Below are 121,896 nucleotides of genomic sequence, written 5' to 3'. Positions count from 1 at the left end.
ATATATGTATGAATTCCTCTTAACTTTATAAACTTAGGCCTATAGCTGACAATATTTACACAGTTAGGAGCAAGTCCTCATAAATGGTATTTGAATTAATCCTTAATCCTGACGTGAGAATTTATTGTGAAATACCACATTGGGTAGGAGAAAAAAGTTTTGAGGATATATATATAAACTCCTCTTGACCTTGTAAATACATTTTTAAAGTCATATGAGCCTAAAAATGAACAATATCTACATGATTAGAAACATATTATTATAAATGGTATCAAAGTTTGATATTAGAGCTAATCTTCGACCCTGATGTTGTAATATTATGGGACACAATAGGAACATTATGTTTACATGAGAGAAGGGATAGAAGAAAAAGTTATTAGTATTATATATGTATGATGTTGATGTCTATCTGTTCAACTCGTAATCTTGTGGGATACAATAGGAGCATGATGGTTATATGAGAGAAGGGATAGAAGAAAAAGTTAGCAGACATCCCACACTTCCAACCGTATAGATATTATTTGCTTTGAACCCAAAAAGGTGTTTACGGTTTTAAAACACATATACCAGGTTAATGTAAAAAACTTTCTTCCTTATTCGATGTGGGACATCACATCCTATCTGTGAGAGTAGAGGGAGGAGGGTTTTGTGGGGAAGCGGGTTAAATTTTGTTAGAGTCCATTTGACAATGTTCCAAGAAAACACTAGTAAAATAAAAAAGCATTTTTTGAAAAAAAAAATCAAACCTTTAATAAAATTTAAAAATTACTTTTAAAATTTTGAAAAATCATTTATAATACTTCTTAAAAACCCACACTTGATAAATAATTATTCTAAAAATACTTTTAAGAAAACATTTCTACCAAAATCAATTTGAATAGAAATATTATTCATCATAATGTTAGTTAAGTTTGTAATATCAATAGTGTTTTTGCCTCCTTTTTGGGAGGTTATATTCATCTACTTGTGGATAAGGTTACACGTTGGGTTCAACTTGTCCATAATATTTTTCTTTTTCACTTATTTTTTTATACCAAAATATAAAATCCAAATAATATTTTACTATAATAAAAAAGAGAAATAAATTTGTTTATCATTTTAATAAAATAAATAGTATAAAACATAATTTTAATTTATTATTTTCATTTTTTTTATAGAAAAACATATAAATGATATTACTATAAATTATGGGATAAATATTATAAATATTTTTAGAGTTGGTTTGAGTAATTATTAGTAATATTTAAGAAAGAATCATTTAACATACGGAAACAAACTAAAAAAAACTCCGAGAATGTTTTTCTGCATTGCATAATATGAGATTTTTTTTATTTTTATTTTTTTAAAAAAACCATTCCCAAAATGAAGATCTCTCATTAGGGTAAATCATAAATGGAGTAGCAGAGAAGTTCGTTATCGTGGGAGACACGTGCGTGGAGCACAGAGAGCACTTAGGCCATTATAAAGTTGTCGGGTGGGATCACAGGCAGTGTAGAATTAATAAAACGATGTCGTTTGAGTGAAAGTCGTTGAAGAGAAAAGCACGCGCTTATTGCGCTGGTCAAACACGCATTATTTAAGATTATCCGTTTCCCAACCCATCTCTCATCTTCTCCACTCCACTCCAAGTCTCCACCCGACCCCCATTCCATCACCTTTTCTTCCTCTGCACAAAAACTCTGCTCCGCGTTTTTGACTTTCCCTCTCTTTCCCATTATGCTCCTGCTGCTACTTTGAATTTCGAAGCAAATCCCAGAAAAAGTTTTCTTCCGGAATCAGTCATCTATTCCAAGAATCTACCCCTGTTCATACCCATCCCTATTCAAAACCTTCCGCCACGGTATTGTCAAAGCAGCATGACTGGTATTGTCAATTGTGTGGGAGTGGTATATCCAACCGTTCACCTATAGCGGGTCCGTTTCTCAAAACGATGCCGTTTCACACGCTCCGTTCCATCAAATGATCATTCCTTTGCTTCTTCATAATGCATGAGTCTTACGTAAGGAAACTGATTTGGGCCCTATTTGGTTTTATTTATTTATTTTTGCATGTAAGATGATAATCACATTTTCTAAGTTTGATGGGCTGGACTACAAGACAAGGCCCAAATCCATTCTAACATCTTCTTAACATACTAACGAATAAGGCTCAAGTGTTAATGACTAATTCGAACTCAATCCAATTTAAGAAACAATTAACTCAAAATCAACTTAAACCGAACTCTAATTCAAGGTACTTAACCCATGCACAATCCAATTTTTTTTTTTTTTTTTTTTTTTTTTTTTTTTTTTTTTTTTTTTTTTTTTTTTTTTTTTTTTTTTTAAGTTCAAGTTAAATTTGAATTGTTCAAGTTTGATTTGGGTTAATCAGGTTATATAATTCAAAATCCATTTATAATATTTTTTAAAAAAACTTTTTAAATATATTTATATAAAAATTTAAATAGTAAATAAAACAAAATTTCAAGATAGCAACAAAAGAATAAATAAACATTTATATATTTTCTAAAATAAATGAAAATATATGATATAATATAATTTGATATTTTTTTCTAAAAAGTAGAAAAAGAAAATGAACAATATTATATAAGACAATATACATTATATGTATATTATAAAAACATTAAATTAGGTTTGAGTTAGGCTCGAGTTGCCTAAACTTTAGCCCAAATCTAATCCAAATTGAGTTAGGTTGAAAAAACCTAACCCAAACCCAACCCATGTATTTAAAATGCATTGCCCAAGCTCGCCCAAATGTCGGGTTTGGGTTGGGCCAACCCACTTAAGTTGTACCCCTAGTTTAGGGTGTAATTTAGACAAATCTATCCTATTCAAATTGAATCCAATTCAACTATTGAGTAGGTTTGGATAATCATTTTTAAATTTCTTCAATCTAAACTCAATTTGGTTGAACTTAGGTTAAGGTTTGAATAACCCAAGTCTAGCCTATATCATCGTTAATAATAATATTCATCTTATTCATTTCCTTTTTAAATTATTAAGAAAAAAAATCATATTATAATTATATCACATATCTTTTTAATTTCTTTCAGGATGATATATAAATTTATTTTACCTTTTTAATTATCATCTAGAGCTTTGATCGGATTAATTATTTCTTAATTCGAATTGGGCTTAGATTAGCCGGAACCCAACCCTACCAAATTGCACCCCTTTTGTGGCACTTCAACACAAGAACTCCTAAAGTTGAAAGACTCGGAATTACAATTCTGAATTGCTATTGTGTTTTGACTCATTAGCCTATTCATGTCGGTTGCCTAAATATTATAAATGAAGAAATTGTTGTGGTTCAGTATAGTGAATATCTTTAATTGCAGTCGTTGGATAGTCAGATTCATTTTGGGTTGCTAATCAGAGATGCCATCAATATACGAGTCAGGGACAGAGGTCAACAATGTTTCAAACTTCCCCTGTATAGCAGGGAAAAACACTATATATAATAATGTTTCCATTCAGGCTCGTTTTACATTTTGGTAAAGTGTAAACCAAATCAAAATACCCACTGGTTTACTACAGATATATTTCTGTGTGTAAATTTCAATTTTCAAACCCAACATCAACGATCCATTACAACAAAAGGTCTCAAATCAGTAAAGAAACAACCAAAGAAAGAAAGAAAAAAATGAAGATCAATGATGATTCTTGAGCTCTTGTTGAAGGGCTTCTTCCAGCCAAAACTCAGACTCCTCCATCAACTCAGGGCTTAATCTGAACATGAGCACACAAAACTCCATCTGATTCAGGGCCCCATCACCATCAAAATCCCCTTCCCTCAGCATGCTCCACAGATCATCATCGGACAAGCCCTCCAACCCCAGAAGAGCAGAGTTCCTTTTCAGACTCTCAAAAGTGATGACGCCCTTACTGCTGTCCATCAGCAGATTGAAGCCATTGCAGAGCTCACTCATCAGTCCCTCACCCCCCAACTTGTGGGCCATCAGAGGCAAGAAATCCTGGAAGTTTGATGGGTCCTGGGATGCCATTATGGAGAAGTAATCAAGCAATCAAGCAATCAAGCAAAGATGTGTATTGTGTTGGAGAGGGAGAGAGTTGCGGAGGGCTAAATAAAGGGAGAAGAGGAGGGATTGGGACACGGAGTACAACTCATTTACAGGTAATAAAAGGTTGGCTGATTCTGAAGCCTGAAGTTGCTTCTCGATTTCTGAGAAGGTGATGAGGGGCTTGAGGAGGAAGCTTGTCGGAGACTTCTTGGTTACTTCCATTTCATATCAAAGAATGAAGCTTAGTCTACACCCTTCAGGGGTAGAATGGTCCATTTTGGAGAAGTTGGGACGCCCACTGGGAACTTTCACTGCTGCTTAATGCCACTATTGCATGGAATGTTCCAAAAATATGAAATTTCAGTCCCAATTGCCTCTAAATTTCCGGTATTGGCTTCATGGCTTGTCACATCCTTATGACATGATTTGAAGATGATATCTTGCCCACTTGCCCACTTGCGTGGTCTATGTCAACTTCAAAGATAATGAAAAAAAAGAAAAAAAAAAACTTTAGATTACAAGTGATTAAGGTTATTAGCCATGCACCATATGATATTTTGCCTAATTGCTAAGGTCCAGGATCACCAAAGAAGACACAAATATGTTTGGCACATGAGAGAATATGAATGAGAATGAAAATGAAAATAAATAATAATATTATGTAGAATAGCGGAATCAAAATTTAAAAAACAACGAGATCTGAATTTCATATTAATCAATTTTTTATTTTTGTATTCTTATTTTAAAAAATAATTTAATTATTTTCATAAATGGAAATGGAATTAATTTCTCATTCTTATGCTCTATTTTAAGGTTACAATAAATAAAATCAGCTTTTATTCCGACAAAACTTAATATCGTTGTTCAAGGGTCTTCATGAAAATCATTCTACTTTTTTAACTTTTGCAAAAATTTTCCAATACCCCATCATATTCTGACAACTTCTTGAACGCACGACTCCATTAGATTGAAGTAGAAGGAGTTATAAAGGAATAAAATATTGTAGAAATCATTTAAAATTTTATACATTCAAAATTTTTAAAATTTTATATTAAAGAAAAATAAAAAATAAAAAATATGAAAAAAACATGTATGAAAGACTGATTTAATTTAAGCTTTCTTAGGAAGTGTCCAAGTTCTTGATTAGTAAAAATTCTTTTTTTGTAAAAATATTGTATAAAATATTATTGTAATATGAAATTTTCTTATTGAATAAGGAAATTTATTAGGAATATTTCTATAAATATTATTGGTCATGAAGGGAAAAAGTAATAATGAGATAAGATGAGTTTGTGAAGATTATACGAAATGAATAAAGATGTGAGGAACAAGATGTAAATATAAGGGACAAGGAAATATGAAATGTTTCGGGAATGTAATAATTGTATTTAATTTTCATCCTTTATCATATTGTTTATGCTATAGTAGAATGATTATCTCTCGTCCGTAGATGTAGGTACGATAGATTGAACCATATTAAAATCTTGTATACTTTGTGTATATTATTTTATGTTTGTGTTCTTGAATTAATTTTGTTTGCATTAAAACTTATGTTAGTATAACAAATTAGCATAAGAGCTCAAGATGAAGATCTCTAGAAGAGACAAAAGAGAACAAAGCATACAAGAAAACGACAAAAAAAGATTGATGAAGTTGATTATTTTGGATTGGTAAAAAAAAACATGTATCATAAAGAGATAGAAGACCGATTTAATGGAATTTGATTCAATGTGGAGATTGTTAGGAAATATCCAAACTTCTTAATTAGTAAAGATTCCATTTTGTGAAGAATATTTATTAAGTTGACATATTACTATAATATTAGATTTTCTTATTCTAAAAAAAGTTATTATGAATATTTTTATAAATATTATAGTTATGAGATGAAGATAAACTTGTAAAGATTATATGAGTTGAATCGAGAATTGAGGAAGAATGGGACACATGAGTGTAAATATAAGAAGTGAGAAAATATAAGATGATTTAAAAACCTAATAATTGGATTTGATTTCTATCATATGTAATTTCTTTACAGTATGATAGAATGATTTTCTCTCATCAGTGGATATAGGTATGGTTGATCGAATTATGTTAAAACCTCATGTATCTTTATATAGATTATTTTATTTTTGTGTTTTTAAATTAACATTATTTACATTAAAACTTCCTTTACGGCAACACTTATTTTATTTTTCTTCATGCCTTTGATTTTTTTTTTCTTTATTTGTTAATTTATATATATATGGAAGGACGAGAGAAGAAAAAAAATGAGGAAAAAGGAAAATACAAAAAAAAAAAAGTTAGTTTGATTTTCAAGAATTTAACATAATTTGCTAATGTTATTCCCCTATTAAACCATAAAATCTAGCATAGGTGCAACTTAGTTGGGCTTGGTTAGATCCAATTTGACATTTGAATGAGTTTGAACAATCATTTTTACCGCTTGATTTAGGTCATGGTTAGCTTTTTATTGAATTTTTTTTTTTTAAATAGGGTGAGTTGGCATCGATGATTACCTAAATTCCTATTAAAGATCAAACTTACAAGAAGAATGTTGCCTTTTGAATGAATTTTTTTTATATTACTCATTAATAACCTTGTCATTATGACAAGACCCATCGTTTATCAATAATGCATACCTCATTCCCCCAAAAAATGATTTCTCATTTGAATATGACCTATTATCTTATGAAGGTTTTTTTTTTTTTTTTTTTTTTTTTAATTTATTTATAAAAAAAGCTGGGTTTTCAAAAAGAAAAGCATTATTTTGCTTAGACGTGTATGTAGAATATCAAGTCCAATTAGATGCTAGAATTATCATAAAAATAATTTAATAAATTTATATTATTAATTTAGTGTATTATTTTGTAAACACATCAATTTAGTGAATTGGTAAAACAATTTAATAACTTTATCCTATTCTAAAATATTAAAAAATTTATAAAAATGGTGTTGAGTAAATTGAAGTAAGTTAATTGAATGAAGTAATACTCTCAAAGAAATATTTTTATACCTCATTGACATCTATTATATCATACAAGTATATTAATATCAATGACTCAATACATTAAAATTCTCGACTAATTTATCTATACATTATTAGCATTGTGAATCCATATTGCTACTTCATTTAACTTCTAAAGTTAATTTATGACATTGAACATGAAAGGAATATAGTGGGATAATTCACAACTGTCAATTTTGTAAAAATATTTAAGTTTTTTAAATTTGGACCTTATCATACTATATATAATATTAGTATATTTTTGTTGTAAATGAATATATTTACGTTATATTAATATTTTTTAGAAAGGAAATAGTCTTAGAGATGTTGATTTATATCTCATTGGTTTTTGTATTAATAGATCGATGCAATGCATTAGAAAAGAATAATTTAATTAATTTGTTAATTCTAAGATATTAAAGAATTTATGAAAAACGAATCAAGCAAATTAAATTAAGTAATAGTTTCAGATATATCTTTTTATACTTCAATGACATTAGGCACATCATACAAGTGTATGAACATCAATGATTTAGTGAATTGAAATTACTAATTAATATTTAAATAAAAAGTTTATAAGCACTGTGAATTCATATTAGTACTTTGTTTGACTTTTAAAGTTTTTATTTTTATTTTTTATTTTTATAGAATTAAACATATTAGGGATATACTAGAATTACTCACAATTGCCAATTTTGTCAAAAAGTTCGACAAATATTAAATTAGATTTTATCATAATGTTAATGTATTTATATTATAAGTGTAGTGTTGTATCGTATTTGTCTTTTATAATAAAAGTAATAATTTTAAAAATATCTTTTTATATCCAATTGAGATTAAATATATCATGTTAATTATTATCATGCACTCAATGCATTCATAAAATGACAAAAAAAAAAAAAAATTATAAAAAACATGAAAAGAAATATCATACAAAGAAAAAAAAAAGTCATAAATAAAAAGAAAAAATTATATAATTTTGTGAGTATTTCATTAATATTTTTATAATATTTATAATATCTATGTTCCTTTATATTAATATTTATCTTATTTATTTGTTAGATTTTTAAGAAAAAAATCAAATTATAATTACATCATATTAAAAAAGATAAATAAACTTATATATTTTTTGTTATTATATTGAAATATTATCTTATTTACTATTTTACTACTCAAATTTTGGTATAATTATATAATTTTTTTTTAAATTGAAGGTAAACTTTGAATCATCAACCTGATTAACCCGAGTATAGCTTAATTAACTAATATCTTATCCAACTTAATCAATCTAAGTTGGATCTAAGTCTAATTTAAAAATTTGTTAGTGGATTTTGAATCATCAACTCGATTTTTTTTATGTTTTAGATTGGACTTAAGTTAACTGTTTTGAATTAAAAGTCAAGTTTGATTAGTTGAGTTTAGATTAAACACCAATTTGATAAAACCTGTCGATAGCTTTAGAATCTAGACTTTTAAAAATATGTAAATTTTAAATAATTTTATTTTTATTTTTATTTTTATTTGGTGAAAATTCAAATAAGATCATAAAAAAATAAAGAATAAATTAAGAAATTAATACATGACACCATAGCCTGTCATGAGGTTGTTAGAAAAGGCACATTAATTCAAAATCTAACTGTCCTTGTCTTAAATAATTGAAGAAGAAGAGAAGAATGGACTGGTTCAACTCATCCACCAACTCCATTATGGCGTATATCACTTGTGGAAAGGGAACAGAAGTGTTTTATTTCCCTTTTACCATCACAAAATGCTACCTCATTTATTTATTTATTTTGTGGTGCAAGTGCAACATTGACCTTTGGGGCTGCCTGGGATGGTGGTGGCTCCAGTTCAATGGCAGTCAAGCTCTGGGTCTCAATTGAAAATTACTAAATATGTTGAACTTTTTAGAGAGTTTTTAAGTGTTATGAAGTGTCCCAAATTCCTAATTAGTATAGATTCTTTTTTGTAAAGAATATTATATAGAATATTTCTAGGATATATTATTGTAATATTAGACTTTCTTGTAGAATAAGGAAGGTTGTTGGAAATATCTCTATAAATATTTTAGGTCATGAGGGGAAAAAGTTATGAGATGGAGATGAGCCTGTAGAGACTATACAAAGTGGATAGAGATGTGAGGAAGAACGGGAGGTACCCAGTGGAGCGAGATGGCTTGTAGTAAGGTATGGATATAAGGAGTGGGGAAACATGGGATGTTTCGGGAACCCAATAGTTGTATCTGGTTCTGTCCTCTGTAATATTCTCTATTATATAGTGGAATCATTATCTCTCATCCGTGGACGTAGGCATAGTTGGCCGAACCACGTTAAAACCTCGTGTACCGTATGTGTGATTGTTTTATCTTTGTGTTCTTGAACTAACATTGTTGGCATCAAAGCTTTCGTTAGCACTATATTAAGCTCTCCTTAACCTATTAAATAAGACACCACTAATTTATGCCTAATTTATTTGACTTACAATCTTGGATGATATTTGAAAACATATATAAATAATAAAATCTAAATTTATGATTTCCCAGACTCTATTATAGTTGATTGAAACATACTTGTGATAAAATTAATATATATAGTTAGTAAATCAATTTAATAACTTAAAATGATTTAATAACTTAATTTAAGTCATTAAGTAAATTAAATTATGTTTGGTAAAATAATTTAAAGACATTATTTAAAGTAAAAAATAACTTTAAGTAATAAGAAAAAATAATTAACTTATTCTTGAATCCACATCTTTATTTTACTTTCTTTTATCCTTATTTACTATAATTACCTCTACGATTTCCTTTGTTACTTCTCGACTTCTATTGTTACTCATATTCATCTATCCTAATTATAATTTATGAGGATAAATATATTAATTTGATGATTTAAAATAAGTTTTAAGTTAATTTAATCAAACAATCTTTATTTAAAGTAAAAATTAAGTAATAAGTTTTAAGTCAACAATTTAAATACAATTTAACTTAAAATCAACTTAAATTATTAAGTAATAAGTATTAAATTTTACAAAACACTCACTTAGTCTTTGGTTAAATCACACTATTTTACTAGTATTAAAATGCATGTGATTTTTCTTTTGTATTGTATTCAGATCGTATTTGTAAGATGCAATTTTAATAAGATACGATTTTCTATTAAATATATGAAATTTATTTATTTTTAAAAATTTGTTGTTTAGTAATATTTTATAGTTTTGTTATCAGCTTTTCAAATTTTTGTTCAATTTTATTATTATATATAATTCAAGTATACCCTATTTGTATAAAATTGTTAAATTACTTGATTAATTTAGAATATGAATTAGTTATATTTGCAAAAGAGTTACATCAAGTTTTATCTTTTGGGAAACAAACTATGCTTTTAGGAATAGTAAATAGTATTAGTATAATTTTAGCTATAGAATAGAGCAGTCGAGGGTTTCTATTTTGTAATTCTTTATTAAAAATGTGTGTGCAGAACCACAATTTTCCCATATTTAAATACATTGTTGTCAATCTCAACGGTTTAGAAAAATATTGGCATATCATAGCTATTCATTTGGAGAAGAAATGTTTGAATTAAAACAATATAAATCATAATTCTAAACCTTAAACCCTAAATCTTATATAGTAAACCTTAAATCCTAAATTCTAAATCTTGTAAATGTAATATGATAGATAAAAAACATTGTGTAGTATAACATTCACCTTTTGTGGTTCTTATATGAATAAATGACTAAATAAACCTTACAACAAGAAAAAAAGAAATTAAAAAAAAAGGAACAAAAACAAAAACAATGGAAGAATTGAAAAAAATAAAAATTGAAAAAAATTGAAACATGTGAAAAAATGAAAAAAAAAAAAAATTCAAAAAGAAAAAAGAAGAAATTAAAATCAAAACAAGAAAAGTAAAGTATGCAACAAAATGAGCTGTCCCAACATGACTTAACACGCCCAAAGGAGTGTCCAACTTTTGCATCTCCATTTCAAAAGTTGATGTTACAATTGGCCCTTGGCAGGTGAAGTCCTTCTCCCGTGGAATTTTCCATGAAATTATTATGGACAGTGAAATTTACCGTAATGGAAAGGCAAGTCCACTCCATCCAAGCTACCCTTACATGGTCACATATAATATCTCGATGATACTAGCCTTTTTTAATGGCGTAGCTTATGCGGCAACTCCCAACCCAAAACATGGTCTTGTTGATCGTGAAAACTACTCATTGGCATTCAAGTTGAAATTGAACAGAAGCTGTCTTTTTATAACATTTTCGAACCTAACCGTTATTGTAACAGGGATATTATACTATCCTACTTTCTCTTAATTACATAAGTGTGTTTTTAATTCATGAGATCTCAAAAAGGACCATATTGAAGAATGCAACTATTTTTCTTATCTTGGTCTTCACCTAATTTTTGGTTAGAAGGTGTCCTAAATTCTTAACTAGTATAGATATTTATTTTTGTAAAAAATATTATATAAAATATTTTTTAAGAGGATACGTTATTCTAATATTAAATTTTCTTATAAAATGAGAAAAGTTATAAGGAATATCTCAATAACATTTTTGAACCTTCTGGTTGTGTAATAGGGATATTATACAACCCACGTTGAATTGAGAATTTTTTTTAATATTATATATATATATATATTATAAATTTCTCTTAACAATATAAGTGTGTTTTTAATTCATGAGATCTCAAGATAATATTGAAGAATGCAAATATTCTTCTTATCTTGGTCTTTACCTCATCTTTTATTAGAAAGTGTCCAAAATTCTTGATGAGTAACGATTACCTTTTATAAAGAATATTGTATAAAATATTATAGATCATGTAGAGAAGATGTTATGAAATGAAATGGAGAGATTGCCTCTCTATTGCATAATAAAATTATTCTCTCACATCGGTGGATATATGTATGGTTGGTTGAATTACGTTAAAACCTTGTAGGTTTTTATGTAAATTATTTACGTTTGTGTCTTTGAACTATCGTAGTTTGTATTGAAGTTTATATTGACACCGACATCATTCGGTTTTTTTCTTTAAGATAGACACTAACATTAGTTTATACCAATTAAGTAACCTTGGACGGGTCAACGTGTGAACTGACTTATACAATAGTTTGATGCTTGGTTTATGCATATAATTTACCAATTAAACATATTAAATAACATTTGAGGTTGCCCTCTTTGTAGCATTTGTCAAATTATTATAAACGCCCGCCAATTTGGAGAAGCTTTGGCCGCCTATTAAAATATACTTTCACCTCTTCTTCTTCTCTGCATCATACGTATTAAAGTCATTCAACTCAAGGGACTCTCCCAACTCCCACCCAATTTGGAATATATATTCAAAGAAAATTATTGATTGCTTGCAGCTCAATGAGCTCATTGATTCTGACATTATGGTCAACCATCTGAAAACTACATTAGATTTGGAGTAGAAGGAGAATAGGGGATAGGTTACTGCAGAAGGGGTGTCATTCTTCCTTGTGGGGTATCGATGGAGGGCTTTGCAACACTTGTACTTCTCTTCTCCATCTTAAGAATCTCCATTGCAGTCGATACATTGACTGTAAATCAAATAATTACAGATGGTGAGACCATAACTTCAGCTGGTGGGAGCTTTGAGCTGGATTTCTTCAGTCCGGATAGTTCCAAGAACCGATACGTGGGGATATGGTACAAGAAAGTGGCTACTAGAACAGTTGTATGGGTTGCCAACAGACAAATCCCACTCACTGATTCATCCGGAGTTTTGAAGGTCACCGACCGGGGAACTCTTGTCATTCTCAATGGTACTAATACCACAATTTGGTCTTCTAATTCATCACGACCAGCACAGAATCCAAATGCTCAGCTTCTGGACTCTGGAAATCTTGTCATGAAAAACGGAAATGATAGTAACTCAGAAAATTTCCTGTGGCAGAGTTTTGATTATCCATGTGATACTCTTCTACCAGGCATGAAATTTGGACGGAACAGAGTGACGGGCCTGGATCGGTACCTGTCATCATGGAAGACCACTGATGACCCCTCTATAGGTAATTTCACATATCGGCTTGATCCTGGCTCAGAATAATCCATAGGGATCTTAAAGCAGACAATGTTTTACTTGATAATGAGATGAACCCAAGAATTTCAGACTTTGGCATGGCTAGAAGTTTTAGAGGAAATGAATCTGAAGCAAGAACAAAACGAGTGGTTGGAACATAGTAAGTACATATGAAAATGTTGTCAATAGTTTATTTCCCTTGCTTGTAACATCATAATATCTTAATTTAATGGTCTCCTACAGTGGTTACATGTCTCCAGAATATGCCATTGATGGAGTGTACTCAATAAAATCAGATGTTTTTAGCTTTGGGGTTTTGGTGCTAGAGATTGTAACTGGGAAGAGAAACAGAGGATTTAACCACCCGGATCACGCCCTTAATCTTCTTGGGCATGTAAGTATCAAGTAATATCTCTCTATTTCATTGCAATAAAACTACTGCTGATCATCTTGCTTTGAATGGTATAGGCATGGACACTCTATATGGAAGGTAAGCCTTTGGAACTGATTGATGCATCCATGGGGGACTCCTGTAATCAATCTGAAGTGCTACGTGCTCTCAATGTGGGACTATTATGCGTACAACGTAGTCCAGATGATCGACCAAGCATGTCTTCTGTGGTTCTGATGTTGAGTAGTGAGAGCGCATTACATCAGCCTAAACTATATAGTCACAGATCTTGAACCATTACCCAAAAAAAGAAAATCAACACGCAATGCCTTTATCGACCCTCTATTAATGTAATGGTGTGTTCATTGCCAGAAAAAATTGCATGCTTGCTTGCTGAAGAACTTCCTTCCAGCATATTTCTTTCAGTGAAAAAACCAGGCTCTTTCTGGTTTTTTCACTGAAAGAAATATGCTGGAAGGAAGTTCTTCAGCAAGCAAGCATGCAATTTTTTCTGGCAATGAACACACCATTACATTAATAGAGGGTCGATAGAAGGCATTGCGTGTTGATTTTCTTTTTTTGGGTCTTGGTTCAAGATCTGTGACTATATAATGATGGTTGAGGTAGGTTCAGTGATGATAGGTTTATCCAGCCAGGTTATTCAGTCTAGTTAGTCTTTACCTGCCCCACTTGTACATGCAATGAAAGTCAATATTCTGTATTAAAGTTCAATAATAGAAGCTGTATGTCATAAAATTTCCCAGTACACATTTGGATGGATTTATTGTTTTATCAAATATCCAGTCATTTGTATATAGTAATATCCTGAAAATCTTGACTCTGCTCTCGGTTCTTTTTGTTGTTTATAATTTATATTGTTGGTAGATTAATTAGCACAATGAGAAAGGTGAAAAAATACCACACATTACAATGTGAGGGTGCATAGCCTCAGCCTAAAGAGCCTGGTCTTTTCTCTCAAAGCAATATATTGGGGACAAATTCTTACCCTGACATGCAAGGGCCAGTTTCAGCTGATTATGCAGTCTGGTTAGTCTTTGCCTGTTGGGTGGTATTATGAAAGTCATTTGATAAGTATTAATTAAAATTTAATAATACAAGCTGTTTGTAGGCTTTAAACTTTCCCTGTATGCATTTTTATCTGTCATTTTTATCCTTGAAAGCTTGACAAGGAAAGAGAATCGTTGAAACAGTCTTTCTGTTCTTGGTCTTTACTTCACCTTGTAATTCTTCTACTGAAGAGGTGAGATTGGTCATGAAGAAAGTCACTAGGTGCATTCATAAGCTCCATCCATTAGTGCTTCCTCTTTGTCTTCCTTTGCAAATGCAACACTGGAATTGCAGCATAGGATTTCTAGCGACATTCCACCATAGTAAGCATCAACTTTAGCTGTGATTGTTCCTTTCCTGAACCATTTTGTGGCAAAGTAGCATATGGTCCGTCTTATGCCACCTCCTCTTAAGAGTAGTTTAAGTTTGATCAGCAAACAACAGCATTGCTTGTTCAAAATCTGAAATCCTAGGTGTTAAGTGCCGATCTAGGAGTATTTTTTGGGGGTTTATATCACAATGGATGATCTGGGTGCTGCACTCCTTTTGTGCATTAGCCTTACTACAACCCCAAAGGTGAGTAAAGAAGCCATTGCTCATGTATTCATGCACTAGAAGCCGACTAAATTGGTCAATCTCCTCTGCTCGATATCTCCTTGGAGCCATGGGTGGCTACTTCAACCTTTGTGTATGAATAATGTGTCACAGTAGTAGTCCCCGCCTCCCCGGTATGCTTGAAACAAACTGGAGACTGATCAGTTTCTTACAGTATCAGAAGACAGCAGCCACAGCCACAGCTAACCACAAAAAGAGATTGAAGAACACTGCTGCCAATGAGTACTCTCAACAAGGATCAGGTAGACTTATCTGGGCTTGTCTGCAATACTTTTGTTGTGTCTTCCACAGGACTGAGGAAATCTCTTCTGCCAACACATTGTCTGCATAAATGGCTACTGCACAGAAGCAATCCTCATTGACATCTATTATATCACACAAGTATATTAATATCAATAACTCAATACATTAAAATTCTCGACTAATTTGTCTATACATTATCAGCATTGTGAATCCATATTGCTACTTCATTTAACTTCTAAAGTTAATTTATGACACTGAACATGAAAGGAATATAGTGGGATAATTCACAACTGTCAATTTTGTAAAAATATTTAAAATTTTTTAATTTGGACCTTATCATACTATATATAATATTAGTATATTTTTGTTGTAAATGAATATATTTATGTTATATTTATATATTTTTAGAAAGGAAATAGTCTTAGAGATGTTGATTTATACCTCATTGGTTTTTGTATTAATCGATGCAATGCATTAGAAAAGAATAATTTAGTAAATTTGTTAATTCTAAGATATTAAAGAATTTATGAAAAACGAATCAAGCAAATTAAATTAAGTAATAGTTTCACATATATCTTTTTGTACTTCAATGACATTAAACACATCATACACTTACATCAATGACTTAGTGAATTGAAATTACTAATTAATATTTAAATAAAAAGTTTATAAGCATTGTGAATTGATATTAGTACTTTGTTTGACTTTTAAAGTTGTTTTATTGAATTAAACATATTAGGGATATGCTAGAATTACTCACAATTGTCAATTTTGTAAAAAAGTTCGACAAATTTTAAATTATATTTTATTATAATGTTAATGTATTTATATTATAATTGTAGTGTTGTATCGTATTTGTCTTTTATAACAAAAGTAATAATTTTAGAAATATCTTTTTGTATCCAATTGAGATTAAATATATCACATTAAGTATTGTCATGCACTCAATGCATTCATAAAACGAAAATTTAAAAAATACTTATAAAAAACATGAAAAGAAATATCATACAAAGAAAAATAAATAAAAAGAAAAAATTAGATAATTTTGTGAGTATTTCATTAATATTTTTATAATATTTATAATATCTATGTTCCTTTATATTAATATTTATCTTATTTATTTGTTAGATTTTTAAGAAAAAATCAAATTATAATTACATCATATTAAAAAAGATAAATAAACTTATATATTTTTTGTTATTATATTGAAATATTATCTTATTTATTATTTTACTACTCAAATTTTGGTATAATTATATAGTTTTTTTTTTTTTTTATAAATTGAAGGTAAACTTTGAATCATCAACCTGATTAACCTGAGTCTAGCTTAATTAACTAATATCTAATCCAACTTAATCAATTTAAGTTGGATCAAGTCTAATTTAAAAATTTGTTGGTGGATTTTGAATCATCAACCAGATTTTTTTATGTTTTAGATTGGACTTAAGTTAACTGTTTTGAATTAAAAGTCAAGTTTGATTAGTTGAGTTCAGATTAAACACCAACTTGATAAAACCTGTCGATAGCTTTAGAATCTAGACTTTTAAAAATATGTAAATTTTAAATAATTTTATTTTTATTTATATTTTTATTTGGTGAAATTTCAAATAAGAACATAAAAAATAAATAATAAATTAAGAAATTAATACATGACACCATAGCCTGTCATGAGGTTGTTAGAAAAGGCACATTAATTCAAAATCTAACTGTCCTTGTCTTAAATAATTGAAGAAGAAGAGAAGAATGGACTGGTTCAACTCATCCACCAACTCCATTATGGTGTATATCAGTTGTGGAAAGGGTACAGAAGTGTTTTATTTTCCTTTTACCATCACAAAATGCCACCTCATTTATTTATTTATTTTGTGGTGCAAGTGCAACATTGACCTTTGGGGCTGCCTGGGATGGTGGTGGCTCCAGTTCAATGGCAGTCAAGCTCTGGGTCTCAATTGAAAAATACTAAATATGTTGATCTTTTTAGAGAGTTGTTAAGCTCTCCTTAACCTATTAAATAAGACACCAATAATTTATGCCTAATTTATTTGACTTACAATCTTGAATGATATTTGAAAACATAAATAAATAATAAAATCTAAATTTATGATTTCCCATCAGACTCTATTATAGTTGCCTGAAACATACTGTGATAAAATTAATATATATAGTCGATATTTGATAAATCAATTTAATAACTAATTTAAAGTGATTTAATAATTTAATTTAAGTCATTAAGTAAATTAAATTACATTTGGTAAAATAATTTAAAGGTACGGTTTAAAGTAAAAAACAACTTTAAGTAATTGGTAAAAACAATTAACTTATTCTTGAATCTACATAAGTATTTTACTTTTTTTTATATCCTTATTTACCATAATTACCTTCACGAACTCCTTTGTTACTTCATGCCTTCTACTGTTACTCATCTTCATCTATCCTAATTATAATTTATGAGAATGAATATATTAATTTGATGATTTATAATAAATTTTAAGTTAATTTAGTTAAATAATCTTTATTTAAAGTAAGAATTAAGTAATAAATTTTAAGTCAATAATTTAAGTATAATTTAACTTAAAATCAATTTAAATTATTAAGTAATAAATATTAAATTTTTACGGAACACCCCCTTAGTCTTTGGTTAAATCACACTATTTTACTAGTATTAAAATGCATATGATTTTTCTTTTGTATTTTATTCAGATCGTATGATGCAACTTTAATAAGATAAGATTTTCTTATAAATATATGAAAATTATTTATTTTTTAAAATTTGTTGTTCAATAATATTTTACAGTTTTGTTATTAGCTTTTCAAAATTTTTGTTCAATTTTATATATAATTCCAGTCTACCCTATTTGTATAAAATTGTTAAATTACTTGATTCATTTAGAATATGAATTAGTTATATTTACAAGAGAGTTACATCAAGTTTTATCTTTTGGGAAACAAACCATGCTTTTAGGAATAGTAAATAGTATTAGAATAATTTTGGCTATAGAGTAAAATAGTCGAGGGTTTTTATTTTGTAATTTTTAAAAAAAATGTGTGTAACGGAACCACAATTTTCCCATATTTAAATACATTGAACATTGTCCGTCTCAACCATTTAGAAAAAAATTGACATATCATAGCTATTCATTTGGAGAAGAAGTGTTTGAATTAAAACAACATAAATCATAAGTTCATAACCCTAAACCTCAAAACCTAAATCCTATCTATTAAACCTTGAATCCTAAATTCTAAATCTTGTACATTAAACCCAAATGATTGATAAAAAACATTATATAGTATAACATTCACCTTTTGTGGTTCTTGTATGAGTAAATGACTAAATAAAACTTACAACAAGAAAAAAAGAATTTTAAAAATTGAAAAAGGAATAAAAACAAAAACAATGGAATAATTGAAAAAAAATTGAAACACGTGAAAAAATGAAAAAAAAAAAAGAAATTTCAAAAAGAAAAAAATAAGAAGAAATTAAAATAAAAACAAGAAAAGTAAAGTATGCAACAAAATTAGCTGTCCCAACATGACTTAACACGCCCAAAGGAGTGTCCAACTTTTGCATCTCCTTTTCAAAAGTTGATGTTACAATTGGCCCTTGGCAGGTGAAGTCCTTCTCCCGTGGAATTTTCCATGAAATTATTATGGACAGTGAAATTTACCGTAATGGAAAGGCAAGTCCACTCCATCCAAGCTACCCTTACATGGTCACATATAATATCTCGATGATACTAGCCTTTTTTAATGGCGTAGCTTATCCGGCAACTCCAACCCAAAACATGGTCTTGTTGATCGTGAAAACTACTCATTGGCATTCAAGTTGAAATTGAATAAAAGCTGTCTTTTTATAACATTTTCGAACCTATCCGTTATTGTAACAGAGATATTATACTATCTTAATTTCTTTTAATTATATAAGTGTGTTTTTAATTCATGAGATCTCAAAAGGGACCATCTTCACTTAATTTTTGGTTAGAAGGTGTCCTAAATTCTTAACTAGTATATATATTTTTTTTTTGTAAAAAATATTATATAAAATATTTTTTAAGATGATACGTTATTCTAATATTAAATTTTCTTATAAAATGAGAAAAGCTATAAGGAATATCTCAATAACATTTTCGAATCTTCTAATTGTGTAATAGAGATATTATATAACCCAATGTTGAATTGAGATTTTATTTTTAATATCATATATATATATATATATATATATATATATATATATATATATATTAAATTTCTATTAACTATATAAGTGTGTTTTTAATTATGAGATCTTAAAAAGATAATATCGAATCTTCTGATTGTGTAATAGAGATATTATACAACCCCACGTTGAATTGATATTTTATTTTTAATATTATATATGTATATATATATATATATATATATATATATATATATATATATATATATATATATATATATATATATTAAATTTCTCTTAATCATATAAGTGTATTCATGAGATCTTAAAAAGGATAATATCGAAGAATGCAAATATTCTTCTTATCTTGGTCTTTACCTCATCTTTTATTAGAAAGTGTCCAAAATTCTTAATTAGTATCGATTACCTTTTATAAAGAATATTATATAAAATATTCTAAATCATGAAGAGAAGATGTTATGAAATGAAATGGAGAGATTGCCTCTATATTGTATTGTAAAATTATTCTCTCACATCAGTGGATATACGTATGATTGGTTGAATTATGTTAAAACTTCGTAGGGTTTTATGTAAATTATTTATGTTTGTGTCTTTGAACTAACGTAGTTTGTATTGAAGTTTATGTTGACACCGACATCTTTCCGTTTTTTTCTTTAAGATAGACACTAACATTAGTTTATACCAATTAAGGAACCTTGGACGGGGGCAACGTGTGAACTGACTTATACAATAGTTAGATGCTTAGTTTATGCATATAATTTACCAATTAAACATATTAAATAACATTTGAGGTTGCCCTCTTTGTAGCATTTGTCAAATTATTATAAACGCCCGCCAATTTGGAGAAGCATTGAAAATCAAGTTTGGAATCATTACCTCTGAAATTACGGTTTGGCCGCCTATTAAAATATACTTTCACTTCTTCTTCTCCTCTGCATCATACGTATTAAAGTCATTCAACTCAAGGGACTCTCCCAACTCCCACCCAATTTGGAATATATATTCGAAGAAAATTATTGATTGCTTGCAGCTCATTGATTATGACATTATGGTCATTGGTCAACCATCTGAAAACTACATTAGATTTGGAGTAAAAGGAGAATAGGGGATAGGTTACTGCAGAAGGGGTGTCATTCTTCCTTGTGGGGTATCGATGGAGGGCTTTGCAACACTTGTACTTGTCTTCTCCATCTTAAGAATCTCCATTGCAGTCGATACACTGACTGTAAATCAAATAATTACAGATGGTGAGACCATAACTTCAGCTGGTGGGAGCTTTGAGCTCGGTTTCTTCAGTCCGGATAGTTCCAAGAACCGATACGTGGGGATATGGTACAAGAAAGTGGCTACTAGGACAGTTGTATGGGTTGCCAACAGACAAATCCCACTCACTGATTCATCCGGAATTTTGAAGGTCACCGACCGGGGAACTCTTGTCATTCTCAATGGTACTAATACCACAATTTGGTCTTCTAATTCATCACGACCAGCACAGAATCCAAATGCTCAGCTTCTGGACTCTGGAAATCTTGTCATGAAAAACGGAAATGATAGTGACTCAGAAAATTTCCTGTGGCAGAGTTTTGATTATCCATGTAATACTCTTCTACCAGGCATGAAATTTGGACGGAACAGAGTGACGGGCCTGGATCGGTACCTGTCATCATGGAAGACCACTGATGACCCCTCTATAGGTAATTTCACATATCGGCTTGATCCTGGTGGATCTCCACAACTACTGGTGAGGAATGGTTCAACTGTGACCTTCCGCTCTGGACCGTGGAATGGTCTACGGTTCAGTGGTTTTCCTCAATTAAGGCCAAACTCTGTTTATAGCTATGCTTTCATTTTTAATGACAAGGAGACGTATTATACTTTTGAGCTTGTCAACAGCTCAGTCATTACGAGGCTGGTGTTAAGTCCTGAAGGCTACGCTCAGCGATTCACATGGATTGATCGAACCAGTGATTGGATCCTCTACTCATCCGCACAGACAGATGACTGCGACAGTTATGCATTGTGTGGTGTGTATGGCATCTGTGAGATTAACCGTTCTCCCAAATGTGAGTGTATGAAAGGGTTTGAGCCAAAGTTCCAGAGCAATTGGGACATGGCGGATTGGTCAGATGGATGTGTTCGGAGTACTCCAATGGTTTGTCAGAAGAGTAACGGGTTTTTAAAGTACTCTGGTGTGAAATTGCCCGACACCCGCAACTCCTGGTTTAATGAAAGCATGAACCTTAAGGAATGTGCATCCCTGTGCTTGGGGAACTGCTCTTGCACTGCTTATACAAATTCAGATATCAGAGGAGGAGGAAGTGGATGCTTGCTCTGGTTTGGTGACTTGATCGATATCAGAGAGTACACTGAAAACGGGCAAGATTTCTATATAAGGATGGCTAAATCAGAATTAGGTATGAGTTTATCTGTTCCTTACCTGAGAATTATAAATTCTGTACAAGTATTCAAAGGCAAATATTGCACATGTGTCTGTCTCTCCTTTGTATCCCTTACTTCTTAACTAATTAGCTTGATTGCTTTGCTTTTGGATCAAGATGCTTTTGCAATGACAAATAGCGGTTCCAAAGGGGCGAAGCGGAAGTGGGTCGTTGTCAGCACCGTGTCAATTGTGGGAATGATTCTCCTAAGCCTGGTCCTGACCTTGTATGTCCTGAGGAAGAAGAGGCTAAGGAGAAAAGGTAATAACCTATATTCCATGTGCTACTAAAAGTTCCCCTGTGTGGTCCAAGAGAGGGAGCAGGGGAATGACCTGGATCGATTACATAATTGATGAATTGATCTAGTCATGATCATGGGTCAAGTTCAGGTTTTCTTTGTACTTGACTTGCCCCCAAAATTTTGACCCATTATATGTTGCTTAATTTGTATTCTTTTCATTCTCTGCTTTGCATGAAAAACTGAACACAATTGTAAAGGAGCAGAAATCAATGAAAGAGAGGAAGATCTAGAGTTACCATTATTTGACTTGGATACAATTTTGAATGCCACTGATAACTTTTCAAACGACAATAAGCTTGGAGAGGGTGGTTTTGGACCAGTCTACAAGGTAAGAATGTGGTCTTTTCATTGATACACTGTTGTGCAATTCTAATATAAGAGCCAAAACTTTTTGAAACTCCTTTATGTGGATTTAAAAGTTTGAACATGCAAATATGATTTTGAAAGTATGGTTTTAGGGTATGTTGCAAGATGGAAAAGAAATAGCTGTGAAAAGGCTGTCAAAAGAATCTAGACAAGGACTTGATGAGTTTAAAAATGAAGTTATACACATATCCAAACTTCAGCACCGAAATCTTGTGAAGCTTCTAGGATGCTGCATTCATGGGGAAGAGAAGATGCTGATCTACGAATACATGCCCAACAAAAGTTTGGATTTCTTCATTTTTGGTTAGTCTCTAAAACCCCAATATAGTCTCAAATTGCTTTAGTGATTTGTCTTTATGTTTTATTTCTCAAGACATATGCCTTCCTTATATTCGAGATTGATTTTTGACCAAATGCTCCAAGATAAGGTACCAACTAGAGAATTCTTGTTTCCATTTTTTTCTAGTCCATTTGAAACCATGGGGATTTTGAACCCCTAATGTGAAAAACCACTACTCTTTTCTTTCTCCTCTTGACAATTTTTTCTTGTCACTAGAAATGGGCATGGGTCACTCCGAGTTGAAATATTTGAGATTCATTTGTTTCTATAATTATTTTCAACTTTTCAAGAATTTAATTAGCAGAATGAGTTATCCTGAATGAATTACAAAAATAAATAAATTTTGACAGATGGAATGCAAACCTTGGTATTAGATTGGCCTAAACGCTTTGTCATTATCAATGGTATTGCTCGTGGGCTTCTTTATCTTCATCAAGACTCCAGGCTCAGAATAATCCATAGGGATCTTAAAGCAGACAATGTTTTACTTGATAATGAGATGAACCCAAGAATTTCAGACTTTGGCATGGCTAGAAGTTTTAGAGGAAATGAATCTGAAGCAAGAACAAAACGGGTGGTTGGAACATAGTAAGTACATATGAAAATGTTGTCAATAGTTTATTTCCCTTGCTTGTAACATCATAATATCTTAATTTAATGGTCTCCTACAGTGGTTACATGTCTCCAGAATATGCCATTGATGGAGTGTACTCAACAAAATCAGATGTTTTTAGCTTTGGGGTTTTGGTGCTAGAGATTGTAACTGGGAAGAGAAACAGAGGATTTAACCACCCGGATCACGCCCTTAATCTTCTTGGGCATGTAAGTATCGAGTAATATCTCTCTATTTCATTGCAATAAAACTACTGCTGATCATCTTGCTTTGTATGGTATAGGCATGGACACTCTATATGGAAGGTAAGCCTTTGGAACTGATTGATGCATCCATGGGGGACTCCTATAATCAATCTGAAGTGCTACGTGCTCTCAATGTGGGACTATTATGCGTACAACGTAGTCCAGATGACCGACCAAGCATGTCTTCTGTGGTTCTGATGTTGAGTAGTGAGAGTGCATTACATCAGCCTAAAGAGCCTGGTTTTTTCACTGAAAGAAATGTGCTGGAAGGAAGTTCTTCAGCAAACAAGCATGCAATTTTTTCTGGCAATGAACACACCATTACATTAATAGAGGGTCGATAGAAGGCATTTCGTGTTGATTTTCCTTTTTTTTTTGGTCTTGGTTCAAGATCTGTGACTGTATAATGATTGTTGAGGTGGGTTCAGTGATGATAGGTTTATCCAGCCAGGTTATTCAGTCTAGTTAGTCTTTACCTGCCCCACTTGTACATGCAATGAAAGTCAATATTCTGTATTAAAGTTCAATAATAGAAGCTGTATGTCATAAAATTTCCCAGTACACATTTGGATGGATTTATTTATTTTTCAAATATCCAGTCATTTGTATGTAGTAATATCCTGAAAATCTTGACTCTGCTCTTGGTTCTTTTTGTTGTTTATAGATTATATTGTTGGCAAATTAATTAGCACAATGAGAAAGGTGAAAAAATACCACACATTACAATGTGAGGGTGCATAGCCTCAGCCTAAAGAGCCTGGTCTTTTCTCTCAAAGCAATGTATTGGGGACAAATTCTTACCCTGACATGCAAGGGCCAGTTTCAGCTGATTATGCAGTCTGGTTAGTCTTTGCCTGTTGGGTAGTATTATGAAAGTCATTGATAAGTATTAATTAAAATTTAATAATACAAGCTGTTTGTAGCATTTAAACTTTCCCTGTATGCATTTTTATCTGTCATTTTTATCCTGGAAACCTTGGCAAGGAAAGAGAATCACTGCAACAGTCTTTCTGTTCTTGCATCTTTACTTCACCTTGTAATTCTTCTACAGAAGAGGTGAGATTGGCCATAAGGAAAGTCCATAGGTGCCTTCAAGGTATGAGCTAATCCCTTGTCCATTTTAAGAGGTATAGAAAATAAAATTTTAGACATTCAATCCATTGGTAAATGGACCCCTTATTTGTGTCCACTGTTACTTTTGTACATGGAGGTTGGTGTTCTCTTAAGTCATACAAATCACACAGATAATCAATTCAAGGGACCACGCCGCCTAATAATATAGACTACACATTCAAAGAAAAGAATTGATTATTCATATGAAGAGATTTCTAGAGCTATGGCCTACCAATAGGAAACTAGATTGATCGTGATGTTTGAGGGAAACTTTGTCAAATCTTACAGGGGAAAAAAACAGAAAAGACGAGGAGACTTAGAAAACACCTATTGATTGATGCTCTTACAACATTTGTAGTTATCTTCTCCTATGTATTCTCCCTTTGAAGAATCTCCATGGCAGTAGACACCATAATTGTAAATCAACTCATTAGAGACGTGAAGACTATCACTTTAGCTAGTGGGAGCTTTGAAATGGGTTTCTTCAGTCCAGGTAATTCCAAGAACCGATACTCAGGGATATTATACAAGAAAGCCTCTAATAAGCCTATGGCATGGGTTGCCAATAGAGAAAGTCCACTAAAGCATTCATCAGGAGTTTTAAAGGTCACTCATTTGGGAATTCTTGTTGTTATCAAGTGTACTTATCCAATTCTTTGGAATACTAATTCATCATGTTTTGCACAAGATCCAAAAGCTCAAATTTTGGAATTTGGAAATCTTGTTATGAAAAATGACAATGATTTCGATTAAGCATTACAAAGCTTGATTGATTACTAAGGGATTTTTTCAACAATATGATTGTGAAGTAGTTTACTAAGTCACACCAGTTTCCGTGTTTTCGGTTTTTGACAAACTCTCGATATTTTTTGTAGTTGCATTGTGAGTTTGTGAGGGAATATTAAAAGTTATTAATATATTTAGTTATTATATTTGATTACTATATATTTATTTATTTAGTTATTTTATTAGATTATTTTTATTTTTATTTTTAGAAGTAAGGGTAAGTTATTTTTTATTTTCTTTTATTAAATCTATTTAAATTTTAATGGTGTTGCATCTATTTTCAAGAGAATTCATAATGAGAAATTTTAGATTTTCTTTTCTTTTCTCTCTTTTTCTCTTTGAATTTTTAAAGGTCCACAAGGCCTTTCAAAATGTGAGTGAATGGAAGGACTACTCCACTAATCATCAGATGAGTGACAGGTTGTAAAGTAATCTGGTATGAAACTCCCAGACAGGCAGAACTCCTGGTTTAATCAAAGTATGAACCTCAAGGGTGTTGGGTGGGGCTCAAACATCTGCACTTATACTCCTTATGCTGATTCAGATATAAACAAGTGGATGTTTGACCTGGTCTACTGATTTGATTTGGTAGATATAGCTGAAAATGGGCAAGAGCTTTATATAAGGATGGCTGCATCAGAATTAGGTGCCTTACATAAGAAAAGTAAATTTGACATAAAACTTCAAGGAGGGAAACAGTTTCTTTTATATAAAGTATATACCTATTATCTGAAGTGTAGCACTGGTCCACATAAAACTTCAACATGTTGTTTTAGCTTTCAATTACAGTTAAATATATTGTATAATGCATGCATGAGCATGCCTCTTGAGTCTAGGCCTGTTAGGATGTTTAGCACAGGAGATAAGATGTTGAGAGTGCAAAACAGAGCAGAACATAGGAGATAACATCACGGCATGAGAGAAATACAACTCACCTCTGTTTCTTCTTTCTCTGTTTTCCTTTATATAGAGAGGATTACAAATTGGTTGGAGACTCCCACTGATTCTATTTTTCATCTAATTCTAAAGCTAACCTCAACTAACTATGGAACTGTTAAAGTTAGCCTCAACTAACTCTGAAACTAATTTTGTTCTGGAACATTCTGCCTAATACGCCACCTCAAGTAAAATGGGGACACCTTCACATTGAACTCAACCTTAAGGACAATGAGCTGGGATACAGACAAGGGCTTTGTTAGTATAGCAGCTACCTGATGTTTTGTAGGTACATACTGAATATCTAACTCTTTCTGCAGCACTTTGTCACATACAAAATGGACATCTACTTCAATGTGTTTGGCGCGTGCATGTGCAACTAGGTTGCAGCAATGCAAGCTACCCCAATGTTATCACACTAGATTACAGGACGTGTAGAACTAGGCACTTGTAGGTCTTTTAGTAAGGCTTGTAACCAGGTCACCTCTGTTGCCGCATGAGCCAATGCTTTGTATCCAGACAAGAGTGTTGGATCTTGCAACATCCTTTTGCTTGGGTGAACTCCATGAACAATGCTAGGGCCAAGAAAAACATAGAAGCCATTAGTGGACCTTTGATCATTGACACAACTGGCCCAATCAGTATCTGAGAAGCTAGTGAGACTGAATCCAGATGCTGATTGAATGTGCAGGCCATGATCAATATTCCCATGCAAGTATCTAGAACTCATTTACAAGCTTTCCTATACATATCAGTGGGACAATGTAAAAATTGACTTAATTTATTTACAATTTAAGATATTTCTAGTCGAGTGATTGTGACATATTGTAATGCCCCTACAGCGTTGTGATACAACTTCTCATTGTTCAGCTTAGGTCCACTAGAACTAGATAGCTGTAGGTCCATAACTGCTAGTGTAGGGCAACTTTTGGCTTGTTCCATGTTACTTCGTTTTAACTTACAAGTCAATTATATACTTGGACCGAGTTAGATAAAGTCCTGTGGAATCCCAAAACACAAAGCTCCCAAGTCCTTTAGTGAAAAGGATCTGTGATGCTCTAATTATGACGTGTGCGAGTTGTTAAGTGATTGAGATCATTCTTCCCTCTTTGCAATGTATGAGCTATTTGTTGATTGAGAGGATTCTTCCCGGGATGATTCTTTCCTTATATCCACAGCCCCTAAGGGATTACAAGAAGTCATTGAAGCTCAACGAGCCTTGGGACTTGTGAGAAAACAAAGTAGTCCCCGGCGAGCATAACCGACTTCCGTGCAGGTCTCGCCGACTGTGGTGACTTTGCTCAAAGCTTGATTCCAATATATAAGGTGTAAACAAGTCTGTACACCCATATAAATTTGAGTCAAATGGTAACAAGTCACGTGGGGAGAATTCCAAATTTAGAGAAAAAAGTAATGAGAATCCAAATCACAGTAGCCTGCTGGCGTGTCATTTCGGATGGTTAGTCAGTCCAAAAGTCTTCCTAGCACACCCTGACAAGGCGTGAAAGTTACTCGTCACTCGTTGACGTTTAATCAGAAACTGGACCACCTGAATATCCCCTGTATTTTTTTTTTTTTTTCAATCCTATCAGTGGCTGTAAGTTGTAACTGACATGTCCTGTAAACTTGGCAAGGAAAGAGAGTTGATACATCTGTTCTTGGTCTTTACTTCAACTTGTATTGTTGTAATCTGCGATATTCGATCAAAAGGAATAAACTAATCCCTATTCCATTTTAAGAGGTATAGAAAATCAAATTTGGATGCAGGAGAAGATGATGACCAATGGATGGTTAGTCCAATGATGGATGTTAAAAGTCAAACAAATGAAACCACACACTGCTGAATACCAAGAAAGAAATGGAATGAATATATTCATGGAGTTGCGGCTGACCATTGAAGAATGACATTGACTTTGACATATGAAGCAGGTTAGGCCAATTCTCACATAGGGGAAAGGAAAATATAGGGAGACTTGCAAAGCACCTAAAATCTCAGGCATTCTTTATCTAGGAACAACTATGGATTCTCTTACAACAGTTGTATTCATCTTCTCCAATGTATTTTCCCTCTTAAGAATCTCCACTGCAGTAGACACCATAACTGTAAATCAACACATTAGAGATGGTGAGACCATCACTTCAGCGGGTGGGACCTTTGAATTGGGTTTCTTCAGTCCAGGTAATTCTGAGAATCGATACTTGGGGATATGGTACAAGAAAGCGTCTACTAAGCCTGTGGTATGGGTTGCCAACAGAGAGAGTCCACTAACTGATTCATCAGGAGTTTTGAGGGTCACTCATCAGGGAATTCTTGTTGTTGTCAACGGTATTAATAGAATTCTTTGGAATTCTAATTCATCTCGTTCTGCACAGAATCCAAATGCTCAGCTTTTGGAATCTGGAAATCTTGTTATGAAAAATGGCAATGACAGTGACCCAGAAAACTTCCTATGGCAGAGTTTTGATTATCCATGCGATACTCTTCTACCAGGCATGAAGCTTGGAAGAAACACAGTAACAGGCCTGGATCGGTACCTGTCATCATGGAAGAGTGCTGATGACCCTTCTAAAGGTAATTTTACTTATGGGATCGATCCTAGTGGACTTCCACAACTGGTTTTGAGGAATGGTTTAGCTGTAAAGTTTCGTGCTGGACCATGGAATGGTATTCGATTGAGTGGGTTACCTCAATTAACCAAAAACCCTGTTTATACATATGATTATGTTGCTAATGGAAAGGAGATATATATTATTTATTATCTTGTTAAAAGCTCTATTATTATGAGGCTTGTGTTAACTCCTGAAGGTAAAGCACAGAGGTTCACATGGACAGATGAAAAAAATGAATGGACTCTTTATTCAACTGCACAGAAGGATGACTGTGACAGTTATGCATTATGTGGTGCATATGGAATCTGTAAGATTGACCAATCTCCCAACTGTGAGTGTATGAAAGGATTTAGGCCAAAGTTCCAAAGCAAATGGGACACGGCAGATTGGTCAGATGGATGCGTTCGAAGTACTCCACTGGATTGTCAGAAGGGTGATGGATTTGTAAAGTACTCTGGTGTGAAACTTCCAGACACGCGGAACTCCTGGGTTCATGAAAGCATGAACCTCAAGGAATGTGCATGGATGTGCTTGAGGAACTGCTCTTGCACTGCTTATGCAAATTCAGATATCAGAGGAGGAGGAAGTGGATGCTTGCTCTGGTTTGATGAATTGATTGACATCAGGGACTTCACTCAAAATGGGCAAGACTTCTATGTAAGGATGGCTGCATCAGAATTAGGTATGAACTTTTCTTTTTCTTACATGAAAAACATAAATCTGATACAAATTTCATGGTGTATTTATTCACCTTCTATACATGCCTCTCGTTTAAAAGCTTTATCTCTTCCTCAAACACTGCTGATGTGAAAAATCTGCAACCAACTACCAAGCACATTATGTTAGGGAATAGCTTATGTATTTTCTGAACACTAGGGTGTAAAGCAGAGGTCCACTCAAAAGTTCGAATATTTTTCTTTTAGATTTCAATTATAGTGAGCTAGATGCTATACCAGCCCTCAAATCCTATGGCAATTGTAGTTCCTTGAACTCCTGTTTTTATGTTTGTAAACTACAAATATATTTTGTATTTTGGATCAATGGTTACTGCTCATAGGAATTTATGGTTTTTCTATTTTATTTCCTGGTTTTCCTTCTTAATTTCTTTCCATCTGTGTCAAGAAGCTTCTTCAAGCCTAAATAGCAGCTCCAAGAAGAAGAAAAAGGAGGTCATTGTCGTCTCTATATCAATTACTATATCAATTACAGGAATAGTTCTTTTAAGTCTTATCCTAACCTTGTATGTGCTCAAGAAGAGGAAGAAGGAGCAAAAGAGAAAAGGTATGTAACACATCATAGTGCTTGTATCACCATATGTATTAGTCAAAAGTACTTCTACACGTTCTCTGATTACGTAATAATAAAAAAAAAGAGTAATGGATTGACCTAGCTTGATTTTATAAATAATGAAATGATCTAGTCTTGGAAATGGGCTAAATTCCAGGTTTGTGAATTCTTTAATCCTTCATTCCATTCTCCATTTTTCAGGATACATGGAACACAATTCAGACGGAGGTGAAAAAATTGAAGGCCAGGAGCATCTAGAGTTACCATTATTTGACTTGGATATATTATTGAATGCCACCAATTACTTTTCTAGTGACAATAAGCTTGGAGAGGGTGGTTTTGGACCTGTCTACAAGGTAAGGGTATACTTTGCTTTTTTGGCAAAAGACAAGTTACAAATTAATAAAACACTATAGATACATAGCTAAGCATCTTGAGAAGTAGTTGATGTCCCCAATCCTCATAGTATATAAATGAAGCAACATGTATCAAGGCCACTATATGCCTTAAAGTCTTGAAGCCGGTGTATTTGTCAACGTTTTTGTGTCTCTAGTTTCTTTAGGGCTCCGCATATTAAATATCGACAAGTTTCCTTTAATGTGGAAAGCTTTCAGAATAAAAAGAATGTGATGTTTTCAGGGAATATTGCAAGGGGGACAAGAAATAGCAGTGAAGATGTTGTCAAAAACTTCTAGACAAGGATTAAAAGAGTTCAAAAATGAAGTTGAATCCATTACAAAACTTCAGCACCGAAATCTTGTAAAGCTTCTTGGATGCTGCATCTATGGCAGAGAAAGGATGTTGATCTATGAATACATGCCTAACAGAAGCTTGGACTTGTTCATTTTTGGTTTGGCTCTCTAAAACCATTATATAGTTTGTTTGTCTAGTCAAGTGATTTCTCTTTTCTTTCTCCTCTCCTATGCATGCTGGGGAAATTCTTTATTTACAATGCATTTAACTAATATGAAAGAAAAATTATTGGGAACTAGATAAAGCATAGATGGATTAATCTAGAAAATTTTTCTTACTTCTATTTTCTCTAACATTTTGGCTCTTATATAAAAAGTTAGGGGTTTGGAACCCTACCATTAAGATTCATTTATCTATTTTTGCCTTCTTGATAGTGTTCTTTAATAATTGAGAATGAGTTTCAATTATACTCACTTTTGTTTTTATATGTCATTGCTATGAACAACTCTCATGGAATTTGAAATTATTTGTTTCTTGAAATATTTTCCATTTATTTCAATAATCTAAGTAGTACAATGGGTAAACTTGAATGGTAAAAATTGGACAGATCAAATGCGAAGCGGGGCACTAGATTGGCCTAAGCGCTTCCTCATTATCAATGGGATCGCTCGAGGCCTTCTTTATCTTCATCAAGATTCCAGACTCAGGATAATCCATAGAGATCTCAAAGCAGAAAACATTTTACTAGACAATGAAATGAGCCCCAAAATTTCAGACTTTGGAATAGCAAGAAGTTTTGGAGGAAATGAAACTGAAGCAAACACAACAAGAGTGGCTGGAACATTGTAAGTATATTTAGTGATATATATAGAGTCTTTATCTCCATTGCTTGTGAATTTAACCCCTTCTTCAATGGTTTCCTATAGAGGTTATATGTCTCCAGAGTATGCAAGTGAAGGATTGTATTCTACAAAATCCGATGTTTTTAGCTTTGGTGTTTTGGTACTAGAGATTGTAAGTGGGAAGAGAAATAGAGGATTTAACCACCCAGACCACGAACTTAATCTTCTTGGGCATGTAAGTATTAAGTAATATTTCCTTATTTCAATATATAAAAGTAGTGCTGATCCTTCTTTAAACTATCTAGGCATGGACACTCTTTATAGAAGATCGGTCTTCAGAATTTATTGATGCATCAATGGGGAACATTTGCGATCTATCTGAAGTGCTGCGTTCAATCAATTTGGGTCTATTATGTGTGCAACGTTTCCCAGAGGATCGACCAAGCATGCATTATGTGGTTCTGATGTTGGGTGGTGAGGGTGCACTACCTCAGCCTAAAGAGCCTTGTTTCTTCACTGATAAGAATATGATGGAAGCAAATTCTTCCTCTGGTACTCAACCTACCATCACACTGTTGGAAGCTCGATAGAAGATGCTTCATGTTGAGGTTTTGTTGTCTTTAGAACTGTGACTTCAACTACTTTTGGCAACTTTTCTCAACCACACTACTTAGTTTCCAACAAAAGACTCATTTAAGATGTTATCAGGTGATTGGTCTTTGCTGCAGCTTTTTGTATGGATGATAATAGTTATTTGTAGCATATAAGTTCAATAATAGAAGTTGACCATATAATGAAAACTATCCTTTTCAAAAATACTAATCACTTGCACGTTGTAGGGGAAACCTTGACTCTGTTTTTGGTCTTCGGCTGATCTTTCATTTCTTCTAAGAAGGGTTTTTGTTTCTCTCTTGAATGATTTAATTAGATTACTATTTTAATATGTCAGAATCAAGTAAAGTAATAAAAAAAAAGGAGGAAATTTATGACCTTTTAACATTTTAGCATCAAGAACAAGAGGTTATGTATGTAAACAATTCACAGAAATCACAGTGAAACCACAAACAATAACTAACGTGCTTAATTATTTTGTGGGGCTGACATGTGAGATTTACATAGATTCTAGCTGCAAATTGGGATTGATTTATTTATTTATTTGAAGGGCATATATGCCACTTAGTGCTAGAATACACATCCAGGAAAAATGATCGATTGATCATGGCCAACCAACCAAAATTGTCTTGTTCTATGTTTGTCAACAGTAAATCAACTCCTTGTAGATAGTGAGGTAATCACTGGAGCTGTTGTCAGCTTTAAACCAGGGTTTTTCAGCCCAGGCAATTCCACAAATTCAGACTTAGGGATATGATACAGGAAAGTGTCTATGGAGACTGGTATAATTCCCTCTCAGCTAATTCAACGGCAATTTTAAAGGTCATGGACCAGGGAACTCTATCCATTCCTGGTGACAACCAAAAATAGGTATGTACTAAGTACTCCTTGAGGAACACAGCCCATTTCAACCTTACATTAAGAGAAGAGACATTCCTTAGGTACCATCCACCAATGGTACCTCCACGAACCTCCACCTGATCACTGGGATGTCCGCACTGACAAAACCTGTGTCTCCTGATATGGAATCTAGTAAAAAGGTTGCAAGCACCACCATGACTGAGTCAGAAAGTCAATGAACACTACTATATAAAAGGCGAGCCAACCCATTGTAACGATAACAATGAAATAACATTCCAATAAGAAAAATAGCTTCCAATTCCCAAGTGCAATCCATTAATGAAGAAGTTCCAAATGTTGAGCTTTTGGAATTTGAAAATCTTGTCATGAAAATTGGAGATGATAGTAATCCAGAGAACTTCCCTTGGCAGAGTTTTGATTATCCCTGCAATACTCTTCTACAAGGCATGAAATTTGGAAGAAACACAGTGACAGGTCTGGATTGGTTCCTATCCTCATGACCCTATTAAAGATGATTTCATATATTGGCTTGATCCTAATGGCTTTCCACAACTAATTCTGAGGAATCGCTAAGGTATGACATTTTGCTCTAACAGTGGAATGATGCTCAATTTATTGGGTTTCCTCAATTAACACCAAACCCAGTTTACACACATGCTTCTGTTTTGATGAAAAGGAGATGTGCCTACATATGAGCTTGTTAATAGCTCAGTTTTCATGAGGCCTTTTAAAATGTGAGTGTGTGGAAGGACTACTCCACTAGATCATCAGATGAGTGACAGGTTGTAGAGTAATCTAATATGAAATTCATCTAAAGGGGGTTGGGTGGGGCTTAAGCATCTGCTCTTATACTGCTTATGCAAATTCAGAGATTAACAAGGAAGTGGATGCTTGGCCTGGTTCAGTGATTTGATTTGGTAGATATATCTGAAAATGGACAACAGCTGTATATAAGGATGGCTGCATCAGAATTAGGTTCCTTACATAAGAAAAGTAAATTTGACACAAAACTTCAAAGAGGAAAAGAGTTTCTTATATATAAAGCACCTATTATCTGAAGTGTAGCTCTGGTCCACATAAAGCTTCAACATTTTGTTGTTTTAGCTTTCAGATACAGTTAAAGATATTGTAGAATGAATGCATGAACATGCCTCTTGAATCTGGGCCTGTTAGGATGTTTTTCACAGGGGATAATATGTTGAGACTGAAAAACAGAGCAGAACATGGGAGATAAAATCACGGCATGGGAGAAATACAACAGACCTCTGTTTCTTGTTTCTCTCTTTTCCTTTCTATAGGGAAGATTACAAATTGGTTGGAGACTCTAACCGATTCTTTCTTTTACCTAATTCGAAAGCTAACCCCCACCAACTGTGGAGCTGTTAAAGCTAACCTCAATTAACTCCGAAACTTATATTGTTCTGGAACATTCTGTCAACATGCTACCTCAAGTGAAATGGGGACACCATCACGTTGAGCTTGACCTTAAGGATGTTGAACAGGGATAAGGGCTTTGTTAGTGTGTCAGCTACCTGATCTTTTATAGGTACATACCGAATGTCTGATTCTTTCTGCAGCACTTTGTCACGTACAAAATGGACATCTGCTTCCATTTGTTTGGTGCGAGCATGTGCAACTAGTTTTGCAGTAATGCAAGCTACCCTATTGTTATCACACCAGATTACGGGACATGAAGAACTAGGGAATTGTAGCTCTTTTAGTAAGGCTTGTAACCAGGTCACCTCTGCTGCCGTGTGAGCCAATGCTTTGTATCAAGACTCAGTGTTGGACCTTGCAGCGACCTTTTGCTCACGTGAACTCCATGAGACAGTTTTAGGACCAAGAGATGGACCACACAACTGATCCAATCAACATCTGAGAAGCTAGTGAGACTGAATCCAGAAGCTGATTGAATGTGCAGGCCAGGATCAATACTCCCATGCAAGTATCTCAAAACTCATTTACAAGCTTTTCCGTAATATATGAGTGGGACAAATCACTACAAGAAGTCATCGATGCTCAAGGAGCATCGGGACTTGTGAGACAACAAAGTAGTCCCCTTTTCAATTTTTATACCCCTTTTTGATTTATGCTCGGAGAAGCATATTCAACACACAGGTCTGGCCGACTGTGATGACTTCGCTCGAAGGTTGATTTCAATATCAAAGGTGTAGACAAGTCTATACACCCATATAAATTTGAGTCTAATGGGCCGCGTGGGGATAGTTCCAAAGTTGGTAAAAAAACGAGACACTAGAGAATCCAAAAAGCCTGCGGGCGTGTCATTTGGGCCAGTCAGTCAGGCCCAAATTAGAAACTGGACTACATGAATATTCTCTGCATGTGAGTTGTGACTGATCTGTCCTGTAAACTTTGACGAGGGAAGAGAGTTGCTACAGCGGACTTTCTGTTATTGGTCTTTACTTCAACTTGTAATGCGCTTCAAACGAAGAGGTGAGATTGGTCATACATTGTTGTATAAACTACTCTCTAGTCCATTTTAAGAGGTATAGAAAATTAAAAATTTGGATGTAGATGTGATGTTCTCTAAGTCAAACAAATCATTCATATATTAAACTCAAGAGACAGCACCGAATACCAATAAAAAAATGGAATGAAATGATTTCCGGAGCTATGAATGACCAATGGAAAGTTACATTGACTTTGCTGTATGAGGCAGCCTATGCCAAATCTTAAAGGGGGGAAAGAAAAATATAAGAAGACTTGGAAAGCACCTAAAATCGCAGGCATTCTCTATCTAGGAACAACTATGAATGCTCTTACAACAGTTGTATTTGTCTTCTCCAATGTATTCTCCCTCTTAAGATTCTCCATTGCAGTTGACACCATAACTGTAAATCAACCCATTAGAGATGGTGAGACCATCATTTCAGCGGATGGGAGCTTTGAACTGGGTTTCTTCAGTCCAGGTAATTCCAAGAATCGATACTTGGGGATATGGTACAAGAAAATGGCTACTGGGACTGTAGTATGGGTTGGCAATAGGGAAAATCCATTAACTGATTCATCAGGAGTTTTAAAGGTCACTCAGCAGGGAGTTCTTGTTGTGGTCAACGGTACTAATGGAATTCTTTGGAATACTACTTCATCACGTTCTGCACAGGATCCAAAAGCTCAGCTTTTGGAGTCTGGAAATCTTGTAATGAGAAACGGTAATGATGGCGATCCAGAAAACTTCCTATGGCAGAGTTTTGATTACCCATGCGATACTCTTCTACCGGGCATGAAGCTCGGAAGGAATAGAGTAACAGGCCTGGATCGGTACCTGTCATCGTGGAAGAGTGCTGATGACCCTTCTAAAGGTAATTTTACTTATCGGATTGATCTAAGTGGGTTTCCACAACTATTTTTGTGGAATGGTTTAGCTGTAAAGTTTCGTGGTGGACCATGGAATGGTGTTCGATATAGTGGAGTACCTCAATTAACAAACAACTCAGTTTATACATTTGTTTTTGTTTCTAATGAAAAGGAGATATATATTACTTATTCTCTTGTTAACAGCTCTGTTATTATGAGGCTTGTGTTAACTCCTGATGGTTATTCACGAAGGTTCACATGGATTGATAAAAAATATGACTGGACTCTTTACTCAACTGCACAGAGGGATGACTGTGACAATTATGCAATATGTGGAGCATATGGCATCTGTAAGATTCACCAATCTCCAAAATGTGAGTGTATGAAAGGATTTAAGCCAAAGTTCCAAAGCAATTGGGACATGGCAGATTGGTCAAATGGATGTGTTCGAAGCAATCCACTGGATTGTCAAAAGGGTGATGGATTTGTAAAGTACTCTGGTGTGAAACTTCCAGATACGCAGAATTCCTGGTTTAATGAAAGCATGAACCTTAAGGAATGTGCTTCCCTCTGCTCAAGGAACTGCTCTTGCACTGCTTATGCAAATTCAGATATCAGAGGAGGAGGAAGTGGATGCTTGCTTTGGTTTGGTGACTTGATTGACATCAGAGACTTCACTCAAAATGGGCAAGAGTTTTATGTAAGGATGGCTGCATCAGAATTAGGTATGAACTTTTCTTTTTCTTACTTGAGAAACATAAATCTGATACAAATTTCATGGTATATTTATTCAAAGGTTTTTAATCAGTTGTTCACCTTGCATACATGCCTCTAGTTTTATCCCTTGATTTGGTGACTCAAAGCTTTACCCCTGTTTCAATTGTTGCTGATGTGAAAAATCTGAGACTAACTACCATGGACATTATTTCATGGAATAGCATACTTATTTTTCTGAAGACTAGAGTGTAAAGCAGAGGTCTACTCAAAAGTTAGAATATTTTTCTTTTAGATTTCAATTATAGTAAGCTAGATGCTATAACACACTAATACACCAACTGATTTGTGCCTTGAAATCCTATGGCAACTGCAGTTCCTTGAACTCTGCTTTCATGGTTGTAAATTACAAATATATTTTGGATCAACAGTTACTACTCATAGGAATTTATGGTTTGTCTATTTTATTTCCTGGCTTACTTGCTTAATTTCTTTCCATTTGTGTCAAGATGCTTTTTCAAGCCTAAATAGCAGCTCCGAGAAGAAGAAAAATCAGGTCATTGTCATCTCTATATCAATTACAGGAATAGTTCTTTTAAGCCTGGTTCTGACCCTATATGTGTTGAAGAAGAGGAAGAGGCAGCTAAAGAGAAGAGGCAAGTAACAAATCATAGTGCTTGTATCACTAGGTTCATTAGCTAGAAGTACTTCTGCATGTTGTTTGATTATGTATTACTCGAAAAAGGAGAAAGGGATTAACTTGGCTTGATTTGATAAATGATGAAATGATCTAGGCTTGGAGATGGGTCAAGTTCATGATTTTTGTATATAGGATTTATGCATTCTTTAATTCTTCATTCCATTCTCCATTTTGTAGGATACATGGAACACGATTCAGAAGGAGATGAAACCAATGAAGGCCGGAAGCATCCAGAGCTACAATTATTTGACTTGGATACATTAGTGAATGCCACCAATAACTTTTCTAGTGACAATAAGCTTGGAGAGGGTGGTTTTGGACCTGTCTACAAGGTAAGGGTATACCCTACAACAATTTACAAGTTAAAAACACACAGCTAAGCATCTTGAGAAGTTGTTGATGTCCCCAATCCTCATGGTATCTAAATGAAGCCACATTTAGATATATGCCTTAATGCCTTGAAATCAGCATATGTGTCAACATGGTTGTGTCACTAGTTTGGTTAGGGCTCCTCCTTTTGAATATTGACAAGTTTAATTTAATATGCAAAGCTTTTACAAGAAAAAGAATGTAATATTTTCAGGGAATATTGCAAGAGGGACAAGAAATAGCAGTGAAGATGATGTCAAAAACTTCTAGACAAGGATTAGAAGAGTTCAAAAATGAAGTTGAATCCATTGCAAAACTTCAACATCGAAATCTTGTAAAGCTTTTTGGATGTTGCATTCATGGCAGAGAAAGGATGTTGATCTACGAATACTTGCCCAACAAAAGCTTAGACTTGTTTATTTTTGGTTTGGCTCTCTAAAACCACTCTTTAGTTTCTTTGTCTATTTGATTGGCTTTCTATCTCTCTCTCTCTCTCTCTCTCTCTCTCTCTCTCTCTCTCTTTCTCTCTCTCTTCCTATGCATATGCTAGGAAAATTCTTTATTTACAATGGATTTGACCAATCCTCAAGAAAAATTGTTGGAAACAAGACAAATAGTAGATTCATTTTTTTAGAAAATATTTCTTCTATTTCTTCCAATCTTTTAATCTTTTGGCTCTAGTATTAAAAAACTAGGGGTTTTGATCCCTAACATTAAAATCTATTATCCATTTGTGTGCCCTTGATAGTGTTCTTTAATCATTGAGAATGAGTTTCAATCATGCTTACTTTTGTTTTTACAAGTCATTGCTTTGAAGAACTCTCATTGAATTTGAAATCATTTATTTCTTGAAATATTTTCCATTTATATTCACAATCCAAGTAGAACAAGTTAACTTGAATGATAAAAAAATGGACAGGTCAAATGCAAAGTGTGGTACTAGATTGGCCTAAGCGCTTCCTCATCATCAATGGGATTGCTCGAGGCCTTCTCTATCTTCATCAAGATTCCAGACTCAGGATAATCCATAGAGATCTCAAAGCAGAAAACATTTTACTAGATAATGAAATGAACCCCAAAATTTCAGACTTTGGAATAGCAAGAAGTTTTGACGGAAATGAAACTGAAGCAAACACAACAACAGTGGCTGGAACAGTGTAAGAAGTATATCTAGTGATGTGTATATCCTCTTATCTTCATTAGTTGTGAATTTAATCCCTTCTTCAACGGTTTTCTGCAGAGGTTATATGTCTCCAGAGTATGCAAGCGAAGGATTGTATTCCACAAAATCTGATGTTTTTAGTTTTGGTGTTTTAGTGTTAGAGATTGTAAGTGGGAAGAGAAACAGAGGATTTAACCACCCAAACTGCAACATTAATCTCCTTGGGCATGTAAGTATTAGGTAATATTTCCTTATTTCAATATATAAAAGAAGTGCTAATCCTCTTTTCAATTGTCTAGGCATGGACACTCTATCTAGAAGATAGGTCTTTAGAATTTCTTGATGCATCAATGGGGAACACCTGCAATCTATCTGAAGTTATACGCACAATCAATTTGGGCCTATTATGCGTGCAACGTTTCCCAGATGATCGACCAAGCATGCATTCTGTGGTTCTGATGTTGGGTGGTGAGGGTGCATTACCTCAACCTAAAGAGCCTTGCTTCTTCACTGATAGAAGTATGATAGAAGCAAATTTTTCCTCTGGTACTCAATCTCCCATCACATTGTTGGAATCTCGATAGATGAAGCTTCATAAATTGGTGTTTTGTTATCTTTAGACATGTGACCATATAAGCTTAGGTTTCATGCTTAAATCACTTTTGGTAACTTCTCCTCTAACCTTGATTCATCTAAGATGTTATCAGGTGATCAATATTTTTTTGCTGCTTTTTGTATGGATGATGATAGTTATTCATAGTACATAAGTTCAATAATAGAAGTTGACCCTATAATAAAAGCTATTCTCTTCAAAAATGCTTATTACTAGCACCTTTTAGGGAAATCTTGACTTTGTTTTTGGACTTTTGGTGATATTTCAATTGTTCTAAAAAGGGTTTTGGTTTCTCTTTCAAATAATTTAATGAGATTACCATCATAACATGTTAGAATCAAGTAAAAAAAAAAAAAGAAGAAAAATATGACCACAAACAATAACTAATGTGCTAAATTAATTTGTGGGGCTGACATGTGATATTTAAGTAGATTCTAGCTGTAAATTGGGATTGATTTTGTTATTTATTTGAAGGGAATATATGCCACCTAATGCTAGAATATGTATCCAGGGAAAATGATTGATTGATCATGGTCCACCAACCAAAATTGTCTTGTTCTATTAAGTCAACAGTAAATCAACCCTTTATAGATGGTGAGATAATCATTGGAGGAGGTGGCAACTTTAAACTGGGGTTTTTCAGCCCAGATAAATTCATTCCACAAATTCAGACTTGGGGATATGATACAGGAAAGTATCTATGAAGACTGGTACAATTCCCACTCAGACAATTTATCGGGAATTTGAAGGTCATGGACCAGGGAACTCTTTCCATTTCCCAAGTGTTGCTAATAGCATAATCCATTCTGCAGAAAGCCCAAATGCTCAGCTTTTGGAATTTAAAGATCTTGTCATTAAAATTGGAAATGATAGTGATCCAGAGAACTTCCCATGGCAGAGTTTTGATTGTCCATGCAATACTCTTCTACAAGGCATGAAATTTGGAAGAAACATAGTGAGAGGTCTGGATGGGTTCCCTATCATATGGAAGAGCACGGATGTCGACCCTATTAAAGGTGATTTCACATATTGGGTTGATCCTAATGGCTTTCCACAACTAATTCTGAGGAATCGCTCAGCTATGACATTTTGCTCTTGACAATGAAATGGTGTTCAATTTAGAGGGTTTCCTCAATTAACACCAAACCCAGTCTATACATTTTGAAGAAATGGAGATGCATCTACTTATGAACTTGTTAATAGCTCAGTCATCATGAAGCCTTTCAAAATATGAGTGTATGGAAGGACTACTCCACTGGATCATCAGATGAGTGACAGGTTGTAAAGTGATCTGGTATGAAACTCCCGGACAGGCAGCCTGGTTTAATCGAAGTATGAGCATCAAAGCTTCGTAATTTTTCTTGTATCCTCGGGAAGTTTAAATGAAGGCTAAGGTGGTGTTTGTTTTTTTACTTAATTCTAAATAGAACCTTAATGCTTAATAGTGTTAAATATTGGATTGTTTGTTTTTGTAGTATTTTATTTATATTAAGTATTAAAAAGTAAAGAAAAATCAATATATTAGCTTTTATATTAAAAAAAATTACATATTTTAGTTTTTTCTATTTAGTAAAAAGTTTATAATAAGTTACAAAAAAGTAGAAAAACAAATGACCTAAATTCTAAAAACAAATTGCTTTTAATAAAAAGTAAAAAAAACAAACACCACCTAAGTCTATCGTGAATGGCCATTTTTTTTATAACATGCCTTCAAATATTGAGAGTCTCTATTGGTCCAACTCTCTTTCAAGCATTTTGGATCTCTCTCGTAACAGAGGCCAACTTTTGAGTGAGTGGTTTCTCAATAAACTCATCCGCACTAGCATCCAGAAATGCCTGCCTCTCCCTTTCATATGAGCATGCAGTAATACCCAACGTTTTGCTATGAATGCTCATGGCTTGAATCTATTTGGTGGTCCATCATACAAGAATAGGACCTAATACAAAATACATGAGTTTGATAATACAAAATAGAAAGAAAATATAAAGACATTTAATATTGGAAAAGAAAAAAACATATATTTCTAAAATACACAAAAAACAAATAGATTGAAAAATTCTTAAAGAGTCTAGCAAATAATCTAAACTTATAAGGTTAAATTACAGTTTAATCCTTTTGACAACACAAAACATAATTAGTATGCATCACTTAGCATGACTTTGTTAGATTTTTTTTTGTTGTTTCTAAATTATATTATTGGCAGATTCATTAGCATAGTGAAGGTGAAAATATAGCATACGATACACATAGTACACGTTGCATGTAGAGTTACGGGTCAACGTGCTGGGCTAGCACGGCCCACTTAAAAAGTGTGCCAGGCCGGGCCGGGCCGGCCCATGCAAGGAAAAGAGATGGCTCGACACGGTCCATAAGTCCGCGGGCTAATCGTGTCGGGCCCGGTCGGGCCGAGCCGTGCCACGTGAATCGCTGACGCGCCCAAGAACGTCCCCACCTCAATTATTGTCCGGGGCTTCACTCGCCGGATTAGGTTTTCGAAAACGACTCCGTTCGAGGCCCACCCCTTGATTCTCTTCGGCCTGAGGAGGTGGGCCACGTGCGGCGGCGGGAACGAGTCGAACGGCGAAGTGCCACTGAAGACCCGGTCTAGAATCGTTTGCCGAACGAGCTTTGAGGGAACTGGGTCGCCACACCTCCTCGTGACACCAAAGTGGCCGCTGTCCGATTCTGCTACGGCGGCGCCGACGGCGGTGGGGATAGATGCAGTCCCGACGGTGGGAGAGTGAACTGAGCTGATAGCAAGAGGAGAAGGACATACGCCGTGGGTCGAGTGAGTTTCTTGGCGGTGATGATCTTTCTCTGCTGGTGGTGATGGTGGTGGAGGTGCTGCTGCTCTTCTTTCATCTTCTTTCTTTTTGGGCCTTTTTTTCTGGAAATTCTTGATTCCAGATAGAGAGAGAGTGAGAGGCTTAGGGGTTAAGCTTTAGCATTGAAGATGGAGGGGGTAGTTGAGAGGTTAGCACCGAACATGGTATCTGAAAACGACTTCCAGAGATTTTTTTTTTCTCAGAATAAAGTCTTTATAATAGAAAATTTAATCAATAATCCACATCTGTGTGCTTTGGATACACTTCTGAATGTAGAAAATTACGAGGGTTTTGAACTCAAATTTTCTATCCAAGGAAAAATCTTGTTCAGACGGTTGAAGACTTCTTGTCAGCCTTCTTGTTTAGACGGTTGGATACACGGCGGGCCGGCACGGGCTGTTTCTTTAGGCCCAGCACGACCTGCTTCTTTTGGGCCGTTCCAGCCCATCATGCTACAGTTCGGGCCGTGCCGGCCCGGACTGGCCTTTTACCGAGCCGTGCCACAGGCCAAAATAGGTGGCCCGGCCCATAGACACCTCTAGTTGCATGTGCAATATAAAATTGATAAGCTTACCTCAATCCAGTTAATGATTCGGGAGTACCATAGCTATGATAATGAGATTGAAGTTACTTTAGGGGCTAAGAGAACCAACATTTTCCTCTCACGTATCATTTCTAGCTGTGAACAAGAAGGTGAATCTACATACATGATAGGTGGATTTGCAAAAAAATGCATAATCCAAGGCCAGAAATTTTCTTTTTATGGGTGATATTTTAGATTTTCTCGAATCTTAACCGGGGCCTCAGCCTAATGAGCCCGGTCTTTCTCTCAAGGGAATGTGTTGGGACCACATTCGTACCCTGACAAGCGAGGCCCAGTTTCAGCTGATTATGCAGTCTGATTAATCTTTGCCTGTTGGTTAGTATTATGGGAGCCATTCATAAGTATTAATTAAAATTTAATAATACAAGCTGTTTGTAGCATTTAAACTTTCCCTGTATGCGTCTTTATCTGTCATTTTTATCCTGGAGATCTTGACAAGGAAAGAGAATCGCTGAAACAGTCTTTCTGTTCTTGGTCTTTACTTCACCTTGTAATTCTTCTACAGAAGAGGTGAGATTGACCATAAGGAAAGTCCATAGGTGCCTTCAAGATATAAACTAATCCCTTGTCCATTTTAAGAGGTATAGAAAATCAAATTTAGACATTCAATCCATTGACAGATGGACCCACTGTTAATTTTTTTCCACCTAATAGTATGGTAACAAATATTCAATTCAAGGGACCACACTACCTAATAATATTGACTACACATTCAAAGAAAAGAATTGACCATTCATATTGATAGATTTCTAAAGCTATGGCCTACCAATAGGAAACTAGATTGATTGTGATGTTTGAAGGAAATGCCAAATCTTAGGGATGTGGAGGCAAAAAGAAAAGATAAGGAGACTTGGGAAGCACCTATGGATCTATGCTCTTACAACAGTTGTAGTTTTCTTTTCCTATGTATTCTCCCTCTTAAGAATCTCCATTGTAGTAGGCACCATAATTGTAAATCAACTCATTAGAGATGGTGAGACCATCACTATAGTTGGTGGGAGCTTTGAATTGGGTTTCTTCAATCTAGGTAGGTCTAAGAATCAATACTTGGGGATATTATACGAAGAAAGCGTCTAAGAAGCATGTGGTATGGGTTACCAATAGAGAAAGTCCACTAAAGCATTCAATAGGAGTTTTAAAGGTCACTCAATTGGGAATTCTTGTTGTTATTAGTTATGCTAATAGAATTCTTTGGAACTCTAATTCATCACATTCTACATAAGATCTAAATAGTCAACTTTTGGAATCTAGAAATCTTGTTATGAAAAATTGGCAATGAGAGGGACCTAAAAAATTTCTAATGGCAAAGTTCTGAATATCCATGTGATACTTTTCCACCAGGCATGAAATTTCAAAGAAACAGAGTAACAAGCCTGAATAGGTAATTGCCATCATGGAAGAGTGTTGATGACCCTTTCAAAGATAATTTTTGTTATAGGATTGATACTAGTGGATTTCCACCACTACTTGTGAAGATTTAGTTGTACAATTGAGTGTTTGACGATGGAATGGTATTCGATGTTCCTTTATGTATTAATTGGTTATTTGAGCATATATACTCATATAATTTGCATTGTACATGACTTAGATGTATTACGAGTTACATAAAGAATACAAGTCATGAGTTTTTTACAAGATAATAAGTTGTTTATATATAATCTATTAATAGATTTTGGCAATTCAGTAGAGACTATATTACACTACCTCCTAATTGAAAGGATAACATATCTTGATTGTCAGGTTTGATTTCTTATGGTGAGTATATTTGTGTGTATGATTATACATTAAACATGACCTACAGTGAATCATGACATAAGACTATTGAGTATCATGATTCACCAAGCTACTAAAGGACTCTTAACCTTGAGGGGATATTGAACATGTGCTAAAATTAATAGGAGACTTTGACTTATGATTAAGACCCCAATGTAGTTATATATCCATATGGATTGAATTATTGTTGATGGAGGTTGGTGACAATAGATATTTTTAATAAAGGTACCATGATATCTCATGGGATTGAAACAGTATCCCTTAAGTGATCAAAAGAACATGTGATTAGGAAAATTATGACCATAAAAATTCTTTTAATGGAATTTAACATATGCTAATTCAAGCTGGAGTATATCAATTGATCACATAATAGAAAGATCTATAACTCAAAGATTGGAGAGCCAACTTGATAGGTTTTGATAACACTACTTTGTTAGATTACAAACACTAGTTGACGGATAACCTGCATGCAATTGATAGTAAGTCATGGACTCGGACTTCATCTTGTTATAGTTTCATAAAATATTAGAGTGCAGTTGATTCTCTTTAGTACAAAATTGAATCAACTTCCGAATTGGATTTTGAGGGAGCTAGTATTTTCTTATGGGTCGTAGTGGTCTTCGCTCGAGCTCCTAATTTATGGAGACATTTTATTTAAAGGATTTGGAATTCTTGTTCATAAGTGTGCATAAGAACATTTTAGTAAAAGTGCAAGGTTTCACTATATCTTGTAAATTGACTTCTTAGATTGAGCTAATTAATTAATTGAAGTTTAATATGACTAATTAATTAATTAGGACTCAGGTGACGGCTAGATTAGGTGACCCAAACTCAATTTAAGTTCAAGTCACTTAAGCCCATAGGGATGCTTATAAATACCCTCTCAAATGTTAGGGCTTTAATTTTTTTTTTGTCATTCTGTTTTCCAAAGAACCACTAAAGAGAAACCTTAGTCTCCTTTAAGGAAGAAAATAAAAGCCTACACTTTTCTCATGCCTGGATTTATGCAAAGAGAGATCGGGTGAAATAACATTGGATAGACGATCTTTACAATAGTTTTGAGGACTTCATTGGTTTGGAATGGATTTGAGAACATCTAGATTGTAAGTGTAATTTCAACATTCTCTAGATTTAATCATATTAGTTTTTGACATCATGTTTTTCTATTTTGTTTGATCTAAAGAGCCTTAGGGATAAATGCATGCACTCTACATGATTTGGGGTTAAGGAATAGAACAATCCGGGGTTCCTAACAATCATCATTCCCATTAAACTTAGAATGAGTTCCCAAATTGTTGGCATTGAAGGTGATGTTGTGCAATGCCTTGGAATCAGTCAACCAATTGTAAGGATATGACTTGCTAATTTAAGTGGTATAATTAGCTTATGATGCCTTAAGTAAATACCCTCAAATTCAATAGTAGTGTTTGACATTGTGACTAGGTTTGTCATAATTGACACACCATATTAGATTGAGGCTTAAAGTAGTTCTTATTGCAGTTTTGATGTCTATGCCAACGATCAGAAGTTGGGTTCATGGTGCCTTTAGATTGACCAGCTTTGTTATATGATCCCTTGGATCAGGGATTGGTGGGTTGCCTTTATCTTTTAGAGTAATTAGTAGTGAAAGATGAGTTGCTTGAGTGAGCTTCTTTTCCTTTAAGGGAGCTTTCATGTTCAATCAATGCATCATGAAACTCTTCAAAGGTCATGAGAATCTACGATTTCAAACTATAGTGCAAACATCTTTGCACTCCTTCCTAAGATCACAAAGAACATGAAGTTGGAGATCATCATCATTAATATCAACATTGACAAGAGCCAATCCATCCATTGTGCACTATATGCATGTACTCGGTAACAATTTTGCCTCCTTTATTTGCAAAGGTAAGCTTGTCCTTAAGATCCACGATTTGGATTTTAGATCGATTGGCACACAAGGTTGCCAACTCAGTTCATGCTTAATTAGATATTGTGGCAGTGGAGATGAGAGATATAATGGCGCAAATAGGAAAGTGATGCAAAGATTGTTAGTTTCTTTGTTTAATAAAAATTGTCCAAAAATTGTTTTGTAAACAAAGTTGTCCCAAAAATTAATTTTTAATAAAATTGTCCAAAAAATGTTATTTTTTAAATGAATTCTTTTTCCTTAATTAAAATGAAATTAAAAGTATTTTTTTTTTTAGAAATAGAGGAGTTTTTTTTTCTTTTTAATTAAAATTTCTTTTGCAAATAAAGTTATGCTTTTTTTAAATAATTTGTATAAATCATTTTTTTGGAATGAAAATGAATCAAAATACTTTTATAAATAAAATTGTAAAAATTCATTATTTTCTAGTAAAAGCAAGTAAAAATAATTTTTGTGTCCAAATTGAGATTTTGTACTAAATTCTTTTGATACAATAAGTGTAAATAATTTTTTTGAAAATTGAATACAAATGAAATTGAGAAAATAAATTGATTCTTTTTTGTAAATAAATAAATTGAAATCATTAATTCAAAATCATTTTTTAATAAAATCCTTTGAAATATCTTGAAAACTATTTTTTTAATATCTTTTTTTAGTTTAATATATCATTTTGCATAATTCTCTTATTATTTATTTTGTATATTTTTGTAATTAAATTTCATCATTATTTTTGTGTATATTGATTTTCACTATGACTTGTACATATTCATTTACTTGATTATTTTTTTTTGTATTTATAATTAATTAATTAATTGTCACAATTCTCTTAATTTGTTTAGTAGAAACCGTATGTATATGAGCTTAGAGGGGTGCTACGGCTCACCACCGTACATTCCTAATAGGTAACTTGACTTACGAATCCGACTTTGATTTTTCATAGACCTATTTTTCCTTAAGGAGTCATATTTAGGGTTTTTCTTTCTTATTTTGTTTTCCCTTAAAAAAAATTAAAATAAGTGACGACTCCAAGTTTTTTTTCTAAAAATGATTTTTTCACAAATAAATAAAAAACAAGTTTCTCCATCGAGTGGGAACCCATCGAGCAAAATACAGGATCCACACAATTGGGATGAAAATTTTGTTTTTTTTTTTGGCGAAATTTCTTTGAAATTTTGGATTTCGGCAATCAGTGAAGCCAAATGGAGGTTGATATGTTGGAGAGGTTGTATATCGAAAAAATCGGTAAATTTTGAAAAATTGCTGAAATTTCGGTGATAGCTGATTAATTAGTGATTTATTTGGAAAATCGATTAAGACGACAATTTATCATCGATTTTTTGGTGATATTTCAAAGATTTTTTTGCCGATTTTCCCAAAAAAATTGATGCCCCCTGCTCTAGTCAAACCTCTCAAAAACGACGCCCGCTCCAATCGCTCGAATCAAAGCTCTCAAAAAAGAAAAAAAGAAGAAAAAAGAAGAGGGCGCCCTTGATCCAGTCAAAGCTCCCCAAAAACGACGTCTACCCCAAAAGCTTTGCTCAAAGCTTGATTTCAATATCCAAGGTGTACACAAGTCTATACACCCATATAAATTTGATCCAATGCTGGTAACAAGTTACGTGAGGATAGTTCCAATGTTGGAAAAAAAAATTAGAGAATCCAAATAACGGTAGCCGGCGGGCATCTTGTGGGCCGGTTAGTCAGTCCAAAAGTCTTCCTGGCACATCATGACAGGTCATGAAAGGTACACCCTGTATGGTTTTTTATTTTCAATCCTACCAGTTGCTGTGAGTTCTAACTGATCACCTGTCCTGCAAACTTTGGCAAGGAAAGAGGGTTTCTACAACAGTTCATTCTATTCTTGGTCTTCTTTACTTCAACTTGTAATTCTTTTAGCTTATATTTGGTTCGAAAAATTTGAGGAAAAAAAGATTCAAAATTTATAAATTATTTTTATATGCTCCTTAATTCATTCACTTACTTTTCTCTATTATATAAAAATGAAATAATTTTAAGGTGCATAAAATTTTAATTGATTTTAATTATATTTAATTTACTTTTATACTTTTCATAATGAAATCACATATGAAAAAATTATTTTTTTTAATTTTCTTAGTACTTTTTAGAACCTAATATAGCTTTAAAGAAAAGGTGAGATCGGTCATTCATCGCTGTAATATGGGATATTTGATTTAAAGGGATAAACTAATACCCAGTCCATATTAAGAGGTATAGACAAAACAAATTTGGATGTTGGAGAAGATGATGGCCATTGGATAATTAGTCCAACGATGGATGTTACTGATAGGTATGAATGTGGAGGTGATGTTCTTCTCTAGGGAAAATATACGGAGATTTGGAAAGCATCTGAAATCTTAGACATTTTTTATTATCTAGGAACAACAATGGATGCTCTTACAACAGCTATATTCATCTTCTTCTATGTATTCTCCCTCTTAAGAATCTCTGCTGCAGTAGACACCATAACTGTAAATCAACCCATTAGAGATGGTGAGACCATCACTTCAGCGGGTGGGACCTTTGAATTGGGTTTCTTCAGTCCAGGTAATTCCAAGAATCGATACTTGGGGATATGGTACAAGAAAGTGGCTCCTCGGGCGGTGGTATGGGTTGCCAATAGAGAAAGTCCACTAACTGATTCATCAGGTGTTTTAAAGGTCACTCAACAGGGAATTCTTGTTGTGGTCAACGGTACTAATGGAATTCTTTGGAATTCTAATTCATCACGTTCTGCACTGGATCCAAACGCTCAGCTTTTGGAATCTGGAAATCTTGTTATGAGAAATGGCAATGATAGTGACCCAGAAAACTTCCTATGGCAGAGTTCTGATTATCTATGCGATACTCTTCTACCAGGCATGAAGTTTGGATGGAACAGAGTAACAGGCCTGGATCGGTACCTGTCATCGTGGAAGAGTGCTGATGACCCTTCTAAAGGTAATTTTACTTATGGGATTGATCTAAGTGGATTTCCACAACTATTATTGAGGAATGGTTTAGCTGTAGAGTTTCGTGCTGGACCATGGAATGGAGTTGGATTTAGTGGACTACCTCATGTAATAGAAAACTCAGTTACTAAATTTCATCTTGTTTCTAATGAAAAGGAGATATATTTTTCTTATTCTCTTGTTGACAGCTCTGTTATAATGAGGCTTGTGTTAACTACTGATGGTTATTCACGAAGGTCTACATGGACTGATAAAAAAAATGAATGGACTCTTAACAGAAATGCACAGAGGGATCACTGTGACAATTATGCATTATGTGGAGGATATGGAATCTGTAAGACTGCCCAATCTCAAATATGTGACTGTATGAAAGGATTTAGGCCAAAGTTCCAAATCAATTGGGACATGGCAGACTGGTCAAATGGATGCGTTCGAAGCACTCCACTGGATTGTCAGACGGATGGATTTGTAAAGTTATCTGGTGTGAAACTGCCAGACACGCGGAACTCCTCGTTTAATGAAAGCATGAACCTTAAGGAATGTGCTTCCCTCTGCTTGAGGAACTGCTCTTGCACTGCTTATGCAAATTCAGATATCAGAGGAGGAGGAAGCGGATGCTTGCTCTGGTTTGGTGAATTGATTGACATCAGAGACTTTACTCAAAATGGGCAAGAGTTTTATGCAAGGATGGCTGCAGCAGACTTAGGTATGAACTTTTCTTTTTCTTACCTGAGAAACATAAATCTAATACAAATTCCATCGTATATTTATTCAAAGGTTTTTAATCAGTTGCACACCTTGCATACATGCCTCTAAGTTTCATCCCTTGATTTTGCAACTTAAAAGCTTGACCTCTGTCTCAGTTATTGCTGATGTGAAAAATCTGAGACCAACCACCAAGCACATTATTTCCTGGAATAGCTTATTTTCTGAAGACTAGAGTGTAAAAGCAGAGGTCCACTCAAAAGTTTGAAATTTTTTCTTTTAGATTTCAATTATAGTGAGCTAGATGCTAGAACACATGAACACAACAACTGACTTGTGCCTTAAAATCCTATGGCAACTGCAGTTCCTTGAACTCCTGCTTTCATGGTCGTAAACTTCAAATATATTTAGGATCAAAAGTTGCTACTCATAGGAATTTATAGTTTTTCTATTTTATTGCCTGGCTTTCTTGCTTAATTTCTTTCCATCTGTGTCAAGATGCTTTTTCAAGCACAAATAGCAGCTCCAAGAAGAAGCAAAAGCAGGTCATTGTCATCTCTATATCAATTACCGGAATAGTTCTTTTAAGTCTAGTCCTGACCTTGTATATGCTGAAGAAGAGGAAGAAGCAGCTAAAGAGAAAAAGTAAGTAACAAATCATAGTGCTTGTATCTCTATAAAGTACTTCCACACGTTTGATTATGTATTAATCAAAAAAGGAGCAAGGGATTGACCTGGCTTGGTTTGATAAATGATGAAATGATGTAGGCTTTGAAATGGGTTAAGTTCAAGTTTTTTGTCTATATGATTCATGCATCCTTTTAATTCTTCATTCCTTTTTCCATTTTGTAGGATACATGGAACACAATTTAGGAGATGAAGGCCATGAGCATCTAGAGTTACCATTATTTGACTTGGATATATTATTGAATGCCACTAATAACTTTTTTAGAGATAATAAGCTTGGAGAGGGTGGTTTTGGACCTGTGTATAAGGTAAGGGTATACTCTACTTTTTTAGCAGAAGACAACTTACAATTTAATAACACACAACAGAGATACAACTAAGCATCTTGAGAAGTAGTTAATGTTCCCAATCCTCATAGAATCTAAATGAAGCAACAAGTATCAAGGCCGCTATATGTTGTAATGTCTTGTGGCCAGTATATGTGTCAATATTTTTGAGTCACTAGTTTGTTTAGGACTCCTCATTTTAAATATTGAGAAGTTTCACCTAATTTGTAAAGCTTTCAAAATAAAAAGAATGATATTTTCAGGGAATATTGCAAAAAGGACAAGAAATAGTAGTGAAGATGCTGTCAAAAACTTCTAGACAAGGATTAAAAGAGTTCAAAAATGAAGTTGAATCCATTGCAAAACTTCAACATCGAAATCTTGTAAAGCTTCTTGGATGTTGCATTCAAGGCCGAGAAAGGATGCTGATCTATGAATACATGCCCAACAAAAGCTTGGACCGTTTCATTTTTGGTTTGTCTCTATAAAACCACTATATAGTTTGTTTGTTTAGTCGAGTGACTTCTCTTTTCTTTCTCATCTCCTATCCATGCTTGGGAAATTCTTTATTTACAATGCATTTAACTGATCGCAAAGAAAATTCTTGGGAACAAGATAAAGCATAGATGCATTTATCTAGAAAATCTTTTGTATTTCCATTTTCTCTAACATTTTGACTCTTATTTGAAAAGCTAGGGGTTTGGAACCCTACCATTAAGATCCATTATGATCCATTTCTGTCTCCTTGATAGTGTTCTTTAATCATTGAGAATGAGTTTCAGGTATACTCACTTTTTATTTTTATGTGTCATTGCTATGAACAACTCTCATGGAATTTGTAATAATTTGTTTCTTGAAATATTTCCCATTTGTTTTCAATAATCCATATAGTACAATGAGTTAACTTGAATGATAAAAAAATGGGTAGATCAGATGCGAAGTGGAGTACTAGATTGGCCTAGGTGCTTCCTCATTATCAATGGGATTGCTCGAGGCTTGCTTTACCTTCATCAAGATTCTAGACTCAGGATAATCCATAGAGATCTCAAAGCAGAAAACATTTTACTAGATAATGAAATGACACCCAAAATTTCAGACTTTGGAATAACAAGAATTTTTGGAGGAAATGAAACTGAAGCAAACACAACGAGAGTGGTTGGAACATTGTAAGTATATTTAGTGATATGTATAAAGTCTTTATCTCCATTGCTTGTAAATTTAACCCTTTTTTTTTCAACGGTTTCTTGCAGAGGTTATATGTCTCCAGAGTATGCAAGTGAAGGACTGTATTCCACAAAATCCGATGTTTTTAGCTTTGGTGTTTTGGTTCTAGAGATTATAAGTGGGAAGAGAAATAAAGGATTTAACAACCCAGACCACGACCTTAATCTTCTTGGGCATGTAAGTATTAGGTAATATTTCCTTATTTCAATATTTAAAAATAGTGCTGATCCTCCTTTAAACTGTCTAGGCATGGGCACTCTTTATAGAAGATAGGTCTTCAGAATTTATTGATGCATCAATGGGGAATTCCTGCAATCTATCTGAAGTGCTACGCTCAATCAATTTGGGTCTATTATGTGTGCAACGTTTCCCAGAGGATCGACCAAACATGCATTATGTGGTTTTGATGTTGAGTAGTGAGGGTGCATTACCTCAGCCCAAAGAGCCTTGTTTCTTCACTAATAAGAATATGATGGAAGCAAATTCTTCGTCTAGTAATCAACCCACCATCATGGTGTTGGAAGCTCGATAGAAGATGCTTCATGTTGTTGTTTTGTTGTCTTTGGACCTGTGACCATATAAGCTAAACTTTCGACTACTTTTGGCAACTTTTCACAATCACACTACTTAGCTCCTAACAAAAGACTCATCTAAGATGTTATGAGGTGATAAATCTTTGTCGTTGCTTTTTGTCTGGATGATGATAGTTATTCATGGTATAAGTTCCATAATAGAAGTTGTCCATATAAGAAAGCTGTTCTTTTCAAAAGTACTAATTACTTGCACCATGTTGGGGAAACCTTGACTCTGTTTTTGGTGTTTTGTTGATATTTCATTTCTTCTAAAAAGGGTTTTGGTTTCTCTCTGGAATCATTTAATGAGATTGCCATTTTAACATGTCCGAAAAAGTAAAAAAACTAAAAAGAAAAATATTACCTTTTAACCTTTTAGCATCAAGAACAAGAGGTTATGTATATAAACAATTCACAGAAATCATAGTGAAACCGAAAACAAATAACTAATGTGCTTAATTATTTTGTGGGACTGACATGTGAGATTTACATAGATTCTTGCTGCAAATTGGGATTGATTTTGTTATTTATATGAAGGGAATACATGCCACTTAATGCTATAATATATATTCAGGGAAAATGATTGATCAATCATGGCCAACCAACTAAAATTGTCTTGTTGTTTGTAAGTTAACAGTAAATAAGCACTTTATAGCTAGTGAGGTAAGCATTGGAGCTGTTGGCAGCTTTATACTGGGGTTTGTCAGCCTAGATGATTCTACAAATTCAGACTTTGGGATATGATACAGGAAAGTGTCTATGGAGACTGGTATAATTCCCACTCAGCAATTCATCGGGAATTTTAAAGGTCATGGACCAGGAAAAATTCTCCATTCCCAGTGTTGCTAATAGCATCGTATTATAATCCATTCATGCAGAAAGTCCAAATGCTCAGCTTTTGGAATTTGAAAATATTGTCATGAAAATTGGAGATGACAGTTATCCAGACAACTTCCCATGGCAGAGTTACGATCATCCACGCAATACTCTGCTGCAAGGCATTATATTTGGAAGAAACACAGTCACAGGTCTGGATGGGTTCCTATCATCATAGAATTGCACAGATGACCCTTCTATAAGGGATTTCACATATTGGCTTGATCTGAATGGCTTTCCACAACTAATTCTGAGGAATCGCTCAGCTATGATATTGTGCTCTTAACAATGGAATGGTGTTTTTAGTGAGTTGTATCCACTCATGAGCTTGCTAATAGCTCAGTTGTCACAAGGCCTTTCAAAATGTGAGTGAATGGAAGGACTACTCCACCTAATCATCAGATAAGTGACAGGTTGTAAAGTAATCCGGTATGAAGCTCCCAGACAGGCAGAACTCCTGGTTTAATCAAAGTATGAACCTCAAGGGTGTTGGGTGGGGCTCAAACATCTGCACTTATACTCCTTATGCTGATTCAGATATAAACAAGTGGATGTTTGACCTGGTCTACTGATTTGATTTGGTAGATATAGCTGAAAATGGGCAAGAGCTTTATATAAGGATGGCTGCATCAGAATTAGGTGCCTTAATAAGAAAAGTAAATTTGACATAAAACTTCAAGGAGGGAAACAGTTTCTCTTATATAAAGCACCTATTATCTGAAGTGTAGCACTGGTCCACATAAAACTTCCAACATTTTGTTGCTTTATCTTTCGATTACAGTTAATATGTTGTATAATGCATGGAAGAACATGCCTCTTGAATCTGGGCATGTTTAGCACAGGAGATAAGATGTTGAGAGTGCAAAACAGGGCAGAACATAGGAGATAACATCACGGCATGAGAGAAATACAACTCACCTCTGTTTCTTCTTTCTCTTTTTTCCTTTATATATTTACTTTGTAATACTTAATAGAAATAAAATACTTTAAAAACAAACAACCTAATATTTAACACTATTAAACATTAAGGTTCTATTTAAAATTAAGTAAAAGAACAAATACCACCTTAATTTATTTACAATGTAAGATATTTCTAGTCAAGTAATTGTGATATATCATAATGCCCCTACGGTGTTGTGATACAACTTCTCATTGTTCAACTTAGGTCCAGTAGAACTGGATAGCTGTAGGCCCATAATTGCTAATGATGCTTTAAGTAAATACCCTCAAATTCAATAGTAGTGTTTGACATTGTGACTAGGTTTGTCATAATTGACACACCATATTAGATTGAGGCTTGAAGTAGTTCTTATTGCAGTTTTGATGTCTATGCCCACGATCAGAAGTTGGGTTCATGGTGCCTTTAGATTCACCAACTTTGTTGTATAATCCCTTGGATCAGGGATTGGTGGGCTGCCTTTATCTTTTAGAGTAATTGGTAGTGAAAGATGAGTTGCTTGAGTGAGCTTCTTTTCCTTTAAGGGAGCTTTCATATTCAATCAATGCATCATGAAACTCTTCAAAGGCCATGAGAATCTACGATTTCAAACTATAGTGCAAACATCTTTGCACTCCTTCCTAAGATCACGAAGAACATGAAGTTGGAGATCATCATCATTAATATAAACATTGACAAGAGCAAATCCATCCATTGTGCACTATATGCATGTACTTGGTAACAATTTTGCCTCCTTTATTTGCAAAGGTAAGCTTGTCCTTATGATTCACGATTCGGATTTTAGATCGATTGACACACAAGGTTGTCAACTCGGTCCATGCTTAATTAGATATTGTGGCAACAAAGATGAGAGATATAATGGCGCACATAGGAAAGTAATGCAAAGATTGCCAGTGGATAATGAAACATTCCCTCAAGATACCCTAGCAGATCACATCATATTAGTAATGAGTGAAATTGCACAAAAATGGATAATTATTGGGAGAAAGTTTCAACAACAATTATACAGTGGCATTGATAGAGATTAACTTGTTGGGATTGGCAGTTCCAACATTTTCCACAACAACAGAAGAGGTGCTTACAACCGTGGTTTTTAATGAGGCTATTTGAAGGACACACATGAAAAAAATGGATTGCTCATGAGAGCCCACTGCTTTGGTACCATAAAAGTGATGAAAATTCAAGAGAATAAAATGCTATGTTTTTACATTGATGTCTTCCAAATATTTGAATGGAGTTTCGCTTGCAAGAAAAGAGAGTATGAGGGAAGTAGCTATCAAATGTAATGGATGAAGGAAGAAACCAATTTGTAGACCCCAAAATTTGTCTCAATTTTATTTCTACATTAATTTTGAGCTCAATTTTGTCATTAGATTTTAAATCCCGATTACATGTGTTTTTTTTTTTACTCACTCACCATTTAATTCATAGTTTTTATTATTTTGTATATTGTTTTATTTATTATTATTATTATTATTATTATTATTATTATTATTATTATTATTATTATTATTATTATATTATATTATATTTTTATTTTATTTTTTTCTTTCTTTTCTTTCTTTTCTCTCTTCCTACCTTCCCCCAACTACCCCGTCCATTCTCTCTCTCTCCTCCTATACCCCTCATCTCACGACCATACCCTTATTTCCTCTATTTTTATTTTATTTTTATTATTTTTTCTCCATTTATTCTTTTTCTTCTTCTTCCCCATTCTTCTGGATTCTTTGCTCTCTCTCAACCCTCACGTGGCCGGCTCCCCCATTTTCCCCATTCTTCTTCATCTTTTTTTTTTTTCCCAACACCAACTCCCACACTGTGGGCCGGCTTCCCATTTTTTTTTCCACCATTTCCTCTCCATTCTTGCTCTTCTTCCTCCACTTCTCTTCTTTCCACGACTGTCATTCCCAGTCGGCAACCCATCTCTTCTCCCTATTTTTTTCTTTTTCTTCTCTCACACAGGTGGGTACCCATTTTTTCTTGCATTTTTTTTCTTCTCCCTGTGGCTCTCCACCCCAACACCCATTCCTGCCGACACCTTTTCTGGCATCCTTCCATCCCCATTTTCTTCCTCACATTCTATTTTTTATTTTTATTTTTATTTTTATTTTTATTTTATTTTGTTTCCCAAAAACCCATCAACCCTCACTGTTGTCAGTAGGGTCATCGGCTAGTCGCCACTGGCGACCTCCTCCCATTTTTTCTTATTTCCTCACTTTCCCATCACACTCATTTTCCATTATTATTATTATTATTATTATTATTATTATTATTAGTATTAGTATTATTATTACTATTTTTTTCTTTATTTTTCTTGATTTGATTTTAATAATAATTGTTGTTGAAATTGGGTTTGTGCATTTATGTTTATTTGTAGGCTTTATGTTTGAGCTTTGTTAATTAATATGGAATTTATGTTAATTTGTTGTTGGTAAATTAATATGAAAATTGAGATTATTTATTGTTGGTGAATTAATTTGGAATTTGTTAATTTGGGTTAGATTAGTTGATATTTTTTATATGGTTGTGCTCATTTGAATTATTTAATTTGGATATGATATAATATTGTAGTATATTTTGGATGTGAGTTTACATATTAAATTAGGTTGATTTTGGTTGTGGATTTAGGTTTGTATATAAAATTAGGTTTGAATGATGAGATATTAATGAAATTTATTTTAATTTATCATGTTTTGGGTTTGATTAATTGAACTTATATTTTAGTTATTAATTCAAAAATTTTGGATTAGGGCCTATGAGTTGGGTTATATTTGTTGATTTAGATTCATTTTTAATTGGTGAAATTTATTGGACTAATTTGAAGTTTAAATTTGGGTTTGAATAATTATTTTGGACTCGACATATTTTTGGATATTTACATTTGTGTTATTTTTATTTTTGCATGAACCTATTTTGTAATTCTATTGGCTAAGTACAAATTTTTGACACGTGGAGTATGAAATTTTATGGAAGAAAGTGAGATTGAAAAAGCTATAAAAAGACATTGAGCTTGTTGTAGGCTTATTTGGGTACATATTTGTGGACCCCGCATTTCGGCTCATGCGTTTCCCACTCGATGGCGAGCTCGATTTTTATTTTTGAAAAATTGATTCATTTATTTGGTTGAAAAAAAATTGACTTGGAGTCGCCACCTATTTTTGTTTTATTTTTAAAGGGTAAACAAAATAAGAAATAAAACCTTAAGTGTGACTCCTTATTTTGGAAAAGGTGATCTGCGAAAAACCGGATCGGGTTCGGGGGTCAGGTTACTTATCAGGAAGGTATAGTAAAAACCGTAGCACCCTCCTAAGTCCCTAAAAACGAGTCTCTACTAATAAAATGGAGTAATCATGACAATTAATTAATCGAGCATGAATACTGAAGGAATATCACTCAAAACAAAATAATTGAATGAATAGGATAGGCAAATAATGTACCTGAGTGATGAACTGGTTTACTTCAACGAAAACAAATGTTAGTAATTAAACACAAAATAATCGTGTGTGTATCATAGAATAGTGTAAATCAATCACATATAGCAATCAAATCAATCAATCCTCCAATCGATCATGAAATCATGCGTGTAGGGCCCCCACCAAAGCCCAATCCATCTTGCATAAATTAATCTCACAAATTCCATTAATTTGGAATTATGAAAATTACATTCATGCTTATGTAAAGTCGAGAGGAATAGAAGATTATTTGAAACCCGAATGGAATTAAAACAGTTGGAGAGAAAACTAGATTTTCTTGAAATTTATTTGAAAATTGGAGTATTGGGAATTGAATTTAAGAATTGGAATTTTGGAAATTAAATTTGAAAGAAATTGAAAATCTTAAAATTATTTGAGAAGTAAAAATTGTGAAAGTTAAATTTAAGAATTTAAGTTTTAGAAATTAAATTTGAAATAAATTTGAATTTTGAAAATTATGAGAATTTGAATTTTGAAAATTAAATTTAAGAATTGGAGTTTTGAAAATTAAATTTGAAATAAATTGGAATTTTAAAAGTTATTTGAGAGTTTGGAATTTTTTTAAAAAAAATTAAATTTAAGAAATGGAGTTTTAAAAATTAATTTTTGAAAGAAATTGGAGTTTTGGAAATTGAATTTAAGAATGAGAATTTTGGAAGTTATTTAAAGGTTGAATTTTTTAAAAGTAAGTAAATAAATAAATGAATAAAATAATGATTAAATAAATTAAAGTGAAAATTGGAATTTCAGAAATTGGAATTTAAATTTAGAAAACGGAATTTTGGAAAAGGATTTGGAGATTGGAATATATAAAGAGAAAGTGGATTTTGAAAGGTTACTTCATGATGGAATTTTTATAAAAAGTCACATTTGTATCATGAAAAAGAAAAACAACATGCTAAGAAGCCTATAGTGAAGCCCAATCATAGGAGGCCCAAACAAACATTACCAACAAGCCTAAACTAGAAGAAAAGGGCTTAAGGCCCACAAGAACAAACTTAAGCCCAAACATAGGAGGCTCAAACAAACATTACCAACAAGCCTAAACTAGAAGAAAAGGGCTTAAGGCCCACAAGAACAAACTTAAGCCCAAGCATAGGAGGCCCAAACAAACATTATCAACAAGCCTAAATTAAAAGAAAATGACTTAAAACCCACAAAAACAAACTTAAGCCTACAAGTCAGTGCCTTGGGAGCCCAACAACAAAACCCACTGCCTAAAATATCCACCCAAAGATCAAAAGATGGTTTTACTCTTTTTTTTAAAAAAAATTTCCGGGTTGAGGATCGGTGGTGGCAGGTTGGCGGTGAAGATGGTAGAACAAAGCTCCAATAATAAGAACCAAAATAAACTCATATCATCCTCACCCTATATATCCATCAATGAGCTTAGAAAAGGAGTTAAAAAAAAACAAGCATAGAATGGAGAAAAGAAATTACCCGGAGATGGAAAACAAAGAGAGAGGACGAGAGATTGAAGAAAAGGTCTATTTGGTGCCCGGTTTCCTCTCTTGTACCCATATTTTTTCTTAAAAAAAAAACCTCCCAGCTGCTGCCCGTTTTTCCCCTCCGTCTCTTTTCCTTCCCCCCCCCCCCCCCCCCCACCCCCCACAAAAAAAAAAACTTGCCCCTCTCTTGATTTTCCCTCTCTAGATTTTTTCATTTTCCCCGCTGCTGCCCGTCCTTTCCCATCATTTCCAACTCACCCACTCCCTTTAAAAAATATGTATTTTCCTCATTCCAAAAAAGAAAACCCACTTCCCCTATCTTTCATGCATGCTGCCCAAAAATCCTCCAAATACCTATGCTGCCCCAAAAATCTCCAAATGCATATAGACCAAAACAAGGGTCTATAATACTTTATTTTTCACTTTTATTTGATTTTATTTTTATTAGTTCTTGTAAATATTCGTTTGTATATATTCAATAAATATATTATAATAAAATAATAATTTTAAAATATTCTTCTTAATAAAAGAATTTTTTATTTATTTATAAAAATTTAGAAAAATATATTTAGAAAAATCCAAAAGAATTGTTTTTAATAGAATTTGAAAATTTGTTTTTAATAGAATTGTCCAAAAGTTTCTTTGTTTAATAAAAATTGTCCAAAAATTGTTTTGTAAATAAAGTTTTTCCAAAAATTAATTTTTAATAAAATTGTCCAAAAAATATTTTTTTAAATGAATTCTTTTTCTTTTTTTAGAAATAGAGGATTTATTTATTTTTCTTTTTAATTAAAATTTCTTTTGCAAATAAAGTTATGTCTTTTTAAATAATTTGTAGAAATCACTTTTTTTTTTAAATGAAAATAAATGAAAATACTTATGTAAATAAAATTCTATAAATTCATTATTTTCTAGTAAAAGCAAGTTAAAATAATTTTTGTACCCAAATTGAAGTTTTGTAATAAATTCTTTTGATACAATAAGTGTAAATAACTTTTTTGAAAATTGAATACAAATAAAATTGAAAAAATAAATTGATTCTTTTTTGTAAATAAATAAATTGAAATTATTAATTCAAAATCATTTTTAATAAAATCCTTTGAAATTTTTTGAAAACTATTTTTTTTAATATCTTTTGTTAGTTTAATAAATCATTTTGCATAATTCTCTCATTATTTATTTTGTGTATTTTTGTACTTAGATTTCATCATTATTTTTAGGTATATTGATTTTCACTATAACTTGTATATACTTATTTTCTTGATTATTGTTTTTGGTATTCATAATTAATTAATTAATTGCTACAATTCCCTTAATTTGTTTAGAGACCGTATATATATGGGCTTAGAAGGGTGTTACGGTTCATCACCGTACATTCCCAATAGGTAACTTGACCCACAAACCCGACTTTGGTTTTTTATAGGCCTATTTTTCCTTCAGGAGTCATATTTAGAGTTTTTTTTTTGTTATTTTGTTTTCCCTTAAAAAAAAAATTAAAATAAGTGACGATTCCAAAGTTTTTTTTGTTTAAAAATCATTTTTTCACAAATAAATAAAAAACAAGTTTTGCCATCGAGTAGGAACACATCGAGCAAAATGCGGGGTCCATACAATTGGGATGAAAATTTTGTTTTTTTTGGCGAAATTTCTCTGTAATTTTGGATTTCGACGAGCAGTGAAGCCAAATGGAGGTTAATATGTTGGAGAGGCGGTATATCAAAAAAAAAAATGTGTAAATTTTGACGAAAAATCGCTGAAATTTCGGTGATAGCCGATTAGCGATTTATTTGGAAAATCGATTAAGACGACACTTTATAATTGATATTTTGGAGATTTTTTTACCCATTTTCCCAAAAAAATTGATTCCCCCTGCTCTAGTCAAACCTCTCAAAAACTGCGCCTGCTCCAATCGCTCCCGTCAAAGCTCTCCAAACAAAAAAACAAAAAAAAGGGCGCTCCTAATCTAGTCAAAGCTTCCCAAAAACAATGCCTGCTCCAATCAAGCTAAAAAAAAAATGCTTGCCTTTGATTTTTATAGTCAAGGAAAGTTTACTCCTTGGTAATTATATTTCACCTATGATTAAATGAAAATTATTTTATTTAATTGATTACAAAAAATATAAAAATTATTATCATAATTTTTTTTTATAGTGTTTTCAATATTATTAATAGATTATTAAATATTAAAAAATTATACACATATCATAATTTATTTTATATCATTTAATATAATTAAATTAAATGGATCTTAATTTTAATATTAAATATATTTTAAAATTAGATATATTATAATCAAATAATACAATATTGTTATAAAATAATATTTGATATAATTTAATAATAAATATACACTTATAAAATACATATTTTTTATTCATACATATAATATTATTATCAAATATAATAAATCATATCATATGCATAACAAATTTTTTAACAAAATAACTTTAAAATGTCTATTGTACTTCTAATTATATTTTTTATGAAGTTTTTATTATATTTTTATGAATTTTAATCAATTTTAGGTCTATCGATATTTTTTTTTTAAATATCCGTTGATATATCTCCGATATATTCATAAAATTAAAGTACTGATATATCAGTAATTACATATATTTTACACCTCATTGCTCATGTTCCTAAGCAAACTCTAGGAATAATACAATAATAGGGACTTGAATTTTAACACTCTAATTAAGAGGAGGGTGATGGAGAGAATCAAACTGCCTTTCTTACCCTTTTCGATTTTTATACCTGGAGCATAGCCAACTTCCTTGCAGGTCCGACATATGGTGATGACTTTGCTCAAAGCTTGATTTCAATATCTAAGGTGTACACAAGTCAATACATCCATATAAATTTGATCCAATGCTGGTAACAAGTTACGTGAGGATAGTTCCAATGTTGGAAAAAAAATTAGAGAATCCAAATAACGGTAGCCAGCGGGCATCTTTTGGGTCAGTTAGTCAATCCAAAAGTCTTCCTACTCATCATGACAAGTCATGAAAATATCATACCTTAGATATTTTCAGTCCAATATCTAAGGTGTACACTAGTCTATACACCCATATAAATTTGATCCAATGCTGGTAACAAGTTACGTGAGGATGGTTCCAATGTTGGGAAAAAAAAATAAAATTAGAGAGTCCAAAGAACGGTAGCCAGCGGGCATCTCGTGGGCCAGGTAGTCAGTCCAAAAGTCTTCCTGGCACGTCATGACAGGTCATGAAGGGTACACCCTGTATGACTTTTTATTTTCAATCCTACCAGTTGCTGTGAGTTCTAACTGATCACCTGTCCTGTAAACTTTGGAAAGGAAAGAGGGTTGCTACAACAGTTGATTCTATTCTTGGTCTTCTTTACTTCTACTTGCAATTCTTTTAGCTTATATTTGGTTCCGGAAAATTTGAGGAAAAAAAGATTCAAAATTTATAAATTATTTTTATATACTCTTTTAAATTCATTCACTTACTTTTCTCCATTATATAAAAATGAAATAATTTTAAGATGCATAAATTTTTAATTAATTTTAATTATATTTGATTTATTTTTATACTTTTCATAGTGAAATCGAAAAAATCATTTTTTAAAATATTTTTTATTTATTTTCTTAGTACTTTTTAGAACCAAATATAGCTTTAAAGAAAAGGTCAGATTTGGTCATTCAATGCTGTAATATGGGATCTTTGATTTAAAGGGATAAACTAATACCCCGTCCATTTTAAGAGGTATAGACAAAACAAATTTGGATGTTGGAGAAGATGATGGCCATTGGATAATTAGTCCAACGATGGATGTTACTGATAGGTATGAATGTGGAGGTGATGTTCTTCTCTAGGTCATACATGTCAAACACAATGTCAAACTTAGGTGGGAAGGGAAAATATACGGAGATTTGGAAAGCATCTAAAATCTTAGGCTTTTTATTTTTATTTTTTATCTGGGAACAACAATGGATGCTCTTACAACAGCTGTATTCATCTTCTTCTATGTATTCTCCCTCTTAAGAATCTCTGCTGCAGTAGACACCATAACTGTAAATCAACCCATTAGAGATGGTGAGACCATCACTTCAACGGGTGGGACCTTTGAATTGGGTTTCTTCAGTCCAGGTAATTCCAAGAATCGATACTTGGGGATATGGTACAAGAAAGTGGCTCCTCGGACGGTGGTATGGGTTGCCAATAGAGAAAGTCCACTAACTGATTCATCAGGAGTTTTAAAGGTCACTCAGCAGGGAATTCTTGTTGTGGTCAACGGTACTAATGGAATTCTTTGGAATTCTAATTCATCGCGTTCTGCACTGGATCCAAACGCTCAGCTTTTGGAATCTGGAAATCTTGTTATGAGAAATGGCAATGATAGTGACCCAGAAAACTTCCTATGGCAGAGTTCTGATTATCCAGGCGATACTCTTCTACCAGGCATGAAGTTTGGATGGAACAGAGTAACAGGCCTGGATCGGTACCTGTCATCATGGACGAGTGCTGATGACCCTTCTAAAGGTAATTTTACTTATGGGATTGATCTAAGTGGATTTCCACAACTATTATTGAGGAATGGTTTAGCTGTAGAGTTTCGTGCTGGACCATGGAATGGAGTTGGATTTAGCGGACTACCTCAAGTAATAGAAAACTCAGTTACTAAATTTCATTTTGTTTCTAATGACAAGGAGATATATTTTTCTTATTCTCTTGTTGACAGCTCTGTTATGATGAGGCTTGTGTTAACTCCTGATGGTTATTCACGAAGGTCTACATGGACTGATAAAAAAAATGAATGGACTCTTTACACAACTGCACAGAGGGATCACTGTGACAATTATGCATTATGTGGAGGATATGGAATCTGTAAGACTGCCCAATCTCAAACATGTGACTGTATGAAAGGATTTAGGCCAAAGTTCCAAATCAATTGGGACATGGCAGACTGGTCAAATGGATGCGTTCGAAGCACTCCACTGGATTGTCAGACGGATGGATTTGTAAAGTTATCTGGTGTGAAACTGCCAGACACGCGGAACTCCTCGTTTAATGAAAGCATGAACCTTAAGGAATGTGCTTCCCTCTGCTTGAGGAACTGCTCTTGCACTGCTTATGGAAATTCAGATATCAGAGGAGGAGGAAGCGGATGCTTGCTCTGGTTTGGTGAATTGATTGACATCAGAGACTTTACTCAAAATGGGCAAGAGTTTTATGCAAGGATGGCTGCAGCAGACTTAGGTATGAACTTTTCTTTTTCTTACCTGAGAAACATAAATCTGATACAAATTCCATCGTATATTTATTCAAAGGTTTTTAATCAGTTGCACACCTTGCATACATGCCTCTAGTTTCATCCCTTGATTTTGCGACTTAAAGCTTGACCTCTGTCTCAGTTATTGCTGATGTGAAAAATCTGAGACCAACTACCAAGCACATTATTTCCTGGAATAGCATGCTTATTTTATGAAGACTAGAGTGTAAAAGCAGAGGTCCACTCAAAAGTTTGAAATTTTTTCTTTTAGATTTCAATTATAGTGAGCTAGATGCTAGAACACATGAACACAACAACTGACTTGTGCCTTAAAATCCTATGGCAACTGCAGTTCCTTGAACTCCTGCTTTCATGGTCGTAAACTTCAAATATATTTAGGATCAGCAGTTGCTACTCATAGGAATTTATAGTTTTTCTATTTATTGCCTGGCTTTCTTGCTTAATTTCTTTCCATCTGTGTCAAGATGCTTTTTCAAGCACAAATAGCAGCTCCAAGAAGAAGCAAAAGCAGGTCATTGTCATCTCTATATCAATTACTGGAATAGTTCTTTTAAGTCTAGTCCTGACCTTGTATATGTTGAAGAAGAGGAAGAAGCAGCTAAAGAGAAAAAGTAAGTAACAAATCATAGTGCTTGTATCTCTATAAAGTACTTCCACACGTTTGATTATGTATTAATAAAAAAAGGAGCAAGGGATTGACCTGGCTTGGTTTGATAAATGATGAAATGATGTAGGCTTTGAAATGGGTTAAGTTCAAGTTTTTTGTCTATATGATTCATGCATCCTTTTAATTCTTCATTCCTTTTTCCATTTTGTAGGATACATGGAACACAATTTAGGAGATGAAGGCCATGAGCATCTAGAGTTACCATTATTTGACTTGGATATATTATTGAATGCCACTAATAACTTTTCTAGAGATAATAAGCTTGGAGAGGGTGGTTTTGGACCTGTGTATAAGGTAAGGGTATACTCTACTTTTTTAGCAAAAGACAACTTACAATTTAATAACACACAATAGAGATACAACTAAGCATCTTGAGAAGTAGTTAATGTTCCCAATCCTCATAGAATCTAAATGAAGCAACAAGTATCAAGGCCGCTATATGTTGTAATGTCTTGTAGCCAGTATATGTGTCAATATTTTTGAGTCACTAGTTTGTTTAGGACTCCTCATTTTAAATATTGAGAAGTTTCACCTAATTTGTAAAGCTTTCAAAATAAAAAGAATGATATTTTCAGGGAATATTGCAAGAAGGACAAGAAATAGCAGTGAAGATGCTGTCAAAAACTTCTAGACAAGGATTAAAAGAGTTCAAAAATGAAGTTGAATCCATTGCAAAACTTCAACATCGAAATCTTGTAAAGCTTCTTGGATGTTGCATTCAAGGCCGAGAAAGGATGCTGATCTATGAATACATGCCCAACAAAAGCTTGGACCGTTTCATTTTTGGTTTGTCTCTATAAAACCACTATATAGTTTGTTTGTCTAGTCGAGTGACTTCTCTTTTCTTTCTCATCTCCTATCCATGCTTGGGAAATTCTTTATTTACAATGCATTTAACCGATCGCAAAGAAAATTCTTGGGAACAAGATAAAGCATAGATGCATTTATCTAGAAAATCTTTTGTATTTCCATTTTCTCTAACATTTTGACTCTTATTTGAAAAGCTAGGGGTTTGGAACCCTACCATTAAGATCCATTATGATCCATTTCTGTCTCCTTGATAGTGTTCTTTAATCATTGAGAATGAGTTTCAAGTATACTCACTTTTTATTTTTATGTGTCATTGCTATGAACAACTCTCATGGAATTTGTAATAATTTGTTTATTGAAATATTTCCCATTTATTTTCAATAATCCATGTAGTACAATGAGTTAACTTGAATGATAAAAAAAAATGGGCAGATCAGATGCGAAGTGGAGTACTAGATTGGCCTAGGCGCTTCCTCATTATCAATGGGATTGCTCGAGGCTTGCTTTACCTTCATCAAGATTCTAGACTCAGGATAATCCATAGAGATCTCAAAGCAGAAAACATTTTACTAGATAATGAAATGACACCCAAAATTTCAGACTTTGGAATAGCAAGAATTTTTGGAGGAAATGAAACTGAAGCAAACACAACAAGAGTGGTTGGAACATTGTAAGTATATTTAGTGATATGTATAAAGTCTTTATCTCCATTGCTTGTAAATTTAACCCTTTTTTTTTCAATGGTTTCTTGTAGAGGTTATATGTCTCCAGAGTATGCAAGTGAAGGATTGTATTCCACAAAATCCGATGTTTTTAGCTTTGGTGTTTTGGTTCTAGAGATTATAAGTGGGAAGAGAAATAGAGGATTTAACAACCCAGACCACGACCTTAATCTTCTTGGGCATGTAAGTATTAGGTAATATTTCCTTATTTCAATATTTAAAAATAGTGCTGATCCTCCTTTAAACTGTCTAGGCATGGGCACTCTTTATAGAAGATAGGTCTTCAGAATTTATTGATGCATCAATGGGGAATACCTGCAATCTATCTGAAGTGCTACGCTCAATCAATTTGGGTTTATTATGTGTGCAACGTTTCCCAGAGGATCGACCAAACATGCATTATGTGGTTTTGATGTTGAGTAGTGAGGGTGCATTACCTCAGCCTAAAGAGCCTTGTTTCTTCACTGATAAGAATATGATGGAAGCAAATTCTTCGTCTAGTAATCAACCCACCATCACGGTGTTGGAAGCTCGATAGAAGATGCTTCGTGTTGTTGTTTTGTTGTCTTTGGACCTGTGACCATATAAGCTAAACTTTCGACTACTTTTGGCAACTTTTCACAATCACACTACTTAGCTCCTAACAAAAGACTCATCTAAGATGTTATGAGGTGATAAATCTTTGTTGTTGCTTTTTGTCTGGATGATGATAGTTATTCATGGTATAAGTTCCATAATAGAAGTTGTCCATATAAGAAAGTTGTTCTTTTAAAAAGTACTAATTACTTGCACCATGTTGGGGAAACCTTGACTCTGTTTTTGGTGTTTTGTTGATATTTCATTTCTTCTAAAAAGGGTTTTGGTTTCTATCTGGAATCATTTAATGAGATTGCCATTTTAACATGTCCGAAAAAGTAAAAAAACTTAAAAGAAAAATATGACCTTTTAACCTTTTAGCATCAAGAACAAGAGTGTATATAAACAATTCACAGAGATCATAGTGAAACCGAAAACAAATAACTAATGTGCTTAATTATTTTATGGGGCTGACATGTGAGATTTACATAGATTCTTGCTGCAAATTGGGATTGATTTTGTTATTTATATGAAGGGAATATATGCCACTTAATGCTAGAATATATATTCAGGGAAAATGATTGATCGATCATGGCCAACCAACTAAAATTGTCTTGTTCTATGTAAGTCAACAGTAAATAAGCACTTTATAGATAGTGAAGTAAGCATTGGAGCTGTTGGCAGCTTTATACTGGGGTTTATCAGCCTAGATGATTCTACAAATTCAGACTTTGGGATATGATACAGGAAAGTGTCTATGGAGACTGGTATAATTCCCACTCAGCAATTCATCGGGAATTTTAAAGGTCATGGACCAGGAAAATTCCCCATTCCCAGTGTTGCTAATAGCATCGTATTATAATCCATTCATGCAGAAAGTCCAAATGCTCAGCTTTTGGAATTTGAAAATATTGTCATGAAAATTGGAGATGACAGTTATCCAGACAACTTCCCATGGCAGAGTTACGATTATCCACGCAATACTCTGCTGCAAGGCATTATATTTGGAAGAAACACAGTCACAGGTCTGGATGGGTTCCTATCATCATAGAATTGCACAGATGACCCTTCTATAGGGGATTTCACATATTGGCTTGATCTGAATGGCTTTCCACAACTAATTCTGAGGAATCGCTCAGCTATGATATTGTGCTCTTAACAATGGAATGGTGTTTTTAGTGAGTTGTATCCACTCATGAGCTTGCTAATAGCTCAGTTGTCACAAGGCCTTTCAAAATGTGAGTGAATGGAAGGACTGCTCCACCTAATCATCAGATAAGTGACAGGCTGTAAAGTAATCCGGTATGGAACTCCCATACAGGCAGAACTCCTGGTTTAATCAAGTATGAACCTCAAGGGTGTTGGGTGGGGCTCAAACATCTGCACTTATACTCCTTATGCTGATTCAGATATAAACAAGTGGATGTTTGACCTGGTCTACTGATTTGATTTGGTAGATATAGCTGAAAATGGGCAAGAGCTTTATATAAGGATGGCTGCATCAGAATTAGGTGCCTTGCATAAGAAAAGTAAATTTGACATAAAACTTCAAGGAGGGAAACAGTTTCTCTTATATAAAGCACCTATTATCTGAAGTGTAGCACTGGTCCACATAAAACTTCAACATTTTGTTGCTTTATCTTTCGATTACAGTTAAATACATTGTATAAGGCATGCAAGAACATGCCTGTTGAATCTGGGCATGTTAGGAAGTTTAGCACAGGAGATAAGATGTTGAGAGTGCAAAACAGGGCAGAACATAGGAGATAACATCACGGCATGAGAGAAATACAACTCACCTCTGTTTCTTCTTTCTCTCTTTTCCTTTATATAGACAAGTTTACAAATTGGTTGGAGACTCCAACTGATTCTATCTTTCATCTAATTCTAAAGCTAACCTCAACTAACTATGGAACTGTTAAAGTTAGCCTCAACTAACTCTGAAACTAATTTTGTTCTGGAACATTCTGCCTAACATGCCACCTCAAGCGAAATGGGGACACCTTCACACTGAGCTCAACCTTAAGGACGATGAATTGGGTTACAGACAAGGGCTTTGTTAGTATTCCAGTTACCTGATCTTTTGTAGGTACATATTGAAAACTCTTTCTGCAGCACTCTGTCACATACAAAATGGACACCTACTTCGATGTACTTGGCACAAGCATGCACAGCTAGGTTTGCAGCAATGCAAGCTACCTCAATGTTATCACACTAGATTACAGGACATGAAGAACTAGGCATTTGTAAGTCTTTTAGTAAGGCATGTAACCAGGTCAGCTCTGTTGCCGCATGAGCCATTGCTTTGCATCGAGACACAGTGTTGGATCTTGCAACAACCTTTGCTTGGGTGAACTCCATGAGACAATGCTAAGACCAAGAAAAACATTGAAGCCTTTGGTGGACATTCGATCATCATCGACACAACTGGCCCAATAAGTATCTGAGAATCCAGAAGCTGATTGAATGTGCAGGCCATGATCGATACTCCCATGCAAGCATCTCAGAACTCATTTACAAGCTTTCCTATACATATCAGTGGGGCAATGTAAAAACTGTCTTAATTTATTTACATATCAGTGTTGTGATACAACTTCTCATTGTTCAACTTAGGTCCAGTAGAACTGGATAGCTGTAGGCCCATAATTGCTAAAGTAGAGCAACTTTTGGCTTTTGTTCCATGTTCGTGTCTTGTGGAACCCCAAAACACTTCAATTCCAAGAAAATAATGCAAAGCTCCCAAGTCTTTTAGTGAAAAGGAGCTGTGATGCTCTGATTATGATCAGTGTGTGAGCTGTGATCCTTGTAGTTCTGACGACTCTGCTCAAAGCTTGATTTCAATATCTAAGGTAGCTATGATTCTTTATGCCCATAAAAATTTGAGTCCAAAGCTGGTATAACAAGTCGCGTGAGGATAGTTCCAAAGTTGGAAAACAAATTAGAGAATCTAAATAACAATAGCCAGGCATGTCTTTTGGGCCAGTTAGTCAGTTTAAAGGTAAGCTATCCTAGCACATCTCGACAAGTCATGAAAGCTACTCCTCATTTTTCCTTGCATGCATTTTTATTTTCAATCCTACCTGTGGCTGTGAGTTGTGACTGACTTGTCCTGTAAACTTTGGCTAGGAAAGGGATTTTTGATGAGGATACGATAGTTTAAAAAAATAATTCATAAACTAAGTTAGTCGAAAAAATATTTTCAAACCTATTGTAGTTTTTGTCGATTAAAAAAGAGAGATTGGATAGGAAAGTAAAAATCGTCTCTTGAAAACACAATTTATTTTCTTTAAAAAAAATGTAAAAATTATCTATGGAAGAGACGATTTCTAAAAAAATTATAGGTTAAAATCGTTTCTTCAAAAGATGATTTTTATTTATTTAAAAAAATTATTGTTTAAAAGAAAGAAAAGAATAAAAGAAGATTTCTTAAAAAATAAAATAAAATTAAGGGAAGAAATCGTCTCTTTCAATTTCAAAAAATTAATTTTTTCCATGTTTTATTATTTTTAAAAACATTTTAACTAATAATATATTTTAATAATAAATTTATTATAAATATATGTATGGTAAAATTAATTAATTTTATATTTATTATTATTGATATATTATTTATAGTTATAATATTTATAAAAATATAATTATATTTATCATTTTATATTGATTAAAAAAATATTTTCATCTTCATCTCAATTTTTAAGTGACCGTAGCTTTGTATTATTAATTAAAAATAAGAAAACAAGTAGCATTTATGCAATAATATAATTATTATAAATATATGTATTCTAAAATTAATTAATTTTATCTTGCTAAATTTAATATATAAAAATAATTATAATTATTGGGATATATTATTTATCAATAATAGCATTTATAAAAGTATAAATTATGTTTAGTATTTGATATTAACAAATATTTCGGTCTTTATCTCCAATTTTATCTTTAAATTAATTTAATTAATTATAACTATAAATAGAAACTAATTTAGTTTTATATTACTTTTTAGTTATAAGATAAATAATAAATATTTTAATTTTAAAATATTATCTATTACGTTTTGTTCTTTTCACTTTCCAATTAAAAAAAAAAAAACTATTATCAATTTTATGTGAAAATTGAGTTTATAAAAAAAATTATTATCAATTTCTTTTTTTAAGTTTAGTGAATTTATTTATTTTATTTTTACAAAATGAATAATTTATTTCACTTTAATTTGTAGATTAATTTTATTAGATAAGTTTTAAAATTAGAAATATTATTCTTTAATTTAAAATTTAATCGTAGAAGGAATAAAATATAAAAAAAGTAAATTAATTTATTATTCAATAAATTAATTTTGAATAAAAATTTCAATATTAAGAGATATACTTTTTTGAATATTAATCAATTTAAAATGAAACAAATAATTTTTTGATTATCAATCAATTTAAAATTAATTTATTTTCTATATTTTTTATAGTTAAATTTTAAATTAAAAATAATATTTTTAATTTTAAAGTTTATCTAATAAAATTAATTTAAAAATTAAAACAAAGCAAAATTATTCATGTTGTAAAAAAATATTTAATAAACTAAAAAAGGAAATCGGTGATTAATTTATTTTTTAAAAACTCAAATAAAATAAAATTGATAATAGATTTTTGTTTTTAAGACGAAATTTAAAGGAACAAGAAAGTAATAGATAAAGTTTTAAAATTAAAATATTTATTATTTATATTATAAAAAATAATATACAATTAAACTTGTTTTTATTTGTTGTTATAGTTAATTAAATTAATTTAGAGATAAAATTGGTGATAAGGACCAAAATATTTTTTTTTATTGATATCTAACTTAATATAAATTAATATTTTTGTTAATATCATATACTAAATATAATTTAATTTTATAAATATTATAATTATAAATAATATATCAAATTTAATAAACACAAAATTAATTAATTTTACGATACATATATTTATAATAATTTTATTATGAAAATATATTATTAATTAAAATGTTATTAAAAATAAGAACTCCCCTTATTTCTTTTTTCTTTTTAAAGAAACCTTAAAATTTCTTTAAAAAAAAAAAATCAACTTTTCAAGAAACAATTTTAGACTTTTTGTTTAATTTTTTTTTTTTTTAAAGAATTTTTAGAAACCTTCGCTGCAAGAAATGAAATTTTTGAACAAAATAATAATACAAAAAAAATCGTTTCTTCGATTTTAACCTATACATTTTGTTTTTAAAGAATTTTTTAAAATGTCTCTTAGGAGATTATATGTACTTCATATCTAATTTCTATTTTTCATACTTGGATAAAAATTAGGGTAGATTTGAAAATATTCTTTCCTACTCTTGTTTCCGAATAATTCTTTTAAACTATCTTACACTTATAAAAAATCCAACAGTCATTCTGATATTGGTCTTCTTCACTTCTACTTGTAATTCTTCTAAAGGTGAGATCGGTCGTGCTGGGATATTTGATTTAAGGGATAAAATAATACCTACATTTTAAATGGTCTAGAAAAAATCGAATTTGGATGAAGGAGAAATGATGACCACTGGATGGATGCTACGGATAGGCATCTATGTGGAAGTGATGTTCTTCTCTACGCATACGAGTCGAACACAACGCCATATCTTTGGCGGCGAGGAAAAATATACGGAGACTTGGAAAGCACCTAAAATCTTAGGCTTTTTTTTTTTTTTATATCTAGGAACACCTATGGATGCTCTTACAACAGTTGTGTTCATCTTCTCCTATGCATTCTCCCTCTTAAGAATCTCCACTGCAGTTGACACCATAACTAGAAATCAACACATTAGAGCTGGTGAAACCATCACTTCAGCGGGCGGGACCTTTGAATTGGGTTTCTTCAGTCCAGGTAATTCCAAGAATCGATACTTGGGGATATGGTACAAGAAAGTGGCTCCTCGGACAGTGGTATGGGTTGCCAATAGAGAAAGTCCACTAACTGATTCATCAGGAGTTTTAAAGGTCACTCAGCAGGGAACTCTTGTTCTGGTCAACGATACTAATGGAATTATTTGGAATTCTAGTTCATCACGTTCTGCACAGGATCCAAACGCTCAGCTTTTGGAATCTGGAAATCTTGTTATGAGAAATGGTAATGATGGTGATCCAGAAAACTTCCTATGGCAGAGTTTTGATTACCCATGCGATACTCTTCTTCCCGGCATGAAGCTTGGAAGGAATAGAGTAACAGGCCTGGATCGGTACCTGTCATCGTGGAAGAGTGCTGATGACCCTTCTAAAGGTAATTTTACTTATGGGATTGATCTAAGTGGATTTCCACAACTATTATTGAGGAATGGTTTAGCTGTAGAGTTTCGTGCTGGACCATGGGATGGTGTTCGATATAGTGGAATACCTCAATTAACAAACAACTCAGTTTATACATTTCATTTTGTTTCTAATGAAAAGGAGATATATTTTATTTATTCTCTAGTTAACAGCTCTGTTATTATGAGGCTTGTGTTAACTCCTGATGGTAAAGCTCAGCGGTTCACATATACTGATCAAAAAAATGAATGGATTCCTTATTCAACTGCACAGAGGGATGACTGTGACGATTATGCAATATGTGGGGTATATGGAATCTGTAAGATTGATGAATCTCCAAAATGTGAGTGCATGAAGGGATTTAGGCCAAAGTTCCAAAGCAATTGGGACATGGCAGACTGGTCAAATGGATGCATTCGAAGCACTCCGCTGGATTGTCAGAAGGGTGATGGATTTGTAAAGTACTCTGATGTGAAACTGCCAGACACGCGGAACTCCTGGTTTAATGAAAGCATGAACCTTAAGGAATGTGCTTCCCTGTGCTTGAGGAACTGCTCTTGCACTTCTTATGCAAATTCGGATATCAGAGGAGGAGGAAGTGGATGCTTGCTCTGGTTTGGTGACTTGATTGATATCAGAGACTTCACTCAAAACGGGCAAGAGTTTTATGTAAGGATGGCTGCATCAGAATTAGGTATGAGCTTCTCTTTTTCTTGCCTGAGAAACATCAATCTGATACAAATTTCATGGTATATTTATTCGAAGGTTTTTAATCAGTTGTTCACCTTGCATACGTGCCTCTAGTTTTATCCCTTGATTTTGCGACTTAAAGCTTTACCTCTGTCTCAATTATCGCTGATGTGAAAAATTTGAGACCAACTACCGAGCACATTATTTCATGGAATAGTATACTTATTTTCTGTAGACTTGAGTGTAAAGCAGAGGTCTACTCAAAAGTTGGAATATTTTTCTTTTAGATTTCAACTATAGTAAGCTAGATGCTATAACACACCAATACACCAATTGATTTGTGCCCTCAAACCCTATGGCAACTGCAGTTCCTGAACTTCTGCTTTCATGGTTGTAAACCACAAATATAATTTGGATCAACGATTACTACTCATATGAATTTATGGTTTTTCTATTTTATTTCCTGACTTTCTTGCTTAATTTCTTTCCTTTTGTGTCAAGAAGCTTCTTCAAGCATAAAAAGCAGCTCCAAGAAGAAGAAAAAGCATGTCATTATCATCTTTATATCAATTACAGGAATAGTTCTTTTAAGTCTAGTCCTGACCTTGTATGTGCTCAAGAAAAGGAAGAAGCAACTAAAGAGAAAAGGTAAGTAACAAATCATAGTGTTTGTATCACCATATGTATTAGTAAAAAGTACTTCAACATATTGTCTGATTATAAAATAATAATAATAAAAAAAAAGAAGCAATGGATTGACTCGGCTTGATTTTAGAAATAATGAAATGATCTAAACTTGGAAATGGGCTAAATTTTAGGTTTGTCAATTCTTTAATCCTTTATTCTATTCACCATTTTGCAGGATACATGGATCATAATTCAAGAGATGAAAATAATGAAGGCCAAGCGCATTTAGAGTTACCATTATTTGACTTGGATACATTATTGAATGCCACCAATAACTTTTCTAGTTACAATAAGCTTGGAGAGGGTGGTTTTGGACCTGTCTATAAGGTAAGGTTATACTTTGGCTTTTACGTAGAAGACAAGTTACAAGTTAATAAAACATTATAAATACGCAACTAAGCATCTTGCGAAGTAGTTGATGTCCCTAATCCTCATAGTATATATCTAAATGAAGCAACATGTATCAAGGCCACTATATGCCTTAAAGTCTTGAAGGCAGTGTATGTGCCAACATTTTTGTGTCTCTAGTTTCTATAGGACTCCTCATATTGAATATCGACAAGTTTCATTTAATCTACAAAGCTTTCATAATGAAAAGAATGTGATGTTTTCAGGGAATATTGCAAGAGGGACAAGAAATTGCAGTGAAGATAATGTCAAAAACTTCTAGACAAGGATTAAAAGAGTTCAAAAATGAAGTTGAATCCATTGCAAAACTTCAACACCGAAATCTTGTAAAGCTTCTTGGATGCTGCATTCATGGCAGAGAAAGAATGCTGATTTATGAATACATGCCCAACAAAAGCTTGGACTTGTTCATTTTTGGTTTGGCTCTCTAAAACCATTATATAGTTTGTTTGTCTAGTCAAGTGACTTCTCTTTTCTTTCTCCTCTCCTATGCATGCTGGGGAAATTCTTTATTTACAATGCATTTAACTAATTTGAAAGAAAAATTATTGGGAACTAGATAAAGCATAGATGCATTAATCTAGAAAATCTTTCTTACTTCTATTTTCTCTAACATTTTGGCTCTTATATAAAAAGTTAGGGGTTTGGAACCCTACCACTAAGATCCATTTTCCATCCTTGACAGTGTTTTTTCATCACTGAGAATGAGTTTCAATTATACTTTCGTTTTTATATGTCATTACTTTGAACAATTCTCAGGGAATTTGAAATCATTTGTTTCTTGAAATATTTTTCATTTATTTTCAATAATCCAAGTAGTAGAATGGGTTAACTTGAATGATAAAAAATGGACAGATCAAATGCAAAGCGTGGTACTAGATTGGCCTAAGCGCTTCCTCATTATCAATGGGATTGCTCGAGGCCTTCTTTATCTTCATCAAGATTCCAGACTCAGGATAATCCATAGAGATCTAAAAGCAGGCAATATTTTGCTAGATGAGGAGATGACTCCAAAAATTTCAGATTTTGGTATGGCTAGAAGTTTTAGAGGAAACGAAACTGAAGCAAATACAAAAAGAGTGGTTGGAACATAGTAAGTATATTTAGTAATTTTGTTTGGTATTCTTCTTTATATTGGTTGTAAATTCTTGTTTTTTTTTGTTCAATGGTTCCCTATAGTGGTTATATGTCTCCAGAATATGCAATTGATGGACTATACTCAACAAAGTCAGATGTTTTTAGCTTTGGTGTTCTGGTGCTAGAGATTGTGAGTGGGAAGAGAAATAGAGGATTTTCTCACCCAGACCACTCCCTTAACCTTCTTGGGCATGTAAGTATCGAGTAGTATTGACCTCATTTCACTATGATAAATCTACTGTTGACATAATTTTGAATTTTCTAGGCATGGACATTGTACATGGAAGGCAGGTCTATGGAGCTGATTGATACATCAGTTGGGGACATGCATGATCTATCACAAGTGTTACGTTCGATCAATGTGGGACTCTTATGCGTACAGTGTAGTCTAGATGATAGACCGAGCATGTATTCGGTGGTTCTGATGTTGAGTAGCGACGGTGCACTACCTCGGCCTAAAGAGCCTGGTTTTTTCACTGGAAGGGAAGCAAAGTCCTCCTCAAGCAATCAGGGGCCATCTTCAGGCAATGGGGTCACCATTACAATGTTAGATGGTCGATAGAAGACATTCATGTTGATGTTCATTGTCTTAAAGCAAGCCATATTTTGCAAGATGAGGAGATGACTCCAAAAATTTCAGATTTTGGTATGGCTAGAAGTTTTGGAAGAAATGAAACTGAAGCAAATACAAAAAGGGTGGTTGGAACATAGTAAGTATATTTAGTGATATGTAAAAATTCTTTATCTCCATTTCTTGTGAATTTAACCTCTTCTTCAACGGTTTCCTATAGAGGTTATATGTCTTCAGAATATGCAAGTGAAGGATTGTATTCCACAAAATCTGATGTTTTTAGCTTTGGTGTTTTGGTTCTAGAGATTGTAAGTGGGAAGAGAAATAGAGGATTTAACCACCCAGACCACGACCTTAGTCTTCTTGGGCATGTAAGTATTAGGTAATATTTCTTTATTTCAATATATAAAAGTAGTGCTGATCCTCCTTTAAATTGTCTAGGCGTGGACACTCTTTATGGAAGATAGGTATTCAGAATTTATTGATGCATCAATGGGGAACTCCTGCATCCTATTTGAAGTGCTACGTTTAATCAATTTGGGTTTGCTATGTGTGCAACATTTCCCAGATGATTGACCAAGCATGCATTCTGTGGCTCTAATGTTAGGTAGTGAGGGTGCACTACCTCGGCCCAATGAGCCTTGTTTCTTCATTGATAGGAATATGATGGAAGCAAATTCTTCCTCTGGTACTCAATCCACCATCACACTGTTGGACGCTCGATAGAAGATGCTTCATGTTGATGTTTTGTTGTCTTTAGACCTATGACTTCAACTACTTTTGGCAACTTTTCTCAACCACACTGCTTAGCATCTAACAAAAGACTCATCTAAGATGTTATCAGGTGATTAATCTTTGCTGCTGCTTTTTGTATGGATGATGATAGTTATTCATAATATATAAGTTCAATAATAGAAGTTGATTGTATAATGAAAGCTATTCTTTCCAAAAATACTAATTAGTTGCATGGTGTAGGGAAACCTTGACTCTCTTTTTGGTCTTTTGCTGATCTTTTATTTCTTCTAAAAAGGGTTTTGGTTTCTCTCTTGATTTCTATTTTAATGTGTCAGAATCAGGTTAAGCAAAAAAATAAAGAAGAAAAATATGACCTTTTAACATTTCAGCATCAAGAACAAGAGGTTATTTATATAAACAATTCACAAAAATCACAGTGAAACAAAAAACAATAACTAATGTGCTTAATTATTTTGTGGGGCTGACATGTGAGATTTACATAGCTCTAGCTTCAAATTGGGATGGATTTTGTTATTCATTTGAAGGGAATATATGCCACTTAGTGTTAGAATATACATGCAGAGAAAATGATTGATTGATCATGGCCAACCAATCAAATTGTCTTGCTCTATGTAAGTCAACAGTACATCAGCTCTTTATAGATGACGAGGGATATGATACATACTGGTATAATCGTGAGATTGGAGCTGGTGGCAACGTTAAACTGGGGTTTTTTAGCCCAGATAATTCTACAAATTCAGACTTAGGGATATGATACAGGAAAGTGTCTATGGAGACTGGTATAATTCCCACTCAGCTAATTCAACGGGAATTTTAAGGGTCATGGACCAGGGAACTCTATCCATTCCCAAGTGCAATCCATTCATGAAGAAGGTCCAAATGTTGAGCTTTTGGAATTTGAAAATCTTGTCATGAAAATTGGAGATGATAGTGATCCAGAGAACTTCCCTTGGCAGAGTTTTGATTATCCCTGCAATACTCTTCTACAAGGCATGAAATTTGGAAGAAACACATTGACAAGTCTGGATTGGTTCCTATCCTCATTGTGATATATCATAATGCCCCTACAGTGTTGTGATACAACTTCTCATTGTTCAACTTAGGTCCAGTAGATCTGGATAGCTGTAGGCCCATAATTGCTAGTGTAGGGCAACTTTTAGCTTGTTCCATACATGTTCCGTGTCTTGTGGAACCCCAAAGCACTTCAATTGCAGGAAAGAATGCAAAGCTCCCAAGTCCTTTAGTGAAACGGGGCTGTGATGCTTTGATCATTCTTCCCTCATCGCAATGTATGAGCTATTTGTTGATTGAGAGTATTCTTCCCTTATATGAGATTATTCTTTCCTTATATCCATATCCCGTAAGGAATTACAAGAAGTCATTGAAGCTCAAGAAGCCTCGGGACTTGTGAGTGAACAAAGTGGTCCCTTTTTTATTTTTATACCCCTTATTGATTTTCATACCCCGAGAGCACAACCAATTTTCTTGCAGTTCTGGCCGACTGTGATGACTTTGCTCAAAGCTTGATTCAAATATCTAAGGTGGCACGAGTCTACACGCCCATATAAATTTGAGTCCAAAGCTGGTAACAAGTCGCGTGAGAATGGTTCCAAAGTTGGAAAAAAAAATTAGAGAATCTTAATAACAATTAATAGCCATCATGCGTGTCTTTTGGGCCAGTTAGTTCAAAAGTCTTCCTAGCACATCGAGACAAGTCATGAAAGCTACTCCTCATTTTTCCCTGTATGCATTTTTATTTTCAATCCTACTAGTGGCTGTGACATGTCCTATAAACTTTGGCTAGGAACGGGATTTTTGGTAAGTATACCGTAGTTTAAAAAAATAATCCATACACTATCCTAGTCAACAAAATATTTCCAAATTTATTGTAGTTTTTGTTAATTAGGAAAGAGAGGTTGAATTTGAAATAAAAATGGTCACTTGAAAAGATGATTTATTTCCTTTAAAAAATATATATATATACAAATATCATCTTGAAGAAGAGGAAATTTCTAAAATATCTTTTTTTTTTTTTTTAAATTATAGGCTAAAATTGTATTTTGAAGAGATGATTTCTTTTTTAAAATTCTAGGTAAAAATGGTCTCTTTATATTTCTAAAAATTCTTTTAAAAAATATTCAAACAAAATTTGTCTCTTCATATGATTTCTTTTTATTTAATTATGTAAAATAAATTATTAGCTAAAGGAAAAAAAAAAACTCAAAAGACAATTTCTTAAAAAAAAAAAAAAGAAAGAAAAATTAAAGGAAGAAATTTTCTCTTCAAGTGACGTTTTAAAAAAATTAATTTATTTTCCATGTTTCATTATTTTTAATAATATCTTAACTAATAATATATTTTAATAATAAAATTATTATAAATATATGTATTTTAAAATTAATTGATTTTATGTTTATTATTATTGATATATCATTTATAATATTTATAAAAGTATAAATTATATTGATCATATTATGTTGATTAAAAAATTATTTTGGTCCTCATCTCGACTTTTAAGTGACCTCGCATTGTATTAGTATTTAAAAATAGAATTAAAAATTAGAAAATATTGTAAAATTATAAAGTGAAATGAGAAGAAAACAAGAAAGAGAAATTAGAATGTAGGAAGAGAATAGAATATATTTTCATTAGAGGTATCTCATTTTTATAGGGAGTCATAAAGAGATATACATCAATATGGATGATCATTCACAAGTTCTCATAATCCGATAAATTCTCATATTTTCTAACACTCCCCCTTAGATGATCATAAGAATATGATAACTGCCTCATTAAAAACCTTGCTAGTAAAACCCAGTGGGACAAAACGTGGACAAAGGAAAAAAGAGTGCAATATATCCATATTAGCATTCTCCCCCTCATGTAAACATGATTATGATTTTTTTAACATTTCAAATGGTAGATCTCTCAATCTTTGCATTCCAATGTCATATCTTAACTTTTTCAATGTGGTCGAAGGTAACGCCTTTATAAATAGATTTGCTAGATTATTGCATGATCGAATTTGTTGAACACAAGTTCACCCTTCTTTTGAAACTCGTGAGTATAGAAGAATTTAGGGGAGATATGCTTAGTTCTGTCACCTTTTATGAATCCTCCTTTAATTTGTGCAATACAAGTAGCATTATCTTCATGTAACATGGTTGCATTGTCTCTGATGGAAGGTAGTCCACATGTTTCTTGTATATGTTGGATCATTGACCTTAGCCATACACATTCACGACTTGCTTCATGAATTGCAAGAATTTTTGAATGATTTGAAGATGTGGCTAGCATTGTTTTCTTGGCTGATCTCCAAGATATTGTCGTTCCACCATAAGTAAAGACATATCCTGTTTGAGATCGAGCTTTATGAGGATCTGAAAGATATCTTGCATCTACATACCCAATCAATTGTGATTTTGATTCTTTTGAACAATATAAACCCATGTCACTTGTTCCACGAAGGTGTCACAATATATGTTTAAATCCCATTCCAATGCCTTTTAGTTGGGGTAGAATTGTATCTTGCTAGTAAGTTGACAAAGAAGGTTATGTTTAGTTGAGGACAATTTGCAAGATACATTAGTGCACCGATTGCACTGAGATATAGTACTTCTGGACCAAGCAATTCTTCACTTTCTTCTTTAGGGCGAAATGGGTCTTTGTTAACTTCAAGTGAACGAACAACCATAGGGGACTTGTAGCTCTTTTAGTAAGGCTTGTAACCAGGTCACCTCTGCTGCTGTGTGAGCCAATGCTTTGTATCAAGACTCGGTGTTGGACCTTCTAACAGCCTTTTGCTTCCGTGAACTCCATGAGACAATGTTAGGACCAAGAAAAACATAGAAGCCATTAGCAGACCTTGGATCATCAACACATCTGATCCAATCAGCATATGAGAAGCTAGTGAGACTGAATCCAGAAGCTGATTGAATGTGCAGACCATGATCAATACTCCCATGCAAGCATCTCAGAACTCATTTACAAGCTTTCCTATACATATCAGTGGGACAATGTAAAAATCGACTTAATTTATTTACAATGTAAGATACTTCTAGTCGAGTAATTGTGATATATCATAATGCCCCTACAGTGTTGTGATACAACTTCTCATTGTTCAACTTAGGTCCAGTAAATCTGGATAGCTGTAGGCCCATAATTGCTAGTGTAGGGCAACTTTTAGCTTGTTCCATGCATGTTCCGTGTCTTGTGGAACCCCAAAGCACTTCAATTCCAAGAAAGAATGCAAAGCTCCCAAGTCCTTTATTGAAACGGGGCTGTGATGCTCTAATTATGATCAGTGTGTGAGTTGTTAATTGATTGAGATCATTCTTCCCTCATCGCAATGTATGAGCTATTTGTTGATTAAGAGTATTCTTCCCTTATATGAGATTATTCTTTCCTTATATCCATAGCCCGTAAGGGATTACAAGAAGTCATTGAAGCTCAAGATGCCTGGGGACTTGTGAGTGAACAAAGTGGTCCCTTTTTTATTTTTATACCCCTTATTGATTTTCATACCCCGAGAGCACAACCAACTTTCTTGCAGTTCTGGCCGACTGTGATGACTTTGCTCAAAGCTTGATTCAAATATCTAAGGTGGCACGAGTCTACACGCCCATATAAATTTGAGTCCAAAGCTGTTAACAAGTCGCGTGAGAATGGTTCCAAAGTTGGAAAAAATATTAGAAAATCTTAATAGCAATAGCCATCATGCGTGTCTTTTGGGCCAGTTAGTTCAAAAGTCTTCCTAGCACATCGAGACAAGTCATGAACGCTACTCCTCATTTTTCTCTGTATGCATTTTTATTTTCAATCCTACTAGTGGCTGTGACATGTCCTATAAACTTTGGCTAGGAACGGGATTTTTGGTAAGTATACCGTAGTTTAAAAAAATAATCCATACACTATCCTAGTCAACAAAATATTTCCAAATTTATTGTAGTTTTTGTTAATTAGGAAAGTGAGGTTGAATTTATTGTAGTTTCCAAAAATTGTGAATTTAAAAGATGATTTCTTTTTATTTATTTATGCAAAAAAATTATTAGCGAAAGGAAAAAAAAAAAAAAATCAAAAGACAATTTTTTAAGAAAAAAAAAATTTAAGGGAAGAAATTATAAACAATTTCAAAAAATTATTAAAAGTATAAATTATATTGATTATATTATTTTTATTAAAAAAAATGTTTTGGTCCTCATCTCAACTTTTATGTGATGTAGTATTGTATTACTAATTTAAAATTAGACAACATGTCGTAATTAACTAATTATACAATAATATAATTATTATAAATATATGTATTATAAAATTAATTAATTCTATATGTTAAATTTAATATATATATATATATAAATAATTATCATTATTGGGATATACTATTTATCAATAATAATATTTATAAAAGTATAAATTATGTTTAATATTTAATATTAGAAAAACTATTTTATATTAAGTTAGATATTGATTTTAAAAGTATTTTGGTCTTTGTCTCCGATTTTATCTTTAAATGAATTTAATTAATTATAACTACAAATAGAAACTAATTTAATTTTATATTATTTTTTATTTCACTTTCAAAATAAGAAAAAAAATATATTATCAATTTTATGTGAAAATTGTGTTTATAAAAAAATAAATTTATTATAAATTTCATTTTTTAGTTAAGTAAATATTTTGTTTTACAAAATGAATAATTTTATCTCGTTTTAATTTTGAAATTAATTTTATTACATAAGGTTTAAAATTAGAAATATTATTCTTTAGTAAATGAATTTAATTAATTATAACTATAAATAGAAACTAATTTAATTTTATATTATTTTTTATTTCACTTTCAAAATAAGAAAAAAAAATATTATCAATTTTATGTAAAAATTGTGTTTATAAAAAAATAAATTTATTATAAATTTCTTTTTTTAGTTAAGTAAATATTTTGTTTTACAAAATGAATAATTTTATCTCGTTTTAATTTTGAAATTAATTTTATTACATATGGTTTAAAATTAGAAATATTATTCTTTAGTTTAAAATTTAATCGTAAAAGGAAAAAAATATAGAAAAGTAAATTAATTTATTATTCAATAAATTAATTTTGAATAAAACTTTCAACATTAAAAGATATAAGTTTTTGAAGATTAATTAATTTAAAATGAAACAAATAATTTTTTGAGTATTAATCAATTTAAAATTAATTTATTTTTCTCTATTTTTTACGGTTAAATTTTAAATTAAAGATTAATATTTTTAATTTTAAAGTTTATTTAATAAAATTAATTTTAAAAATTCAAAAAAAAAAAAAAAGCAAAATTATTCATTTTGTATTTAATAAGCTAAAAAAAGAAATCGATAATAAATTTGTTTTTTATAAACTCAAATAAAATAGAATTGATAATAGGTTTTTTTTAATACAAAATTTAAAGGAACAAGAAAATAAAGTTTTAAAGTTAAAATAATTATTATTTATATTATAAATAAAAAATAATATAAAATTAAACTAGTTTCTATTTATAGTTACAATTAATTAAAATAATACAGAGATAAAATTGGTGATAAAGACCAATTTTTTTTATCGATATCTAACTCAAGATAAAATAGTATTTAAAATCAATTAATTTTACAATACATATATTTATAATAATTTTATTATTAAAATATATTATTAATTAAAATGTTATTAAAAACAGGAACTCCCCTTATTTCTTTCTTTTTGTTTTTTTGTTAAAGGGATTATTTCTTCCCTTAATTTTTATTTTTTTATTTTTAAGAAATCATCTCTTTAAGAGATAATTTTAGACTTTTTGTTTGAATTGTTTTTTAAAAGAATCTTTAAAAATCATCTCTTCAAGAAATGATTTTTGTCTAGAACTTTTTTACAAAAATAATAAAAAAAAATCATTTATTCAAGAGATGATTTTAGCCTATAAATTTTGTTTTTTTAAATAATTTTTAAAAATTATCTCTGGCCTATAAGAGGCTATTTTTACTTCTAATCTAATTTCTTTTTCCTAGTTGGTAAAAACTACAACAGATTTGGAAATATTTTTTCGTCCATGATAGTTTATGAATTATTCTTTTAAACTACCCTACACTTATGAAAAACCCAACAGTCATTCTCTTCTCGGTCTTCTTTACTTCAACTTGTAATTCTTCTAAAGAACGGGTGAGATCGTCCATACATTGTTGTAATCTGGGATATTTGATTTATATCTAGTCCATTTCAAGGGTATAGAAAAAACAAATTTGGATGTAGGAGATGATGACCACTGGATAATTAGTCCAATGATGGATATTACTGCTAGGCATCTATGTGGACGTGACGATCTTCTTGAAGTCATACAAGACAAACATTATGCCAAATATTACGGGGCAAGGGAAAATATCAGGAGACTTGGAAAGCACCTAAAATCTTAGGCATTTTCTATCTAGGAACAAATATGAATTCTCTCACAACAGTTGCAGTTATCTTCTCCTATGTATTATCCCTCTTAAGAATCTCCATGGCATTAGACACCATAATTGTAAACCAACCCATTACAGATGGCGAGACCATCACTTCAGCTGGTGGGAGCTTTGAACTGGGTTTCTTCAATCCTGGTAATTCCAAGAACCGATACTTGGGGATATGGTACAAGAAAGCGTCTAAAAAGCCTGTAGTATGGGTTGCCAATAGAGAAAGTCCATTAACTGATTCATCCGGAGTTTTAAAGGTCACTCAGCCGGGAATTCTTGTTCTGGTGAATGGTACTAATGGAATTCTTTGGAATTCTACTTCATCACGTTCTGCACAGGATCCGAACGCTCAGCTTTTGGATTCTGGAAATCTTATTATGAGAAATGGCAATGATAGTGATCCAGAAAACTCCCTATGGCAGAGTTTTGGTTACCCATGCGATACTTTTCTACCAGGCATGAAGTTTGGATGGAACAGAGTAACAGGCCTGGATCGGCACCTGTCATCGTGGAGGAGTGCAGATGACCCTTCTAAAGGTAATTTTACTTATGGGATTGATCTAAGTGGATTTCCACAACTACTTCTGAAGAATGGTTTAGCTGTAGCGTTTCGCCCTGGACCATGGAATGGTATTCGATTCAGTGGAATTCCTCAATTAACAATTAACCCAGTTTATAGTTATGAATTTGTTTCTAATGAAAAGGAGATATCTGTTGTTATGAGGAATGTGTTAACTCCTGATGGTTATTCACGAAGGTTCACATGGACTGATAAAAAAAATGAATGGTCTCTTTACTCAACAGCACAGAGGGATGACTGTGACACTTATGCAATATGTGGAGTAAATGGAATCTGTAAGATTAATGAATCTCCAAAATGTGAGTGTATGAAGGGATTTAGGCCAAAGATCCAAAGCAATTGGGACATGGCAGACTGGTCAAATGGATGCATTCGAAGCACTCGGCTGGATTGTCAGAAGGGTGATGGATTTGAAAAGTACTCTGGTGTGAAACTGCCAGACACGCAGAGCTCCTGGTTTAATGAAAGCATGAACCTTAAGGAATGTGCTTCCCTGTGCTTGAGCAACTGCTCTTGCACTGCTTATGCAAATTCAGATATCAGAGGGGCAGGTAGTGGATGCTTGCTCTGGTTTGGTGGCTTGATTGACATCAGAGACTTCACTCAAAATGGGCAAGAGTTTTATGTAAGGATGGCTGCATCAGAATTAGGTATGGACTTTTCTTTTTCTTACCTGAGAAACATAAATCTGATACAAATTTCATAGTATATTTATGCAACGGTTTTTAATCAATTGTTCATCTTGCATACGTGCCTCTAGTTTTATCCTTCAATTTTGCGACTTAAAGCTTTACCTCTGTCTCAATTATTGCTGATGTGAAAATTCTGAGACCAACTACCGAGCACATTATTTCATGGAATAGTATACCTATTTTTCTCAAAAGACTAGCTTGTAAAGCAGAGGTCTACTCAAAAGTTGGAATATTTTTCTTTTAGATTTCAATTATAGTATGCTAGATGCTATAACACACCAATACACCAACTAATTTGTGCCCTCAAATCCTATGGCAACTGTAGTTCCTTGAACTCCTGCTTTGTTGGTTGTAAACTACAAATATATTTTAGATCAAGGATCACTACTCATAGGAATTTATAGTTTTTCTATTTTATTTCCTGGCTTTCCTTCTTAATTTCTTTTCTTCTGTGTTAAGAATCTTCTTCAAGCATAAATAGCAGCTCCAAGAAGAAGAGAAAGCAGGTCATTGTCATCTCTATATCAATTACAGGAATAGTTCTTTTAAGTCTACTCCTGAGCTTGTATGTGTTGAAGAAGAGGAAGAAGCAGTTAAAGAGAAAAGGTAAGTAACAAATCATAGTGCTTGTATCACCATGTGTATTAGTCAAAAGTACTTCTACACGTTGTCTGATTATGTAATAATAATAATAATAATAAAAGAGAGCAATGGATTGACTTGGCTTGATTTTAGAAATAATGAAATGATCTAGGCTTGGAAATGGGCTAAATTCTGAGTTGGTGAATTCTTTAATCCTTCTTTCTATTCTCCATTTTGCAGGATACATGGATCACAATTCAGAAGGAGGTGAAAACAATGAAGGTCAAGAACATCTAGAGTTACCATTATTTGACTTGGATACATTATTGAATGCCACCAATAACTTTTCTAGTGACAGTAAGCTTGGAGAGGGTGGTTTTGGACCTGTCTATAAGGTAAGGTTATACTTTGCCTTTTGGGTAGAAGACAAATTACAAGTTAATAAAACATTATAGATAAGTTGATGTCCCATATCCTCATAGTATCAAAATGAAGCAATATGTATCAAGGCCACTATATGCCTTAAAGTCTTGAAGTCAATGTATGTGCCAACATTTTTGTGTCTCTAGTTTATTTAGGACTCCTCATATTGAATATTGACAAGTTTATTTTAATTTGCAAAGCTTTCAGAATAAAAAGAATGTGATGTTTTCAGGGAATATTGCAAGAAGGACAAGAAATAGCAGTGAAGATGATGTCAAAAACTTCTAGACAAGGATTAAAAGAGTTCAAAAATGAAGTTGAATCCATTGCAAAACTTCAGCACCGAAATCTTGTAAAGCTTCTTGGATGTTGCATTCATGGCAGAGAAAGAATGTTGATCTATGAATACATGCCTAACAAAAGCTTGGACTTGCTTATTTTTGGTTTGACTCTTTAAAACCACTATATAGTTTCTTTGTCTATTTGAGTAGCTTCTCTTTTTCTCTGTTCTCCTATACATGCTAGGGAAATTCTTTATTTACCATGGATTTGACAAATCTCAAAGGAAAATCCCTAGGAACAAGATAAAGCATCGATGCATTTATTTAGAAAAATCTTTCGTATTTCTATTTTCTATAACATATTACCTCTTATTTAAAAAGCTAGGGGTTTGGAACCCTACCATTAAGATCCATTATCTATTTGTGTCTCCTTGATCGTGTTCTTTAATCACTGAGATTGAGCTTCAATTATAGTTACTTTTGTTTTTATATGTCATTGCTCTAAACAAATCTCATGGAATTTTAAATCATTTGTTTCTTGAAATATTTTCCATTTATTTTCAATAAGCCATGTAGTCAAAGGGGTTAACTTGAATGATAAAAAAATGGATAGATCAAAAGCGAAGCAAGGTGCTACATTGGCCTAAGCGCTTCCTCATTATCAATGGGATTGCTCGAGGCCTTCTTTATCTTCATCAAGATTCCAGACTTAGGATAATCCATAGAGATGTCAAAGCAGAAAACATTTTATTAGATATTGAAATGAGCCCCAAAATTTCAGACTTTGGAATAGCAAGAAGTTTTGGAGGAAATGAAATTGAAGCAAGCACAACAAGAGTGGCTGGAACATTGTAAGTATATTTAGTGATATGTATAAAGTCCTTATCTCCCTTGCTTATGAATTTAATCCTTTCTTCAATGGTTTCTTTCAGAGGTTATATGTCTCCAGAGTATGCAAGTGAAGGATTGTATTCCACAAAATCCGATGTTTTTAGCTTTGGTGTTTTGGTCCTAGAGATTATAAGTGGGAAGAGAAACAGAGGATTTAGCCACCCAGACCATGACCTTAATCTTCTTGGGCATGTAAGTATTGGGTAATATTTTCTTATTTCCTTATTTCACTAATAAAGGCGGCGCTAATCCTCTTTTCAATTCTCTAGGCATGGACACTCTACATAGAAGGTGGGTCTTCACAATTTATTGATGCATCAATAATGAACACCTGCAATTTGTCTGAAGTGCTACGTTCAATCAATGTGGGCCTATTATGCGTGCAACGTTGCCCAAATGATCGACCAAGCATGCATTCTGTGGTTCTGATGTTGGGTAGTGAGGGTGCATTACCTCGGCCCAAAGAGCCTTGTTTCTTTACTGATAGGAATATGATGGAAGCAAATTCTTCCTCTAGTATTCAACCCACCATTACACACTTGGAAGCTCGGTAGAAGATGCTTCATGTTGATGTTTTGTTGTCTTTAGACCTATGACCATATAAGCTTAAGTTTCTACTACTTTTGGTAACTTTTCGCAATCACATTGCTTAGCTTCTAACAAAAGACTCATCTAAGATGTTATCAGGTGATTAGTTTTTGCTATTGCTTTTTGTATGGTTTGATGATAGTTGTTGATAGTATATAAGTTCAATGATAGAAGTTGACTATATAATAAAAACTATTCTTTTCAAAAATACTAATTACTTGCACCTTGTAGAGAAACCTTGACCCTATTTTTGGTCCTTTGTTGATCTTTGATTTTTGCTAAAAAGGGGGTTTCTCTTTAAAATAAGTTAATAAGATTACTATTTTAACATGTCAGAGTCAAATAAAAAATTAAAAAGAAAAATATGACATTTTAACATTTTATCATCAAGAACAAGAGGTCAAGTAGATTCTAGCTGCAAATTGGGATTGATTTTGTTATATATTTGAAGGGAACATATGCCAATTAATGCTAGAATATATATCCAAGGAAAATGATGGATTGATCATGGCCAACCTGTGGACCCGCATTTTTCATGTGCGCCCTCACTCGATCGGGGAGACTCGCTTTTTATTTGTGAAAAATTAATTTTTTGAAAAGTCGGAGTCACCACTTATTTTATTTTATTTTTGAAAGGGAAAATAAAACAAGAAATAAAACCCTAAAAAATGACTCCACAATTTTTTGAAAAAGCATGTTTTTGAAAAACCCGAGTTTAAGTTCGGGGATCAGGTTATCTATTGGGAAGATACCTTTAAAAGGTAACACCCCTCTAAGCCCTAAAAAGGTCTCTACTGACTAAGTTGAGGGAAATATGACAATTAATTGGTTAATTGTAGATACCTAGGTAGGCTAAGTGATTTCAAAAAAATTGCATGCTAAACAAGATTAAATCACAATAAAGGAGAGTTAGGGTGCGTACCCAGACCACTTCTCAAGCGCTATCACAAAACATCAGAGTTAGTATAGAAGTATAGCACATAACATGTATTTAATCATAGCGAATCAAGCATACATCTAAGCACCTAAGAATCACATCAAGCATAAATGAAATTCATAACAACATGCATATTCGTAAAAATTTTGAAAAGTAAGTGATAGAGAGCGCACCTGGATAGCAAGCATAATTTATAACGTGCTTCCTCAAGTTGTAAGGGGTTAGATAATAAATAATAAAATACAGAAATCCTAGCATGCTCGTTATCTAATTAGCATAGCAAAAGTGATCGAAGTATACAGAATCATCAATTATCACATACATTTTGTACATAATTCCTAAAAAATAGATAGACATAATTTCAACAAGTGACAAAGGTGGCAACAAAAATAATTTTTGAAAAGATTTTCTTATGTAAGGGTTTCACCAATTCCCCAATCGATATACACGAATTTAGCCTAGAATTATCCCATTTATTTGGGACCACAAGCTTTGATTCGTGTTTTATTCAAAACTATAATTTTATTTGAAAGATGTGAACCGATCAAAACATGGTTGCACATTATTTAAAAAAAATGAGATTTTGATTCTAAGAACTCTAAATGAATTTTTGAAATGGATTGTTAAGGAAATCTTTTGATTCTAAGAAACTCTAAATGAATTTTTGAAATGGATTTTTAAGGAAATGAGATTTTGAGAATAGTGTTATATTTTAAAAATAAAAAGAAATTAATTTGAAAGCAATAAAGTGTATGAATCAAAATACCAAGCAAAACAAAAGAGAACAAAATCACAAAGTAGAATTTTTGACAACCAAGAAAATTGAAGGTGAGAATGGAGGCTAATCTTCATGAGTTTCCAAAGGCCTCAGAAAGAAAATCAAATTAAATGAAGGATCACTAAAGCAACAGGCAAGGCATTCTAAATTAGATAAACTAACAAAGTATCAATTCATGAACTAACCACTAGGATTTTAAAAGCATATAAGTTAAGATAAGGGTGATCAGGAACTAACATTAATGATTTTAAAACAAAAACTAAAAAAAAAAGGGATCAATTCAGCTAATGAACTAAAATTATAGAAGTACCTAAACTAATTAAAATGAGTTTGACTAAATTAAACTAAAAACACGAACTTTCATACATAGAATTAATTTTACTAATGAACCAAATCAAACTAAAAATATGTACTTTCAAGCATAGAATTAATTTTATTGATGAACAAAAAATTATAAAAGTATCTAAACTAAATAGATGAATTAAATTAAATCAAAGTACACTAAAAACATGAACTTTTAAATAAAGAATCAATTTTATCAATAAATAAATAAAACTATAAAAACACATAAACTAATTAAATCAAAGAATACTAAAAATACGAACTTCCAAACATGGGATCAATTTTATTAATAAACTAAAACTATAAAAACACCTAAAATAATGAATATAAATTATTAAATCAAAGCAAACTAAAAAAAAAAAAAAACTGAAACTTTCAAACATGGGATCAATTTTATTAATAAACTAAAACTATAAAAAAAACACCTAAATAATGGATATAAATTATTAAATCAAAGCAAACTAAAAAAAAACTGAAACTTTCAAACATGGGATCAATTTTATTAATGAACTAAACTATAAAAAAAATATAAACTAACTATAATGAATCAAATTAAATTAAAGCAACCTAAAAACGCAAACTTTCAAACATAGGATCGATTTGATCAATGAACTAAAACTATAAATGTATTTGAACTAAATAAATGAATTAAACTAAATCAAAAGTAAACTAAATCAAAAGTAAACTAAAGACATAAACTTTTAAATATAGAATCAATTTTATTAATGAACTAAAACTATAAAAGTATCTAAACTAATTAAAATGAACCACATTAAATCAAAGCAAACTAAAAACATGAACTTTCAAATATGGGATCAATTTTATCAATAAATAAATAAATGAATTACAAGTAATTAAAAGAGTAGCAAATACATGAATAAATAAATAAATAAAACTCAAATGTTTTCAATCTGATGCAATCAATCAAAATTAAATAGGGATCAAATCATTCTTTTTTCTAATATAATGAATCAAAACTAAAACACACAAACTCATTCAAGCTATACTAACAAATAAATTAATACTAAATTAAATTGGAATTAAAAAAAAAATGACATCTAATAGAAAAAATGAAAACTCTTTCAAAAACTAACATGTGTTATGAAAAAATCCGCCTTTGATGCGTTAAAATGACTCCTCCTAGAAAATCCTTTGTTCCTCTCTCTTTCAAAAAAGAATATCACGTGTCCCCTTTGCTCGGAAAATTCTCTCTTGCGTGTTCTCTAAAAAAAATCCTTATGCATGTTCTCCTTGCCAAAAAGTTCTTATGCGTGTTCTCTTTGCCAAAAAATTCCCCTCTCACTTACCTCATGACGGCAGCTTACTCCTTATATGGCTGTGAGAGATTCCCCATTTTTTTCCTTATTTCTCCAATCTTCCCAAAAAAACCAATCCTCCCAATTTCAAACTTTCCTTCCAAAACCTTCCAAGGAGAGTCCCACTTTCCTTAAACTCCAATGGTAAGTTTCTTTGCAAAAGCATGAAATTTTTTGAAATTAAATAATTAAAACCGTGCAAGTCATACAAGTCATGCTAAAAATGTCTTAATGGGCCAAGTGTGCCTAAATGAGCCTAAGGTGAGACTAGGTGGGCCTAACTAAATGGACCAAGGATGCCTAAATGGGCCTAGGGTGCCTAAATGGGCCTAAGGTGCCTAAGTGGGCCTAGGGTGCCTAAATGAGCCTAAGATGGTGCCTAATGGGCCAAGTGTATCTAAGTGAAGCTTAGTCTAAATCAAGACTGTTAAGGATCACAATAAGGGGTCAGATAAATCTCTCAACCAAAGTCTTCGAGGTGGCTCAAAAAAGGTAAGTAGTATGAGTAGCAATGGGCCACCAAGAAACTATTGTGGAGCACTGAAAACGAATTTAAAGACATGTACTAAAGGGAGAAAATTGAGGGTCTACACAACCAACCTAAATTTTCTTATCCTATGTACTTCAATAGGAAATCAGCTCTTCATAGATGTGAGACAATCATTGGAGCTGTTGGCAGCTTTAAGCTAGGGTTTTTTCAGCCCAGATAATTCCCAGATAACTCCACAAATTCAGGCTTAGGCATATGATACAGGAAAGTGTCTATGGAGACGGGTATAATTCCCACTCGGTTAATTCATTAGATGAATGACAGGTTGTAAAGTCATCTGGTATAAAACTCCTAGACAGGCAAAGCTTATGGTTTAATCAAGTATGAACCTCAAGGGCGTTGTATGGCTTATGTTAATTCAGATATAAACGAGGAAGTGGATGCTTTGCCTGGTTTAGTGATTTGATTGGTAGATATAGCTGAAAATGGACAAGAGCTTTATTTAAGAATGGCTGCATCAGAATTAGGTATGAACTTATCTGTTCCTTACATAAGAAAAGTAAAGTTGACACAAAACTTCAAAAGGAAAACAGTTTCTTTTATCTAAAGCACTAATAACCTGAAGTTTAGCATCGGTCCACATAAAATTTCAACATGTTTTAGCTTTCAATTACAGTTTAATATATAGCATAATGCGTGCATGAACACAGGAGATAAGACGTTGAGAGTGCAAAACAGAGCAGAACATAGAGATATGATCACAGCATGAGAGAAACACAACTGACCTTGGTTTCTTCTCTCTCTTTTCCTTTATATGGAGAAGATTACAAATTGGTTGGAGACTCTTAACTAATTCTGTTTTTCATCTAATTCTAAAACTAACCTCAACTAACTATGACATTTTAAAGCTTAGCCTTAACCAACTCTGAAACTAATTTGTTCTGGAGCATGCTGCCCAACACGCCACCTCAAGGGAAATGAGGACACCTTCACATTGAACTCAACCTTAAGGATTATGAACCAGATTCTGACAAGGGCTTTGTTAGTATGCCAGCTACCTGATCTTTTGTAGGTACATACCAAATGTCTAACTTTTTCTACAGCACTTTGTCTCATACAAAATGGACATCTACTTCGATTTGTTTGATGCGAGTGTGTGCAACTAGGTTTGCAGCAATGCAGGCTACCCCAAACCTAGGACTAATTAGTTGCACATTGTAGGGGAAACCTTGTCACTGTTTTTGGTCTTCTGCTGATCTTTCATTTCTTCTAAGAAGGGTTTTGGTTTGTCTCTTGAATGATTTAATGAAATTACTATTTTAATATGTTAGAATCAAGTAAAGTAATAAAAGAAAAAAAAATATGACCTTTTAATTAACATTTTAGCATCAAGAACAAGAGGTTATTTATATAAACAATCCATAGAAATCACAGTGAAACCTAATTAAAACAATAACTGATGGGCTTAATTATTTTCCGGGGCTAACATGTGAGATTTACATAGATTCTAGCTGCAAATTGGGATTGATTTTGTTATTTATTTGAAGGGAATATATGCCACTTAGTGCTAGAATATACATAAAGGAAAAATGATCGATTGATCATGGTCAACCAACCATAATTGTCTTGTTCTATGTAAGTCAACAGTAAATCAACTCCTTATAGACAGTGAGGTAATCACTGGAGCTGTTGTTAGCTTTAAACTGGGGTTTTTCAGCCCGGGTAATTCCACAAATTCAGACTTCGGGATATGATACAGGAAAGTGTCTATGGAGACTCGTATAATTCCCACTCAGCTAATTCAACGGGAATTTTAGGGGTCATGGACCAGGGAACTCTATCCATTCCCAAGTGCAATCCATTCATGAAGAAGGTCCAAATGTTGAGCTTTTCGATTTTGAAAATCTTGTCATGAAAATTGGAGATGATAGTGATCCAGAGAACTTCCCTTGGCAGAGTTTTGATTATCCCTGCAATACTCTTCTACAAGGCATGAAATTTGGAAGAAACACAGTGACAGGTCTGGATTGGTTCCTATCCTCATGAAAGAGCATGGATGACCCAATTAAAGGTGATTTCATATATTGGCTTGATCTTAATGGCTTTCCACAACTAATTATGAGGAATCGCTCAGGTATGGCATTTTGCTCTAACAGTGGAATGATGTTCAATTTATTGGGTTTCCTCAATTAACACCAAACCCAGTTTATAGTGATGCTTCTGTTTTTTATGAAAAGGAGATGTGTCTACATATGAGCTTGTTAATAGCTTATCACGAGACCATTGAAAATGTGAGTGTATGGAAGGACTACTCCACTAGATCATCAGATGAGTGACAGGTTGTAGAGTAATTAGGTTCCTTACATAAGAAAAGTAAATTTGACACAATACTTTAAAGTGGAAAACAGTTTCTTTTATATAAAACACCTATTATCTTAAATGTACCACTGATTCACATAAAGCTTCAACATTTTGTTATTTTAACTTTTACTAACAGCCAAAGATAAAAATATCAGTAGTCACATATATATCGGTATTTCGATTTTGTGGATATACCGGAAATATATCAATAGATATTTTGACATAAAATAATAAAATTTTTGAAAATATTTAAAAAATTCTAAAAAATTATATAGGAAGTAAAAATAGATATTTTAAAATTATTTATCTACATATATATAATTTGTCATATTTGGTAATAATATTCTCTACATCGATAAAAAAAAATATAAATTTTATAAATATACATTTATTATTGAGTTGCATTATAATTATTTTATAATATTATTATGATAATATGTCTAATTTTAAAATATATTTAATATTGAAATTATGATCCATTTTAATTTAAATGTATTCAATGATATCAAATAAATAATAATATATGTATAATTTTTTTAATGTTTATATTTATTATATTTAAAAAATATATAGATTATATATAAAAAAAACTATTAAGAAATTTATGTTTTTATATTTTTAGTAATAAATTAAATCAAATATAACAATAAAATAATTATAATTTATTTATTTAATAATAAAAAATCAGTGAAATATAGTAAAATATTCAAAAATATTGGTTGAAATACAGAAAAAAAAAAATCAATAAAATATTTGTAAAATATCCAGAAATATTGGTTGATGGATATATCTTCCCGAATTTTATATCAATATCCATGGATATTAGATATATCCAGATATTTTAATCCTTGCTTAATATTGTAGAATGAATGCATGAACATGCCTCTTGAATCTGGGCCTGTTGGGATGTTTTTGAGAGGAGATAATATGTTGAGACGGAAAAACAGAGCAGAACATGGGAGATAAAATCATGGCATCAGAGAAATACAACTGACCTCTGTTTCTTCTTTCTCTCTTTTCTTTTCCACAGAGAAGATTACAAATTGGTTGGAGACTAACTGATTCTGTCTTTTATCTAATTCTAAAGCTAACCTCAACTAACTGTGGTACTGTTAATGCTAATCTCAATTAACTCTGAAACAAATTTTGTTCTGGAACGTTCTGTCAAACATGCCACCTCAAGCAAAATGGGGACTCCTTCATAGTGAGCTCAACCTTAAGGATGTTGAACTGGGATATAGACAAGACCATTGTTAGTATATCAGCTACCTGATCTTTTGTAGCTAGGTACATACCGAATGTCTATAACTCTTTCTGCAGCACTTTGTCACGTACAAAATGGACATCTACTTCCATTTGTTTGGTGCGAGCATGTGCAACCAGTTTTGCAGTAATGCAAGCTACCCTAATGTTACCACACCAGATTACGGGACGTGAAGAACTAGGGACTTGTAGCTCTTTTAGTAAGGCTTGTAACCAGGTCACCTCTGCTGCTGTGTGAGCCAATGCTTTGTATCAAGACTCAGTGTTGGACCTTCTAACAACCTTTTGCTTACGTGATCTCCATGAGACAATGTTAGGACCAAGAAAAACATAGAAGCCATTAGCAGACCTTGGATCATCAACACATCTGACCCAATCAGCATCTGAGAAGCTAGTGAGACTGAATCCAGAAGCTGATTGAATGTGCAGGCCATGATCAATGCTCCCATGCAAGCATCTCAGAACTCATTTACAAGCTTTCCTATACATATCAGTGGGACAATGTAAAAATCGACTTAATTTATTTACAATGTAAGATACTTCTAGTCGCGTAATTGTGATATATCATAATGCCCCTACAGTGTTGTGATACAACTTCTCATTGTTCAACTTAGGTCCAGTAGAACTGGATAGCTGTAGGCCCATGATTGCTAGTGTAGGGCAACTTTTAGCTTGTTCCATGTTCCGTGTCTTGTGGAACCCCAAAACACTTCAATTCCAAGAAAGAACGGAAAGCTCCCAAGTCTATACGCCCATATAAATTTGAGTCCAAAGCTGGTAACAAGTCGCGCGAGGATAGTTCCAAAGTTGGAAAAAAAAAAAAAATTAGAGAATCCAAATAACAATAGCCAGCAGGCGTGTCTTTTGGGCCAGTTAGTCAGTTCAAAAGTCTTCCTAGCACATCCAGACAAGTCATGAAAGCTACTCCTCAATTTTCCCTGTATGCATTTTTATTTTCAATCCTACTAGTGGCTGTGACATGTCCTATCAACTTTGGCTAGGAAAGGTACCGTAGTTTAAAAAAATAATTCATAGACTATCCTACACAAAAGAAATATTCCCAAATTTATTATAATTTTTGTCCATTAGGAAAGAGAGATTGAATTTGAAGTAGAAATTGTCTCTTGGACGTTTTATTTTCTTTTAAAAAAATATATACAAAAATCATCTTTTAAAGGGATAATTTCTATTTTTTTTTAAATTATAGGCTAAAATTATATCTTGAAAAGACATTTTCTTTTTATTATTATTATTTTTTTAAATTCTAGGTAAAAATAGTCTTTTCATACTTCTAAAAATTCTTTTAAAAAATATTGAAACAAAAATTGCCTCTTTAAAACATGATTTCTTTTTATTTATTTATGCAAAAAAATTATTAGCTAAAGGAAAAAAAAAATCAAAAGACAATTGTTTAAGAAAAAAAAAATTAAGGGAAGAAATTATATCTTTAAGAAACGATTTCAAAATTTTTTTTTTGTCTTATTATTTTTAATAATATTTTAACTACTAATATATTTTAATAATAAAATTATTATAAATATATGTATTGTAAAATTAATTGATTTTATGTTTATTATTATTGATATATTATTTATAAAAATATAAATTATATTGATTATATTATAATGATTAAAAAAAATATTTTGATCCTCATCTCAACTTTTAGGTGATGTAGTATTGTATTATTAATTAAAAATAAAAATATAATTAAAAATTAGAAAACATGTTGTAATTATACAATAATATAATTATTATAAATATATGTATTATAAAATTAATTAATTAATTCTATATGTTAAATTTAATATATATATATATATATATATATATATATATATATATATATATATATATATATATAATTATAATTATTGGGATATACTATTTATCAATAATAATATTTATAAAAGTATAAATTATGTTTAATATTTAATATTAAAAAACACTATTTTATATTAAGTTAGATATTGATTTTAAAAGTATTTTAGTCTTTGTCTCCGATTTTATCTTTAAATGAATTTAATTAATTATAACTATAAATAGAAACTAATTTAATTTTATATTATTTTTTATTTATAAGATAAATAATAATATTTTAATTTTTAAATATTATCTATTACTTTTTGTTCGTTTCACTTTCAAAATAAGAAAAAAAAATATTATCAATTTTATGTGAAAATTGAGTTTATAAAAAAAAATATTTATTACAAATTTCTTTTCTTTTTTTTTTAATTTAGTAAATATTTCTTTTTACAAAATGAATAATTTATCTCGTTTTAATTCTGAAATTTATTTTATTAGATACGCTTTAAAATTAGAAATATTATTCTTTAATTTAAAATTTAATCATAAAAGGAATAAAATATAGAAAAATAAATTAATTTATGATTCAAGAAATTAATTTTGAATAAAAATTTCAACATTAAAAGACATAACTTTTTGAATATTAATCCATTTAAAATGAAACAAATAATTTTCTGAGTATTAATCAATTTAAAATTAATTTATTTTTCTCAATTTTTTTACAGTTAAATTTTAAATTAAAGAATAATATTTTTAATTTTAAAGTTTATCTAATAAAATTAATTTTAAAATTAAAACAAAACAAAATTATTCATTTTTTATTTAATAAACTTAAAAAAAGAAATCGGTAATAAATTTATTTTTTATAAACTCAAATAGCATAAAATTGATAATAGATTTTTTAATACGAAATTTAAAGGAACAAGAAAATAAAGTTTCAAAATTAAAATAATTATTATTTATATTGTAAATAAAAAATAATATAAAATTAAACTAGTTTCTATTTATAATTACAATTAATTAAATTAATTTAGAGATAAAATTGGTAATAAAGACCTAAATATTTTTTATCAATATCTAACTTAATATAAAATAGTATTTAAAATCAATTAATTTTACAATATATATATTTATAATAATTTTATTATTAAAAGATATTATTAATTAAAATATATTAAAAATAAGAACTCTCCTTTATTTCTTTCTTTTTCTTTTCTTTTCTTTTCTTTTCTTTCTTTTTTTTAAAGAATTTTTAAAAATAATTTCTTTAAGAGACATTTTTGCCTATATGAGGTTATTTTTACTTCAAATTTAATGTCTTTTTCCTACTTGATAAAAACTATGATAAATTTAGAAATATTTTTTCTATTATGATAGTTCAAGAATAATTTTTTTAAACTACCTTACACTTATAAAAAAATCCAAGATTGATTCTCTTCTTGGACTTCTTTACTTCAACTTGTAATTCTTCTAAAGAAAAGGTGAGATTGGCCACACATTGTTCTAATATGGGGATAAACTAATACCTAGCCCATTTTAAGTGGTATAGAAAAATCAAATTTGGATTAAGGAGAAGATGATGACCACTGGACAATTAGTCCATCTATGGGAGGCGATGCTTTTCTCTAAGTCATACAAGTCAAACACAATGCCAAATCTTAGGGGGCAAGGGAAAATACGAGGAGACTTGGAAAGCACCTAAAATCTCAGGCATTTTCTATCTAGGAACGGCTATGGATTCTCTTACAACAGTTGCAGTTATCTTCTCCTATGTATTATCCCTCTTAAGAATCTCCGTGGCAGTAGACACCATAATTGTAAATCAAAACATTACAGATGGTGAGACCATCACTTCAGCTGGTGGGAGCTTTGAACTGGGTTTCTTCAGTCCAGGTAATTCCAAGAACCGATACTTGGGGATATGGTACAAGAAAGTGGCTCCTCGGACAGTGGTATGGGTTGCCAATAGAGAAAGTCCACTAACTGATTCATCAGGAGTTTTAAAGGTCACTCAGCAGGGAATTCTTGTTCTGGTCAACGATACTAATGGAATTCTTTGGAATTCTGGTTCATCACGTTCTGCACAGGATCCAAACGCTCAGCTTTTGGAATCTGGAAATCTTGTTATGAGAAATGGCAATGATAGTGACCCGGAAAACTTCCTATGGCAGAGTTTTGATTATCCATGCGATACTCTTCTACCAGGCATGAAGTTTGGATGGAACAGAGTAGCAGGCCTGGATCGGTACCTGTCATCGTGGAAGAGTGCTGATGACCCTTCTAAAGGTAATTTTACTTATTGGATTGACCCTAGTGGATTTCCACAACTACTTTTGAGGAATGGTTTAGCTGTAGCATTTCGCCCTGGACCATGGAATGGTATTCGATTCAGTGGGATTCCTCAATTAACAATTAACCCAGTTTATAGTTATGAATATGTTTCTAATGAAAAGGAGATATATTTTATTTATTCTCTTGTTAACAGCTCTGTTATTATGAGGCTTGTGTTAACTCCTGATGGTGAAGCTCAGCGGTCCATATGGACTGATAAAAAAAATGAATGGACTCTTTACTCAACTGCACAGAGGGATCAGTGTGACAATTATGCAATATGTGGAGTAAATGGAATCTGTAAGATTGACCAATCTCCGAACTGTGAGTGTATGAAAGGATTTAGGCCAAAGTTCCAAAGCAATTGGGACATTGAAGACTGGTCAAATGGATGCGTTCGAAGTACTCCACTGGATTGCCAGAAGGGTGATGGATTTGTAAACTACTCTGGTGTGAAACTGCCAGACACACGGAGCTCCTGGTTTAATGAAAGCATGAACCTTAAGGAATGTGCTTCCCTGTGCTTGAGCAACTGCTCTTGCACTGCTTATGCAAATTCAGATATCAGAGGAGGAGGAAGTGGATGCTTGCTCTGGTTTGGTGACTTGATTGACATCAGAGACTTCACTGAAAATGGGCAAGAGTTTTATGTAAGGATGGCTGCGGCAGACTTAGGTATGAACTTTTCTTTTTCTTACCTGAGAAACATAAATCTGATACAAATTTCGTGGTATATTTATTCAAAGGTTTTGAATCAGTTGTTCACCTTGCATACGTGCCTCTAGTTTTATCGTTTGATTTTGTGACTTAAAGCTTTACCTCTGTCTCAATTATTGCTGATGTGAAAAATCTGAGACCAACTACCATGCACATTATTTCATGGAATAGTATACATATTATCTAAAGACAAGAGTGTAAAGCAGAGGTCTACTCAAAACTTGGAATATTTTTCTTTTAGATTTCAATTCTAGTAAGCTAGATGCTATAACACACCAATACACCAACTGATTTGTGCCCTCAAATCCTATGGCAATTGTAGTTCCTTGAACTCCTGCTTTCATGGTTGTAAACTAGAAATATATTTTGGATCAATGGTTACCGCTCATAGGAATTTATGGTTTTTCTGTTACATTTCCTACCTTTCCTTCTTAATTTCTTTCCTTTTGTGTCAAGAAGCTTCTTCAAGCATAAATAGCAGCTCCAAGAAGAAGAAAAAACAGGTCATTATCATCTCTATATCAATTACAGGAATAGTTCTTTTAAGTCTAGTCCTGACCTTGTATGTGCTCAAGAAAAGGAAGAAACAACCAAAGAGAAAAGGTAAGTAACAAATCATAGTGCTTTTACCACCATATGTATTAGTCAAAAGTACTTCTACACATTATCTGATTAGGTAATAATAATAATAATAATAAAAAGAGCAATGGATTGACTTGGCTTGATTTTAGAAATAATGAAATGATTTAGGCTTGGAAATAAGCTAAATTCCGGATTTGTGAATTCTTTAATCCTTCATTCTATTCTCCATTTTGCAGCATACATGGAACACAATTCAAAAGGAGGTGAAAACAATGAAGGCCAAGAGCATCTAGAGTTACCATTATTTGACTTGGATACATTATTAAATGCCACTAATAACTTTTCTAGTGACAATAAGCTTGGAGAGGGTGGTTTTGGACCTGTCTATAAGGTATGGTCATACTTTGCCCTTTGGGCAAGAAGACAAGTTACAAGTTAATAAAGCATTATAGATACACAATTAAACATCTTGAGAAGTAGTTGATGTCCCAATGCTCATAGTATCTAAATGAAGCAACATGTACCAAGGCCACTACATGCTTTAAAGTCTTGAAGCCAGTGCATGTGCCAACATTTTTGTATCTCTAGTTTCTTTAGGACTCCTTGTATTGAATATTGATAAGTTTATTTTAATTTACAAAGCTTGCATAATAAAAAGAATGTGATGTTTTCAGGGAATATTGCAAGAGGGACAAGAAATAGCAGTGAAGATGATGTCAAAAACTTCTAGACAAGGATTAAAAGAGTTCAAAAATGAAGTTGAATCCATTGCAAAACTTCAACACCGAAATCTTGTAAAGCTTCTTGGATGCTGCATTCATGGCAGAGAAAGATTGTTGATCTATGAACACATGCCTAACAAAAGCTTGGACTTTTTTATTTTTGGTTTGGCTCTCTAAAACCACTATATAGTTTGTTTGCCTAGTCGATCGACTTTTCTTTTTCCTCTCCTATGCATGCTTGGAAAAATCTTTATTTACATTGGATTTAACAAATCCCAAAGAAAAATTGTTGGGGACAAGATAAAGCATAGATGCATTTATCTAGAAAATCTTTCTTACTCCTATTTTCTCTAACATTTTGGCTCTTAAATAAAAAGTTAGGGGTTTTGAACCCTACCATTAAGATCCACTATCTATTTGTGTCTCCTTGACAATGTTCTTTAATCACTAAGAATGAGCTTCAATTATAGTTACTTTTGTTTTCATATGTCATTGCTCTAAACAACTCTCATGGAATTTGAAATGATTTGTTTCTTGAAATATTTTTCATTTATATTCAAATAATCCATGTAGCAGAATTGGTTAACTTGAATGATAAAAAAAATGGACAGATCAAATGCGAAGCAAGATGCTAGATTGGCCTAAGCGCTTCCTCATTATCAATGGGATTGCTCAAGGCCTTCTTTATCTTCATCGGGATTCCAGACTCCGGATAATCCATAGAGATCTCAAAGCAGAAAACATTTTACTAGATAATGAAATGATACCCAAAATTTCGGACTTCGGAATAACAGGAAGTTTTGGAGGAAATGAAATTGAAACAAACACAACAAGAGTGGCTAGAACATTGTAAGTATATTTAGTGATATGTATAAAGTCTTTATCTCCATTGCTTGTGAATTTAACCCCTTCTTTTATTGTTTCCTACAGAGGTTATATGTCTCCAGAGTATGCAAGGGAAGGATTGTATTCCACAAAATCCGATGTTTTTAGCTTTGGTGTTTTGGTTCTAGAGATTGTAAGCGGGAAGAGAAACAAAGGATTTAACCACCCGTATCACGACCTTAGTCTTCTTGGGCATGTAAGTATTAGGTAATATTTCCTTATTTCAATATATAAAAGTAGTGTTGATCCTCTTTTAAACTGTCTAGGCATGGACATTCTTTATGGAAGATAGGTCTTCAGAATTTATTGATGCATCAATGGGGAACACCTACAATCTATCTGAAGTGCTATGCTCAATCAATTTGGGTCTATTATGTGTGCAACGTTTCGCAGAGGATCGACCAAGCATGCATTCTGTGGTTCTGATGTTGGGTAGTGAGGGTGCACTACCTCAGCCCAAAGAGCCTTATTTCTTCACCGATATGAATATGATGGAAGGAAATTCTTCCTCTGGTACTCAATCCACCATCACAAATTTGGAAGCTTGATAGAAGATGCCTCATGTTGATGTTTTGTTGTCTTTAGACCTATGACTTCAACTACTTTAGGCAACTTTTCTCAACCACACTGCTTAGCTTCCAACAAAAGACTCATATAAGATGCTGTCAGGTGATTAGTCTTTGCTGCTACTTTTTGTATGGATAATGATAGTTACTGATAGTATATAAGTTCAATAATAGAAGTTGACCATATAATGGAAGCTATTCTTTTCAAAAATACTAATTACTTGCAGATTGTAGGGGAAACCTTGACTCTGTTTTTGATCTTTTGCTGATCTTTCATTTCTTCTAAAAAGGGTTTTGGTTTCTCTCTTGAATGATTTAATGAGATTTCTATTTTAATATGTCAGAATCAAGTAATGAAAAAAAAGAAAAAAGAAAAATATGACCTTCTAACATTTCAGCATCAAGAACAAGAGGTTATTAATATAAACAATTCACAGAAATCAGTGAAACCAAAAGCAATAACTAATGTGCCTGATTATTCTGTGGTGCTGACATGTGAGATTTACATAGATTCTAGCCGTAAATTGGGATTGATTTTGTTATTTCATTGAAGGGAATATATGCCACTTAGTGCTAGAATATACATCCAGGAAAACTGATTGATTGATCATGCCCAACCATCCAAAATGGTCTTTTTCTATGTAAGTCAACAGTAAATCAACTCCTTATTGATAGTGAGGTAATCACTGGAGCTGTTGGCAGCCTTAAACTGGGGTTTTTCAGCCCAGGTATTTCCACAAATTCAGACTTAGGGATTTGATACAGGGAAGTGTCTATGGAGAGTGGTATAATTCCCACTCAACTAATTCAACGGGAATTTTAAAGGTCATGGACCAGGGAACTCTATCCATTCACAAGTGCAATCCATTCATGAAGAAGGTCCACATATTGAGCTTTTGGAATTTGAAAATCTTGTCATGAAAATTGGAGATGATAGTGATCCAGAGAACTTCTTTGGCAGAGTTTTGATTATCCCTGCAATACTCTTCTACAAGGCATGGAATTTGGAAGAAACACAGTGACAGGTCTGGATTGGTTCCTATCCTCATGGAAGAGCACGGTGGACCCTATTAAAGGTGATTTCATATATTGGCTTTCCACAACTAATTCTGAGGAATCGCTCAGCTATGACATTTTGCTCTGACATTGGAATGATGTTCAATTTATTGGGTTTCCTCAATTAACACCAAACCCGGTTTGTGCATATGCTTCTGTTTTTAATGAAAAGGAGATGCGTCTACATATGAACTTTCTAATAACTCAGTTATCATGAGGCCTTTTAAATTTTGAGTGTATGGAAGGACCACTCCACTAGATTATCAGATGAGTGACAGGTTGTAAAGTAATCTGGTATGAGATTCACCTCGAGGGCATTGGGTGGGGCTCAAGCGTCTGCTCTCATACTGCTTATGCAAATTCAGATATAAACAAGGAAGTGGATGCTTTGCCTGGTTTAGTGATTTGATTTGATAGATATAGCTGAAAATGGACAAGAGCTTTATTTAAGAATGGCTGCATCAGAATTAGGTATGAACTTATCTGTTCGTTCCTTACATAAAAAAAGTAAATTTGACACAACTTCAAGGAGGAAAACAGTTTCTTTTATATAAAAGCACCTATTATCTGAAGTTTAAGCACTGTTCCACATAAAACTTCAACATGTTGTTGTTTTAACTTTCAATTACAATTTAATATATTGTATAATGCATGCATGAACATGCCTCTTGAATCTGGGCCTGTTAGGATGTTCATCACAGGAGATAAGATGTTGAGAGTGCAAAACAGAGCAGAACATAGAGATATAATCACGGCCTGAGAGAAACACAACTGACCTCTCTTTCTTCTTTCTCTCTTTTCCTTTATATAGAGAAGATTACAAATTGGTTGGAGACCGTAACTGATTCTGTTTTTCATTTAATTGTAAAACTAACCTCAACTAAGTATGAAATTTTTAAAGCTAGCCTTAACTAACTCTGAAACTAATTTGTTCTGGAGCATTCTGTCCAAGATGCCATCTCAAGCGAAACGGGGACACCTTCACATTGAACTTAACCTTAAGGGCTATGAACCGGGATAGAGACAAGAGCTTTGTTAGTATACCTGCTACCTGATCTTTTGTAGGTGCATACGGAATGTCTAACTCTTTCTGCAGCACTTTGTCACATCCAAAATGGACATCTGCTCCAATGTGTTTGGTGCGAGCATGTGCAACTAGGTTTGCAGCAATGCAAGCTATCCCAATCTTATCACACTAGATTGCAGGACATGAAGAGCTGGGCACTTGTAGCTCTTTTAGCCAGGTCACCTCTATTGCCGCATGAGCCAATGCTTTGTACCCCAACTCAGTGTTGGACCTTGCAACAACCTTTTACTTACGTGAACTCCATGAGACAATGTTAGGACCAAGAAAAACATAGAAGCCATTGGTGGACCTTCGTTCGTCGACACAACTGGCCCAATTAGCATCTGAGAAGCTAGTGAGACTGAATCCAGAAGCTGATTGATTGTGCAGACCACGATCAATACTCCCATGCAAGTATGTCAAAACTCATTTACAACCTCTCCGATACATATCGGTGGGACAATGTAAAAACTTAATTTAATTACAATGCAAGACTTTTCTACTTGAGTATTTGTGAGATATTGTAATGCCTTTACAGTGTTCTGATACGACTTCTCATTGTTCAACTTAGGTCCACTAGAATTAGATAGCTGTAGGCACATAATTGCTAGTGTAGGGCAACTTTTGCTTGTTCCGTATTACTTGGTTTTAACAAGTCAAGTACGTATTTGGACTGAGTGAGAAACACTTCAATTCCAAGAAAATAATGCAAAGCTCCCAAGTCCTTTACTGAAAAGGCTCTGTGATGCTCTAATTATGATCAGTATGTGAGTTGTTAATTGATTGAGATCATTCTTCCCTCTTTGCAATGTATGAGCTATTTGTTGATTGAGAGGATTCTTCCCTTGTATGTGATGATTGTTTCCTTATATCCATTGCCCCTAAGAGATTACAAGAAGTCATTGAAGCTCAAGGAGCCTCGGGACTTGTGAGGGAACAAAGTAGATCCCCTTTTTGATTTTTATACCCGGAGAGCATAACCAACTTCCATACAGGTCCGGCTGACTTTGGTGACTTTTCTCAAAGCTTGATTTCATTATCTAAGGTGTAAACACGTCTATACACTCATATAAATTTGAGTCACGGGGAGAGAATTCCAAAGTTAGAGAAAAAAAAATAAAAAAAATAAAAAAGGAAAAAGTAATGAGAATCCAAATCACAGTAGCCTGCAGGCGTGTCATTTGGGCCGTTAGTCAGTCCAAAAGTCTTCCTAGCACATCCTGACAAGTTGTGAAAATTACTCCTCAGTATTGGTGCTAATCAGAAACTGGACCACCTGAATATTGGCTGTATGCATTTTTATTTTCAATCCTACCAGTGGCTGTAAGTTGTAACTGACATGTCCTGTCAACTTAGGAAAGGAAAGAGAATTGCTACAAGAGCCCTTCTGGTCTTGGTCTTTACTTCAACTTTTAATGCTTCTAAAGAAGAGGTGAGATTGATAATGCATTGTTTTAATCTGGGATATTTGATTAAAAGGAGTAAACTAATCCCTAGTTCATTTTAAGAGGTATAGAAAATCAAATTTGGATGTAGGAGAAGATGATGACTGCAGGATGGTTAGTCCAATGATGGGTGTTACTGATAAGCGTATACGTGGAGGTGATGTTCTTCTCAAAGTCAAACAAATCAAACACTTATTCAACTCAACGGACCACCCTGCTGAATACCAAGAAAGAAATGGAATGAATAGATTTCTGGAGTTGTGGCTGACCAATGAAAAATTATATTGACTTTGAGGTATGAAGCAGCTAAGGCAAATTCTTACAGGGGGAAAGGAAAATATAGGGAGACTTGGAAAGTACTTAAATCTCAAGCATTCTTTATGTAGCAACAACTATGGCACCTCTTACAACTGTTGTATTTATCTTCACCTATGTATTCTCCCTCTTAGGAATCTCCATTGCAGTAGACATCATAGTTGTAAATCAACTTATAAGAGATGGTGGCACCATCACTTCAGCGGGTGGGAGCTTTGAACTGGTTTTCTTCGGTCCAGCTTATTCCAAGAATTGCTACGTGTGGATATTGTAGGGACCCCTCCCCCTGATGACACGTGGCGCGCATCTCTATCCGGAGCAACTCCATCCGGATTCCCCAAGAGGACACGTGGCGCGCTCCCCTATCCGGACTCCCTCAGGGAGAAGCACACGGCACTCGCGAACATCACACCCGGACGATAGCATATCCTATCCGGATATGTTGTCCGGATCATTGACTGAAAGTGAGCAAGCCTTGCTACGTCATTCCGACAGCCTACCACAGCCCACGTTTCGCCGCCTGCAGAGCGAAAGGACAGGAATGATGGCAAGTCGCCTCCCACGATCTCTGACACCCGCCTGTAGGGTGATGATGGCCCTGCCACCACCTAGAGGCATCATGACGAGCCAAAAAGTCTTCCCACCATTAAAGAGGAAGGCAGAGCTTCTGACACTATATAAAAGGACCTTCACACAAGGAGGAAGGTAAGCTTGCTATCCTTAAAAAAGGCCAACAGCTTAATCTCTCGAGTCATGACTAACAAAACCATCGGAGGGTGTGTCCGGACACCTTTTGCAGGGAAGACTGAACCAAAACTCAATCTTGGTTGACAACATGCGTCCACTTGGCAGCTACATGGATCACTGGGACGCAAGACATCAACATTGGCGCCGTCTGTGGGAAGTCGCCGGCAAAGATGGCCACACCTTCCAGAAGCCGCTCGTCTGCTAGGGAAGAAGAAGATTATTCTGAATGGCGTCAAGCCATCGAGAGAAGACAGTTGGAAAGCAAGCGACAAATGCAAGCTCTCCTACAGGAGACAGCGAGATTGAGAGAAGAAAACGTTGTGTTGCACATCCAGACTTCATCGACGGGGCCTCCTCGTGGCCAGTGTTCAAGAGGCCAGGTAGCAAACTCAAGGCCTGACCCAGAGTCAATATACCCTGGGACAGTAGGAGCCATCCCTGAAACATGCAACATTAGGCCACAAGCGCGATACACGCCCATGCACCAAGTTCCCCAAGAGGAAAGCTCAGACTCCACTCATCTCTCAACAAAGAGACAACGCGACAAATGACCCCAGTTGTCAGACGCGATGCACGCAAGGCTAGGCCCACAGGAGCCTGGGAGGCCAAGGCCGCCAGTAGCCACATCCTGGGGAGCGCACCCTGACCCTCTGGTCACTCCTATGGTGCAGAACGTTCCCCCGCACCAAGCGGTACGACAAGTTGGGAGAAACCTCCCAAACGAGCCACCTACTAGCTCCATCAGCAAAAGGCTGGACGACATGCTCTCCACGCCTTTTTTTGCTCTCATATTATTTGTTACGACCCCCCAAGGGGATTTCTTGTGCCTAAATTCTCCACGTACGATGGGTCCAACGACCCTTTCGACCATATCATGCATTATCGACAACTCATGACTCTCGATATAGGAAACGACGCGCTGCTATGCAAAGTATTCCCCGCCAACCTACAAGGGCAGACCCTCTCATGGTTTCACCGCCTACCTCCCAACTCTGTTGATAATTTCAGGGACCTGTCGGAAGCTTTCGTGGGAATACTTATGCTCCGCTCGGCAAAAACAGAACATCAGCACTCTGCAAAACATAAAAATGCAGGAGAACGAGTCTTTGAGGGAATTCGTGAAGCGGTTTGGTCAGGCCGTATTACAAGTAGAGGCTTACAGCATGGATGTTGTCCTGTAGATCTTCAAGCGAAGCATCTGTCCAGGCACCCCATTCTTCGAATCGCTGGCTAAGAAGCCTTCTACGACGATGGAAGACTTGTTCCGGTGCGCGAGCAAATACTCAATGCTCGAAGATGACGTACGTGCAGCCACCCAGCAAATTTTGGTTGCCAGACAGGCATCCAGAAGTGGTGCAGAAAGAAATGCCAAACTTCCGGACCGGCCAAGGCCGTTCGGTCGAAGGCGGGAAGAACAAAGCCGTCCGGAACGGCCACCCCTCACACCCCTTTCCATATCCTATGAGAATCTTCTCCCTATGATCCAAGACATGTCCGACTTCAGGTGGCCCGGACCACTCAGAACGAACCCACCCAAAAGGGATCATAGTAAAAAATGTGCCTACCATAAGGAGCATGGCCACACAACGGAGACGTGCAGAAGCCTCCATTATTTGGTTGAAAAGCTCATAAGGGCGGGACATTTGAAGCAATACCTCCGCTTAGAAGCCAGAGGTAGAGACGCTTCCCGAAATCACAACTCTGGAACCCCCAGGGTTCCAGCCGCCCCCAAAGCCATTATAAACTATATCAATGGAGGCTCATTGGATGAGGAGTACGACTCCAAACGGAAGAGACAGAGGTTGTTGCGGGCAGCATCGGTGCGTGAGCGCGTCAACTCCATACGGCCTGGAATAACTGGGGGGGGCCTCGCCCCATAGATGGGACAATCATTTTCCCACCAATAGACCCCACACGGATATTGCAGCCGCACCGTGACGCCCTCATCCTGTCCCTGGAGATGGGAGACTTCGACGTGAGACGCATCCTAGTTGACCCGGGCAGCTCGGTCGATCTTGTACAAGCATCGGTAATTAGCCACATGGGACGCAATCTCACAGGCCTCGAAAACCCTGGGCGAATCTTGTCCGGATTCAATGGAGCGGCAACTACCTCCTTGGGAGATATTGTACTGCCGATCCAAGCTGGCCCAGTCACTCTCAACGTACAATTTTCGGTGGTACAAGATTTATCACCCTTCAATGTCATCTTGGGGCGCACATGGCTGCATTACATGAAAGTCATCCCCTCTACGTATCATCAAATGGTAAGCTTTCTTACCGAGGATGGGCAAATTGACCTATACGGCAGCCAGTTAGCCGTTCGCCAGTGCTACCAGATAGCACGAGAAGTAGGAACTAGTCAGGAGGATAAACCCCTCCTTGAGTCCACCCACGCGCTGGACCAATAGCAATTACTGAGTTCAGCGGACAAAGATCCCCCAGCAATGGATCCCATGCAGACATCCAAATTTCGGAAGAAGATACTCACCTTACATAAATTAGTTCCCTCTTAACTCTTGAAGAGACCCGGAACATCCGAGACGCCCTCCGACAAAACCATGACGTTTTCACATGGGCGCATTCTGATATGAAGGGAATTCACCCCTCCATCATCTCTCATAAGCTTAATGTCTTGCTAACAGCAAGGCCCGTCAGACAGAGGGTTAGACGTTTTCACCCGAACAGGCAAAAGATTATCAGGGAAGAGATTGACAAGTTGCTGGAAGCCGAATTCATTAGAGAAGTGGAGTATCCGGACTGGTTGGCAAATGTAGTGGTGGTACTCAAGAAGGAAGGCAAATGGCGGGTGTGCGTCGATTACACCAACCTCAATAATGCATGCCCAAAAGACAGTTTCCCTCTGCCGCGGATAGACCAAATTGTGGACTCCACTGCCGGGCAAGGGATACTCTCCTTCTTGGACGCCTTCTCCGGATACCACCAAATCCCCATGTCCCCGGCCGACGAAGAGAAGACATCCTTCATAACGCCACACGGTCTTTATTGTTACAAAGTCATGCCGTTCGGACTCAAAAACGCTGGCGCCACTTATCAGAGACTAATGACGAAGATCTTCAAACCTTTGGTCGGCCGCACAGTGGAAGTATATATTGACGATATCGTGGTCAAAAGTAAAACCTGAGAGAAACATACCATCCACTTGCAAGAGGTCTTCCACCTCTTAAGGAAGTATGTCATGAAGTTGAATCCTTCTAAATGCACCTTTGGCGTAAGTGCTGGCAAATTCTTGGGATTTATGGTCAGCCAAAGGGGGATAAAGGTTAGCCCGGATCAGGTTAAGGTAGTCATGGAAACACCACTCCCTAGGAGCAAAAAGGAATTACAGTGCCTCACAGGCAAGCTCGTTGCGCTAGGACGCTTTATAGCCCGTTTCATTGATGAGTTGTGACCCTTCTTCTTGGCAATACGAAAAGCTGGAGCGAGCGGATGGACGGACAACTGTCAGAACGCTTTCGAAAAAATTAAACATTGCCTCATGCAACCGCTCATTCTAAGCAGCCCCCTCCCTGGAGAAAAATTGTATATGTACATGGCTGTATCGGAGTGGGCAATTAGCGTTGTTCTATTCCGCTGCCCCTCGCGCAAGGAGCAGAAACCTATTTACTACGTCAACAGAGCGTTGGCGGACGTAGAAACAAGGTATTCAAAGGTGGAGGTAACGGCTTTGGCCCTTCGTAGTGCCGCCCAGAAGCTCCGCTCTTACTTCCAAGCCCACCCGGTGGTCGTGCTAACTGACCAACCCCTCCGCAACATCCTGCACAAGCCGGACCTAACCGAAAGAATGCTTCAATGGGCCATAGAGTTGAGCGAATATGGAATCGAGTTCCAACCCAGGTTGTCCATGAAAGGCCAAGTGATGGTTGACTTCGTGCTGGAATACTCCCGAAGATCTACCCAGCACAAAGAGCCAAACGGAGAGGAGTGGTGGACTTTGCGGGTTGATGGAGCCTTCCGGTCATCAGGATCTGGAGTAGGGCTCCTACTGCAATCCCCAACAGGAGAACATCTGGAGCAAGCCATCTGACTAGGGTTCCCCGCTTCTAACAATGAAGCGGAGTATGAGGCCATCCTATCCGGATTGGACCTCGCCCTGGCTCTATCCGTCTCTAGACTCCGGGTATATAGTGATTCCCAACTCGTGGTAAGGCACGTCCAAAAGGAATACGAAGCTAAGAATGCGCGCATGGCGCGATATCGGACTAAAGTAAGGGACACCTTACAACGGTTCACCGAATAGACGATCGAAAAAATTAAACGGACTGAAAATGGATGTGTCGACGCCCTGGCAGGCATAGCTGCTTCCCTCCCCATCAAAGAAGCCATATTGTTGCCTATACATGTGCAAACCAACCCTTCCGTCGCGTAAGCCTCCACTTGCAATACCATCGAGGCAAGCCAAGCAGACGACCAAGAGTGGACAGAAGACATTATAAGGTACCTTCGGACAGGCACTCTGCCCGGAGAGCCCAAGCAGGCACACAAGATCCTGGTACAAGCCGCCCGTTTCACCCTGATCGAGGGGCACTTATACAAACGGTCCTTTACAGGCTCCTATCTCAGGTGCCTAAACCACTCAGAGGCCCTATATGTATTAGCTGATTTACATGAGGGGGTATGTGGGAACCATTCCGGAGGTCGATCTCTAGCGCACAGGGCCTATTCGCAAGGGTATTACTGGCCCACGATGAAAAAGGATGCGGCAGCCTATGTCAAAAAATGTGATAAGTGTCAAAGGCATGCCCCCATACCACATATGCTGTCGGAGACGTTGAAACCAATTTCAGGTCCCTGGCCCTTCGCGCAGTGGGGCATGGACATAGTAGGACCCCTACCAGTCGCAGCTGCCCAGAAGAAATTCCTGCTCATCGCCACGGATTACTTCAGTAAATGGGTGGAAGCTGAAGCATACGCTAGCATCAAAGACAAAGATGTCACCAAGTTCGTATGGAAGAATATCATCTGCCGCTTTGGAATCCCCCAAACCATTATAGCTGACAACGGTCCATAGTTTGATAGCATCACTTTCCGGAAAATTCTGCTTGGAACTAAACATCCGGAATTCATACTCTACACCGCGTTATCCTCAAAGCAATGAGCAAGCAGAGGCCACAAACAAGACCCTAATAACTGCCTTAAAGAAGAGACTTGAGCATACCAAAGGGAAGTGGGTGGAGGAGCTACCCGGCGTCCTGTGGGCTTATCAAACCACACCCAGATGTCCGACAAGAAACACTCCCTTCGCCCTCGCATACGGTATGGACACAGTCATTCCTATAGAAATAGGGCTACCCACTATCCGGATCGAGGTAGGATGGTAGGATGATGCAAATGCGGAATTAGGAAGCAATTTGGACTGGGCAGACGAGACAAGAGAGACCGCATCCATCCGGATGGCCGACTATCAACAAAAGGCAGCCGCTCACTATAATCGCAAGGCAAGACCCAGGTGCTTCAAAAGTGGAATGCTGGTCCTTAGGAAGGTTTTCTAAAACACTGCTAAGACAGGAGCAGGAAAGTTTCAAGCCAATTGGGAAGGCCCCTATATAGTGTCCAAGACAAGTGAAAGTGGAGCCTATCATCTACAGAAGCTAGACAGAACCCCATTGCTCCGACCATGGAATGTATCCAATCTAAAGCAATATTACCAATGAAAGAAAGATAGAAGTACAATGTAAATGAGTATGTTTTATTAATACTTGTGAAAATTGTATACAGAAAGGTACTACGGACTACTAATACAGGGAGAAATAGCAGTAAAAGTTACAAAAAGAAAAGCTCTCATTGGGAAGGCTTGCGGCGCAACTTTTCCTCCTCATCCGGGGGAATCGAAGGGACGTCCCGTTTGATACCATGCTTCTTCATGCAGCAACGGTAGCCGAAGAAATACATCTCGTCCACCTGACTCTGGTATTTTGTCTCGAGTTCCTCCCTTTGTGCAGCAAACTCAGCCTCCAACTCTTTTTTTTTGTGCTGATAAACGCAACTACAAGTCCTTTTTCTGTTTTTTCTCAATTGATACCTCTATCCGGAGTTGTCTCACTTCCCCCCTCAACTAGGCCGTCTCGTCCTCCGCCTCGTGCAGGCGGGCTTCTGTAGCTTCCTCCCGTCTTTTTGCCTTTGCTAGCTCTATCCGGAGAGTCTCGTTGTCGTCCTGGGACCTCTTCAAAGCCTCGGCACTCTCTTCAGAGGCTCTCCGGGCAGCGGATAAGCTGGCTTCGGCCTGCTCCAATCTCGAGCGCAATTCCTCTTCACCGTTCATGCACTGGGAGACGAAGACCTTCATATAATCGGCAGTCCGCAGTAGGTCTGAAAAAAGATCACGTTGTTGAACCATGCCGCGAATACCGCTCACCAACTGCAGAAAAACTCACAACAACAAGTTCAATTACCAGCCGTGTGAAAAACACACCAGTATGGCAAGAAAAATCAAGGGAAATATGTTATACCATTTTCGCCGCTTCAAACATCTTCGTTGAAGGCAGAACAACATCTGAGCCAGGAGGAATCTGTTTCAGCATCTCTCCCAACTTCGCATAGCTGAAAGGACTAGCGGAGGTGTAAACCGCATCATCAACTGGACTTCCCCCTGACGAGGCGTTATGGTGTGACTCCTCCCCCGGATCCGGGTCCCCATCATTCACGGCCGGTTGGATCTCTTCTGGTGAACCCTCATCCGGGACCATCACCGGGTCAATTGGGTTCTCTTCTGCTATCTCTGTCTCAGACCCCTCCGGATGATCCTCTTGAGCGGATGAGCAGCTGACTTCGATAGTTTCCAGAAGACGATCCTGAAGCCGCCCACTGATGCCGAACTTTAAATTGCGGGCCGGACGAGACCTTCCCGCAGCCGACCCCTTCACCGGTACAAGTGCAAGGGAACTCGGCTCACAAGAAGGCAAACCTTACCTTTCAGCCCCCGTTTCTTCCATCGAAGGGGTCGTAGGAGGCAACGGGTCAGGAAAAAGAGGCCCCGATTACATCCGTGTCTGGGTGGGGAGAGCCGGGCTGATACACTGAGGTTGCTTCCTCAGCCAGAAGAGCCAGCCGTTCAGCCGCTGGTATTGAAGGCCCCGATTCGTTTTGACTAGGGATACGTACGGAATCGCTTGAAACAGAGGGTAAGCCGAAGGGAGTTGGAGATCTTATTACTATTCTCTTTGTGGGAGCTGGAGATTTTGTTACTATTCCCTTTGTGGGAACCTTTTTCTTCTTTCCCGCTGGGGTGCTAACGAGAGGAAAGGGCGCGGAGCGTTTATCACCAGGGGCCCTCCGCAAAGTTCCCTCTTGCCTTCTTTCCTCCCGTTCATTGAGAAGTGCTCGGCGTGCCTGGGCGTCTGTCTTGCGCGCCTCCATGTAGAATGGGAGATCTTTGAGAACGAAATGCTCCCCAGGCACTACCTTTTTTGGCAACTTCCTAGGGAGAATATTGGTGACGTACGCCTGGGGCTCCCGGACAACGGCCAACAAGTTTCGCGCAGTAAGCAGCGTCTGATGATGCCTCTCAGCTGCATTAATCTCAAATAGCTTGTTCAATCGATCGAATGACGTTTTTTCCACCCACTCGACTATGCGATTCCTCTTGTCCGTACTTGTATTATCAGCAACCAAAGATGTTAGTCATCTGATAACCCCAAAATAAGAAGAACAACAGACGAACGCCGGACAAACCCCACAAGCTGCCCTACTTGGAAGCACCAACGAACGGTTTGGGGAAAACGGTCTCTCCGGATGCTCTAATAGCCCAGCCCAGACACCCTGGACTAATACATGCCCCTTGGCTCCTCCCTTCGTCGAATCCGGAAGATGAGTCACCAATTGGAGGGAAGGCAGGCGGGCAGCCAGGCTGAAAAGGTCAGTTTTCCCCTTCTTGATGGAGTAGATGAAAAGGACCTCCAATAGTGAAAGGTCTAGGTTGAACAACATACTCAGAATACTGTACCCCATCAGCACCCGGACTATGTTGGGATGGATGTAGGCCGGGGGGATTTGGGTGAAGTGAAGAAATTCTTTGAACAACGATGGGAGGGGGAACCGGAGCCCAGCATTGAATTGTTCCTTGGTGAAGTAGATAGCGTTGTCCGCAGATTTCTCAATGGACACGGCCTCTCCGTCCACAAGCTGAACGGACACGCCATTCGGGATGCAGAAGCGTTTACAGAACTCCCTCGCGTTCAGTTTGTCCACGGATTTTTTCGCATGGACCTCTCCGAACGCATCTTTGCCGCTCTGCCTGGCTGCGCTAAATGACACAACGTCCTTATTCGCAGACATTTTTTAGAGTGGGGCTGAAACGGAACCTGCATGGCAGGATGCCAACAGTAAAAAACAATGACCCGACCCCACAACCCTAACAGCAAAAAAGCCCATAAAACCTAACATCACCAGCATCCCCATCCTAACCCTTGACTCTACCCCAAAGAAGAATCAGTAGCCCACAAAAGGTGCAGGGGGCAACAGAAACCCTAACGCACCCAAAACACAATCAAAACCCCCCGAAAGAGCCCTAAAAACCAGTACTGACCCCCAGTCGCAAGTAGCTTGCCCAACAAGCCAGAAACAACCGCAAAACAAACACAATGAGGAGAAAGCAGGAATAGAGAACGTACCGAGTGTAAACTGGCAAAATGAAGATGAAGTCCGCGATGCAGTCACCGTCATGGCACGAGTATCGCTGGCAGAAACCCTAGAACTTCACTTGCAGACGAAGATACGTAGAAGGCTGAAGAGAAAGCACTACTAGCAGAAAATGCAGAAGAAAAAATGCAAGAGTAGGGCGCTTGGTTTGCTATTTAAAGAGAGACAGCCCATCGGTATTCTAACCGCTCAGCTGTGCCGTTATTGAAAAGACACGTTGCCTGGGAAATCCCAAGGACGGCGACTCGTCATAAATACCCTGTTTTCTCTTCGCCTCCATGCACCAAGTGACCTAATGGGTGCAAAAAGTAACCTCAGTTTCAAAAACAATCATTTTTAACCCGCCCATTCTGCCCGGGCAAAATCGGCAGGTTAAAAGGGGAGCATTATAGGGACCCCTCCCTCTGATGACACGTGGCGCGCATTTCTATCCGGAGCAACTCCATCCGGATTCCCCAAGAGGACACGTGGCACGCTCCCCTATCCGGACTCTTTCAGGGAGAAGCACACGGCACTCGCGAACATCACACCCAGACGATAGCATATCCTATCTGGATATGTTGTTCAGATCATTGACTGAAAGTGAGCAAGCCTTGCTAAGTCATTCCGACAGCCTGCCGCAGCCCACATTCCGCGCATGCAGAGCGAAAGGACAGGAATGATGGCAAGTCGCCTCCCACGATCTCTGACAGCCGCCCGTAGGGTGATGATGGCCCTGCCACCACCTAGAGACGAGCCAAAAAGTCTTCCCACCATTAAAGAGCTTCTGACACTGTATAAAAGGACTTTCACACAAGGAGGAAGGTAAGCTTGTTATCCCTAAAAAAGGCCAACAGCTTAATCTCTCGAGCCATGGCTAACAAAACCATTGGAGGGTGTGTCCGGACACCTTTTGCAGGGAAGACTGAACCAGAACTCAATATTGGTTGACAGCGTGCGTCCACTTGGCAGCTACGTGGATCACTGGGACGCAAGGCATCAACAGATATGATACAAGAAAGTGTCTAATAAGCCTGTGGTATGGGTTTCCAATAGAGAGTCTACTAATTGATTCATCAGGAGTTTTGAAGGTCACTCATAAGGGAATTCTTACTGCTGTCAATGGTATTAATAGAATTCTTTGGAATTCTGATGCGTCACGTTTTGCACCAGATCCAAATGCTCAGCTTTTGGAATATGGAAATTTTGTTATGAAAAATGGCAACGATAGTGACCCAGAAAACTTCCTATGCCAGAGTTTTGATTGTTAGGAATAGTAGTTAATGACTGTTGTCCACGTGTTTAGTTTGTTAGAATAAAATAGAATTGGTTAGTTGTTAAGAAATGTATTCTAATACCTTGTTGCAATCATTCATTTCAGCTAATGAGAAATTCTTTTCTCTATTAATTTTTCTCTTATGGTATCAAAGCCTTCTAGGGCTGAAAATTTCTAGGGTTTGGAAAAGTTGGAAAATGATGGAAGAGAAAGGGTTTTCGTTCTTGGGGTTTTCTTGCAGTTTGCTGAGAATTTCAGAGACTGAAAGACATTATTTACTCTGGAGTTTTGATCCATGAATGCCTTCAATGGAAGCTCCGATTCAAACCACTACTCAAGATTCATCATTGGTAGCTTAAGAACAGTCACAATTTTTACTTGTGAGTTTCACACATTCCTTTTTTTGTGAAACTTGATGACAACAATTTTCTCATCTGGAAACAACAAGTGGTCTCGATCTATGATCAAAGGTTATGGATTACAAAGATTTTTTTTCTTTGAGTATGCAATTCCTCTATGGTTTCTATCGAAAGAAGATGTAGAAGCTGGAAATGTGAATAGAGCCTTTGTTGAGTGGGAGCAACAGGACCAATTGTTTCTCTCGTGGTTGCTTTTGTCGTTCTTTGAGAAAGTTCTTCTGAGGTTAGTTGGATGTGAAACCTCTTTTCAAGTTTGGGTGAAATTAGAGCAATATTTTGCATTTCAAACTAGGCTAAAATTGGATAGTTTAAGGATTAGCTTAAGGTTATGAAAAATGGATCTTTGAATGTTGTTGAATATCTGTCCAAAATCAAGAGCTATGTTGATTCTTTAGCCTTGGTTAGTTACATTCTCATAGATAAGAACCCTATTGATGCTATGCTAAATGGCCTCACTAGTGAGTATGATACTTTCATCACCTTCATCCTTACTAGATCTGAGTCTTACACAATAGAAGAAGTTGGGTATTTGATTATGGCATAAGAAGGTAGAATTGAAAAGAATGCTAAATCTCTTGACTTTGCACCAAGTGCCAATTTTGCCTTGTCTTCTGCCTATAATGGTTATGAAGGTTGTGGTAGAGGAAATTTCTCCACCAACTTTGATCAAAGAAGAGGTCGAGGTACTAGTCAGGGTAATGAAGGTCATTTGGATGGAAATTACAATGCTAGAAACTTTGGTAGAGGAAACTCCTATGGAGGTAGAAATTTTAATAGAGATAGAGGTAATGGTAGCATATCTGGCTAGAATAACAACTGGAATAATACTGGCAAACCTCAGTGCCAGCTTTGTCGAAGGTTTGGACATGAAGTTAAAAGGTGTTACTACAGGTTTGATCCAAGCTTTGCTAGTCCAACCTCATTTTCTCATAATGGTGGTGG

The 121,896-nt window shown here is 34.4% G+C and overlaps 8 protein-coding genes and 1 pseudogene across 15 annotated transcripts; 8 read left to right on the top strand and 1 right to left on the bottom strand.

The window, feature by feature from the left end:
* Positions 1-3,415: 3,415 nt before the first annotated feature.
* On the bottom strand, positions 3,416-4,215 carry LOC117909217 (calcium-binding protein PBP1). Its single transcript, XM_034823162.1, has one exon. It carries the CDS (start codon positions 4,001-4,003, stop codon positions 3,650-3,652), a length of 354 nt encoding a protein of 117 aa, XP_034679053.1. The 5' UTR covers positions 4,004-4,215; the 3' UTR covers positions 3,416-3,649.
* Positions 4,216-12,531: 8,316 nt separating this feature from the next.
* Positions 12,532-13,110, top strand: LOC117909147 (G-type lectin S-receptor-like serine/threonine-protein kinase At4g27290). Its single transcript, XM_034823038.1, has one exon. It carries the CDS (start codon positions 12,532-12,534, stop codon positions 13,108-13,110), a length of 579 nt encoding a protein of 192 aa, XP_034678929.1.
* LOC117908782 (G-type lectin S-receptor-like serine/threonine-protein kinase At4g27290) lies at positions 13,105-13,772 on the top strand. Its single transcript, XM_034822519.1, has 3 exons — positions 13,105-13,243; positions 13,327-13,477; positions 13,552-13,772. Exons 1-3 carry the CDS (start codon positions 13,155-13,157, stop codon positions 13,765-13,767), a joined length of 456 nt encoding a protein of 151 aa, XP_034678410.1. The 5' UTR covers positions 13,105-13,154; the 3' UTR covers positions 13,768-13,772.
* A 6,928-nt stretch (positions 13,773-20,700) lies between these two features.
* On the top strand, positions 20,701-32,944 carry LOC117909146. The gene is made up of 14 exons (XM_034823037.1): positions 20,701-21,988; positions 22,130-22,273; positions 22,511-22,641; positions 22,772-22,982; positions 23,370-23,607; positions 23,691-23,841; positions 23,916-24,218; positions 28,663-30,004; positions 30,445-30,603; positions 30,811-30,965; positions 31,249-31,459; positions 31,910-32,147; positions 32,229-32,379; positions 32,450-32,944. The coding sequence occupies exons 1-14, from the start codon at positions 20,728-20,730 to the stop codon at positions 32,732-32,734; spliced, it is 4,980 nt and encodes a 1,659-aa protein (XP_034678928.1). The 5' UTR covers positions 20,701-20,727; the 3' UTR covers positions 32,735-32,944.
* A 1,638-nt stretch (positions 32,945-34,582) lies between these two features.
* LOC117908781 (G-type lectin S-receptor-like serine/threonine-protein kinase At4g27290) lies at positions 34,583-40,656 on the top strand. The gene is made up of 7 exons (XM_034822518.1): positions 34,583-34,592; positions 38,159-38,305; positions 38,527-38,681; positions 38,933-39,143; positions 39,638-39,875; positions 39,959-40,109; positions 40,180-40,656. Exons 3-7 carry the CDS (start codon positions 38,532-38,534, stop codon positions 40,462-40,464), a joined length of 1,035 nt encoding a protein of 344 aa, XP_034678409.1. The 5' UTR covers positions 34,583-34,592; positions 38,159-38,305; positions 38,527-38,531; the 3' UTR covers positions 40,465-40,656.
* Positions 36,352-78,748, top strand: LOC117908780 (G-type lectin S-receptor-like serine/threonine-protein kinase At4g27290). 8 transcript variants are annotated; one of them, XM_034822517.1, is made up of 8 exons: positions 75,034-75,137; positions 75,437-75,857; positions 76,355-76,501; positions 76,716-76,867; positions 77,155-77,365; positions 77,804-78,041; positions 78,128-78,278; positions 78,351-78,748. In XM_034822517.1, exons 1-8 carry the CDS (start codon positions 75,123-75,125, stop codon positions 78,645-78,647), a joined length of 1,632 nt encoding a protein of 543 aa, XP_034678408.1. In that variant the 5' UTR covers positions 75,034-75,122; the 3' UTR covers positions 78,648-78,748. The 8 variants fall into 8 exon arrangements, with proteins under 8 accessions (XP_034678405.1, XP_034678404.1, XP_034678406.1 ...); XM_034822514.1 differs by lacking the exons at positions 75,034-75,137; positions 75,437-75,857 and adding an exon at positions 36,352-37,660 and having other exon boundaries at positions 76,358-76,501; XM_034822513.1 differs by lacking the exons at positions 75,034-75,137; positions 75,437-75,857 and adding an exon at positions 36,352-37,660.
* On the top strand, positions 49,730-69,103 carry LOC117908696. The gene is made up of 14 exons (XM_034822375.1): positions 49,730-51,280; positions 51,778-51,924; positions 52,132-52,274; positions 52,556-52,766; positions 53,221-53,458; positions 53,543-53,693; positions 53,764-54,039; positions 64,754-66,065; positions 66,564-66,710; positions 66,918-67,060; positions 67,342-67,552; positions 68,009-68,246; positions 68,331-68,481; positions 68,552-69,103. Exons 1-14 carry the CDS (start codon positions 50,011-50,013, stop codon positions 68,834-68,836), a joined length of 4,923 nt encoding a protein of 1,640 aa, XP_034678266.1. The 5' UTR covers positions 49,730-50,010; the 3' UTR covers positions 68,837-69,103.
* An 8,559-nt stretch (positions 78,749-87,307) lies between the features above and the next one.
* On the top strand, positions 87,308-106,226 carry LOC117909145 (G-type lectin S-receptor-like serine/threonine-protein kinase At4g27290). Its single transcript, XM_034823036.1, is given in 13 exon segments — positions 87,308-88,094; positions 88,872-89,113; positions 89,374-89,584; positions 90,036-90,273; positions 90,355-90,505; positions 90,583-90,863; positions 101,804-103,197; positions 103,696-103,842; positions 104,058-104,212; positions 104,496-104,706; positions 105,155-105,392; positions 105,474-105,624; positions 105,695-106,226. Coding segments are annotated over 13 exon segments (4,473 nt in total). The 5' UTR covers positions 87,308-87,322; the 3' UTR covers positions 105,977-106,226.
* Positions 106,227-111,873: 5,647 nt separating this feature from the next.
* LOC117909144 lies at positions 111,874-113,033 on the top strand (annotated as a pseudogene).
* Positions 113,034-121,896: the final 8,863 nt, after the last annotated feature.

Source organism: Vitis riparia, chromosome 19 (assembly GCF_004353265.1).
Source record: "Vitis riparia cultivar Riparia Gloire de Montpellier isolate 1030 chromosome 19, EGFV_Vit.rip_1.0, whole genome shotgun sequence".
Lineage (NCBI taxonomy): Eukaryota > Viridiplantae > Streptophyta > Magnoliopsida > Vitales > Vitaceae > Vitis > Vitis riparia.
The sequence above is the reverse complement of the archived record's forward strand: the minus strand, read 5'-3'. Positions and strand labels throughout refer to the sequence as shown.

What these genes read in the sequence shown, in the direction of transcription:
- LOC117908782 (XM_034822519.1), top strand. Translation starts at nt 13,155, where the DNA reads ATGAACCCAAGAATTTCAGACTTTGGCATGGCTAGAAGTTTTAGAGGA. An exon ending in AAACGAGTGGTTGGAACATA is followed by an intron (nt 13,244 to 13,326) that starts GTAAGTACATAT and finishes GGTCTCCTACAG; the next exon opens with TGGTTACATGTCTCCAGAAT. An exon ending in CCCTTAATCTTCTTGGGCAT is followed by an intron (nt 13,478 to 13,551) that starts GTAAGTATCAAG and finishes TGAATGGTATAG; the next exon opens with GCATGGACACTCTATATGGA.
- LOC117908780 (XM_034822510.1), top strand. Translation starts at nt 74,459, where the DNA reads ATGTTCTTCTCTACGCATACGAGTCGAACACAACGCCATATCTTTGGC. An exon ending in GATGGCTGCATCAGAATTAG is followed by an intron (nt 75,858 to 76,354) that starts GTATGAGCTTCT and finishes TTTTGTGTCAAG; the next exon opens with AAGCTTCTTCAAGCATAAAA. An exon ending in CTTGGACTTGTTCATTTTTG is followed by an intron (nt 77,366 to 77,803) that starts GTTTGGCTCTCT and finishes AAAAATGGACAG; the next exon opens with ATCAAATGCAAAGCGTGGTA.
- LOC117908781 (XM_034822518.1), top strand. Translation starts at nt 38,532, where the DNA reads ATGGAACACGATTCAGAAGGAGATGAAACCAATGAAGGCCGGAAGCAT. An exon ending in GTTTTGGACCTGTCTACAAG is followed by an intron (nt 38,682 to 38,932) that starts GTAAGGGTATAC and finishes TAATATTTTCAG; the next exon opens with GGAATATTGCAAGAGGGACA. An exon ending in ACAACAGTGGCTGGAACAGT is followed by an intron (nt 39,876 to 39,958) that starts GTAAGAAGTATA and finishes GGTTTTCTGCAG; the next exon opens with AGGTTATATGTCTCCAGAGT.
- LOC117909217 (XM_034823162.1), bottom strand. Translation starts at nt 4,003, where the DNA reads ATGGCATCCCAGGACCCATCAAACTTCCAGGATTTCTTGCCTCTGATG.
- LOC117909146 (XM_034823037.1), top strand. Translation starts at nt 20,728, where the DNA reads ATGGAGGGCTTTGCAACACTTGTACTTGTCTTCTCCATCTTAAGAATC. An exon ending in GAAGAGGCTAAGGAGAAAAG is followed by an intron (nt 22,274 to 22,510) that starts GTAATAACCTAT and finishes ACAATTGTAAAG; the next exon opens with GAGCAGAAATCAATGAAAGA. An exon ending in TTACATTAATAGAGGGTCGA is followed by an intron (nt 24,219 to 28,662) that starts TAGAAGGCATTT and finishes ATTCTCACATAG; the next exon opens with GGGAAAGGAAAATATAGGGA.
- LOC117908696 (XM_034822375.1), top strand. Translation starts at nt 50,011, where the DNA reads ATGGATGCTCTTACAACAGCTATATTCATCTTCTTCTATGTATTCTCC. An exon ending in GATGGCTGCAGCAGACTTAG is followed by an intron (nt 66,066 to 66,563) that starts GTATGAACTTTT and finishes ATCTGTGTCAAG; the next exon opens with ATGCTTTTTCAAGCACAAAT. An exon ending in ACAAGAGTGGTTGGAACATT is followed by an intron (nt 68,247 to 68,330) that starts GTAAGTATATTT and finishes GGTTTCTTGTAG; the next exon opens with AGGTTATATGTCTCCAGAGT.
- LOC117909147 (XM_034823038.1), top strand. Translation starts at nt 12,532, where the DNA reads ATGGAGGGCTTTGCAACACTTGTACTTCTCTTCTCCATCTTAAGAATC.